The 120113-nt window shown below is 39.7% G+C and overlaps 3 protein-coding genes across 7 annotated transcripts; 2 read left to right on the forward strand and 1 right to left on the reverse strand.

The window, feature by feature from the left end:
- Window positions 1-38679: 38679 nt before the first annotated feature.
- LOC148876549 (E3 ubiquitin-protein ligase UPL2-like) lies at window positions 38680-69905 on the forward strand. Of its 2 annotated transcripts, none has more exons than XR_016104617.1 (17): window positions 38680-38836; window positions 38970-39092; window positions 54614-54709; window positions 54792-54995; window positions 55184-61715; window positions 61810-62894; window positions 62983-63288; window positions 63368-63575; window positions 63947-64221; window positions 64329-64627; window positions 66837-67898; window positions 67981-68127; window positions 68222-68302; window positions 68389-68614; window positions 68696-68835; window positions 69424-69530; window positions 69617-69905. XR_016104617.1 is itself a non-coding variant. In XM_088962538.1 (17 exons), the coding sequence occupies exons 2-17, from the start codon at window positions 38997-38999 to the stop codon at window positions 69717-69719; spliced, it is 11013 nt and encodes a 3670-aa protein (XP_088818664.1). In that variant the 5' UTR covers window positions 38680-38836; window positions 38970-38996; the 3' UTR covers window positions 69720-69905. The 2 variants fall into 2 exon arrangements, 1 of the variants encoding a protein (XP_088818664.1); XM_088962538.1 differs by having other exon boundaries at window positions 66791-67898.
- A 16433-nt stretch (window positions 69906-86338) lies between these two features.
- Window positions 86339-88146, forward strand: LOC148876550 (dof zinc finger protein DOF5.7-like). The gene has a single exon (XM_088965388.1). It carries the CDS (start codon window positions 86704-86706, stop codon window positions 87742-87744), a length of 1041 nt encoding a protein of 346 aa, XP_088821514.1. The 5' UTR covers window positions 86339-86703; the 3' UTR covers window positions 87745-88146.
- A 21169-nt stretch (window positions 88147-109315) lies between these two features.
- Window positions 109316-118432, reverse strand: LOC148876551 (transcription initiation factor IIA subunit 2). 4 transcript variants are annotated; one of them, XM_088962755.1, is made up of 4 exons: window positions 118230-118432; window positions 117764-117915; window positions 117591-117641; window positions 109316-109679 (listed from the first exon to the last, which is right to left on the reverse strand). In XM_088962755.1, exons 2-4 carry the CDS (start codon window positions 117890-117892, stop codon window positions 109539-109541), a joined length of 321 nt encoding a protein of 106 aa, XP_088818881.1. In that variant the 5' UTR covers window positions 117893-117915; window positions 118230-118432; the 3' UTR covers window positions 109316-109538. The 4 variants fall into 4 exon arrangements, with proteins under 4 accessions (XP_088818881.1, XP_088818811.1, XP_088818960.1 ...); XM_088962685.1 differs by having other exon boundaries at window positions 118226-118421; XM_088962834.1 differs by having other exon boundaries at window positions 117764-117958; window positions 118230-118345.
- Window positions 118433-120113: the final 1681 nt, after the last annotated feature.

Below are 120113 nucleotides of genomic sequence, written 5' to 3' on the forward strand. Positions count from 1 at the left end.
TATCTGATCAACAAATAAATCAAAACTCTAATGAAAGCTAAGAAATCCTAAATTAAAATCTATCTAAATCATTGGTCCAATTGCCTTCAATTCAGGTTAGAAGAGTAAGCAGTAAATGTCAATCTCAGAATTCAGCAATCTATCAATTTGGATCATTCGAATGAATCATGATTGAGCCTTGGTTTGGTGAAACCCCAAGGTCATGAACAGCCTCTCTCAAGCGCATGTTCATCCTATGCATGAGTGACGGTTCTTCTATCTCTAGCAAGAATCTAATCCCCATGCATGCATTTCTTCAAACACTTCTAAGGCATCAATTCAAATCTGAATTGATCACCAACTGAATTGTGCAAGTTATCTCTAACCTTGCACTCAATTCAGTTCTTGAATAGTAGATCTGAATTCTTAGAGTCCCTCTCAAGCACTCTAGGAATTCCAAGCTGTAGATTAATTCGCCCAATCTGAAATTTGCAGATCTGAATTCTCTTTCAAGCAATTCAGATCTTGCAATCTCAGATCTGAGAATTCAGATCTGAGTTTTGAAGGTTAGTTGGTCGAATTGATCTGCAATCACACCCTTATTCAAGAAACTTCAAGTACAATGCATGATCATTTGAATGAATCAAAAAGAATTAGATTGCTGAACTGAAATTTTACAAGCTAAAATACATCAAGGAAGAATGGAAACAAGGAGAAAGAAGAAAGAACATATAACTAAGAAACTGAATTCAAATCAAAAGAGAATGAAACTACAAATGATTTATTACAAAAAATCTTTGAATCACAATCCCTCAATTCGAACTCACCTTCTTCTTCTAGCTTGCTTGTCTTGAACTTCCTTCAGCCCTTCTTCTTCTTCTTCCTTGCGCCTAGCCTTCTTCTCTTCTCTTCTCTCAAGGTGGCCGAACCTCTAAGAGTGGGAGAGCCTTTCTCTCAAGCAATTGAACAACTTTCTCCCCTCCTAGAGGCCTCCTTATATAGTTTTTCAAGGGGGCTCTTGCCCCTTCTTGAAGCCTCTAGAATGGGGTGTATTACACCCCTCATGAACCTTCTAGAGTGCTCCCTCCTTCTCTTCAAGAAACTCCTAGAAGTTGCCGCCCCTAGCTCCCTTTGGGCTGCTATTTGGGCTACAACTTAGCTTGCTTTTGAGCTCATGTGGGCTACACTCTAGGCTGTTATTTGGGCTAAAAATGGGCCTTCCTTGCTGGGCCGAATTCTCCTCATAGCTAGGCTTCTTCCCTTGGATTTTCCAAAGAGTTTCACTTGCTCTTCTTGGGCCGAATGAAATTCTCTTGCTCTCATTGCTGGGCCGGGCTGAACTTGATAAATTTTTGGGTTTTCTTTTCTTGCTTTTGCCTTCTTTTTGTTGATTTGGCTCCCCCTGAAATCTTTCTTGCAATCAAGCTAAAATACGGCAAAAATTTAATTAAACCATTATAAAATTTCATGCAAAAACCTCATAAAATATAGATAAATTGTAAGTTCATCAGAGCACTTCGACGACCTGATGGTGGGCTCATACCAGAGGGGCTTCAAACTGAGCTGGTGGATGATAAGGCACGCCTACCCCGAACTTGATACCCGTGCCATCACCACCTCGCGTATTACTCCGAAGATGGCTACTGCGGCTTACGAAGATCCAGACTCTGACAACGAGGTTGACCCCCAAGTGTTGTCGAAGTCCCTTCTGAGGGCAAGGGGGATGCAGTTCCAAAGTGATGTGTACTGGGCCAGTGAGCCCGAAATGATATGTATCGAGCCTGCAAGCTCATTTTTCTTCTCTTTTCTTTTTTTTTTTTTGAACACTGTAAAGCAAACATTAGTAATGAAGTACTTTTTCTGCTTAAGTGTTGTGCAACTATTCTCCTTTTGTCGAAGGGACTATATTGCCGAGCTGCATAGAATTAGGTCCCTGAAATGAGGGGATTCCTTAAGGCGGGTTAACATAGTAAGGTTATATGCCCGATCTGTTCTCCGCATGGGTAAATGAAATGTCGGCTCAGTAGGCCTGGCTTGGAGCGAGCTATACACCCCGAGTTTCATACCCGTGTTGCCTGCTCTTTTGGCACTAACACTTAGTTTACGTTGATGAGGTCCCGAGCTCATCCTCGGCTTGGCGCTTTAGCCCTTAGGATATTTTCCTAGGTTTTTTGCCCATGCCAAAGAGGCCACTGGGTCTTGTAGTGTTGAGGTCTTTGTCACCTCGGCATTCTAGCCCTTAGGCTCTAGGAGCAGCTCATAGTCTGCCCAGTTTGGTACCTTATAGGTAATATCGCCTTAGGTTGATGATGTTCCAAGCTCGAGGTATTTGCCTACCCTCCAGGTTCTCAAGCTCGTACGCTCCTCCAAGTGCTCTCTTTACTCGGTAGGGTCCTTCTTAGTTTGGCCCGAGCTTGCCAACGTCAGGCTCAGGTACCATGCCCTTGCGGAGAACTAAGTCGCCAACGCGAAAGTTTCACTTCTTGACTCTGGCGTTGTAGTACCGAGCTACCCTTTGCTGGTACATTGCGGTCCTGATATATGCGAGGTCCCTCACCTCGTCGAGCAGGTCAAGGTTGGTACGTAGCTCGTCGTTATTGGTATTGTCGTTGTATGCTTCCAACCGAAGTGAGGGGATTTCGATTTCGGCTGGGATGACTACCTCTGTGCCATAGGTGAGGTTGAAGGGAGTTTCTCCGGTGGCGGTTTTCTTTGTAGTTCAGTATACCCATAGAACGCTGGGCAGCTCGTCTGCCCAGAACCCTTTAACTCGGTCTAGCATGGCCTTTAGTCCACAGAGAATAGCTCTATTCGTGACTTCTGCCTGACCGCTTGCTTGTGGGTGTGCGACCGATGTGAAGTTTTGCCGGATCCCCATGTCTTGGCATCATTCTTGGAATTTGATGTCTTCGAACTGCTTGCCATTGTCAGAGATCAGTATCCAAGGTAGCCCGAAGTAGCACACTATGTTCTTTTAGAAGTTATGGACGTTTCGAGTTGTGATTGTTACGACAGGTTCAGCTTCAACCCACTTTGTGAAGTAATCTACCACCACTACTAGGAACTTCCTCCCACCCGTTGCTGGCGGGAATGGCCCGAGTAGGTCGATGCCCCACTGTGCGAAGGGCCATGGGTTGGTGAGATACTTAAGGTCGGCGGCGGGCTAGTAGTGAATATTGGCGTGCTTCTGGCACTTATCACATTTTCTGACTAGCTCAACGGCGTCAGCTTTCATTGTTGGCCAATAGTACCCTTTGTCGTAGTGCTTTTTGAGCGAGGGCCTTGCCCCCCAGGTGTCCGCCACATAGGCCTTCATGAATGTCGTGGAGTACAAGCTCAGCTTCGGGAGGCCGCAAGTAGCACAGGTAGGGAGCGTGTAGGATCTTCGGTACAATCGTCCGTCTATTATGACGTATTTGGGTACCTGGCACTCTACCCTCCTGGCGGCGTTGCGGTCTGTGGGGAGGGTTCCATGTAGCAGGAAGTTTGTGAGTGGATCGATCCAACTCGGCTCTGCTTGGGCAACAAGAGCGACCTCCTATGCCCCCCCGAGAATGCTAGGCCGAAGTAAGTCCTCTATGTACATAGTTCTCATGGTGTTGTCACTGGTGCTGGCTAACCGGGACAAGGCATCGGCCTCAATGTTTTCTAACCTTGGGATTTGCCTAATGTAGTGTGACTGGAAGTTAAGTAGAACCTCCTTTACTTTTGCTAAGTAGGCGATCATAGTCGGTTCGCGGGCATCATATTCGCCTGTAACTTGGTAGACCACAAGCTGGGAATCGTTATAGATAACTATGTGTTTTGCTTTTACCTCTTGCACCAGGGCTAACCCGGCTATCAACGCCTCGTATTCCACCTCATTGTTGGATGCCGCAAACTCGTAGCGCAGTGCGTACTCCAGTTTCGTGCCACTTGGGCCATGAAGAACTACAACGGCTCTGATGCCCTACTGATTTGAGAAGCCATCTACGTGAAGGATCCAGGGCTCTTCATCCCAGTCCGCGCTTGGCCTAACCAGGAGAGATACCGAACTGGGTGTGACCTCACGGTGCTCAGACTCAACTGGCCCGGGAGCACCGAGCTCACTTGAACTGGGGGCCCTACCTCGGAGCAGAATGTGCATTCTACAACAGAATCCGCCAAGGCTTGAGCTTTGATAGTAGTTCGTGGCTTGTACTGGAGGTTGTACTCACTGAGTTTGATGGCCCACTTCGTCAACCAACCAGAGACCTCAGGCCTGAGCAATACTTGCCTCAAAGGTTTTTCGGTGATGACGATAGTGGTATGGGCTTGGAAGTATGGACGGAGTTTACGGGCCGCAATGACCAGTGCATAGGCTAGCTTTTCTATCTCTGGATATCTCGTCTCTACTCCCTGTAATACTTTACTAACATAATATATGGGTCATTGGACCCGATCTACTTTCTTTATTAGTACCGAACTGACCACTTCGTCGCTTGCCGAGAGGTACAGTTCTAAAACATCGCCCTCTTCGGGCTGGGTGAAAACTAGGATACTGGCGATGTATCTTTTGAGCTCGTCAAACACGAGCTAGAATCCTAGGTTCCACTCGAACCCTTTGCTTTTCATTGCCTTGAAGAAGGGCAGGCAGCAGTCTGCCGATTTGGATATAAAATGACTCAGAGTGGTTATTCTACCATTTAACCTCTGAATCTCTTTTACTTTTCGGGGTGGTGTCATATCTAGGATGGCCTTTATTTTGTTCGAGTTTGCCTCAATACCGCACCGGTTGATGATGCACCCTAGGAACTTACCTGAGGTGACACCAAAGACACACTTGTTTGGGTTTAGTTTCATGCTAAATTGACGCAGAATTTGAAAGACAGAATGCAAATCTTGTATTAATTCATGCGAAAACTGTCTTGACAACCATGTCGTCTACATAATATTCTATCTTTGTGCCAATTATGGGTTGAAACAACTTATTCACAAGCCTTTGAAAGGTTGCACCCCGCATTTTTCAGTCCGAAGGGCATAACCTTATAGCAGTATAGGCCGAACTCGGTTATGAAGGTGGTTTTTTCCTCGTCGGCCGATCCATCCTGATTTGGTTGTAGCTCGAGTAGGCATCCAGGAAGTTTAGCAACTCGTGTCCCGAGGTCACATCCACTAGGCGGTCGATCCTGGGGAGGGGGAAGCAATCTTTCGGGCAAGCTCGGTTCAGGTCGGTGTAGTCGACGCACATGCACCACTTGCCGTTTGCCTTTTTTGCTAGAATGGGGTTGGCAACCCAGCTCAGGCAATGAACTTCCCTTATGATGTCTGCTGTGGGGAGATTCTCAACCTCCTCATCGACTGCCCTCCAGCGTTCTGGGGCTAGGTTGTGTTTCTTCTGTCTAATGGGCCTAACTACAGGGTCAGTATTGGGCTTGTGAGTTATAAGGTTAGGGTCTATGCTGTGCATTTCTACTATGGACCAAGCAAAAACATCTAAGTTATTGAGTAAAAAGCGTACCAATTCATATAACAAGGGCTCCTCCAGGGAAGCACCGACCTGAAGTGATCTGGCTGAGTCCTCTGCCGAGACAGGGATGGGAACAGTCTCCTCTGTGGGCACAGCTCGCTCCTCGTTCTGTTCCACGGGTCGCTCCAGCTCGAGGTCACTGGTCACCTTGGCCTTTCCCTTGAGGGCGGCAACATAGCACTTGTGAGACTTGAGCAGGTCGCCCCGCACTACCCCAATGTCGAAGTCCGTAGGGAACTTCATATCTAAATAGTATGTGGACACAACAGCCTTTAAAGTGCGGGTGATCGGCTAACCTACTATTTCCTTGTATGGGGAGGGGATCGCAACCACCAAGAAGTCGTGCATGAGTCTTACCGTGCTAGGCCGCGTGCCGACTTCCACAGGTACTGTGACCTTTCCCAGGGGTCTAACCTCCTCTCCACTGAAGCCGACCAGCGGGGTGTTCGCGGGCTTTAAGTCACTCTCTCGGAACTGGAGTTTGTCGAAGGCTGCTTTAAAAAGGATGTTTGTCAAACTGCTGGAGTCGACGAGTACACGCCGGACTTGGAAGTCATTGATCTTTACCTTTATGACGAGGGCGTCATCGTGGCGGTAGTGAACCCCGCGCTCATCGTTTTCGGTGAAGAATATGGGGTCTTTCGTCCTTGGCCGCTTTGGGGAATTTTGTTCTTATCTGGCGGCCTCACGGGTTGATGCCCGAGCTACTGCCAAGGTGCATCCTGCTACAATCGATCCTCCAATGATTACATGGATCATTCCCCAAACTAGCCTTTCCTCCGTGGCTGCTGGATTCGGGGGCATCTCTGTCGTGCTCCCCCTGCCGACCTGTATTATTATTATTATTATTATTATTATTATTATTATTATTATTATTATTATTATTATTATTATTATTATTATTATTATTATGTTATACAAAATTTCTTAGGTACCTGCGACGGATAAGTTCTTCTATCTCGTCGTGGAGATTCTTACAATGTCCGGTGCTATGACCGTGGTCTCTATGAAAACTGCAATACAAATTTTTATTCCTTTCATTCGGGTTCCCTTTCAAACGAGGTGGCCACTTCACGTACGGGATGTCCCTGATTGTCATAAGGATCTCAGCCCACTTTGCATTCAAGGGCGTGTAGTCCGCCCGTTCTGTCATGGGAACTCAGAATGGCTGACTTGGCTTCGCCCCACGAGCTAGGTCTTTCTTTCTCTTATCATCTTGGTTGGGAGGTTCGCCTTCCCTCTTCCTTTTTCGAACCCGCCCTCAGTTCTCTGGTTGATCTCCTCCTCCGTTCTTATGAATTTGTCTACGAGCTTGAGGAATTCAGCTATGGTTGCAGGCTGGTTGACCACCATGTGCCATTTGAATTCCTTGTGCGTCACACCCCTCTTGGCTACCTCGAGCTGTACCGCGGGGTTAAGGTGCAGTATCTATAAGCACGCATCGTTGAACCGCTTGATATAGCCCCAGATGGACTCTCCTTCCTTCTGGACTATCCCGAGGAGGCTCTCCTCGATCCGGGGGCACCGCTTGTTGGTGACAAAATGAGCATTGAAGACTTGCACAAACTGGGTCCAACTTCTTATCGACTCGTGGGCCAGGTTCCTATACCAGGTGCGGGCCACTCCCCTGAAAGTGGTAGTGAAGGCCACACACATGCAGGACTCGCTGGCCAGGTTCCTATACCAGGTGCATCTGGGATTGGAAAGCATCAACATGATCACTGGGGTCAAAGGACCCATCATATTTGTCCAGCGGGGGGAGTTGGTGTAGTACTTGCTGCTGATGGAGTTGATGTTGCTGAAACTGTTGCATTTGGGCTTACATGTTCCGCATGCATTGCATCAAGTCATCAAGCTGGTTCTAGCTGGTCGCCAGATGGACAATGGTTGGTTCGGTGAAGGTTGTCTCAATAGAGGGGGGAAGGGGAAAATTCACGGGCGCCACTGTTCGTGGCACATTTAGGCTAGGGATTCCGTCCGCCGAGAGGGGGACGGTGAACTATCCGATGCATACAGTGGCGGGCTGAGGGTGCTCCCCTACGGCATTCAGGTCAGCGTTACGTCTGTCACTGCCGGAGGAAGCCATGAATGCTAAGTTTTTCTTTGGAAGAGAGTTAAAGGTTGGGGGAGGCTTTTTGAAATGTTCCCATAGACGGCGCCAAATGATAATGCACGATCCGATCAGTCTTAGCTATCGGTAACCTTGCCTCTGACAGAGCTGAAGATGCCTGAAACAAGGAAGAAATAGGAGATTTCCGGGGAGGAACCCGGTGGGAATACTCCGAAGCTCAAGTTAATATTCTTGAGAAGGCAAGGAAAATAAGATACTTTAAGACTAGAAAGCACAAATATCACAAATATCACCTGGTGCACTCACTCCCAAGTTTCTGCCGAGTCAGGTATAACCGCCTCTGTGGGGGGCAGACATAACCGCCATTGTCCTCTCTGTCAGGGCCGTCTCTACCACAACTGAGATGGTGATAGCAGGTGGCCATTACGACGTGATTGCCATCTGTCAGATCTGGACCAGTTAGGCGTGCTGCCTTAGAGTATGGATCTATCAAGTACGGTTTCACAGTTGCGCGACCTGGAGCTGAGGTGTCGGAGTGGTGCACAAGGTGAAGTCTTGAGTTCGGATTAGAATATGGCCTACTATCCCGAGGTGTGATACGAGCCGAATTGACCCGAGGAGGCCTAGTATGGGCTTAGCCCCTCGGGCTTGTTAGCTTCGGGGTTCTTAGGAAGAGCTCGGGTTTCACCTCCCTGAAAGTGTGGGTTCCTTTTAAGGAGCTCGGGAGCTTAGGCCTCTTCTTCGAGAGCTTGAGGAGCCTGGGCCTCTTCTTGGGGAATGGTCGTGCTATGCCATCGTGTCAAACTGACGTTCCTGCCAGGTCACCCCGGTTTCTTCCACGTGTCGCATAGCCAAGGGGTCAGGCCAAATCTACCTCCATCAGTTTTGAATCAAGACATGCTTGATTTAACTAATGTTTATTTTGTGTTTGGCCCAGCCCATCTATTTCCCAGCACTATGTGTTTATCCACAGTCCACATTTATGATTTTTGGAAAGGCCCATTTCTAGTTTTCTATAGAAGTTGTTCAGAGGTCATAACTTCATACTCCAATGTCTGATAGGGGTGATCTTTTCTTTTATTTTGGAGAACTTTTCGAGATTTATGCATCCCAAGGAGCCATAGGCACATTGCCCCGCTATTTTTGTGAAAAACCCATTTTCGCCACAAATTGCAATTTTTAATATTTTTTTATAAAAATCAATTAATAACATAAATTAAATACAAAAATATATATAACATATCTAAAACATAATTATACATTATTTGTTGATAAAATATATATTTATGCACATACACATACACACACACACACACACACACACAATATATATATATATATACCTTAAATACATGCGGGGCAGTCTAACCAGTTCAACCCAAACGGTTGAACCAATGACCTGTGACCCAAAGGCAAAAACGGTTCAGCCGCTGGATCAATTTTATAAAACATTGCTTATTGCTGGTTTTCTTAATGGAAGTAGCAAATAATGTTTTTGAACCCTGTGTCCATTAGCCACAAAGATAACACAATGAAGAATATGTTTTAGGATTTCAACAACCCATGTCACAAATCCAATGAATATTCTCCATTCAAGTAAAATGAATGGAGAATATTCTTTGCATCCACCAAGAATGACCTAAGCTTCCATGGAAACACCTCAATACTAGACTTAGTAAGATTTTTATTGATGACAACCTCTAGCAATTGTTAGACAACGTATGCCCTTAGCTCCAATTAGATGATGTACGGATACATTTATTGTAAATGAATAAAAGCACATTATCGTTTCATGTTAATATTGGTATATTTTTATGAAATTATCCCTTAAACCGAACACTTGTGAGAATCGTGTTAGTTTAGAATGTTCTCAATCATTGGATAGACTTGGGGAGCTTATCTTGCCAAGGCTAGCACTAATGTGCTACTAAAGAAGTTGGGGCAGCTTGTCTCAGTTATTAGGATTAGACCCAAAGCACATGCATTGTGTGTTTGGTTGAAACACTAAAGTTGAACTATTTTTTAGTTATTCCTTTGACCTTAGAGATTGATGGGCAAAACTGAAAAATTACACATACCCCCTAGACTTGATTATGGTATTACACTGTGTGTGGAATTGGGTTGTCTTTGATGTGCCAATCAGTATGATCCATTGAGGGTCAAAACTTGGTGTGAGCATCAGAAAAACTGGCTCACTCGCCACTTGGGTTGGAAATGGAGACGCCACCCATCATATTGGAAAATGGAGGTGATGGGACATCTGAGAATCATTTTTTTTAAATGGTTTTCGCTCAATAGTGACTCCCATAGCCCAAGGCACCGGTCCAACCAGTCCGAACAGGTCTCGGATGGGAGAGGGAAGGGGTTAGGCATCCCTCTCCTATGTCCAAAGGTGGGGCCCACATAGGATGCTGAGAACAAATATGTATAGACTAAAAAAAACTAAGGCCAAAAACACAATGCTAAAGGCAAATAAACCTAAAGAGAAGCACCAACCGATTATCACAATAAAGAGAGAAAAACATAACAGTTACTTCACATGCTGAACATACCAGAAACAATTCCCTTAACCGGATTCGAGATAATGAAAAGGACGCCAGACCATATTGTATCAAAATAAAAACAGAAAATAATATAAGGGGACAAAGAAACAGAAAAACAACCGATATTAAGGATTGAAAATAAAACAAACCATGACTTTCTATTCAACGACCATTTCTTTGCATGAATGAAAGACTGTCCGAAGCAACAGAGATTTTAAAAACTGCTTGATTAAACATCTCAGAAGCCAAAGCCAGTTAACCTTGCTATTTGGCAGTTTGATGAAGTAATAATGTGATTTGGTAAAATGCATCAGAGAAGCAATGATAAAATGCACCCGAGAAGAAATGGCAAAAAAATGCAAAAATGAAGAAGTGATAGCGTGATCAGGTAAAATGTATCAGAGTTGATTTCAAGAAAACAAGACCAACATGGAACAGCCTTAGAACTAAGATAACTCTGTTTAACAACAACAACAAAAAAAAAAGAAAGAAAAGAACAAAAAAATCAACAAAGGAAATACTAATGGTGTGGAAAATGCGACAGAGAAAACTCACAAGAAAAGAAATAGATAAAGGAACAGATTTACAGTTGGGATCAAGTAGAAACGGATTTAAAGAAAAAAGAAAGTCAGCAAAGGGAATACTAGTATGGTTTAGAAAGATGCATCAGAGAAAAAAACTGATAGAGAAGCCGAATAACAGATTTAGAACTAAGGATTTAAGCAAGGGAGGATTAGGTAGGGTACATGAGCTTGTAGGGAATCGGCTCTTCCCCTTTCTCACCCTTCAATCATAAAAAAGAAAAACAGAGAGAAAGTGAGAGAGAGAGGGAGAGAGAGAGAGAGGATAGAGAAAAGATTACCTGATCACGCTGATTCCCAAAACATTGCCGGAGAATGAAAGAACTGATTGAACTTCGATAGAAGGAAGAATGGTCTACTTCTGGACTTCAAAGAAACCCAGGTTGTTTGGCAAAGTTGAAATCGACGCTACACAGGTGCTCAACTCGAACGAAAGCTTGCTCTCTACTTCACGATGAAAATGGGATAGCTTACCACAGGCACTAGGGACCGGAAGTCGATGAAGCAATGATGACCACCATATTTTCGAAACAAAATGAAATCAGCAGAAGGAAGAAGAGGAGATTCATGATGGGAGGGATTTTGCCTCGCCGCTACTGTACCGTTGGGTCTGATGGACGATGAAAAAGAAGAGGGAAAAAGGGTGTAGGTATACAATGTTCGCTCGGACCCTTAGAGAACATTAAACAGTCTCTCCCTCCTAACTTCTTGGATTAGGTTAAATGACTCATCACTTTGCTTTTATAATAGGGCGGGGGTTATTTTGTAATTTTGAAGAAAATGTGGGTATTTTGATAATTTTTAACAAGTTGGATTAAACTGGTCCAAGGGTCGAACCGGGTTATCAATTCAATGATAGGTGGTTCTTGGGTTAGAAAATGAAGGGTTGAGATGAGCCTGAATTTAGATAAGGGTTTTGTATGTATGGACCAATAAGATTGCCTAGAATAGAATCTTTTCGGTCGAAAGGGTAAATGAGTGTATCTTTGGTTGAATTTTTATTGACTAGAGTTTTTGGGTGGTCTGAGGTGATTGGTGGGGTCAGAATGGCCCAAATGGGCCCAGATCAAACAGATTTAGAAAGGGTTCGACTCGATTAATCTAGGGGTATCGAAACGAAATCTTTGTGTGGTTGAAGATAAATGGAGGTGTTTTAGGCTGAAATTTCATAAGTGGGTATTTGGGGTGTCTAGGATTTGATGATGAGGTTTGATCAAACTTACAGGGTCGATATTGTATGAATTTGGGTTAATGAGATATTTCAAAGCGGAATCTTGGTTTGATGGAAGGGCAAATGAGGGAATCTAGGTCTAAAACTACATGGGCAGGTGTTTTAGTGTGTCTGGAGTCTAATGGTGTGGTTTGATTGGTTTGGGTATGTCAAAATCAAGGTAATCTGGGTTCTTAGTGTTTAGGCTAACGAGAGAAGTCAAAATGGAATCTTCATTTGATGAGGGGGTAAATGGGGGAATCTTAAGTTAAAATTTTATGGGTAGGTGTTTTCAGAGGTCATAGGTCTAGTAGTTATGTCTAATCTAATGGTTGAGGTGTAAGTGAGAGTCGATCGGGGGGCATCGGATAGGTATTGGGCAAGTTCAATGATGGATCTGAGGGCTCTAGGGCTAAAAGTTAGGTTTTCTGGGTTTTCGAGTGTTTTGGAGAGGTTGGATGAATCTGATCGGGTGTTTAAGGTGAATTGGAGGTAGAGACGGCAGACCGAGCAAAAACCGAGTGCTGACAGCTGCCCCTCTTTGTTGTGAGTTAGGAAACTATGAAACAACAAAGACCAAAGAAGCACACAGAGATTTTTGCGAAGGACAGGCTTGGAAGAGGGGCAAGATGAGAAAGGAGGATTGAGACAAAAAGGAGTTCCCATACAGCATCATTTCATCATGTTCAAGCCATTTTATTGTTACATGATAGCCAAATTCCTTAGGAAAGGTCCTTAGCAAGAAAGATTCAGCGCTTGTTAAACATATCAAAACATAGTAAAGCATGATAAGCCGCAAAGCAAATCAAGAAATGCGTTTCTATCTGAAAAGTAATCAAAATTTATTTTATAATACCCTTAAAAATAAGTTAAGTCATAATTCAAAATAGAAAATCTATTGTATACCGGGAAACAACAAAAAGCCATGATATGCCATGATGCAAACAATGTGGGAAGGCACGCTAACCCATGAAGTAAGAGGGAAAATCCATCGTATGCCAGAAAAATAAAAAACTTATACAATCTACAGTAAGCCGAGAAATAACAAAACTTAGACAATCCATTATAAGCCAGGAAAACGCAAAAATTAAACAATCCACTATAAGCCGGGAAAATGCAAAACTTTTGGTATTCAATATTTTTAACACGTTAAGCCATGATCAAATTGGACAATCCACTATAAACCAAAAAACACAAAACTTAGACAATCCACAGTAAGTTGGGAAAACGCAAAAATTAGACAATCCACTATAAGCCAGAAAACGCAAAGCTTTTTGGTATTCAAGATCTTTAACACATTAAGTCCAACAAACCAGGAAACAAGAAAACTTAGACAATCCGCACTAAGTCGGGAAAACACAAAAAGTCATGATAAGCCATGATGCAATTTTAAACTACTAAAAAGCGCGATATATCATGATGCAATCGAAAATCCACTGTATGCCGGGAAAAAAGCAAAAAGTCATGATATGCCACGATGCAATTTTTAAACTACTAAAAAGTGTGATATGCCACAATGCAATCTGAAATCTATTGTATGCCAAGAAACCAGCAAAAAGTCATGATATGCCATGATGCAATTTTTAAACTTTTAAAAGGCACAATATACTGCGATGTAATTAAAAATCCATTGTATGCCAGGAAACAAGCAAAAATTCATGATATGACTTGATGCAATTTTTAAACTACTAAAAAACGCAATATGTTGTAATGCAATCAAAAATCCACTGTACGCTGGGAAAGAAGCAAAAAATCATGATATGCCATGATGCAATTTTTAAACTACTAAAAAGCCCAATATTCCGCAATGCAATCGGAAATCCACTATATGCCGGGAAACAAGCAAAAAGTCATTATATGCCATGATGCAAATTTTAAAGCACTAAAAAGCATGATATGCCGCAATGCAATCGAAAATCCACTATATACCAGGAAACAAGCAAATAGTCATGATATGCCATGATGCAATTTTTTAAAACCCGCATGGTATGCTAAAAGTCAAGCAAATGAAACTCTTTTTCTTGTATAGATTAAAATTTGAGAAACGTTCTTAATTACTTCAATGTTTGGAATTAAATGCATATCTATCATTTTCAATGCTAAGTCCACTATCTTCAAGCACTTTACATCTCTCTCCCTTCTTATCTATTTCTATTTTTTTCATTATTATTTATTATTATATTTTGATATTTATTTATATTAGTTATTTGTCTCTCTTTTTTGTTCTTTCTTTGTTTTTATCTCTTTTTTTTTATTGTAAGAAAAAGATCAAATACCATTGGGATACCCTAGACCTCTGGGATCCAAGGGCCGTGCTTGTGCAATTAACCTAAACAACATGTCCCCAAAATTTTCTTGTGTCAAAGAGAATCCTGATTCTTTTGTAGGTTTTCCTGAAACACCAGAGTGAGTACAAACAAATATGGAGGAACAAAAAGGTTGAATTGAAAGAAAAAGAGAGTGATGTCAGTAGATTCCTTGGGTAGAGCAAATGAGTTGAACTCGCTTATGCCTATACATTTGATAGCAAACTGGGTGTTGAGGATCCTCTGAAAGTATTAAACAAGCTGATCATCCTTCTTCCTCAAAAGGAAGACATGATACTAGACCAAGTATGACCTCCTCTTTTTTGTACCCTCTTTTGCCCCTAGCGCCTCACATGGAGGTTTTTGCGAGGTCTGGGTATCGCCTAATTGTTGCGTCATGGAATCATTTCGGGTTTTCATCCAGGCCAGTGAAATTGGATCTTTCCATAACTTGGTGTTTGTACTCGAGGTGCCCTTTTTGGGTTTTCACCTCGCCCTTTCAGGCCACACCTTATTCGGTAATTTTTCTCCACTCGCTCTACTCCCATCATCGCTAAAGGGCTGGGGATGATTTTGATGTTCTTCAAATGTATATGCCAGCCATATGACTCCTTGATCATGGAGGACGAAATTGGAGAGTAGTATAGGTAATAGATTTTTTCTTTATGAAGAGAAAAGAATAAGGTAGGATGGCTAATTTTCCCAATCACGTTTGAATTCCTTATCTTGCCTTTCTTCTTTGGCACCCTCTTTATTTCGCTTCGCTTTCTTTGTTTCTTTTACTCTTTTTTTTTCAGTGATTAATCATATTTTCCTACACGCAAATTTCCGAGAAAGAGGCATATTGAGAAGTTATTGAATTCCCACCTCAATATTATGATTGGGTTTCATCATAGTCATTCCTCATTAGGATGGGTTTACATGAAAAGGAGAGTTTACCAACAAGCTCAAAGAGCTAACAAGTGAATCAAAGTATGAACATGGATATTTGACTTATTTTGGATAAAACAAATGGCCGACGGAGGCCTCCTTTCATTTTGAAGGAGAGCATATAGCATATACATAAGAATCACATGTTCAAGCATAATATTTTCTCACTTGATTAAGCTTAACTAGCTTAGGGAGATCTTCATCATCCATTCGGCTCAATATGAGGGCTCTTCCAGACAAGCGTCTCTTTACAATGTACGAAACTTCGTATGTTGGGGCAAACTTGCCCTTAGTGTCTTGTTTGTTTGGAATTGTTCTACGAAGGACCAGATCACCAAGATGAATTTTGCGTGGGCAAACCCTCTTGTTAAAAGCGCATGTCATTCGCCTCTGGTAGGCCTGTACATGTGTCGAGGCTGTCAATCGAGCTTCATCCAAGAGTGCCAACTACCCATATCATGCTCTTACTCACTCAGCTTCTGGGATTTTTGCTTCTACCATGATTCTTAAAGAAGGTACCTCAATTTCCATGGGGAGCACTGCTTCCATACCTCACACTAATGAATAAGGGGTTGCCCTAGTTAAGGTGCGGATGGAAGTTCTATATGCAAGTAATGCAAAAGGGAGCATATCCTGCCAAGACTTATGAGTAAGGGACATCTTCTTCAAGATCTTTTCTATGTTCTTATTTGTTGCTTCCACTACACCATTCATTTGAGGGAAGTAGGGAGAAGAATGAAGCTGCTTGATCTTGAATTATTCACACAACTCTTTAACCTCTCTGCCAACAAAATTCTCTCCATTATCAAATATGATCTCATAAGGGACCCCATATCTAGCAATGATATAATTGCGAATGAATTGAATCGTTTTCTTCATTGTGGGATGAAAGATGGTCATTGCCTCTACCCACTTGGTAAAATAATCAATAGCCACCAATACAAATTTGTGCCCATTAGAAGCAGGCCCACCATGTCCATACCCCAAACAAAAAAAGGCCAAGGAGATATAAAGTAATATAATTCTGATGGTGGTGCCTTAATCTTGTTACTGAATATTTGGTAGGAATGACACTATCTGGCATGTTTAAAACAATCCTCATCCATTATTATCTAGAAAAAACCCATTCGAAGGAGCTTCTTAGATAACATGTGTTCATTCATATGAGGCCCACAGATTCCACCATGCACTTCTACTTTCTTTTGTGCTTCCATTTCATCTAAACACCTCAACCAAGGTAATCCTAGAGACTTTTTGTACAGGATCCCTTGAGATAGAACAAATTGGCTGGCCAATCATGCCAAAGCCCTTCGGTCCTTAGTATTCACCCCGTCTGGAAAAACCTGATGCTCCAAAAGATTCTTAATGTCATAAAACCAAGGTTTTCCAACAAGCTCTTCTTCATCTATCGTGAGGATGTATACTTCATGCCTATATGCAAGTTCTGTGTCCTTATACAAGTCAATGGGTTCAATGTCATCTTGTTTCAAGAATCTTGTAGCTGATCCCAAAGCTGCCAAGGCATCGGCAAAATGATTATCCTGACGAGGCAAATAACTAAAAGTAACACTCTTGAAGCTCTTGAACACCTCTTGAAGGCAATTATAATAAAGGGTCAGCCCATCATCCCTGACCTCCCAATCACCTCGTGCTTGGCTGATGAGTAAGATGGAATCTCCAAAAAGGGCCACTTCCTTAATGCCCCAATCTCTTGCCATGTAAAGGGCTTTCAAATAAGCCTCCCACTCACATGTATTGTTGGTATTTGCAAAATCCAAACTAATAGCAAAAGGTTAATACAAACCGTCAGGATGTACAGGAATGATACTTGCTCCCGAACCATTCAAATTAGAGGATCCATCGAAATAAGCAGTCCATCTCTCGTGGTCTTGGCCCTGTACCGCTAAGATGGATTCGTCTGAAAAATCTGTCATCAAAGCATCATAACAGATGGAAGGACTTCCTGCCAAATAATTTACTATAGTCTAACCCTTGATTGCCTTTTGGGTTACATATGTGATGTCAAATTCTGATGTTAGCATAATCCACTTGGAAATCGAACTAGTAATTGCTGGTCTTTCAAACAAATATTTCAAAGGGTCCATTCTTGATATGAGAAGAATAGGGTAAGGACAACAAATAGTGTCGTAGCTTCTGGAAAGCCCAGGTAAGGGCGATTCAAGTTTTCTCTACCACTGTGTAACGACCTTCATATTCATTAAACTTCTGACTGAAGTGGTAGATGACATTTTCCTTCTTTCCGGTTTCATCATGCTAGCCCAGTATATAACTTACTTAACTCTCTTGGACTAAAAGATACATAAGGAGAGGTCGACTTAGCATCGAAGGTACCAACATAGGGGGATGAGCAAGATATTCCTTGATCTTATCAAACGTGGCTAGACAATCTTCGTTCCAAACCACCAGTGTGTTCTTCTTGAGCAACTTAAATATGGGTTCGCAGATGGGGATCAATTGTGCAAAGAATTTGTAGACATACTGGCCCAAGAAACTCCAAACTTCTCGCTTCATTCTAGGTGGAGGCATATCAATGATGGCCTTGGCCTTGGCAAGATCTATTTAAATTCCCCTCCTACTAACTATGAACCCAAGTAGCTTGCCTTATTGTGTCCCCAAAATGCACTTCTGAAGGTTAAGCTGGAGCTTAAAGTGCTTGAGTCTATTAAAAAATTTGTGGAGGTCCTGTAAATGATCCTCATCTTTCCTGGATTTTGATATCATATCATCTACATAAACATCCATTTCTCTATGGATCATGTCGTGGAAAAGGATGGTTATAGCTCGTTGGTAGGTTGCCCTACCATTCTTCAACCCAATAGGCATCACCTTGTAACAGAAAATACCCCAAGGGGTAATGAAAACAGTCTTCGCTTTATTTGATTCATCAATTTTTATCTTATTATACCCTGAGAAACCATCCATGAATGAAAGCATTTCGTGGCTAGCTATGTCATCCACAAGGATATCAATATTCAGTAAAGGGAAATCATCTTTTGGACTTGCTCGGTTGAGATCACAAAAATTAACACACATCCGTACTTTACCATTTTTCTTTGGCACTGGAGCTATGTTAGCCAACCATTTTGGGTATGTAGCTACTTTTATAAATCCAGCCTTAAACTGCTTTTTGTCTCCACTTTGGGTTAAATTTGCGAAGTTTCTGCTTGACCAGCTTCATATCAGGGAAAGTGGGGGTCTTGTGAACCACTAGATCAGTATCTAAACCAGGCATATCTTTGTAAGACCATGCAAAATTGTCGTAGTCATGCAACAATCTTATTAGATCTGCCTTTTGGGGAAGAGAAAGATCTGCTCCAATCATTACTTCTTTTGGTTCATCCTCAGTACCCAGGTTTACTATCTCAAATTCGGCCTTCGGCTTATTCTCCTCAATTCGCTCAACTTGATCAAGAAGTTCCTTCAGAACATCCTCATCAAGATCCTCTTGTACAATACCCATGAGAGCAAAATCTAACTCAACGTTGAAATCGTATGGCTCAAGAATGGGTTCCTGGGAACAAGAAAGGTAGAAGAATAAGTAATGGGGGAAATAAAAATTTATTTATGAAAGGGGTCAGGCCCGTGATATGGGTTGCACTATGTACCATTTTTAAAAGGGTCAGACCTGACGTAGTTCCATAGGTGTCTTTGAATGACAGTAAACATTATAGGGGGAGAACCATATATACATTAATATGAAAAACTCTTGATATGTATAGAAGCAGGGTAGAGAGCATTGATTCCCCCCTCCAGCTTTACAATCAAATCTGAGAGAAAGATTCAGATTCAACGTTGGTTCCCAAAACTATGGGATGGGCACTTCAGTTGGTGACTTCTTCCACACAATGATGAATAAGATACATTGGGTCGACATAGTCATTCTAAACAATTGCACAAACATCACCACCTGAGAACTCAGAAATGAGTTGAGGACAGAATCCTTCTGCTCCTTCGGGTATGACAGCTTTTGAAACTTTGACGAAAGACTAATCGATCGTGAAGACCATACCTTGACTTACATTGTGGTCACTGCAGCTATCTTCGGAAATTCAGGGGGATACCAAGATCTTTCTCATAGAGTGAGTAACCTCCTCTTCAATAAAGAGAGTAGAGAGATCTGGGATTTCAATAGACTCGTGTTGGGTCAAAGGGATTTGGATGTTGAGAGTTTGGTCTTTAGATGGGGTTCTAGCCTTAACAAAATGGATCAAAATGCTTAAGGATGATGTTTTTTTCTTCTTCCTCCCAAACAAATCATATTCATCAAGCTTATACTCAAGACCAAACTTGCATGCCAATTCCCTGGCTTTAAGTGGACTTTTTCATCCTTGTTGCTTCTTCCCCAAACCTCCAATTGAATTAAATTTCATCTTAGCCATCATCTTCAAATGTGGAGCCAACTCTTTTTTTACTCCCTGCTCTCTCCTTACTTTCCAATGGAATTCACTTCTTCGAATTGATATGAATAATACACACTCCCTTCCTCCATGTGTTGTACCGAGGACTCTCTTGTAGGGGTGATCTGACTATCCCCTAAAACTGTGATTAGTTCATTCTCATGCACAAATTTCAATCTCTGATGCAAGGATGAAGGGACTGCCCCAGCCATATGAAGCCAAGGTCATCCTAGCAACAAAGTGAAGGAAGCCTTGACTGATTTAATATGTAATCTTCCCTATAGTAACATCCAAGCTAATGTCTCCCAGATTTGGCCGAACAGAATTATCAAATGCTCTAATGATCATGGGTCGCTTCACTACATCCTTTTCTCCAAGGCCTAAGGCGTGTAGGGTGCCAAGGGTGCACACATTCAAGCCATATACTTTGTCAATCAACACTGAGGGAATCCTCATTCCTTTACATACAACTATGATGTATATTAGCAAATTATGAGAGGTGCCATCTGTAGGGATTTCATCACAAAATCCTGTTCGGTAATCCGAACAAAGTACTGGCCTGGAAGAGAAGATACTTTTTTGTTCAAAACCCTGAGAGATGGCCCTTCCCAATTCACTGGAAAGTGGCTATCAAAGACCTCGGGGTAAGCTTAGATGCAGAGACTAGGGCGGTCGTTAACTCCTGGAGGGACCTCAGCTTGGAGATGAGAGATTTCTTGGCCGGGGAGAATCTTGTGCGAGCTGGACTAAGCCCTCCTGGTAGGCCTCCACCTCGGTACTTATTTACTTTGAATTTTCCTTAGTTCATGACTAACCTTTTCTTTTCCTCTTGCAGTAGCCATGCCGAATGTCGATGCAGAGAACCTTCTGAAGAGCTTCCAGAGAGGGAAGAAGAGGAAGGCCTCAAAGAAGGCTCGTCGGGAGGCCGATCCTTCTACCCCTGTTCAGCCCGAGGTCGCTGCGCCAGAGCCAATCTCTGCCGAGCTTCCAGAGGAGGAGGTCCGTCCCCAACCTCCCATTGTGGACCTAGACAAAGACCAGGACGAATGCGCTCTACATCACAAACCGGAGAGCACTTCCATGCCCGAGCCCCAGCTCTCGAAGCAAAGTATAATGACCCCTCGGCTCGGGCTCCTCAAGAGTAAGGATGTCATTTTTCCTGCCGAGGTTGCGGAATGGGCCAACATGCCTACAAGTCAGCTCAGAGGCTAGGCTGCCAGTTGTTGTATGGTGGTGAGTATTCTTGCTTTACACTTCATTTCCTTGTCTGCTTTTTAAGTATACTTACCTCTGCTTCCTTTGCTAGGTGAACTCCGCCATTCACTCGTTGGTCTACCAATCTGAGGTTCACCTGAAGCAAGCTCGAGAGGCCGAGGATAATGCATGAAAACTTTACCAAGAGCTGGACATAGCTCAAGGTGAGGTTCTTTGGGCTAAGAAGGGAGCTCAGAGTCAACAGGAGCTAATCTTAGCACAAACTGAGGAGAAGAGGAAGCTTCAGCGTGAGAACGAAAACCTTGAAGTGATGATTTGAGAGCACACCGAGATCTTTGAGACCGTTATTCAAGAGGCACGAGCTGTAGAAAGGGAGCGCACCACTGAAAGATTTGAGGAGTCTCCAGAGTTCCACAACCTTCAAGTCGAGTATAGATCAAGCTCTTACCGGTCTGACTTCAAACTATGTAAATATCTGATGTGGCAGAAGTTTCCCAAATTGGACCTCGGAGTCATTTCTATGTCTGACCTTACTCCCAAGGAGGCGAAGGCGGCGAACAAAGAACCCGGCTCCTCCAAAGAGGAAAGCGACGATGGAGTCCCCAAGGCGAGCCCATCAGGTCGAGAGGACATGGAGAAGGAGCATATGGAGACCAACCTGCCTGGTAGTCTGAATGCATGATTCATGCCTCTTTCCCTGGACCCTTATGATGTACACACCGGGCCTCTGAGCTCGAGTTAGAATGAAAGTTTCTACTTTTCCTTTCTTTTGTACTCAAAATTTTATATCAATGAAATTAAAACATTTTGACTATCTTTGTGCAAAAATTTTCTTAAGTGTAAATAACTCCCGAACTGGCGAACTAAACCAAGTAGGAGTAGAAATGTGTAGGTTGCCCCAAAATGTCGAGCTAACGAGCTAGACTGCAACAAGTAGGTATAACTGAAATAAATTTTTTTCATGTAGTTTCCCCCGAACTGTCGACCTAACAAGCTAGACTAGAAGTAGGGGTAACTTCGTATATTGTACGCCGAGGCGGGCAGACATTGTAGGACTTGTTTGCCTATGCTGAAGAGGCGACTAGGACTTTTCTGCATATGCCGAAGAGGCAACTAAGACTTATTCATAGTGTCAATGTCATATGTCAGCTCAGCATCATGGCCCTTGGGCTTCTGGGAGTGACTTGCGGTCGTCTCTCCAGTTCGGCGATCATAAGTAGTATCTTCTCAGGTTGTCTACGTTCCATGCTCGAGGTACTTGCTTCCCTTCCAAGGTCTCGAGCTCGTACGTAATACTCATCTTACTCAGTACGGACCTTCCCAATTTGGTCCGAGCTTACCAACATCGGGCTCAGGTACCATAACCTTCCGAAGAACCAGGTCACCAACACGGAAGTGTCGTTTCTTGACACGGGCATTATATTACCGAGCTACTCTCTATTGGTAAGCTATAGTCCGAATGTATGCCAAGTCTCATACTTCTTCCACCAGGTCTAGGTTGGTACGGAGCTCGTCATTATTTGTCTCCTCGTCGTAGGCCTCCAAGCACAGTGTAGGCACCTCGATTTCTGCTGGGATCACCACTTTCGGGTCGTAAGTGAGATTGAAGGGAGTCTCACCTATGGCAGTCTTGATAGTGGTCCGGTAGGCCCAGAGCACACTAGGCAGTTCGTCTACCTACAACCCCTTGGCTCGAGCTAAGCGAGCTTTCAGCCCATGGAGTATGGCTCTGTTGGTAACTTCTACTTGCCCGTTCGCTTGGGGGTGTGCCACCGAAGTGAAGTTTTGTTGAATTTCCATCTCAATACACCAATTCTAAAACTTGACATCCTCGGATTTCTTTCCGTTGTCAGAGATGAGTACCCGAAGTAGCCCGAAGAAACACACTATGTTCCTCCGTAAGAAGTTTTGTATGTTGCGGGTTGTGGTCGTTGTTAGGGGTTCTACTTTCACCCACTTTGAAAATAGTCCACTGCTACGACCAGAAATCTCCTTTGTCCTATCGCAGGTGGGAATGGGCCAAGTATGTCGATTTTTTACTATGTGAAGGGCCATTGCTAATGAGGTATTTAAGGTCGGTAGCAAGTCGGTGGTGGATGTTGGAGTGCCTCTGACACTTGTTGCACTTCTTGATGAGTTCGAGTGCATCTGCCTTCATCATGGGCCAGTAATAACCTTGTCATAATGCTTTCTGCGCGAGAGTCCTGCCCCCCAAGTGTCCACCACACAAGTCTTCATGGGTGTCACGGAGAACGAGCTCGGCCTCTGAGGGTTGCAAGCAGCGCAAGTAGGGGATCATGAAAGATCTCATGTACAACTATCCATTTATGATGACGTACATAGCCGACTGGTGCTCTACCCTTCAGGTCGCGCTGCGTTCCACAGGGAGGGTCCCGTGATGCAGATAACTCATGAGCAGGTCAATCCAGCTCGGCTCTGGTTGTGCTACAGGAGTGGCCTCTCCTGCCCCCCAAAAATGCTAGGTCAAGGTAAGTCCTCTATATACACAGTCCGCATGGTGTTGCTACTTGTGCTGGCTAACCGGGACAAGGCGTCGGCCTCAGCATTCTCATATCTTAGGATCTGCCTGATGGAGATGTTCACGCCCAAGGAAGGAACCAAAAACTGCTCCCACTGAAGATGGCGCAGTGTAGGATGGAGCAGAGTCAGCAATGTTCATCCAACGAACCGAATCTTTCACAAGAATTCGCTAGAGGCTAAGACCACAACTTCATATCAGCCTTTCTCCAAAGGTTGATATCAAGTCCAATCTTGATCGTTCTGGCTTGAAAGAGAAAATTGAATTGGCAATAATGGCGGTTGTAGGAAGGAAACGGTAAGGAGAAAATAGCTCAGTCTCACTGGGTGCTATGTTCTCTCACTAATTTAAATGTGATGATCTTCTAAAGGCTACCACCCCCTTCTCCTTTTATAACCTTAAAGGGATCAACTCCTAATCCCATTAGGATTTGTTGATCCAAATCATATTTGGATCTGAATTCCCTTTAAAAGATAAGGATAGACCCTTATCTTATCTGTAAATTAGATCAGCCCTCTCCTAATCTTATCAAAAGGTTTATAGATCTGAATCTGTATTCAGATTTAGACTCTCTGAGTGGATAGGATAAGACCCTATCCTATCTTCTAATCTAATCTCAGATTCGCCCCTTTATTTAATTGATCAAATTAGTCCAGTACGAAACGGGCTTTAGGCCCAATAAGTATATGTGCTCACTTAGCCTTCCAAACTGCTGCCTAGTTGGGCTTCCTTGTATGGCGTGGGACCCAAGCATTGATCTACACATCAGCCACAAGGGTTCGACCCAGCCTTTGTTACAAGGTCTAGCCGAATTCATTGAAAGCCCAATGAACCCCCTGAGCCCTTCACATGGACTCTATGGGCCTAGCACTTACACTAAGTGGTCCTTGGGCCAAACCACCTTATAACACCCAGGGACTATGGGCAAATGCAAGATTAGCCCATCAGGTATTACCCTCAATGGTCTTACACTTAACCTCTCAGCCCATAATGATCAAACACTATTTGACAAGAGAGAACCTCTCTCTCGGCTGCAAGGAACAGTGTTGCACTCTCTACTCACATGGATCCCGGGAATTAAAACCTTTTGCAAACAATTTGAAACTATAATATATATATATATATATATATATATATATATATATATATATATTTATTTATTTATTTATTTATTTATTTATTTATTTATGTCTATATATAAAATATATTTTGCAAAACAAATTTTAACGATTGAAATCGGTTGCTAGTAGTCTTGGTTTCCATCAGAGAGAGTGCATCCCCGATCATTACCTTTGTCCGACAAAAGGGTTGATCCTATCACTATGATCACCCACTTAGATGAATTCTCGGACTGTCCCAACATACCCAGGTTTTGACCCCCTCTAAGGATCTCATTGATTGGCATATCAAAGACGGCCCAATCCGACACCTAATGTAGTATCATAATCGAGTCTAGGGGTCAGGTGTAACTATCTAGTTTCGCCACTAATCTCCAAGGTGTAGGGCAATACTGGAAATCTGGTCTGGTTCAGGGTTTCAAGTAAACCTACAATGCATGTGCTTTGGGTTTCACCCTGGCAACTGAGACAAGCCACCCCAAGACTTGGCGGCACATCAGTGTCAGCCTTAACAAGATAAATCTCCCCAGACTTATCCAATGACTGTGAACATTCTAAACTAACACGAGTCTCATTAAATGTTCAGTTTAAGGGTATTACACAGAAACACACCACAAGAACATGAATCAATTATGCAATTTATTCATTTACAATAAATGTCATAAGTACATCAAACTGATTGGAGCTAAGGGCATACAACTGTCTAACAGCTCCTACTTGCACTTAGGTCCATTCTGGTATAAGCCGGAGTCTCATACTTTCCACATGTTTCTATAACACTTTCTGTGTTAGTGGCTTACTCAATGAATCTGCCACATTCTCCATTGATGCTACCCTCTGAACCAGGCATCCCCTCTACCAACAATCTCTTGTAGTACGTGGTACTTCCTCTCGATGTGCTTGGACTTCGAGTGGGCTCGAGGCTCCTTAGCCTGAGCGATGGCTCCACTGTTGTCACACAGCAATGGGATGGGTGATGTGCTGGACAAAACTAATCCCAATTCGTGAATGAACTTTTTCATCCATACGGCTTCCTTGGCAGCTTCACTTGTGGCAATGTATTCGGCTTCGGTTGTGGAGTCTGTCATGGACCCCTGTTTGCTGCTTTTCCAGCAAACAGCACACAATCCTATTGTGAAAACATACCCAGATGTAGACTTTCTATCATCTGGATCTGACTAGAAATCGGCATCAGTATTCCCCTAGATCTATAGTAAACTACCGTCGAATACCAGGCAAAACTCTTTTGTCCTTTGAAGGTACTTAAGTATATTTTTCATAGCGGTCCAGTGCTCCTACCCTGGGTTGGCCTAGAATTTGCTTACCACACTTAGTGCCTGAGTAATGTTAAGAAGAGTGCACAGCATGGCATACATGATGCTCCCTACGGCTGAGGCATAGGGAACGTCCTTCATGCCCTCAATCTCCTCAGAAGTCTTGGGAGACATCTTTTTTGAGAGAGTGACTCTGTGCTTGAAAGAAACATTTCCTTTTATAGATCCATTTGCAACCAATTGCTTTTACCCCGGGGGTGAATCTACTAGAGTCCAGACTCCATTGGTCTCCATTGAGTCCATCTCAGTCTCATGGCATCTACCCACTTTAGAGAATCTATGTCTAACATAGCTTCCGCATAAGTCACAGGATCCTCCTCACTAGTCAAGTCTTCCACCAAGTAACTATCCTAGTCATAGCCAAAATGGACTGGTGGCCTGGACACCTAGGTAGATCTTCTAGGTTGGTAAATACCTGGAATTTGTGGAACACCTCCCACTGACCCTGAGCTCTCTTCATCAAGAACTATTTCCTAACGATGTGAGACCAGGATATAATCAGTCTCCAAGAACTGTGCATTTTGGCTGTAGAACGCCTTTTGCTCACTTGGGTCATACAATAGGTAACCCAAAGAGCCTTTTGGGTAGCCTATGAATAGGCAACGGCTGGTCTTGGATTCCAACTTGTTCGCACTTTTTCTTTTAACGTGCACAAGACAACCCCAAATCTTCAAGTCTCTAACACTTGGTTTCTTTCCGGTTCAAAGTTCGTATACAGTATTCAGAACCGATTTGGTTGGAACCCGATTCAGCACATAAATCGCAGTCTCTAATGCATAACCCCAAAAGGATGTGGGTAACTTTGAGTGTATGAGAAGTGACCGGACCATATCCAATAAGGTCCTATTCTTCCTCTCTGAAACTCTGTTAAGTAGTCATTGAATTCGTCAGAGAGATATTCGCCTCCTCGATCTGATCGAAGGGCCTTAATTTCTCTCCCTAACTGTTTCTTGACCTCTTGTCTGAACTCTTTGAACTTTTCAAAGGATTCGGACTTATGTCTCATTAGGTACACGTAACCATACCGAGAATAGTCATCGATAAATTAATGGAATACACGTGCTAGTTACGAGTCCTAACACTCAGGGGACCACATACATCGTTATGTATAAGGTCAAGCGTGCCTATACATCTTTCAGGCTTACCGTTAAATGGTCGTTTTGTCATCTTTACCAGCCTTGTGATACGGTCAACACTGATATGGCCAAGTCGGTAATGCCACAGGCACGTGGGATTAACTATATCACAGATTCTTTTCTTGGGGATATCAGCCGACGTAGTTTCGGCTATGTTAGTTTCTAGAGAAGGATGTAGAACATAAAAACCGTTCTCCAGTTCCCCGTATGCGATGAATCTGTTGTTTATTTTAATAGTAATCATATTACTAAAGAAGACAGAATAACCATCAACGCACAGTTTTGAGACAGAAATCAAATTTCTTCTTAAGTTTTGTACAAGAAGACAATATTTAAGTACAATAGTTCATTCTCTAAAAATTAACTCTACGGTTCCAATGGCCGTAGTTGCAACACTTGCAGAAGTCCTCAAGTAAAGTGTTACTTCTCCTTCACTCAGCCTTCTGCTTATCTTGAACCCCTGTAGTGAGTTACACGCATGAGTTGAAGCCTTGGAGTCAATACACTAGGACGCAGAAACAACCAACAAATTGGTTTTTATGACACAATATTCGAAATAACCTTTCTTGGATTCCATATATTGAGGACAATTCCTCTTCTAGTGGCCGGCTTGATGACAGAAATGGCAGGCATCTGATGCCTTGTCTTTCCTTTGTTTCTTGGGTTTGGTGACCTTCTTCTGGGGCTTTCTCTTTGCCCTCCCCTTCTTGCCAGGTTCAACAAGCATGGCAATGGGCTCATCCTTCTTAATCAATTCTTCGGCCCTCTACAACATATTGTTGAGTTTCGATAAGCTGATATTCAGCTTGTTCATGTTGTAGTTCATGATCAGTGGATTGAAGGACGGAGGCAAAGAGTTGAGAATGGTATCTACCTGGGTTACCAGATCCAGCCCAGATCCAAGAGCCTCAAGTTCGTTGATATAGCCCATAATCCGAAGACAATGGTCATAAACTTGTTGGCCCTTGGACATCTGTGCGGTCATGAACTACTTCAAGACCTTCTGCCGAGTAGAACGGTTCTGCTCTTCATACAGTGTTTTGAGAATGTCCAATATGTCCTTGGCAAGTTCGATCTGATCGAACTACCTTTGTATTGGATTATCCAACGAGGCAATGATATAGCAGCGGGCTAGGGAGTTTTTCTCCTCCCATTCTTGGTATTCTCTTCTCTGGGCCTCAGAAGCCCTATCTCCTGGATAATCTAGAGCCCACCTTGTCCGGTTTTTCAGAGGTCAAGACCAACATAAGGTCAACATAAGGTTACGGTACCAGTCAGCATAGTTTGGGCCCTTAAGCTTGTTGTCGTCAAGAAGCTTTGCAATTTGTTCATTTGCCATTTTCTGATAAAAGAACAAACATCAGTCCCACAACCTAATTTTATTCATGTTCATTACATAGATATGGCTTTTAATCTTTGTTCTATCTTCATTTGTTCATCTCTGAGATTTCCCTCCAATCTCAGTGACGAAGATAGCAACTTGTCTTTGGAAATGTAGGAAACCACATAGGGTGTATGGAGCCAACTATTTCAGCTGCAAAACCCGACCACCTTTCTGTGAATGATCATATCCATTCATCATATGAGCTTTCCCTTTGGCCTCTATCAGACAAGGTTAATAGCCATTTTAGGTTAAACCTTTCTATCTAGTGAGTGCTCACCCATCATATTCGTAGACGCCAAGGTACCGTGAAAGAGTTCCCATTTTCTGGTGAAGCCCCTCCCACATCAGTCTATGACGTCCCTATCATCTTATGAAACACTCAAACAAATCCAACAACAAATGGATAACTCATTTTCTGTTGCGTTTCCTCATTACTGAAGGGCCCATCTTCATGTTAATGATGGAAGGCCTTTAGAGAGTTCATCATATGAATCTCCCTATTACATGCACTCATATTGCTGGAGGGAACAAGAATTACGCCCTAGCTTAATTTAGGTCAAACCAGAGTGGCTCCTATTGAGTTTCATAAAGCCAGATTTAGGTGGGTCCTAATTGGCTAGGGTTCCACAAATATCATTTTCAGGAGGTGTGGGGCCCACCACTATGAAAGATTATCCAATGATCTTTAAGAACACCATGGAAATGATGTGCATTCAGCCATGGTGTGCACAAAAGCCACTATCGTATCTGCATGGGCCAAGCACTTATGTCCCATGAATGTTGCATATCACACATTCATACATCACATGCAGGGATAAATTGATCCAATCAATTAAATATTTGTAAAGCCCATAAATAAAGCTCACTTTAATTCATAACATTAACAATTAACATTATCTAGGTATATGGGCTGAATTAGGGTTTAGAACTTCGGCTCACATAGCTTTCCTACAAAAGTGGGCTTTTAGCAGTTTTAACAGTTTAAAACTGGGCCTTACAAGTTGGGTCGAATTAAACTCTTAATAAATTATCAATCCTTAGGCTCATCAGTGGAAATTAGGGCTGACAATCAGCCTTGATCGAACCCATGATTCAGTCCAATCAGATTGGTTTCTATAACACAAGATTCGAAATTACCTTTCTTGGATTCCAGTTAGGCAGGACAGTTCCTTTTCCAGTGGCCGGTCTTCTTGCAGAAGTGACAGGCATCTAATGCCTTGTCCTTCCTCTGCTTCTTGGGTTTGCTAGCCTTCTTCTAGGGCATTCTCTTTGCCTTCCTTTTCTTGCCCGATTTGCCAGTTTCAACAAGCATGGCAATGGGCTCATCCTTTTTAATCAATTCTTCAGCCCTCTGCAACATATTGTTGAGTTCCTGCAAACTGACGTTCAGCTTGTTCATGTTGTAATTCATGATGAATGGATTAAATGATGGAGGCAGAGAGTTGAGAATAGCATTGATCTGTGTTACCAGATCTAGCCCGGATCCAAGAGCCTCCAGTTCGTTGATATAACCCATCATCTGAAGACAATGGTTGTGACCTTAGTGGCCCTTTGACATCTACGCAGTCATGAACTGTTTCAAGACTTTCTGCTAAGTAAAATGATTATGCTCTTCATACATTGTCTTGAAATTGTCCAATACATCTTTAGCAAGTTTGATCTTATCAAACTGCCTCTGAATTGGGTTGTCCAAGGAGGCAATGATATAGCAGCGGGCAAGGGAGTTTTTCTCCTCCCATTCTTGGTATTCTCTTCTCCGAGCCTCAGTAGCCCTATCTCCCGGACGATCTGAGGCAGGATTCTTGGCTACCTTATACAATTCCTCAAAGGTTAAGACCAACATAAGGTTCCTATACCAGTCGGCACAGTTTGGGCCCTTCAACTTATTGTCATCAAGCAACTTTGCAAATTGTCCATTTGCCATTTTCTGATAAAAGAGCAAACATCAGTCCACAACCATATTTGATTCATGTTCATTACATAGATATGGATTTTAAACTACGTTCCATTCCCATTTATTCATTTCTGAGATTTCTCTCCTTTCTTAGTGACGGAGACTGCAAATTATCTCTGGAAATGTGGGAAATCACATAGGGTGCATGGAGCCAACTGTTTCAGTTGTAAAACCCCACCACCTTTCTGTGAAGGATCATATCCACTCATCATATGAGTTTTCCCTTTGGCCTCTGTCAGACAAGGTTCAGAGCCGTTTTCAGGTAAACATTTCTGTCCAGTGAGTGCTTACCCATCATATTTGTGAACGCCAAGGTACCGTGAGAGAGTTCCCATTTTCTGGTGAAGCCCCTCCCACATCGGTCTATGACGCCCCTATCATCTTATGAAACACTTAGACAAGCCCAACAACAAATGGATAGCCCATTTTCTATTGCATTTCCTCATTACTGAAGGACCCATCCTCATGTTAATGATGGAAGGCCTTTAGAGAGTTCATCATATGAATCTCCTTATCACTTGCACTCATATTAGCTGGAGGGAACAATCAATTACGCCTTAGTTTGATCTAGGTCAAACCCAAGTGGCTCCCACTGACTTTCATAAAGTCATATTTCGGTGGGCCCAAATCGGCTAGGGTCCCACACGTAACCTCTCCATGAGGTGTGGGGCCCACCACTGAGGGAGGTCATCCAATGACCAAAAGGGACACCATGGCAATGATGTGCATTCAGCCATGGTGTGCGCAAGAGCCACTATCGATCGAGCATGGGCCATGCACTTATGGCCCATATACGTAGCACATCACACATCCATACATCACATGCAAGGATAAATTGATCCAATCAAATAATTATCTGTAAAGCCCATTTGAAGCCCATTGTAAATCCATAATATTAACCATTAATATTATCTAGGTATATGGGTTGAATTAGGGTTGAGTATTCGACCCATATAGCTTTATCCGCAAAGTGGGCTTTTAGCAGTTTTAACCATTTAAAACTAGGCCTTTACAGGTTGGGCCGAATTAACCATTTAATTAAATATCAATCCTCAGGCCCATTAGTGGGAAAATTAGGGCCGACTTTCAGCCTTGATCGAACCCTAGATTTGGTCCAAACAATTTGAACCAATCTTGGTTCGAATGGGTCTAGGGTTTGATCTTTAATTAAATCTTTAATTCAAGAAAATAATTTGAAATTAAATACTGATAATAGAAAAGCAATAATCAGTCAAACAGGGCTGTTCGCACAATCCATCCTATAAAACAGATGTTAGATCATAGTTTGCTGTTTCATAAACTACAAATCGCAGATTGCGATAATCCCATCTACGAAATCTCCTTCCTTGCGCCGCCATCTTTAATAAAATAAATAAAAATAAATAGAAATCCTAATTTCTATTAATAATTACATCAGATCGAATACCTATACATTCAGTCTAAAAATTAAAAAAATATATTTTATAGACCAAATGTAATAAAATAATCCATAATCTGCAAAATCGCAAGTTCCCTGCACAAAACAAGATTTCGATCTCCTCTTGTACGAACAACCAATAAATCAAGAAAATCATAAAGAACAATTCTAAACAATAATCAGATTTATATAAAATTAATTTCAGATTATTCGCCCATAATTTTGAGAACAAATTTCCCAAAACCCTTATCTGTGCAAATCGGGTAGAACACATTCTGCCCATTTGCACAGGTTCAGATCTGAAACAAATTGGTTCAAGATTTAAACCATGGCTCTGATACCACTGAAGGGATGAGAGATCCATCATATGGATGCCCAAATTTTGTAGAATAAGGTGGGCGAATTTCAAAAATTTTTCTCTCCCTTCAACTGGGAATCGCATTCCCTATTCAGAAAATCATATTTTCAAGGATCAATCTTTAACCATAAACTAAACCAGATCTGAACCAAAAGGAGTAGGAGAGAGGTATACTTGATATAGAGAAATATTATCTCTCAATGAAGGTGTTCACGCCCAAGGAAGGATCCAAAGACTGCTCCCACTAAAAATGGCATAGTGTAGGATGGAGCAGAATCAGCAGTGTTCTTCTCCAAGAACTCTGTCCTTCGCAAAAAACAGCAGGATGGCACGTGAGCACAACTTCATATCAATCCTTTCACAAAGAACTGATGTCAAGATCGAATCTTGAAATCTCCCACAACTGGAGATCGAACTGGCAAACTGGGTAGCAAGAACAAGGAGGCGGCAAGAAAGAATTCTGCAGGGTTGATTAATTCTTCCTTCTGTGATTTCAGCTCTGAAGAGGATGCGATTATCTGTCTCTAAAGGCTGCCGCCCCTTCCTTCTTTTTTGTGACCCCAAAGGATCAGCTCCTAATCCAATTAGGAGCTGCTGATCCAAATCTGATTTAGATCAGACATCCCTTTTGGTGATAAGGATAAACTCTTATCTTATCTGTAGATTAGATTAGCTTTCTCCTAATCTCATTAAGAGGTTTCTAGATCTGAATCACATTCAAATATGGACTCTCTGAGTGAATAGAGTCTAAACCCTATCCTATCTTCTAATCCATCTTAGAATTCACCCCACATTTAACTAATTAAAAAGCCCATATCGAAATGAGCTTTAGGCCCATTAAGGTCATATGCTCACTTAGCCTTCCTAACTGCTGCCTAGTTGGGCTTCCTTGTATGGCATGGGATCCAAGCATTGACCTACACATCAGCCACATGGGTTTACCCTAGCCTTTGTTACAAGGCATGGCTCAATACACTGTTATGGACAGTGCACCCCAGAAACTGTTAAACAGTCTTGTATGCCCTTAGCTTCAATGGGATTCGATGTACTTTTGTTATTTAGTGGAAACAAATTAAAGTGCATGTTTGATTCATGTTGTTTGGTGTAATTCTGTGTAAGGCCCTAAAACTGGACACTTATAGAAACTTGTGTTAGTTTTAAATGTTCACAGCCATTGGATAAGTCTGGGGAGATTTATCCTACCAAGGCTGATACTGATGTGCCACCAAGGCACATGTAGTATGGGATTGCTTGAACCCTTGAACCGGACCAGATTTCCAGTATTGCCCTAGACCTTGTAGACATATGGGCAAAACTGGAAAGTTACACCTGACCCCTAGACTCGATTATGACACATCACTAGGTGTCGGATCGGGCTGTCTTTGATGTGTCAATCAGTGAGATCCTTAGTGGGAGTCAAAACCTGGACATGTTGGGGCAGTCTGAGAATTCATCTGAGTGAGTGGTCATAGTGACAGGATCAGCCCCTTTGTCGGACAATGGTAATGATCGGGAATGCACTCTCTCTGATGGAAACCAAACTGCCAACAGTTGATTTCAATCGTTGGAATTCTGTTTTGCAAAATTAATATATATATATATATATATATATATATATATATATATATATATATATATATATATATATATGTATATGTATGTATGTATGTATATGTATGGTTTCAAAAGATTTGCAAAAGGTTTTAATTCCCGAGATCCATGTGAGTAGAGAGTGCGGCACAGTTCCTTGTAGCCGAGGGAGAGGTCTTCTCTTGTCGGGCAGTGCTTGATCATTAAGGGCTGAGAGGTTCAGTGTAAGACCATTTAGGATAATACCTGATGGGCTAATCTTGCACATGTCCACAGTCCCTAGGTTTTTATAAGATGGCTTGGCCCAGGGACCACTTAATGTAAGTGTTGGGCCCATAGGGTCCATGTGATGGGCTCAAGGGGGTCACTGAGTCTTTTAGTGAATTCGGCTGGGCCTTGTAATAAAGGCTGGGCCAAACCCATGTGGCTAGTGTGTAGATCAATGCTTGGGTCCCACGCCATACAAAGAAGCCCAACTGGGCAGCAAATTGGAAACTGGTTAAACACTGAACACTTAATGGGCCAAAAGCCCATTTCGAACTGGGCTGATATGATCACCTGTTCATGGGGCGAATCTGAGATTAATGTTAGTAAAAGGATTGTGTCTTTAACCTTATCCACTCTAAGAGACCAAATTCAAATTAGATTTGAATCTGGTAACCTCCTGATAAGATCATGAGTTACCTAACTTAATCTGCAGATATGATTAAGATTATCCCCTATCCAAATACTGATTTGGATTGGGATAACTCCCAAAATATTGGGAGGTTTCTTAACCAAGAAGAAAGAGGAGAAAACCCTAGCAGAAATATCAGATTTCGAACTAGGGGTTTCGAGTAAGCAAGAAACGCGTCCTGCAATCTGAGATTTGATCTCTCACAGACTCCAGAGAGAAGAGACAGTTCTTCCCTCTTCATCCCTGGACTTCTCCTCCTTCAGCCGCCGCCACTCCCTATTGGAAGATAGGATCTTTGCAGCAACAGGAAGTCAAGAAAACAGTTCTTACATTAGTTTTGCAAGAAAGACAAAAGGATTCGGTGTTCAAGGTTTCCAGAGGGTTCTTGTGAAGAATCCAGTGTGTAGGACGCACCCTGCTGGTTCCGTTCCATCCACAGCTGTGTCATCTTCAGCAGGAGCGGATCTTGGTTTGTTCTTTGGGCGTGAACACCAACTTTGCGAGATATTATTTCTCCGGATCAGATATAATCCTTCCTATTTCTATTGGTTCAGATCTGGTTTGTTTATGGTTCAAGTAGGATCATTGAATAATGTATTCTAAATTTAGGGAATACGATTCTTAGTTGGAAGAAGGTAGAAATTTTTTTTTGAAATTCGCCCCCCATTCCGCACCCTTCTTGGCGTCCATTAGATGGATCCTACCATTCTTTTAGAAACCCATCAAATGGGCTCTATGGTCCCAACACTTACCTTAAGTGGTCCCTGGGCCAAGCCACCTTATAACACCTAGGGGCTGTGGGCAGATGCAAGATTAGCCCATCAGGTATTACCCTCAATGGTCTTACACTCAACCTCTCAGCCCATAATAATCATACACTGCTCGACAAGAGATGACTTCTCCCTCGACTGCAAGGAACAATATTGCACTCTCTACTTATATGGATCCCAGGAATTAAAACCTTTTGCAAACATTTTAGAAACCATAATATATATACTTTTATATCTCATACAAAATATACTTTGCAAAAACAAATCTCAATGATTGAAATCAGCTATCGACAGTCTTGGTTTCCATCAGAGAGTGCATCCCCGATCATTATCTTTGTTTGACAAAGGGGCTGATCCTATCACTATGATCACCCACTCAGGTGAATTCTCAGATTGTCCCAACATACCCTAGTTTTGACCCCCGCTAAGGATCTCATTGATTGGTACATCAAAGACAGCCCAATCCGGCACCTAGTGCAATATCATAATCGAGTCTAGGGGTCAGGTGTAATTTTCCAATTTTTCCCATTAATCTCCAAGGTCCAGGGCAATATTGGAAATCTGGTCCAGTTCAAAGATTTAATCAATCCTACACTACATGTGCCTAGGGTCTCACCCTGGCAGCTGAGACAGGCCACCCCAACTGACTTGGTGGCACATCATTGTCAGCCTTATCAGGATAGGCCTCCCTAGACTGACCCACCGGCTGTGAACATTCTAAACTAACACGAGTCTCATTAAGTGTCCAGTTTAAGGGTATTACACAGAAACATACCAAGGGAACATGAATCAAATATGTACTTTTATTTATTTACAATAAACTCATAATGTACATCATTCTGATTGAAGCTAAGGGCATACAAAACTTTCCAACAAGGGTTTAGGTGTAACTTTCCAGTTTTGCCCACTAATCTCCAAGGTCTAGGGCAATATTGGAAATCTGGTCTGATTCAGGGTTTCAAGTAAACCTACACTATATGTGCTTTGGGTTTCACCCTAGCAATTGAGACAAGCCACCCCAACACTTGGCGGCACATCAGTGTCAGCCTTAGTAGGATAAATCTCCCCAGACTTATCCAACGGCTGCGTACATTCTAAACTAACACGAGTCTCATTAAGTGTCCAGTTTAAGGGTATTACACAGAAACACACCATAAGAACATGAATCAATTATGCACTTTATTCATTTACAATAAATGTCATAAGTACATCAAACTGATTGGAGTTAAGGGCATACAACTGTCTAACAGTGTTCAGTGATATTGGGAATGAAGGAGAAGATCTTAGCGTGATTTTTTTGGATGAAAAGAGGCAGTTTCAGGTTTTCACTCTAATTTTGGGGTTTTAATGAGGTGGATAGATAGATAGAAAGAATAGAAATGTGAAACTCAAAGAAGGGGTTGACGTCTCACCCCTTCCGTCGCTCCAGGCAATGGAGCATGATGAGGGTAGATTTGGCCCTCCAATGAAATTGTGACACTTGGCACCTCATGCAGCCTCTTGACAACTGGGCAGCCTGATAGAGCTTGCCACTTACAGATAGCTCGGCATAGCTCGCCATAGGCAGCTTGGCAGAGCTTGCCACATGCAGTTTGCCACTTACGGACAGCTCGGCGTAGCTCGCCACTGGCAGCTCGATAGAGCTTGCCACTTACAAACAGCTCGGCATAGCTCGTCATAGGTAGCTCGGCAGAGCTTGCCATAGCCCGCCACAAGTAGCTCGGTATAGCTCTCCCTCAGGCAGCTCGCCACTTGTAGGGTAGCTCGCGGAAGAGCGATTTGGCATATCGCAGGAAGATCTCCTACCTGACAACCGTACCTGACAGATCCAAAGACCTGCGCCCATGTCTCTCTCCAGGCGGCGCCGTGCCTTCCAGCCCTGAGAGTTGTCCTTTGCCTGGCAAAGCCATACTCTACAATTGCTGCCTGCACCCGCCACCTCAGCTTTGGCAATAACGGCTGCGACGGAGAGACAGAGGCGGTTATGCTTAACTTGACAGAGGCAGTTACGCCTGATTTGATAGGACACCATTATATAAGGACTCCGACCCCCAAAGAAAGAGGAGGAAGAAAAATGGAGGTAATCCCTACTCTCTATCTCTCTCATTTCTCCAATATCATCTTCAAGCTCTCTACAATCAGAGTGCTAACTTAAGCATCGGAGAATCCCGACCGGGTAAATGCCCCTGGGTCCCCTAATTCAGTTCTCGCAGGCCCCTCAGCTCCTGCCGCCTACAAAGGAGAGAAGATCACCTCATGTAGAGGGCAATTGGGTTGCGCTACACCAGGGAGCTCCACCATTCTCTGAGTCATAGGCCACCTAGGAGCAAGTCAAATGACGAATCCACCAAGGTAGCTCGTCATCAGGGAGCTCGGCATGGCTCTCCCCTAGGTAGTTCGCCATCAAGGAGCTCGACATAGCCCTCCCCCAAACAGTTCGCCATTAGGGAGCTTGGCATAGCCAGACAGTTCACCATCAGGGTGCTCGACATAGCTCTCCCCCATGCAGTTCGCCATCAGGGAGCTCGGCATAGCTCTCCCCCAGACAGTTTGCCACCAGGGAGCTCCACCATCCTCTCCTAGGAGCAGGTTAAATGATGAGGTATTTAATGCAAAAAAAAAAAAAATTGGTACGTGACCAGGACCCGTTACATCAAAGCAGATCCTAGATATAGTCCCTCTTGCCCCCATTCCCTCTCGCCCCTGTGATAACGTTATTGTGTAGGTTAAGTTTTCTTAGAGATTAAAGTTGGGCGATTTTCTTAGTGATATGGGCAAACATATGTTGTTGAGCTAAGCATTGTAGTTCTCCATGATCATGGCATCGTTGGTGACGACTATAAAGATGAGAAGAGAAGATGAGAAATGGGTTCCCTCCGTCCTTTCATTTCGGAGAGTTGGGAAAAAGAAAGAATGAGAGAAGACGGTGAGGGAGGGGAAAAGAAGAGAAGAAAGGGAAAATAATAGGTTAAATAGGTTTTAAGAGAAAAAAAGGCAAAAAAAAAAAGAAAACAGAAAAAATTCAATAGAATATTTTGATAATTTAACGCATTCCGTCATTTGACTTAACGGAGTACAGGGAGTCTTTGTAATTTATCCATAAAAATATATTAGGAAATTCAATTATAAATTTGTTTATTTATATTATATAACTAAATATATTTAAAATTTAATTCTTTATTATATACATGATGGGGCTCGTAAGTTGCTTGAGCCAGGTGCCGAGCTCAATAGGCTGAGCTTGCTTACATCTCTAGTCTCAATAGCCAGGTGCCGACTCATTGACAGCACTAATTCCCGCAACCAACGTGACTCCTCAACCAACGTGACTCCTGCATAAGAGAAATTCCGATATGCTTCGGCAAATCCTCACGATTCAGGAATATGCTTTGTTGCTTTTCCTTCCTTAAACAAATCCGTTACGTTATCTAGCCACGTGGATGATTATTTGAAAGAGCAATATGAGCTAGAGTTTGCCACGTATACAACGCTCGTCCAACGTCAGCAATAAATCCTCGTGGCAGTGAATTATTTCTTACTCCCTAGTAGATGACTACTCGTCCAGAGTCGCTTTTACTTTTCAAGCTTGGGGTCGGGCCTTGGTGTGTGAATCAGTGAATGTGTGATTATACAAATCATAAATACGTTTTCTTCTCTTTTACGGGGGGTTTAAAAAGAGACTCCTTTCTTCTTTGGGGTTTCGTCTCTCTCTCCCCCCCCCCCCCCCCCCTCTCTCTCTCCTTTTCTTCTCGATTCCGTATGCTCGAATTATCGGATGTGTATTCATCCGTCGCTTTTCTCCCTTCTCTCCAAAATCAGGTCTCTCGTCTTTCTTGTCAATCTCTATAAACTTTTAATCTTTATTGAATGAACTTGTTTTACTATTACCGGTTTTGTTTTACCTATTTAATCTGAGCTCTTTGTTTCTGGTATTTGTTTTAATCTGTCGTAGACTTTGAAAGTCAGAAGTTGAGTTGAAATGGCGACCCTAAGATCGAGCTTGCCCTTGCGGCTGCGGCATCTCTTATCCGGTGAAGGAGCCGTTGGTCCTTCTCTCAAACTTGACTCCGAGCCGGTTAGTTTCGATTCATGCGTTCCTTCTCATGTGATTTTGATGTATCTCTTCCTTAGGGTTTATTGAAATTACTAAGCAATTAGTGGTGCTCTGGTTGGATAAAGTTTGGTTTTTTGTTGCCAAATATTAGGATTAGAAATAGCTGCTCCAAAGTTCCGGTTTAGTTTGATTTCTCAACAGTCGATATTTTATTATATCTCTGCCGTATCCTGTGGGTTTCATTCTAGGGGCTATCTTTAGTTGCTCTTGTTAACTTCTTTACTCTAAGGCGCAAAATCCTGTTAAACGTTGTTGTTACCCGTTCAAACTCTTGCATAGTGGTGCCAACTCAGTCAAGCTTCCTTTTTTTTATTTATTTTTTCCCAATAATTAGAAGTGCATGCTTTCTATCTGGTTAGTAAGTAATAACTTGTTATTAAGCTAAATAATTGAATATAATTGGGAAAAAGAAATCTTGAAAATGAGCAAGCCTCGTAGAAGAGAACAATTTGATATTGTATGGATGAATGACAAAGTTATTGAAGAATGCAGGCAAAAGAAAAGGTGCTGAGTCCAAAAGTGATCAAAAGACACATACGCAGATCACAAAAATGAACCAAAACCAAAAGGCAAAATCCTAATACTCAAGGATTAAGAGAAATATCACAGAATCTAGCCTGGCAATACAGGAGTCCTTAAAAGTCAGCTCTGGAGACCCTTCCAAATTCTTGATATCATAGTTGGTTTATGTTCAAGCGAATAATTGATAATATTATTTAGGGCTAGGAAGGAAGAAGTCTCTTTTGGTGCTCTGTTGATTTGTTACTGTGAAGATATTCAAGGATCCTGTAGTCCACGATATGACATTTTCTAATTTCTCGCATCCACATTGCTTTACATCTTGTCCTTTATAGCTCTATGAGTAATCCCCTAAAATCATATTGTCAGCAGAAATAAGTGATGGTTTTAGCATAATACTCTGGTTTGTTCTGCTCTCAACTGCAGCATTGAGGTGGACAAAGTCAAAACATGAACATTCTATGATTTTATTGCCAATTCTGGAAACTCCACTGTTGTGGGAAGTACTCTGAGTGATGCAGCATCTGCTAAAGAGTGTTGCTTAGAATAGTTTTCATTTGTCTGATCTTGCTTTAATGTGGCTAATGAATCCCTTGAGAAGGTCCTCAATCAATCATTTTAGCTACCAATAATGGGTCACTGAATTTTGTGAGACCTTCCAGATAGCTGATTCTGGCAACATTGTAGGTGATGGCCACAAGGATCTAATGTTTAAATTGATAATGGATATGTCTGCTGGGTTGGAGGGTGACCAGAAGCTGCAATGTCATTCTTTTTTTTTTTTTTTTAAATTAAATGGTCCTGCAACATTTTTTTTTCTACACAATCTGTATGGTGTGGTAACAGCAAAGACTGACTGGATAATTTTGATTATGCAACTGCATGCATGTTGGTGCAACAAGGAATCATGAATTGGGAAGTGAATGTATCACAGTGAGGTCTAATATCATGAATCTTGAGTGTAGTATAATTTATTTTCCTTAAATATATTTCCATTTTATGGTTGGTGGTGAGGATGTTGTTCAACTTGTAGTCTAGGCAAATTGTTTGCTGATGGAACTAGTTAAGCGGAAAGGAAGCATTCACAGAATGATTCAGAGAATAAGTAATTGCTTTGTCTATATTTTATTTCTGTTGTTGAGGTGATCTTGAGGGATCTCCAATTTGGATTTAATAGAACTTCCTGATTTTTTAGGTGAGTAAAGATGATGCTGATGTGCTCTCATGCAGCTAGTACTGGTTACTTTGTGAGGATTGAGAGTATCGCATAAAAGGCATTAGAAATTATAGAAAAATTAGAGATCAAGCCCTTAGGGATGAAGGGCTGCCAAAGACAACAAAAGGGAAACAGTGCCACCCAAAATGAATCACAGACTGAGCCTTAAGTAGGGAAAAAATGGCCTTTGCCCTTTCAAAAAAGCATCCTAATCTAGTTTGGGAGCTCTGAACCTCAATATTCCTTGGTCCTATACACCCCACTCCGAGATAAATTGTCTACTAGCAGATTAGCAGGCTTAAAGATCCATCGAACAAGCAGTTCACTATAGAAACAGAAGCTCTTTCCTCTGCAATATGGTTATTCTAGGGATCTTTGGTTTTCAGGATTCTTGCACCTGTCTCTTCTATATGCTACATATAGAAGCATGGCCCTTGTGTCTGTTTTATATGCTACATGGTAGATTAGGATTTATCACTTGTCTGTTCTGTATGCTGTACGGTTCTATGCTCTCTCTCTCTCTCTCTCTATCTATCTATCTATATAGCCCATCCCCCAACCCAGGTGCAGGCGGGCATGAGACCTTACCAACCTGCTGGTCGGTACCTTGCTTGTTCTATGAGGTTAATAACATATTGCAAATTTATTTTTATTTGTGGTGATTCTATTGCATTTTTTAATAATTCTCATTAAGCAAATAGTTGAGCTCAATGTTTAAGCTTTGAATACCTTGCCTGGCTTCACTTCCTGTTCTATGGAAGTAGGCAAACTGTTAATTGTACCTTTCTCATTCTTAATACATATTTTACACATTGTAATGTTTAAAAAGAGAACATATAAACACATATGTGTATGCTGCATGAATATCTGCGTGGTCGGATCAGCTTGAGATGAAAGGAAGAAAGGACCTGAAAAGGTGAAGTGGGTTTGACAATTGGTATACACGGAAAATATTTGAATTCTGTTTTTTTTTTTTCGATTTTAGTGGCACTTTTGTAATTTGCTTGTTTCGTTAGCAAAGAAGGAAAGTAGTTGTTAAAAGAATAAGAGAAAGAATACACAGACAAGGTGATAAGATATCACTGCCAACAAAAAGATAAACGACATGGAATCCATCACTTAACCAACCATCCACCTTGCTGAATAGAAAAGTGAGGAACCAATGCCATAAATCATAAAACCCCTCAACTAATCTCCATCCCCTTAGCCCTTAGTTAACCTGCAATCCACTGTCCAACTTTATTCTCTCCCAAATAATGAAAAAATTCACATCCCTCCCCTCACTGTGAAACAACCACTACTGAAAACACCCAAAGTCCTCATATCTAGGCTTTTCTATCACCCTAATACACTGCCAAATGCCAAATGCTTTTTACAAATCATCAGCTGATCAGCTGCTACTTCATCACTTCTTTCTAGTTCCTTGACCACTGTTTTAGCATTGTCATCCTGCTTCTCTACTTCTTTGATATTTTCCAATTCTTCCCCATGAACTTCTTTATCTATGTCCTTATATTTTACATAGTTATCCACCATTATATTAGATGTGGGCCTTCTCTCAGGGCTATGTTTGGTTCTTTCATTTCCATTGTTTTTTATGATAACTCAACCATCATTTCCTCTTCCAAAACAGGATCACCCTCTTTTAGTTGACACAGTCCTTGAGCCTGCACACATAACAAATTACCATTACCTATATCATTTGTCAGCTTCACTCCAACAGATATGGTCATATGAACTGTATTCGAGTGTTCTGAGATTAATCCAACTGTCTGACAGTTAGCCTTGCTGCCCTTGCTTTTACAAACCTTTTTGAGTTTTTTACATGGACCTGGAGTGTCTAATTAGCTCATACTTCTTGCTAGGAAATATCAAGTTGATATCTAAAGGTATTGTAGTTATATATTCTGTTTATACAAGGATCCTCACCTTTCTAATAAAACTCCAAAATTTTTTTTCCTATCACAGCAATAAACCTGATTTCCAAGTGTGGAGGGTCCAATATAACTTTTAGCGCCTATTATTTTTTATACAACCCACTAACTAGCTCAACAATCAACTTGGGACTCAAGGTGCCAATACTGCAATCATTCCCAATTTAGAATGTCCAAAGCATCTTCGTTTGTCTGCAATCAAAACAAGAACCCACCATCTCTAGATCTTACCTCAACTGGATAGCCTAGCTTCCACTCCCGTGAGGCTCAACATGATGTTCCTAATAATCCTTCTACTAGATCATTGTTAATACTTCAAACAAAAAAGAATATTTCAACTAGACATTGGCCAAGCAGTTCTAATCTCTTGGTTGATTACCAACATCCTTTACTTCTATAACCCACTATCCATTTGTGAGTCTTGAAGCATTTAGTCTGAGTTCCATTTTTTCCCCTCCCATCAGATTAGGTTTGATTTGTAGTTAAACAACTCACTTTATCTAAAAGGATGAGATCCACACTAGTACAATCTGTTGAAAGCTTTTTTCTGAGTTTTTGTTTTAGGGAACTAAATTTGATTTGATTTGTCATTGAAGAATGAGTAGTTTTTTTTACTTGAATTGAGAGACAACGCTATGTTTAAGTTAGAGGGGGACCCCCCCACCACTATACATTTTTCTTTAGAATTAAAATTTAGTTAGTCCTTAGCCATGTGTTTGAAGGAATTCTCTACTCTGGTGGCTTTTCTTTTGCTTCTCAAAGTGTCAATGGCGTAGGGTAATGCTAGTGATTTAAAAGGTGTGCCTGAGGTGTGCCTAGGCACAAAGGCGAGGTGCATTTTTGGGTATGTGCCTTGCCTAGGTCCTAGGCGCAGCCCTTTCAAAAAGGTGCACGCCTGGTGCGCCTAGTGCTTCAGCCCAAGTGTGTGGCCGTGCGCCTTTTTAAAATTTTACGCTTTTTTGCTTTTTTTGAACCTAGCGGCTGGGCCAGGGGCTCCATCCCTGGACCCCTTACCACGCCCTTGAGGCAAGCCCAAGTAAGTCCATGTTAGGGTCTTAAATTCTTAATTCTCACATAAAGAATAATGATTTTACCAAAGTGGAGTAGAACCCCCTTTTTGCTAATATTGTTCATTCATTCATTATAATAAAAATATAAAATATCTTCTTAAAAGGCAATAAAGTTATAAAATCATTATTTTTTTTGTGAGATATAAGAATTTAAGACCCTACACATGGACTTGTTTGGGCTTGCCTCGAGGGGCGTGTTACAAAGGCAGCGCATAGAATCAGGAATGCAATATGTTTTACATCACACTAGCTACTTGAAGTAATGCAATTGAGGAAAAAAGGACATTGTGGGTTTTACATGCTTGAAAACGCTTTATATGTTTGGTTTTAGTTATAAATTTTCATTTGAATACGCTTTACATGTTTTGTTTATGTATTTTAATTTTAGATGATAGGTTTTTAAAACATTTATTTTAAAATTTAAGTTTATATTTTTTATTAATATTATGTTTAATATTTTTTTTGCATTTTTTTTGTATTTTTGCGCATTGCTTCAAAAAGGCACGAGGCACAAATTGCCCTTTGCTTTTTTTTTTTTTCATGTGGGATCTGCTTAAGTTTTATTGAATTTGTAGGTTCATCACTTTTCTTTCAGCCTATTTTTTCAATTCCAAAACTTCTGTGTTTTCAGTGGTTTTGGCATCAATGCATCATTAGATAGATAATCAAGTTAACTGTCTAACAGTACCAATATCTTGTAAATCTGATATATTTGTGAGAGAGTTATGGTCATTTTAGTGTTAGAGTCTCAATTGGTGACAAGAACTCAGTCTTATTTTATTTTTTAGAGTTGTATTAGAAGTAGAAAGATGCCTTTATGGGTTGGCCATCCTTCTCTTATTAAATAAGTTTTTGTAAAGCCATCAGAAAAGCTGGCTGTTTGACTCATCGACTGATTGATAAATGCAATAAAGATTGAATTTTCAAATTCAAGAATTGGTGGTCTTGTATCTTAGCTGGTTTGCTCCAGCATAGACGTGGACTCGATTCCCACAACCACCGACTTTGGGGGGGGGTGGGGGAGGTAAATTAGTGGTGCGTATCACCAAATACCAAAAAAAAAGAAGGGTTTTCTATTTTTTATTCTTCTCTTTTCTTCTCATGTAAGATCCAGAACTTTTGTTTCTTTCCTGCTCAAATCTAATTTATCTGCATTCTTTCTTGAATCTTGGATTTTTTTACTCATAAAAAATAGTTATATTAAATGTTTTTCAAGAATGTTGTACATGTATACTGTGGCAAACATTGTCAATGTTGCCTGCCCTTTCCTTGTTGTAATGTTATGCATTACAAGTTTCCACCTTTGAGGGGTCAAACCCCAATACAAAAGGTTCTCTCTGCCCGTTTTGTTTCCAAGGCATCACCTCCACAATTAGCTGAAGCTGACCTTGACTCCAAGTAAATGTCATTTCCATAGTCCTTGCTAATTGCTTTATCCCTCTAATTGTATGTCTACTAACTGTATGTCTATGCTCAAAAGGGCTCAAACTGTTATTCCTCAGTGGGTCTACAACCACTCATCAATCTCCTTCCACATGTATGTGTTAGGCCCAGTGAGACGGAAAGTCTCAAGCCCAGTATGAAGGAGGTTCCAGGCGAAGCTCTTCAGGCCCATTAGGCCCAACCGAAAACCCAGAACCTCACGAGAGTCACTCCCTCACTTACCTATGTGTACACGCGTCGCTCGCATATAGAGTAGAGCTAGGGATGCTCAAAGTTTGTTATGAGATATTATGAGTTGTACGGCCATGCATTATAAAGGCCAATCACATATTGCACAGAAGGCATGAATGAATCAGCCATTATTCTCTCTAGTTCTCTCTCTCTCTCTCTCTCTCTCTCTCTTTCTTCTTCCTCTTGTATTCTACCTTTGTCTGTTTTAGGAGGCGAGCTCCCTCGAACCAGCTCACCAACAAACCAGTAGGAGTAGGGACATATCAGTTGGTATTAGAGCCTAGCTACGATGCCCACCACCAGGTCCTCGATGGCATAGGAACGCATCGATCACATCGATCACATCGAAGGGGAAGTTTGCCAGACCACCAGTGAGTTGAGGGAAGTCAGGGAGACTCTCTCAGCTCTGGTAGGCCAGTTCGAGAAAATCTCTTTAGGTCCCCGAACCTCAGAGGTGGAGGGATCAAGAAGCAGTGGCATACGGCGAGCGTTAGTTTGAATTTCATGAAACCCCCGTAGAACAGAGGATCTCCATCGCTGCCATACACATGGATGGAGAAGCCATTATGTGGTACCAGTGGTATCGGAAAACCCACCCTCAGACCACCTGGCTAGACCTTACCGAAGCACTACGTGTGAGGTTCGGGCCTTTAGGGTACAAGAACTTTAATGAGTCGCTCTCCCGAGTAAGGCAGACTAGTACAGTGAGGGATTACCAGAAGGACTTCGAAAGGTTAGCGACACGAGTACATGGCTGGCCGGAGATAGCCCTGTTGGGTTGTTTTATAGGCGGCTTAAGGGAGGAGATAACCTAAGAAGTTAACACCATGCAGCTGACCACCTTGGTGGCTGCTATTGGGTTGGCCAAGCTTCAGGAAGAAAGACTGGACCGATTACAGAGGTTGGGGAAGCTAAGTGGGCCTCAAGCGGGCCTAAACTAGAAGGGACCTTGCCCCAAGGCTGAACCCAAACCGGGACCCCTACTACCCATGCCCACTACCACTCATAAGCCTGTTCCTCTACCAGCCTCACCGAGCAAGAAGCCGGGAGCTATGTCCCTTCCATATAGGAAGTTACCGTGGATAGAGATGCAGGCCCGTAGAGAGAAAGGTCTCTGCTATAACTGTGATGAGAAGTTTGTTCCTGGCCACAAATGTAAGACTCAACAGGTGTTCCTACTTCAAGTAGAAGGGGAAGATGACACTGTAACTCAAATGGGAGACCCAGGTATACAACAGATGGAGGTGATACCAGAAGAGGAGTACTACGTCGTATCTCTACAGGCCTTGGCAGGTTACTAGTCCCCCAGAACCATGCATGTAAAGGGGTTGATAGCCAGGAAGAGTGTTGCTGTCTTGATTGATAGTGGGAGCTCTTTGAACTTCATTACACCTAGGCTGGTTGAACAACTAGGGTTAGCACCTGTGATGGGAGGTGCAAAGACATGGAGTTGTGGATTCAGGGGTACCAGTTCAAGGTGGACTTGCACCCATTGGAGTTCGCCAGGGTAGATGTAGTCTTAGGCGTCTAGTGGCTACGGATGTTGGGCCCGGTGGTATGTGATTGGGCCGAATTGACCATGCAGTTCACCTGTGATGACAAACATTACTCACTAAAGGCCCAACCCCTTGCCACTGGAAGTGTGGAAACCATACTCAAGGCTTGCCGGCATGACTCCACACCCTTGTTGATGAGCATGGGCTCAATGCACACTAGGCCTACTACGCTCACAGGAGATAGTGAACCCACACCAATCCAAACTCAGCAACTCCAGCTATTGCTGCAGATCTGTTCAGATGTTTTCCAAGAACCCATGACATTGCCTCCCCCTTGAGCCCATGACCATCGGATTCCCATTCAGCTCGGAGCACCACCCGCCAACGTCAGAACATACCGTTACCCCCATTACCAAAGAGTGGAGGTAGAGCGAATGGTGACAGAGCTATTAGACAGGGGTTTAATTCGGCCCAGTAGCAGCTCATTCTCGTCACTCGTGATTTTGGTGAGAAAAAAAGATGGTAGTTAGAGATTTTGCGTGGATTACAGGGCCTTGAACCGCATCATGGTCAAGGACAGGTACCCCATACCCCTGATTGAAGAGTTGTTTGATGAGTTGGGCCAGACCAGGTATTTTTCTAAGATGGACCTATGGTCAGGTTACCATCAGATCCGGGTCCACCCCGATGACATCCACAAAACGACCTTCAGAATCTCAGATGGACACTTTGAGATCCTCGTGATGCCATTTGGGCTGGCCAACGCCCCTTCATTCTAGAGGATTATGAACTGTATTTTTATACCTTACTTGTGTCTCTTTGGTCTGGTGTTCTTTGATGATATACTAGTTTATAGTTCCAGCTCGGCTTCTCACTTGGAGCATTTGCAATGTGTATTAAATTTACTTCTTAGCCACCAACTGCTTGCTAAGCCCTCAAAGTGCTTGTTTGGGCACACCCAAATCAGTTATTTGGGCCACATTATTTTTGGAGGACAGGTATGCACGAACCCTGAAAAGATTGTATGTATGCTCTCCTAGGCCCGGCCCAACTCCCAAAAAGCCCTGAGAGGGTTCCTTGGGCTAACAGGTTACTACCAGAGATTTATTAAGGGATACGGAGTTCTTGCAGCACCCCTCATGCGATTACCAAAAAAAATGCATTTGAATGGGATCCGAAGGCAGAAGAAGCCTTTTAGGCATTGAAGGTAGCCATCACCTCACCACCATGGTTCAAAGTATCGATACGATACGAGTTTTGGTTGTAATGTATCAGTACTTAGAAACGGCCGAAAGTTTATTTTTTTTTAGTTTTTTTTCACGTTTTGGTTTTTTGGGAAGCTTTTAGCATGCTTTTTATTAATAAAAAAATTGGGGGTTCGAAACACCTGGAAACAGGCATTTTGGATCGTATCTTTTTCAAAAGATACCATACGATACACCCCGTATCGGGCGTATCGTATCGATACTTTGAACCTTGCTCACCAGCCACATTAGCCCTTCCTAACTTTGAGCTTGAATTTGTAGTAGAGGTCGACGCTTCAGGTACAGGAGTTGGTGTGGTTCTGATGTAGCAGGGCTGGCCCTTGGCCTACTTCAGCAAGGCTCTCTCCCCACAGGCCCAAGCCAAATCCACCTACGAGAAGGAGATCATGGCCATCGCCCTGGTAGTCCAAAAATGGAGGGCTTATTTGTTGGGCTGATGGTTCGTAGTCAGGACCGACCATCGAAGTATCAAGCATCTGTTGGAGTAGCAATTATTGTGCCCGGACCAGCATAAATGGGCTTGCAAGCTTATGGGGCATGACTTTGCCATTGAATATAAGCCCAAACCCTCTAATGCAGTAGCTGACGCCCTCTCCAGAGCTGAAAGTTTGTGCTTACTGGGCCTGTCCCGATTGAGTTGTCCACTATCAACACAATTGAAGCAAGAGGCCTAGGATGATCCCCAACTATCCAGAATACAGGCCCAAGTCTTGGAGGATCTGGCCCAGGTCCCTGGGTACACGCTTCAGAATGGGCTTCTACAAGGGAAGAATGGTGGTGCTGAGTGGATCCAAATACCATCATGAGCTACTTGGGCTATTCCATAACTCGGCCCAGGGAGGACACTCTGGAGTTCTACGGACCTACAAACATCTAGCAGCCCATTACTACTGGAAGGGAATGAAGTAGATGGTTCAGGAGTTTGTGGCCCAATGCATCGTGTGTCAACAACAAAAATATTCCACCCAGAACCCAGTCGGATTGCTGCAACCTTTGCCAGTACTCGAGCGAGTTTGAGAAGAGGTGACCATGGACTTCATTACTAGGTTACCCACATCCCAGGGGAAATCTGTAGTGCTGGTGGTGGTAGACCGGCTGAGTAAGTATGCACATTTTCTAAGCCTCTCACGACCCTATACAGCAACCACGGTGGCCCAAGCTTACATTCGGGAGGTGGCCAAGCTCCAATCTCCATGGAACACCATAGTCCATCTTGACGGACCGGGATCCACTGTTCATGAGCACCTTCTGGAAGGCGTGCTTCGCAGCTCAAGGAGTCCAGATGTTGCACTCCACTAGTTACCACCCTTAGATGGACGAACAATCAGAGGTCCTCAATCGATGTTTTGAGACTTATCTGAGATGTTTTGTGGGTGATAGGCCCAAGCAATGGGCCTAGTGGCTGCCTTGGGTTGAGTATTGGTACAACACCACCTTTCAAGTGTCAGCCGACGCCACCCCTTTTAAGGTGCTATACAGTTACGATCCTCCCTCCATATTGCCTTATGAGAGGGCATGTCGCCGGTAGCCAAGGTGGACACACAACTACAAGCTAGAGATACTACACTGAAGCTTCTCAAGTTCCATCTACAGCAGGCCCAATAGCACATGAAGTTGGCCTATGACAAGAAGCACCGAGAATTGGAGTTCTCAATGGGAGATTGGTTCTACCTACGGCTCCAGCCATATCGGTAGAGCTTAGTGGCGAGGAGGGTATTGTAGAAGCTATCCCCTCGATTCTTCGGCCCATGTCAGCCTGTTTACCAGCTAAATGCCAATTGCACCTAGTGTTCCATGTCAGCCTCCTCAAACCCTGTGTGTCTCCTACCGATACTACTAGTCCCACTCTCCCACCTTTCACCGAGTTAGGGGAGGCGATATTTGAGCCCGCGAAGATCCGAGACGCTGGGTTCACTGGGGAAGGAAGGTGATCAAACAGGCCCTGGTAGAATGACATGGGTTGCCTCAGGAAGACGCCACGTGGGAAGATTACACTCAGCTTCAGAAGCAGTTCCCTACACTCGACCTTGAGGACAAGGTCGTTCTTGAAGATGGCGGGATTGTTAGGCCCAATGAGTCGGAAAGTCCCAAGCCCAGTAAGAAGGAGGTTCCAGGCGAAGCTCTTCTGGTCCATCGGGCCCAACCGAAACCCAGAACCTCACGAGAGTCACTCCCCCACTTATCTATGTGTACACGCATCGCCCGCGTATAGAGTAGAGCCAGACACGCTTAGAGTTTGTTATGAGATATTATGAGTTGTATGGCCATGCATTATAAAGGCCAATCATGTATTGCGCAGAAGGCATGAATGAATCAGTCATTATTCTCTCTCATTCTCTCTCTCTCTCCCTCTTCTTTCTCTCGTCTTCTACCTTTGTCTGTTTCGGGAGGGCGAGCTCCCTCGAACCAGCTCACCAACAAACCAGTAGGAGTAGGGACCTATCAGCATGTTTCTGAAACTTAAGTATTTTGCCAACTTCAGTCCTTGCTAAACCACCAATGTTCCTTCCCTTAAGGAGTTGACAGAACCTTCAAGTCCTGAATATAGTGTTGACATCTGTCCGTTACTATTTCTGAAAATACAACCAACATCTGAAAATCTGTCAACATTTAATTTTAATGTAGTAGGGTTTGGGACTGACTGCCAGGAAGGTTGAAGAGTAACAAGCAACAGCAGTGGAATGAAGACATCCCTAGATTTCACCAATGAGCCACCATAATAAAGATGTTTTCAATGATGGCTTCTTTTGGTTGCATCTTCCACTTAAACATTCTTGCATTTATTTCTTCTCACACAACAAAAAATAGAAGAAAGGTACTGAACAAGATATTAATATCCCCAAGGTTGACCCACCTGCCACTGAACAAAGAAAAGTAACGGTGCCAAATACCAGAAATGAAGGGTAGCTGGTCAGTGTCTTCACAGCTTTCCTACACATGAAACAAATATGCAACGTCAGGTATTAGTAAGGCCTCTTCAAAATGATCCCACAAGTGGTGACTTTCTTATGCATAAGCATGACCTTTCAGCAGAAAGCTGTAATCTTAGGGGGCATTGGACCATTCCAGATAGCCTAGACAGGAAAAGAGGGTGAAATGTGTGTTATGTAAGCATGCATTTGTCTATTAATTGATGTTTCTGTTATTCTGTATTATACAATGTCAACCAGGGTTAATTTACATATTTGCAATCTTCGAACCTACCAATCAAAAATAATGTGCTTAGTTTGAGCCTTTGAGGCCCACACCTCAATTATTTATGCCTTGAGCCCTTGATTATGCCTAGGGGTGGCAATTTATCAACCCAACCCGTTAACCCACCCAACCCAACCATTAATTGATGGGTTGGGTTGTATCCATTTAATCTGAGTCATTAGCGGGTTGGGTAACCTAAGAAAGAAAATTTTAATGGTATAGGTAACCTTGGAAATTAAAAAAGAATGGAATTCTTTTTGATTTGTATTCTCTCTTTCTAGCCCAAAAGAATTAAAGCAAATGGCTAAGTGCCACCCCTTTTTCTTTCTCACCCTCTATTTTCTCTTCTTTTCATTTCTCTTCACCTCTCTCTTACATCTAGGAGTGATCATTCTTGGCCTGGCCTAGCCTGCAAATTTTCAGGCTTGGACCCAGATTTTGTGTGCAGACCCAGCTCGAGCCTGGGCCCGCATCAAACCCAGAAAATTCAGGGCCAGGCTTGGGCCTAATACTTCAAGCCCGACCTAGGTCCGGCCTGCAATATACTTTTTTTTTATATATTATAATATATGTATTGTATTTTATATAGTTTTATTTTAACATATAAATAACTATTTATGAATTGAAACATGTCAACACATGTTTCAACACTTGAATCAATTCAAGTATGAGAACTGTCCTCCTAAGCAAGCCCTTATATTATAGATAAAGGCAAAGCCTTCATTCTCATTCTATAAGCAATGTGGGACTTGGGAAAACACTTAATGGTTGCACTAACTTTTTAGTGTTGTTATAGGTCCCACATTGCTCAAGAATGGAAATGAAGGCCTTACCTTCATCTATAAAAGGATAGGTAACCCAAGCCAAATCAAGCCTAGCAATTAAATGAGGCCCATGCCTTATTTTTCGAACCATAGTCCTAAAGCCTAGTAAAGCCCAATTTAACTTTGCTTTTTGTATTTTTTGCATGCATTACATTTACATGTTATTTAGTTAAAAAAAATTAAATAATTAAAACTTTATTTATTTGATGTCATGGGCCCAAAGCCATTAACAATTAGGCCCGGAAAGCCTGTATGCCTGGAATGGGTCCGTGTAGGGCCGGGCTTGGGCTTGCAATCTAGGCCTGGGGTGCGGACTGGGCCTAGCATAAAGTCCTTATCATTGGTGCTAAGCCCAGCTCGGCCCGGCCCATGATCACGCCTACTTACATCCCCTCCGCCTCTCTATTTTCTTCATCACTCAACCGACTTCTTTCCAGTCAAATAGAGTAGAGGTGATTGAATCAAACTTGCGAAGTTGCCATCAAAGAGCACATCAAAGCAGCATAGTTCAACCACATCGGTCAGTTGTGGTAGAAGCAGAAAATCTAATCCTCATTGTTGATTTTGTCTCTATTTGAAGAACTTGACATGGCAACACCAAAACGTTGATCTTTGCTTGATTCAGGTCGCACATGTTGATTGCAAGTAGTAGAGGAATTGATAATCAATACCACCATCATCAATGACACCACTGAGATTTTTCATTTTCTATGTTTTTTTTTAAATCACTCAATTTCTGTTGTTTTTTACATTTTTTATGTTTTTCTCTAATTTTTTATATGTTCTTGCACAATTCCTGTTATTTTTTTTTTGTAATCTCTACTTTATAATGTTTTTTTTTAATTTCTGTTATTTATCTTCAGTTTTTTGTGTTTGTATAATTTTGTCATATTTTCCAGAAATTTCTGTTATTTTTCTATAATTTTAGTTTTTCAATGTTTTTTAAATATTTTTCTGTAATTTCTGTTTTTTTTTACATTTTTTTCCATTTTTCTACGTTTTTCTATAAATTTTGCTATGTTTTCCTGTAAATTCTCCTTGCATTTTATTTAATTTTCCATAATTTCTGAATTTCTTTTGTGTTTTAATGACTTGAAAAATTAATGGGTTGGATGGATTGGGTTGGGTCAAGACGGGTACCCATTTATTTTTCTCTAAATGGGTCATTAACGGGTGACCGGGTTGATGGGTGGGTTGAAGCTCAACCCAAATCGAACCCGCCCAAACCCATCCAATTTCCACCTCTAATTATGCTCATGTTCTCATGTCTTTTCATTTCCTTCATGCTTGCATTGTGGAATGTATCAGCTATGCCTTGCTTCAAGAATATTTTTTTAAAACTTTCAACTGGACGCACTAAAATTGCTGGAATTTTTATTGATATACATTTTATGAGGGCCTCTCACCCTCTTTACATTACTATAGTAATACAGTCATACAATATTTATCAAAAAAATATGTTGGAACTTGGAAGTTACTACGTTCCATGGTTGTGTTTCATTTATTTTTTCATTACATGATGCATGGAAATAGGGGGCTATTTATCAGGTTAACAAGAATGCAGGTTTGAGTCTGAGAGTGGCCACTTTGTGCAAAAGAAAAAAATCCAGATATTAGGTCCATGCCAGTCTACATGTCAAGACCCCAGATAGTAGGAACAGTTATTGGAAAATGGTCCTACTTACATGATACATGGAAACTTTATCATGTTGAACAATTTCAAGTCCAGGAAAAAATCTTCTGTTATTACTACTTGCTGAGTGAGTAGGATGTATGAAATCTTTTTTTTTTTTTTTTTAATATACAAGGGTGATGCAGTTTTAAGTTCATATCTTAGTCTGGAGGGATAAGATACATACCTTTGGCCTCGTGGATATAAAATATTTGAGCAGAAAAATTAGATGTGTTTTAAACTCCAAACAGCCCTATATGAGTCACAATCAAGATTACTTGGATAGGGAAATTGTTGTCCATCTAAACACATTGAGCGGAACTGAGGTTTCTGATATGCAATGTTAGAAAATGTATCATTGCTTGCATTAGTTGATTTGCATGTGTATATGGCTATGTAGTACCTGGAGTGTTTTCATAACTTAGATATGCCAACAAACTACCTGGAGTGTTTTCAACAAACTTTGTTGCTTTGTTTTCTAAGAATTATTCCTCCATCTGTTTTTACCTATTGAAAAAATGCTCAATCTGTTTTTACCTATTGAAAAAATGCTCAATCTGTTTTTAATTAAATGAAGAGATAGTACTAAGTACTAACTACTGTATGGTTAACTGCAGCCACCTAAAATTAAAGCATTCATTGACAAGGTGATCAACAGTCCATTACATGATATAGCTATACCTCTTTCAGGATTTCACTGGGAATACAATAAGGTGATGACATACCACTGTTACCATGCTTATCAATTGCCTTTGTTCTTATTCCTTTCTCACTTATTTGTGAGGTTGCTTTCAGGGAAACTTTAACCATTGGAGACCACTTTTTCTACATTTTGATACATATTTCAAGACATATATCTCCTGTAGGAAAGATCTCTTATTGGATAATATTTCAGAGGAAGATGGTCCATTTCCAAAGCATGCAGTCCTGCAAATTTTGAGAGTGATGCAAATAATATTAGAGAACTGCCATAACAAGAGTTCATTTGATGGTCTTGAGGTATGGTGGAGAATGACAAATAAGTGGTCTTTCTTTTCTGCTATCTATAGAGTCCTTTGTGACTGCATTTGGCATTTGCTCTTAGAGATATATTGCAAGAGTCAAGTGCTGTTTTGTTTTTTTTTTTTTTTTAATATGATTTTGTGTTTTGTCTGATATTAGTTTATATATATTTTCGTTCTTGTCAGCATTTCAAGCACCTTCTTGCATCAACAGATCCTGAGATTGTAATACCTACACTAGAGACCCTTTCTGCTTTAGTGAAAATTAATCCCTCAAAGTTACATATGAGTGGGAAGTTGATTGGATGTGGTTCAATAAATAGCTATCTCTTGGCTCTAGCACAGGGGTGGGGAAGCAAAGTAGAAGGCCTTGGTCTTTATTCATGTATTATGGAAAATGAGAGGATCCAAGATGAAGGACTGAGTTTATTCCCATCTGACACAGACAATGAATCTGACAAGTCTCACTATCGTTTAGGTTCAACCCTATATTATGAATTTCATGGGGTAAATGCCTGGAGTGCTGAGGAAAGCAGTTCCAGGAAAAAATCCTTGAACATGCAAGTAATAAACATCCCAGATTTGCATCTGCGGAAGGAGGGTGATTTGCTCCTTCTGAAACAGTGTATTGATCAATTTGGTGTGCCTCCAGAACACAGGTTCTCTTTGCTGACCCGAATTAGATATGCCCGGGCTTTTTGTTCTCCTAGAACCTGCAGGCTGTACAGCAGGATTTCTCTTCTTGCATTCATTGTGCTTGTTCAGTCCAATGATGCTCATGATGAACTTGTATCTTTTTTCTCAAATGAGCCAGAGTATACTAATGAGTTAATCAGGATTGTGCAGTCTGAGGAATCTATTTCTGGAACTATTAGAACACTTGCAATGCTTGCATTGGGGGCACAATTAGCTGCATATTCATCATCTCATGAGCGAGCAAGGATATTGAGTGGATCAAGCATCATTTCTGCTGGGGGGAGTCGAATGATTCTTCTGAATGTACTCCAGAAAGCTGTCTTGACATTGAATAATTCCAATGATCCTTCATCTCTTTCTTTTGTTGAAGCACTTCTACAGTTCTACCATCTTCATGTTATATCTTCTTCAAGTTCTGGGAATTCTATAAGAGGATCAGGGATGGTTCCTACACTCTTACCTCTGCTACAGGATGTAAATGTTACTCATATGCATCTTGTATGTTGTTCTGTAAAAACTCTACAAAAGCTCATGGATTACAGTAATGCAGCTGTTTCCCTGTTCAAAGATCTTGGTGGTGTGGAACTCCTGTCTCAGAGATTACAAACAGAAGTGCATAGGGTCATAGGTCTGAGTGGTGCAGATGACAATTCGATGGTTAGTTGTGATCTCTCAAGATATGATGATGATCAGTTGTACTCCCAGAAGCAGCTCATCAAGGCTTTACTGAAGGCACTTGGGTCTGCTACTTATGCTCCTGCAAACTCTTCAAGGTCTCAAAACACCCATGATAGTTCATTGCCTGCCTCTTTGTCATTGATATTTGGAAATGTAGAGAGATTTGGAGGTGATATATATTTCTCAGCAGTGACTGTTATGAGTGAAATTATCCACAAGGACCCAACTTGTTTCAATTCTTTGCATGAATTGGGTCTTCCAGAGGCATTTTTATCTTCAGTAGTAACTGGAGTACTTCCTTCTTCAAAAGCTCTTACATGTGTTCCTAGTGGTCTTGGCGCCATCTGTCTTAATGCTAAAGGCCTAGAGGCAGTGAAAGAAACTATGGCTTTACAGTTCCTTGTGTGCATTTTCACCACCAGGAAATATGTGGTAGCAATGAATGAAGGTGTTGTGCCTCTGGCAAATGCTGTAGAGGAGCTTCTGCGACATGTTTCTTCATTGAGAAGCACTGGTGTTGATATAATAATTGAGATTATTAATAAAGTTGCTTCATTAGGAGATGATATATTCCCAGGATCATCAAGCAAAGATGGGATTACTGCAATGGACACTGATTCTGAAGAGAAAGAACATGATGGGCATGCATGTTTGGTTAGTGCAATGGATTCAGCTGCTGATGGTATTACTAATGAACGATTTGTTCAGTTATGCATCTTTCATGTGATGGTACTGGTTCATAGAACTATGGAAAACTCTGAAACTTGTAGGTTGTTTGTGGAAAAGAAGGGGATTGATGTTCTGATGAAACTTCTTTTACGACCTAGTGTTGCTCAATCATCTGAAGGAATGTCTATTGCTTTGCATAGCACTGTAGTTTTTAAGGGTTTCACACAGAGTCACTCTTCTGTGCTGGCACATGCCTTCTGTTCTTCATTGAGGGACCATCTGAAGAGGGCTTTAACTGGATTTAGTTTGGTTTCTGGTTCATTTTTGTTGGATCCCAGGATTTCACCAGATGGGGGGATCTTTTCTGAACTTTTTGTTATTGAATTTCTTCTATTTCTTGCTGCTTCTAAGGATAACCGTTGGGTAAATGCATTGCTTATGGAATTTGGAAATGGAAGCAAGGATGTCCTGGAAGATATTGGACATGTCCACCAGGAGGTTCTATGGCAAATTGCTTTGCTTGAAGATGCAAAAGTCGAGACACAGGATGCCGGTCCTGGTTCTACTACTGACTCACAGAAATTAGATGTGAACTCAAATGAAACTGAAGACCAAAGATTTAACTCATTTAGACAATTTCTTGATCCACTACTGAGAAGAAGGATGTCAGGGTGGAGTATTGAGTCTCAGTTTTTTGATCTTATAAGCCTGTACCGTGATCTTGGTCGTGCTACCGGTGTTCAGCAGAGATTTAGTATGGATGGACCATCTAGTCTGCGTCTTGGTTCTGGTCATCAACTGCAGCGCACTGGTTCTTCAGATTCTGCTAGAAAAATGGAAGGTGATAACCAGAGATCCCATCATTCATCCTGCTGTGATATGGTAAGATCGCTTTCTTTCCACATCAGCCATCTATTTCTGGAATTGGGAAAAGCAATGTTGCTTCCTTCTCGTCGACGGGATGATTCACTGACTGTTTCCCCTGCTTCAAAATCTGTAGTTTCAACTTTTGTGTCTATTGTATTAGAGCACTTGAACTTTGAGGGGCATGCAGATTCTTGTAGATCAGAAGTGTCTATATCAACAAAATGTCGCTATCTCGGCAAGGTGATTGAGTTCATTGATGGTATTATGCTTGATAGGCCAGATTCCTGCAACCCTATTTTGGTCAACTGTTTTTATGGCCACGGGGTTTTTCAAGCAGTATTGACCACTTTTGAAGCTACAAGTCAATTGCTTTTTTCTGTTAATAAACCTCCAGTATCTCCAATGGATACTGATGATGGGAATTTAAAACAAGGTATGAAGGAAGAAACAGGTGATTCATGGATATATGGCCCCTTGGCCAGCTATGGTTCATTTATGGACCATTTGGTGACATCATCCCTTATCTTATCTGCTTCTACAAAGCATTTGCTTACCCAACCTCTCATGATTGTGAATGTTCCTCTTCCACGAGATGCTGAGACATTTGTAAAGGTCCTCCAGTCCATGGTACTGAAAACGGTGCTTCCTGTTTGGACTCATCCTCAGTTTTCTGACTGCAATTGTGAGTTTGTTACAACAATTATCTCTATCATGCGGCACATTTACTCTGGAGTTGAGGTGAAAAGTGTTAATGGAAACTCTGGAGCTCGCATTACTGGTCCTCCTCCTAATGAATCAGCTATTTCAACAATTGTGGAGATGGGCTTTTCCAGGTCTAGGGCAGAAGAAGCTTTAAGACAAGTAGGAACAAATAGTGTGGAGATGGCAATGGAGTGGTTATTTTCACATCCAGAGGATGTCCAAGAAGATGATGAACTGGCACGTGCACTTGCTATGTCCCTAGGGAATTCTGACACCTCAACAAAGGAAGATGTTGCTGCTGATGCAAATAATATAGATCAAGAAGAAACAATCCAGCTTCCTCCTGTTGAGGAGTTGTTAGCAACGTGTACCAGGCTTCTGCAGATGAGGGAACCTTTAGCCTTTCCAGTTAGAGACTTACTTGTGATGATATGTTCCAAAAATGATGGTCAATGCAGGCCCAAAGTTATCTCCTTTATCATTGACCATGTGAAGCTTTGCTTTTCTGTTTCTGACAGTGGAAATTCTGCTTTGCTATCTGCTCTTTTTCATGTTCTTGCATTAATTCTTCATGAAGATATGATAGCTCGAGAAATTGCCTCCCAAAATGGGCTGGCAAAAATTGCTTTGGATTTGCTTTTTCAGTGGGGCCCTAGTTCACATGATAGGGGTAAAGCTGATGTGCCAAAGTGGGTGACAGCAGCTTTTCTTGCAATTGATCGACTGTTGCAGGTAGATCCAAAATTGTGTTCTGAGATTCCGGAGCAATTGAAGGACAATCTCAGTTGCCTACAAAATTCTGTTATGGTTGATGAGGAGAAGCCAAACAACTTGCAGTCTGCATTGGGAGGATCTCCAAACTATATGGATGAACATGCTCAGAAGCGGCTTATTGACATCGCATGTAGATGTATCAAGAGCCAGCTTCCTTCTGAGACAATGCACATTGTTCTTCAGCTTTGTGCTACACTTACCAGAAGTCACTCTATGGCAGTGAATTTTCTTGATGCTGGAGGTGTACCTTCACTGTTGTCTTTACCAACAGGTTCTTTGTTTTCTGGATTTGATACTGTTGCTGCTACTATAATCCGCCATATTCTTGAAGATCCTCAAACTCTACAGCAAGCAATGGAGTCTGAGATTCGCCACAGCCTAGTAGCTGCCAGCAATAGACATTCCAATGGGAGAATTACTCCACGCAACTTTCTTCAAACTTTGGCTTCTGTCATTTCTAGAGATCCAGTGGTTTTTGTCCAAGCCGCTCAGTCTGTATGCCAAATTGAGATGGTAGGTGAAAGGCCATACATTGTCCTGTTAAAAGACTGTGACAAAGACAAGGGCAAGGATAAGGAGAAAGAGAGAGCATCAGAGAAAGAAAAGCAACGGATGGCTGATGGAAAGAATGCAACAGGTGATATGAGCCCAATGGCCCCTGGGAGTGGGCATGGCAAAATTGCAGATTCAAATTCTAAGAATGTCAAATCTCATAGAAAAACAGCACACAGTTTTACAAATGTTATTGAGCTTCTCTTGGATTCTATTATGACTTTTGTGCCTCCTGTAAAAGATGGTGTGATACAGGGGTCATCGTTAACAGACATGGACGTTGATGATGTTGTGACTAAAGGGAAAGGAAAAGCAATTGCTACTGCTTCTGAAGAGAGTGAAACTAATAGTCAGGAAGCTTCTGCATCTCTTGCAAAGACCGTTTTCATTTTAAAGCTGTTGACTGAGATACACTTGACATATTCCTCATCTGTACATATTCTCCTTAAGAGAGATGCTGAGATTAGTAGCTCCAGAGCCCCTCCTCAAAGAGTTTCCACTGGAAACTATAGTGATGGAATGTTTCATCACATTCTTCACAAGTTTCTTCCGAATGCTGGTAGCTACAGGAAGGAAAAAAAATCAGATAGTGACTGGAGGCAGAAACTAGCCACCAGGGCTAGCCAGTTTTTGGTGGCAGCTTGCATTCGTTCTGTTGAAGGGCGGAGAAGGGTGTTTACTGAGATCAGTAATGTCTTCAACGACTTTGTTGTTTCATCTAATGCTTTTAGGCCACCTAGTGGCAATATTCATGCTTTTGTCGATCTGCTCAATGATGTTCTAGCTGCTCGATCTCCTAGTGGTTCAAGTATTTTGGCAGAAGCCTCAGCAACCTTTATAGATGTTGGGCTAATCCAATCCATGACTGGAATGCTTCGAGTCTTGGACCTGGATCATGCTGATGCACCTAAGGTTGTTACTGGAATTGTCAAGGCTCTTGAGTCAGTAACCAAGGAACATGTCAACTCTGCTGGTCTTAATTCTGGGAAGGGTGAGCACTCACAGAAGCCATCTGATCAAAACCCAGCCAGAAGAGTAGATAATGGTGATGATCAGTTACAATCATTGCAAACCATGTCCCAGCCCAACCACATTGAAGTTGCTGCTAACAATGTTGGTCCTTTTACATCAGCCCAAACACTTGGCAGTTCAGAGTCGGTTACGGATGATATGGAGCATGACCGTGATCTTGATGGTCCTGGAACTGAAGATGATTTTATGCATGAAACTTCTGGGGAAGCTGGGACTCTTGAAAATAGTCTGGAATCGGTGGGGATAAGGTTTGACATTCCTCACAATGTGCAAGACAATCTTGTTGATGAAGATGAGGATGAGGAGATGTCTGGAGATGATGGAGATGAGGATGAAGATGAAGATGATGAACATAATGATCTGGAGGAAGATGAAGTTCATCACATGTCTCATCCTGATACAGATCAGGATGATCATGAAATTGATGAGGATGATTTTGATGAAGATGTGTTAGAAGAAGAGGATGAAGACGATGAGGATGATGAGGAGGGAGTTATTCTTAGGCTGGAGGAGGGTATCAATGGAATAAATGTTTTCGACCATATTGAGGTTTTCGGTAGAGAAAACAGTTTTGCCAATGATACCCTCCGTGTGATGCCTGTTGAAGTTTTTGGCTCTCGGCGGCATGGGCGTACAACGTCTATTTACAATCTTTTAGGAAGGACTAGTGACCATGGGGTTCCTTCTCAGCATCCTCTCCTGATTGAACCTGCTTCTACACTGCATCCAACACCTGTCAGGCAATCAGGTGAATACTTTTGATGGATTGATGTGTTATTCTCCATTTTGATATCTATTATTTTCTCCTAATTTCTAATTATTTTGCATAAAAATTTTTCCAGAAAATGTGGGTGATGCCCTCTTCTCAGAGAGAACCTTAGAGAATACTTCATCAGAGTTAGATACAATTTTCCGGTCATTGAGGAATGGACGACATGGACACCGTTTCAATATGTGGGTAGACGATAACCAACATCATAGTGGATCAACTGCATCTGCAATACCCCAAGGTCTTGAGGAGTTGCTTGTTTCTCGGCTGAGACGACCAATCCCTGAGAAACCTTCTGATCAACATACAACTACAACAGAACCTCAAGGTAAAGGGGAGGCCAGTCAGTTACAAGAATCAGGAGTAAGGCTTGAAACACCTTTAGAAAGCAATGTAAACAATGGAAGCATTTCTATTGCTCCTGTTGCTACAAATGGCAGTGGCAGTGCTGATGTCAGACCAGTGACTGACAGTTTCCAAGTAACAGAGGCATCAGTTACTCAATCTCAAGTTGTTGACATACAGTATGAACACAGTGATGCAGTCATAAGGGATGTTGAAGCAGTGAGCCAGGAAAGTGGTGGAAGTGGAGCAACCTTAGGGGAAAGCCTACGTAGTCTGGAGGTTGAAATTGGAAGTGCTGATGGTCATGATGATGGAGGTGAAAGGCAAACTTCCACTGATAGGTTACCTTTAGGTGATCTGCATTCAACTCGAACAAGAAGAACAAATATGTCATCAGGAAATACCATGGTAGTTAGTAATAGAGATGCATCTCTTCAGAGTGTTAGTGAAGTCTCAGAAAATCCCAGCCAAGGAGAAGATCAGAGTAGTCCAGATGAGGAGCAGCAAGTCAATGTGGCATCTGATTCAGGAGCAATTGATCCTGCATTCTTGGATGCTCTTCCTGAGGATTTGCGTGCTGAAGTTCTCTCAGCTCAACAGGGTCAAGCTGTACAACCTTCAAATTCTGAACCTCAATCTGTTGGAGATATTGATCCTGAATTCCTTGCAGCTCTTCCCCCCGATATCCGTGCAGAAGTTCTAGCACAACAACAAGCTCAAAGACTTCATCAATCACAGGAACTGGAAGGCCAACCTGTTGAAATGGATGCTGTCTCAATAATTGCTACATTCCCCTCGGATTTACGTGAGGAGGTTGCCAATTTACTATGACTTGTTATTTTGGTTTTTTAGAAAGCTCTTTTTTTCAACTTCATAGATGTTAAATGTTTTTCATTGTCAGGTACTTTTAACATCTTCTGATGCTATTCTAGCCCACTTATCACCTGCTCTTATTGCGGAAGCAAACATGCTACGTGAAAGACTTGCACATCGTTATCACAGTCGTACACTATTCGGCATGTATCCAAGGAGCCGGAGAGGTGAATCTTCTAGACAGGGTGAAGCTGTTGGATCCACCTTGGACAGATCTGGTATTGGAGTTGCATCACGCAGATCTGTTGGAGGTAAGTTACTAGAAGCAGATGGGGCTCCTCTGGTAGATAAAGAAGCTCTTAAAGCCATGATTCGACTGCTTCGTGTGGTTCAGGTACTTAATTGGAAAGTGAAAATAGCCTTTTAGTATGTGCTTATATATAACCAACATATTGATGATTGTGCTTTTCCAGCCACTCTATAAGGGCCAACTACAGAGGCTTCTCCTGAACCTATGTTCTCACCATGAAACTAGAACCACTATGGTGCAACTCTTGATGGACATTCTTATGCTGGACTCTCAGAAGCCAGTCAATAGTTTAAATAGTGTTCCAGAAACATCATATCGACTGTATGCTTGTCAGAATTATGTTATGTACTCTCGTCCTCAGTTTTTGGATGGTAAGGTTTATTTCAACCTTTCATGTGGCTTCAAGTGCTAATGAACATTTTATAATCTAATAAGCTTGATATCAGTTCTTGTGTCTTATGATAATGAACATTTTATAATCTATGATAATGATCACAATTCTCAATACTTATTCGGTCTTTACATAGACAAGAATGACACCTAAGACAGATAAAAGAGACACCAACTATTTGTCATATGTATGGTTATTAGAAAGGTTCTACTACATGGATAAAACTTGGACAAATTTGTTCATGTATAAACTGGAGGGGCTTTTTTTTTCTTGATTGGATTTTAATGTTTGGGAACAGTTGTTGACAATATATGAGATGCTTACTAGCTTGCTGTATCTCTTACTTTATAGGAGTTCCTCCTCTTGTGTCCCGGCGTATTCTAGAAACCTTGACATACTTGGCACAGAACCATCCCTATGTGGCAAATCTTTTGCTTCAGTTTGAGCTTGCACGGCCATCCATACAAAAGTTGACAAGTTCTGATCAGGATCGTGGAAAGGCTGTTATGATTATTGATGAGGAATTTGAAAGAAAGACACAGCAGGGAGGGGATTATTCTATTGTATTGCTTTTGAGTCTGTTGAATCAGCCACTCTATCTGAGGAGTATAGCTCATCTTGAACAGGTATTACTTCTAGTTCTAGAATCTAGATTAGAACTTGAGTCGCTTAATGAAATTTCTGTTGAAATACTAACTAGTTTGCTGGTGTTGTTTTTTGTTTCCTGCTCCAGTTGTTAAGTCTATTAGAGGTTATTATTGATAATGCTGAAAGCACTTCTAGCTTATGCAGTAAACCTGCATTATCCTCTTCCAAACAACAATCTGGTCCTCAGACTGCCATTCCAGATGCTGAAACAAATACTGCAGCTGGTGGGTCTTCTTCTACCGGAGATGTTAAATCATCCAATACTGTTGAATGCTCTAAACCAGCATCTTCTGGTGTAAATAATGAATTTGGTTCTCAAGCTGTATTAGTGAAACTGCCACAAGCAGAACTTCGACTTTTATGTTCTCTGCTTGCACGCGAGGGGTAAGATAGAGGGAACTGAAATTCCTCATTAAGTTGCTATTTTATTTATTACCAATCTTTAATGTTTGGTTGGTTAGCTGTTATTTATTTATTTTATTTATTTTATTTACTTCTAACCATAATCAGTAACTGAATTTGATAAACTGCTTATTTTGTGACTGCCTACATACTTCTGTAATTATTGCATAAAGCCAACCAGATATTCTTTTATTCTTTCCTGGGAGGGGTGGGTGGGGCAGGGAGGTTTGAATTTTACTGATTTTGGGTTGCTTTGGTAACGCCTGATGACCCATTGGTTGACTGCTATCTTCTGAACATGAAGGACAGTACTAGTCAGTTTGTTGTCTGAGGAAACAGAGAAACACTGTCAAGGTCCTGTTATTAATTTTTTTTAGCATGGCTTGGCACATTCTGACATGTAGCAGAATCAAGAATGCAGAAAATGTACCCCATCCATTATTTAGTTCCAGTTGATTTCTTCTGTGATTATTATGATCTTTTGTGCACTGACAACAATATGTTGCATTCTTAGTATTGGACATTTGAACCAATACAATAGATTGAAGAAAGAAATGGAAATAAAGGGCATATGAAACTCAAAAACCATGAGGTGAACTGGCCTCCCTTCCCCTGAAAAGTGAGAATAAGGGAGCCTTTGGGAGGGATAGTAATAACTTCCCAATTCTAGCTTTTGTTTTTTGGTCAATGTTTCTCCATCTTAGTCTCACCATGCCAAAACTTTTGCTAACATGTATCTATTCTTAAGCTGCCTTTGCGTGTTAGTTGCATTGTTTGATGTTATTGGCGTTTTCATTCTGTGTATGTGCTGTATTGCATGGCTTGTCTTCATTTTTCAAGGGGTTCTTATTTGTAATATTTTAAACTGAATACACATTCTTCAATCTCTTGCTGCCCCCTCTGTATTGCACTCCCTAGGTAGGCACCTCGTCATCATCATCCAAACCTTATCCCAACTATATGGGATTGGCTACATAAATTACTTCTTCGTAAGGTGATGTTGGTGGTCCTCTATGCATGTGTTCAAACCATCTTAGGCTACTTTCTTTCATTTTATCACCTATTGGAGCTACTCCAAGTTTCTTTCAAATGACTTCATTTTTTATTCTATCCCTTCTGGTCTTTCCACTCATCAATCTCAGCATATGCATTTGTGCCACACCCATTTTTTGGACATATTGTTTCTTGACTTCTCAACACTTTTCTCCATACAGCATAGCTGGCCTTGCAACTGTTTTACAGATATTTCCTTTTAATCTAGTTGTCTTTCACCTATTAGATAAAGCTCCCGATGCACCCCCTCCATTTTGCCCATCCTGCTCTAATTCTGTGGGCAGCACCCTCCTCAATTTGTCCCTTATTATGAATTATCGAAGTATTGAACCAAGGTACTAGAAAGGGTCACATTGAGTTATCTCTTGGTCTCCAAGATTTTCACTTCTATTATTATTAAATTTACATATCATACATTTTGGTTTAGTCCTGGTTATTTTAAAACCTCTTGATTCTAAGGCATTTGTCTATAAGCTTAATTTTGCATCGAATCCTTCATTAATTTCACCAATTAAAGCAATGTGATCAACAAACAACATACACCATTGGACCTCCTGAATTTGTTATAATCAATTCATCTATGATCAGTGCAAATAAATAAGGGCTAAGTGCTGGACATTGATGAAGACCCATTGCAACTGTAAAACCTGATGTGTGTCTCCCGTAGGTGTTCTAACAGTGGTTGTTGCACCCTTGTACATATTCTTAATTAGGTTTGTATACCTATTTAGAACCCCTTTCTATCAATAATAGCAAAGGAAAGATGGCTTCCATGGTTGATCTCTTTGGCATAAATCCAAATGAGTTCTCTGATATACTTGTTTCATGTTGTAATCGTTGCTCAATTATTCTCTCCCAAAGTTTCATATTGTGGCTCACAAGTTTAATCCCCCAATAGTTGTTATAACTTCATATATTACTCAGATAGGCACCTGTAACAGATATATTAATCTACTATTATTTCTTGATTTTCATTGGTGATCTACATCCTTATTATTCTTTCGAGGATATCTATTTTTAACTTTGCAACTTAATTATTTTCCATTGCTTTGTTTCTTATCTTAGTTTTTGTCCCCATTTTTCAATCTGCAGCTTGTCTGACAAAGCTTATGTTCTTGTGGCTGAGGTACTGAAAAAGTTGGTGGCTATTACTCCAACTCATTGCCATCTATTTATTACCAAGTTAGCAGATTCTGTTCAAAAATTGACCAGATCTGCAATGGATGAGCTGCACATATTTGGAGAAGCAGATAAAGCATTCATGAGTACGAACTCTACTGATGGAACTGCAATCCTGAGGGTTTTGCAGGCATTAAGCTCCCTAGTTGCCTCATTGAATGAGAAAGAGAAAGATCACCAACTCGCACCTGAAAGAGAGAATGAAGATGCGTTTTCTCAGGTGTTAGCGATAAATACTGCTTTGGAACCCTTGTGGCAGGAATTGAGCACTTGCATAAGCAAAATCGAAAGTTACTCTGATTCTGCACTTGACTCCACTGAATCTCGAAATTTAACATCAACCCCAAGTGTAATGCCTCCACTTCCAGCAGGTACCCAGAACATTTTACCATACATAGAATCTTTCTTTGTGACATGTGAGAAGTTACACCCTGGGCAGTCAGGCACAGATCAAGACTTCAGCATAGTTGCAACTGATATTGAAGATGCAACTACTGTTGGCCAACAGAAGACTTCAGGTTCCCTTACAAAAGTTGATGAGAAACAAATTGCTTTTGTGAAGTTCTCAGAAAAGCACAGGAAACTCTTAAATGCCTTCATCAGGCAAAACCCAGGGTTGCTTGAGAAGTCATTCTCTCTGATGCTTAAGGTTCCACGGTTTATTGATTTTGATAACAAGGTTGCGGACTTCCGCTCAAAAATAAAGCACCAACATGATCATCATCATAGTCCTCTGAGAATTTCAGTGCGAAGAGCATATATTCTTGAAGATTCCTATAACCAATTGCGCATGCGTTCAACTCATGATCTGAAGGGAAGATTGACTGTTCACTTCCAAGGGGAGGAAGGAATTGATGCTGGTGGACTTACAAGAGAATGGTATCAGTTGTTGTCTAGGGTTATATTTGACAAGGGGGCACTGCTTTTCACAACAGTGGGCAATGAATCAACATTTCAACCAAATCCAAACTCTGTTTACCAAACAGAACATCTGTCATACTTCAAATTTGTTGGACGGCTGGTATGTGCCTTCGCTATTTCTAATTGTTTTGAATGCTTGATGACATGCTTACAATATACTTAATCCATTTCTTTTCCTTAAGGTTGGAAAAGCACTGTTTGATGGACAGCTTCTGGATGTTCATTTCACTCGGTCTTTCTACAAGCATATCTTGGGGGTTAAAGTCAGCTATCATGATATAGAGGCTATAGATCCTGCTTACTTCAAAAATCTGAAGTGGATGCTTGAGGTATGTTGCCAGAGAGAGAAAGAGAGAGAGAGAGAGAAGGGGGGGGGGATTGTCTGTCAAATATCATTCTCAATTTATTATTTGTCCTTTGCAGAACGACATAAGTGACATTTTGGACCTTACTTTTAGCATTGATGCTGATGAAGAGAAGTTGATATTGTATGAAAGGGCAGAGGTAATTATAATTCTTGTCATTTTCCATTATATAAACTAGGAATAAGATACTTTATTGGTCAAACTTATAATTGGTATGAAATTCAGGTAACTGACTATGAGCTGATCCCTGGTGGCCGGAACATTAGAGTCACCGAGGAAAATAAGCATGAATACGTTGATCTCATTGCTGAACATCGGTTAACCACTGCTATTCGTCCTCAAATAAATGCATTTTTAGAAGGTTTCACTGAGTTGATTCCTCGGGATTTGGTATCTATCTTCAATGATAAAGAACTGGAGCTATTGATAAGTGGGCTTCCGGATATTGACTGTGAGTTACCTGAGTTATTTTTTTGATGACATTAAAATGAAACCATCTTTTAACTAAATTTCATACATAATTCTCTTCCAGTGGATGACTTGAGGGCGAATACCGAGTATTCTGGATACAGTGCTGCATCTCCTGTTATTCAGTGGTTTTGGGAGGTTGTGCAAGGTTTCAGCAAGGAGGATAAAGCTCGTCTCTTGCAATTTGTGACCGGCACCTCAAAGGTACCTTTTTTGTCATTGACCTCTGCATTTTTTATCTATTGACCTTTTGAAACTGAAGAAATTTGAACGATTAACTCATAATTGATACATAGCAAAAGATCATCCGTGATTGTTATTGTTGTTATTTATTGGAACCCATCTGAACAAGCTGTTGATCCTGAATGGGATTGCATTGAGCCAACAACTTGAGAATCTCTTCAAAAAGAAATTCCTCTATTCACATCAGAACTTGTTTCCCGTAGGCATGCAGTTTTATCAGTGCCAACTAGTCGCCAACTGCTTGAGGGCCAAGCTGACTACATCACTATTCAGTTGACTATGTGTTGACTAGGATGACAAAACAATTAACAACCACAAAGACATTTTAGAACTTTATTTTTTTGTCTTTATATTCAATTATTTAAAGGATTATGCTTTTATTTTATTCAATACATGGATTTGCTTTACATATATGTGATGGCCCATGATTGGGTGATAGCATATAAAATAGAAATCAAGGCATAAAATTCAAGAAGACTACAGAGGAAGACTTCTATGGCGACCTTGAAACTTGTTTTCTTGACATGCTCCTCTCACCTATCCCTGCAGGTACCTTTGGAAGGTTTCAGTGCATTGCAAGGAATTTCAGGTTCACAGAGATTTCAGATTCATAAAGCTTATGGGACTCCTGATCACTTGCCTTCTGCTCATACATGGTACCTTTTTTGCATATATTATTCTTGGTTCTCTCTCTCTCTCTCTCTCTCTCTCTCATACATCTCTTGTTCTATGAAAATTGCAGCTTCAATCAATTGGATCTACCAGAGTATCCATCTAAACAACATCTGGAGGAGAAGCTGCTCCTTGCGATTCATGAAGCTAACGAGGGTTTTGGGTTTGGTTGAAAACATACGGTATCGAAGTATTAGTCATGTAGATAATTGTGTTTAAAGGGCAAAAGAAAAGGAAAAGGAAAGGTAAAATAGGCAAGTGAGAAAAGAGAATTAGAATTGATGTATGCTAATTTACTGTACAGTATTCTTATTTTTTGTTTATTGGGAAAAATGCTGTGGCAGTTTTGTATTTGCCAATTCATCTTTCTCTTGATCGATCCACTCTTGTACTTGCTGCGCGAACCTCTTCATTTATATGAAATATCAAAATTAACTCTTCTAGGATGGTTAATAAAACGTGAATAAAAAAATATAGAATAGTTATTTAGTAATAAAAAATATGAATCGCCTGCTATTTGCGCTTAGGATCTTCTACCTTTTTCATTGAATTAATATTCTTTTTTGCAATTACTAATTAATCATTGCATTTAAAATAAATAATATGTTATTGGATATATATACATTTAATTATTTATAAAATGCCATATAGTGTCATTAGCTGGCATATTAAGATAAAATGAGTTAACATTTTTCTTTCAATTGATTAATTTTATTTTTATTTATTAATTATTTTACATTTATTTTCAATGGTCAACAATTATGGTTCGTGTATAGATAATGTAATAATCTATTTTTTATATTTATTAATTTGTAACTATTTTTGTGCATATTAATTTATGATTTTGGATTCATGATTTCAAGAAGTTGAATTTGCTTAAAGCTTAAAAGCATGCATATTTATTAGCTGTTTAATTAAAAGCAACATTTTAAGACAATATGGAATAGAACTGTCGATGACCCAGACGGTTAGACCGATTAGACTGGAATCCGTTTAAGTGACCGATTTCACTTTATCCCAAACCTGGTCCTTAGTAAAAAATTGTTGAATTGGTCAACAAACCATTGACCTAAACAATTTGACTGTTGAATCGTTTGACCCGGAAAATGGTTCATGGTTTATTACTTATGACAACAAGAATGAAAAGAGATCTCTCAGATCTGAGATCTATTAGAGAGATATGTAAATGAGATTTGAGAGATCTCAGGTTTAGAGATTTGGGAGAGCAATCTAGATGAGAGATCTGAGAGAAAGACTTCTAAGAGAAATCTTAGATCTATTTTCATTGCCGCCATGCTGCTGTAGGTCGCCGCCACTGTTGCCGCTGTTATTCGTTACCGCCATCGCTGTCGCCGTCGCTGCTGCAAGTGACTTTTTTTCTTCTTCTTCTGTCTTCTCTCTTCTAAATTCTCTCAGCCGACTTCACAAATTACACTCTCATCTCAAATTATTTCTCATGATATTTATATGCATTTTATCATTTCAATCTAAGTGGTAAGATGATATATCATCTGTTAAAGTGTTTAAACCGTTTGATCCGAACAGTTAAACCACTGACCCAGAAACCGATGGCCAAAACCGTTTCGTTTCTGGGTTGATTTTTAAAATATTGAATAGGATGTGATGTAAAATTGTCAACGGGTCAGATTTGGTATGAATTTGCTTTAACCCAAGTCCGAGCCGACCCAAATAAATAAATAAATAGGGAATACCAAACCCGACAGGCTCAGTCTACAAGCACAGGCTCTCTCCCCGTGACACTAGGCCACAAAGCCATGCCATCACCATTATTACTGCGTTGAGTCTTATACGAACAGTGAACTAATGTGCACACAGGACAGGAGAGATGCCTGTGTATAGCTCAGGCTGTCAAACGTAGACACGTCAGATCTTCATGCAGTCCGAATTAATCTCCTATCAACATAACACGTTTCAACCCCTACAAACATGATCTGACACCGCACGGTCCACACATCACATTTCAGGGCGGGTCTCATGGTGAGATGTATGGTGTTAGATGAAATTGATAAATGGTTGGAACGTGTTTTGTGGGTAAGAGATCCCAACTCCATGCAATGCAACGGTTACAAGAGCAAAGGCATGGCTGTGGGAATGGTGTCACATGGAGGGAGCCTGTGTGGGCAGGGCAGCACAGACCATCGGACGTGAACAGCCGAAGTTTTTTTCTCTCTCTCGATTCAACATCGCATCAATGGCAAATAGAAAAAGGACGAGCAGAGAGAAAACAAATCAGTCATTTTGGATGTTGACGGGGCCAAATGATCCTCGACAAAATGACCCGTAAGGCGTTAGGGCTAAGGACCCTGAAAAGTGCAAACCTTGGTGTTTCGGTGGCTGGTAAATTAGCCTGAAACGTGAGGCCAACCCTCTGTTTTTGCTGTCAGAGTAGTGCATAGTGTACACAGAGAAATCTCTGTTACATACAACTCTTGGGCAGCCAGCCACATGTCAGTAAACTGTAAACCATATCTGAAAAGTTTCTTCAATTTGTGTTAGAACTTAGAACCCATCTAATGTTAAATTGTTAATGATGGGCCTTACCTTACGCTTTCCATATGAAACAGGGAACACCTCGTAAGTTATGAGGGATCCACACTACCCAACTACCTTGGTCGGTGATCCCAGACGAGACCCAGGACTGTACGATGGGCTGTGGCCAGTGTTATGTGTGCCGACGGTCCTGGCTAGCTGATCAGGGTGATTTGTGGGTTCAGGAAGTGTATTAAGGAAACTATTATAGAAAGGCAAGACAAAACCAATATGACATTCATTAGAGGTTCTGGGTGTGTATGTCTCCATTCAAATTTAAATTCTTTCTGTACAACTCTTCAAATATAATCTTCTGCAAATCACTCAATACTGTAAATATAATCTTTTAAAGTGGGTGAAACGAGTAGGACAGAGACCCACTTTGTGTGGGGAAGCTTGGGATGCAAATATAACACCAGGCATAGGGATTTGGGTGGGGGCAATTTCACTAGAAAAAAGAAAGGAGTGCAGGTGGATATTGATGTAATGAAGAGAGAGGCGCTATCACGTACGAACGAAAAAAACCCAGAAGAACCAGAGGGGTTTAGAGAGAGAGAGAGCATAGAGTACCGTATGTATGTGTACGTAGTAGACAGAGACAAGAGAGGAGCCAAAATGACGAGAATAACCTTCTTAGAAGAACGAGCTTTTCTTCGTACACACATTGACACATAAAGCACGATTATCGTACACAACTTCTCTCTCTCTCTCAGGTATACGTTTCTTCTAATACCTGTATCTATTTTAAAGGAAGACCGACGCAGACAGCAAAAAACAGCTCGAGCAGATGAGTTGCAGTTGCAGGAGCAGATCCGAAGCAGAAGCAACGACATAAATCAATGCCATTAATTCAATTATTGGCAGAGAGAGTGGGTTCAGACTCTCTCAGGCCAAGAAGGCCAGACCTCCACCACCACCTCCCCCACCCAAAGTCCCAAACGACGATATTCACCTGACAGCGATATATCGTTATACAACCAACACTAACCTACCCACTACCCAACCCCACCCACTACTCCTTCACTCCTCTGTCCTTGTAGAGTTAGTAGTAGCAGTAGCGTTTTTCTTCTCTTTGTCTGGATCTGTTGCTGTCTCCTACTTCTCTCTTCTGCTCTCCTGCTCCCAACACGTACTAGAGCAGCGAATCGTGTACTTCTTGCGGTTCGGGTCTGATTCGGGTTGGGACACGCCCATACTGACGGGACCTGTTGACACTGCAACGATGTCTCCTCAAGATAATATAATATATATTAAATGAAGAGACAGTCCCCCTATGGTTCACCACGTTACATTCTTATATTTTTCTGTTAATCAATATATGACATTTTCTGAAAATTTGTTATTAAAGTCTATAATCCACCTTCGTCATTTACAAATGATGTTTTCATTTTATGAAAAACTAGACGTAACAATTTCTGAAAAATTTCTGTTGTGCAGCCCACTACCAGCCAAGCAAACCACCCCCCCTCCCCACACTATGCAGCCCACTAGACATGTGACAATTTCTTGACATATGGTTTTCTCATTTTTCTATAAAGTTAGACACAATATTTTATGAGAAATGCTATCAAATCTCACAATCTACAACCATTATTCATACACGTGGCATCCTATTTATTCAAGAAATAGGATTCAAAAAGTGGGTAGTTTCACTCCTAAACATTCTCAATAATAATTACTTATTAGCTTAGCACATGTTTATCTATAGTCTATTAAATACAAATGATGGGACCAAGGTTTGAAGTATTGATACGTATAGCCCGTATCAACCGATATGTATCATGTTGATGGCTTCCCAATACGTCCTCCAGGGGTTGTATTGAGTCAAACACTAGTTCAGAGGGTAGTCGGGCCTTAAACTGACCCCTCTGAACTGGTTTCAAAAATAAAAAATAAAAATAAAACCTAAAAACAATGTACCGATACGGGTCGATACACCCTACCGACGTATTAGCCTATCTCGATACTTTGAACCTTGGGTGGAACCCATTAAAAGATTACCATAAACCCATGTTTGTTTTAAATGATTTTTTCAAAAAGAAAATACTTTATTAATTACAAACTTGATTTAACTTTTAGGAAGCTAACTTAACTTTTAAAAATAAATAACTCAAAATAGATTTATTAGATAAATAGTAAATACCAAATAAAGTGGGTTATTATTTACCAATAAGATCTCATTTAATATCTTAAATCAAATTAAAAAAAAAACATAAATTAATAGTGGGTCTCAAATAAAACAGGTTAGAATAGATTGTCAATTACAAAGATGCAAGACCCATATTAGTTTTTTTTAAATTAATTTTGATAACTAAATAGTAAATTTCAAATTAAATTATACATACATTTAGTTACCCTGTACTAGTTATACACACATTCAGTTACCACGGGTCATTCTCTGGTTAGTATATATAATATCAATATGTTTGCTATTGCTATACATGAGGTGTGCGGGCAAGTTAGTATATATAATATCAATATGCTTGAGCTGACCCATTAACGTTCCTACAAACTCCAATGAAACCATTAGGGTCCCTCAGTACAAGTTTTTAGGGTAAATTAGAATTCGATGTTATTTAACAGCTTTAGGCTGTGTTTAGTTGTAGTGTAAATTTATTTGCACCAATATAAATGTAAAAAATGCAAATTCTTGTTTAATTTTGTTATGGGTTTTATTTTATTCTCCTTCATGTCTTAATTTATTTCATTTGTATTGTAATCAAACAAAATGAATTAAAATTTGAAACAAAAATAAGTTAGAATTTACACTCAAATCATTTACACTGCCATGATTTTGCATCAATGCAAATTTATTTACATTGCAACTAAACACAGCCTTGAGAAAAAAACAAAAAAGAAATCAAAGGATTATTTACTGAAGAACGTCTACAGTATTGATTTATTAAAACTTACCCTATGACCGTTTTGTGTTTTATTAAAACATCTCTTCTAATTGGCAAGTGTCTCACGATGTACTTACTCAACCTTCTGTTAAAAATCCTTTGTATTGCATTTTGAAATGCTTATGTAACTGTTTAAATTGAGTGAAAAATGTACTTACTCATCCTTTGCATGTAACTGTTATTCGTCCGAAAAGCATCTAAACAATGCTTGGTTTTCATATATATATATATATATATTTGATTTCAACAGAATGATGAAAAAGAGAGAACAATGGCCTTTGTGTTCTTTCACCTACAATAGTAATCTTCCTTTGAACAAAAAACAAGACTGATTGAGTGTAGTGGTTGTTTGCATTTTACAGATGAAAAATAATACTTTTTTTTTATTTTCTTTTGATTAAATTTGTTCGAATAGATGTTAGGACTAAAAGTCAAAACAATCATTTTCCACTTCCAAGTTCCATCAAATGAAAGGTATTAATCACCATGTTTTATCATTTTTACCCTTGGTTCTAAGTCTATGCCTTTTGAATTGTATTTTTTTAATGGGCACTTTTGATAATATTATATTTTGAGCATTTACTCTCCATTTGGGAAAGTTAACTTTTCCAAGTGGGAGAAGGGTAACACTTTCCCAAGTAAGTGATACCCAAGGGAAAGGCATTAATTATGGGTCCCACCTAAATCTTGAAAAAGAATATGGAAGAGTTGGTCAATAGGATAAATGTATTAAGGATAAGAAATGAGAGGCATTAAGAGCAAACGGCCGACCCTAAATGAATTGCATGCTATTGGGGTGTTTTAAAAAAGGGATTATAACTGATAAGGGCAACTTTTGGGCCCTAATATCAATAAAAATAATACTTTTAATATAATTTTTAAAATAGATTAACTTTTAAAAAATATATCAAATAAGGACAAAAACATTGTTCATCTTCTTCCTACTACAAACCATCCATCAACGTTGTCGCCTCTGTCCACCTCCGCCCCAGCCTTGCAAATCTCAATGACTACCATCTATCAATACCGCCGCCCCAGCCCTGCGAATCTCAATGAATACCATCCACCAGCATCGTTCCACCTCCGCCCCAACCTTGCAAATATCAATGACTACCATTCACCAACGTCACCGCTGCCACTGCCTCTGTCTCTGCCCACCTTTGACAATGCCAATAAGACGACATGAGGTGGCCGGTAGCGTTGCCAAAGATGGGTGCAGTCGTTGTTAGAAACGGCATTGGAGGATGGTGGTCATTGAAATTTGAAGGGCTGGACTAGGGCGGAAGTGGTTTGGAAGAGGAAGAAGACTACAATCCGTTTGAAAAACAAAAAATTATAAGGTAAATTTTGGTAATTGTATAAAACAATAGGGGGCATTTAGTAAATGACCCAAAAAATCAAATCAACTAGTGGTTCAACATCAACAATCAACATCATCTCAAATCCCGTGAGTTTTTAGTTACGGCACCGCTTTGAAATCGTGGGATTGGTATCCATGTAAGATGTCGTCGGTCCCACTTGCGTTGGGTTTGAATAGATGGTTGGGGTCACGTGACAGGTGTATGCCTCAGGAAGGATTTGGTGTTCGGTGTTTTGGTTTCACGGGAATCCAGCCTCCCCCTTCCCTCTCTGAGTCTCACGAGCCCAGTCTTCTCTATTACGCCGCTCCAGTTTCTCGCTCCCGCGTGATTTTTAACCAACCCAACCATCATCACTAGGGGGTTGGGCCTTTCACTCGATCTTTGCTCTAGGTTCAGTACATTTGTTTAGTGCAGATTTCATTTGCATTGGTATTAGATCTGTTTATGGCCCGGTCTTAGGTTTGGCTTTTGTCAAAATTTCAATAAACCCAATCCGAAGCTCAAATTTGATATAATGTAAAGTCAGATTCGAAGCCCAATCCGTGAACAGGTCTAATTGGTATAAATGCATGTGAATGCTTTCACTTAATTTTTTATTTTTTGGAAAATCTATGATGCCACATAAAACATGTTGGTTGATTACTACTTTTATGATGAGGATTGTTTGATTACAATTTTTTCTGGTATCATATATTTCCCGGCATCATAGCCAACCCTCCCCCTTTTTTGGCTTAATGTGGCTATACAATGGGGGTAGTCCATCCCCCCATTGCTAGTGGCAATGCGATTTGATCCTACCAATTGATGTTTTATTTAGTTTTGTCTTTTTTGTTTGTAATATATAAAATAGTATAAATAAAGTAAAATGTTGTGGAAGGGTGGGGATGGGGGGGAGTTATTTGTTTTGGAGTGGCATAAGTAGGAAGATACGGTCCCCATTTTATACGAGAGAAAATTGAGTTGGAAAGAAGGTGGTGTAAATTTTGTATTAGTTTTTGAGATACAAAATATGTATCATTGGTTGCAATCCAAATAAATTTGTAATTTTAGTGTATTCTAACCTATTTTTGTTTCAAATTTTAGACGTGAAATCCAAAACAAAATTAAACAAGAATTTGTATGTTTTACATTTGCACCCTCATGCATTTATACTAGTACAAATAAAATTGCACTGCAACCAAACACAGCAAAAAAGTACAAATTTTGTTTGTAACAGTTAGGAATACAAACCATGATCTACAAACAAACGGATGCAAAATTGAAACAAATAGAGCCCAGAACTTATATGTAAATAGTATTTTGTTTACTTAACCAAAGTAATCTTTTTTTTTTTTCCTTCAAATTTATGATCACGTCTTAAAGGAGTTGGATTTTGAGGATTAACTACAAACCCTAGAGGGATGAGAAAGGGTGTAGAATAAATATTTATATATGAGTATTTCCCTCGTCTCTAGCTTGGTTCAATCACAAATACGTTCAAAACACTGCCATACTATGCAAGACCCCTATAGGAATTATATCGGGTCAGGCCATGATTCAGAGGGTAGTCACGACTTGAATTAACTCCGCTGAACCGGTTTTAAAAATAAAAATAAAACATAAAAAAAGCACAGATACAGGCTGATACCTCAATATTTTGAACCTTGCTCCTATGTAATTTAGAAAACAACTTGGATTAGGCCAATTTAAAATTGACAAAGAGTATAAAATTCAAGTTGGTTTGTTTCAACCATACGTTGTAAGTCGGTCATAAAATGTCAGCCCTATTTAAAACTGGATTGGGTTAGGGTCAGGGCCTTGAGAAGCATAGACCAGCCAAATTGGGGTCTGATGACCATAACACATTGTTGGCTACGTTCAATCTAGTACTTTATATCATTGATATTATGATTGGATGACTAGATGAACGTGGCCAACAATGTATTGTGGTAAGTAAATCAACCAAATCCAGCCTGACTAATCTAATTGTGTTTGTATGTGTTGGTTGAATCTAACATCGACTTTGTGTATACAATATATGGTTGAACCAGCTGGTCAGTTTGATTGACCCATCACCCAGCTAGAATTTTACATCTGTTGCACCATCAAATTATTTGTGTAGGAAAACCAATAGTCCAGTGACAGTGACTCAATCTGCAAAACTATTGAATCATTTGACCTGGTTAATAGGTCATGAGTGAGATATTAATTGTTTTTTCTTTTTTTTTTTGTATTTTTACCTATTTTTATTACTACTAAAAATAATTCTTATTTATCACACTTATTTTTATTTAACATAATATATATATATATATATAATTTTAAAAATATATATAGTTCTTTTCCTACAAAATTTCAGTTTTTTTTATAACTTTTCTTTTTATTTTTAATTAATTTTAACATGATCAATCAATCGATCCGATATCAAAACCAGTGGACCACTTAAAGCGATTCCATTTCCAGATCGATTTTTAAAATACTGTGGCCCGTGTTACGCCCCCTGTATCTAAATTTTTTTCCTTAATTTTGGCCAAATGAGCTATATTATATTTGTCTATTCTTGAAATTAAATACACAAGTACTTACAAGCTAGGTTTGAGGTAACTGAACTCTATCTTGTCACTTTTCATGTAATCAATGGATAGTGGACCTTCTACTTGTAGATGAGCCACAAATTTACTTACTCTCATTAGTTTATATCAGCCACTGCCAACCTTTTTTTATATCAAATTTCCGTCAAAAGCTGTCAAAAGATTTGAAATTTTGTTGGTGAGAGCACTTGACCAAATAAAGTCGTTTGTGACAAAGGCTCTGCACCTACACTTGCCCAAACATAGTCCTTCGTCCAAAGGCTCTGGACCTTGGATGAAATGGATGGTGGGTGGTGAAAAGGACCTAAAAAGATAGATCACATGGGAGAGCATGATACAATGTAAGTGCAGTACTAGGATGAAATCAGCATACTTTGTGTCATAATTGTCTAAGGCCTTGTTCGCTTTTTGTTAAGTTATTTATCAGGTAAATACAATTATCTATATTCTTTTATGTCCTAAATATATAAGATAATGACTATTTTAGCCATAAAAATCTATTATTAAAATGAGTATTTTTGTTTCATTCAAGTATTATCAACTTTCCCTCTAAGTGGGAAAGTTATGTATCCACTTGGAGATGGGTATCACTTAATCACTTACTCAAGAAAATAAACTTTCTTTGGTCTCACATAAATCTGAAAAATGAACATGGGATTCTTGGTCAATGGAAACCAAAATCCCATTGACCAACTTTACCCCCCCCCCTCTAAATCCAAAAGAAGAACGCCCCTAAGAAGTAAGAATAACCACTTTGGGATTTGATGCACGCACTGCTGTGTATTGTAGTGTCTAACAAATCACTATTGAATATGCCCATACTCCATGTTCTATACATATGGGGATTAGTTACATAACCTGCAATCGATCAAGGTTCAAAATATTGATACACCCTATTATGTTGGAAGGGGTATATGCGTACTTTCACTTAATGTAAGGCTTTTTTAGTTATTTTTTATAAAAATAGGTTAAGAGGTAGACCTTAGGCCTGCCTATCCCTTGAAAAGGCCAACAGGCTTGTATTTTGTATATCATTCACCCATTGATACAATATGATGTCAAATGCATTGTGTTGAAATTTTAAACCTTGCTTCTCGTATATAGAAGTGTGAAAGCAAATCTAGGCTCCCTAATAAAACAATCATGCCCAGCCGGCCCATGCATATATGTGTTGCAATTAAGGAGGCCCCACCTTAATACCTAGCCCCAACAACAAATAGATCAGACAGGTGAAAGCAGTAGGAATGGATTCAAATCGAGTCAAGTTGAATATTTAGCTATTCAAGCTCAACTCGATAGAAATAACTCAAAAGCTCACATGTTTGAGCTCGACTTGGCTTGAGGTCAATAGTGAGCCAAGATTCATATAAAAAATAAAATATATATAATATATATATATATATATATATATATATATATATATATATATATATACATGTAAAATATCATATTTATATATAATAAATTTGTACATATAAAAGATAAAATATGTTATTTATAATATAAGCTTGATTAGATTCATGAAGCATGAGCCAAATTTCATTAAGCTTGATATTGACTTAATTAGCAAACAAGCCTATATATTAGACTCGAACTCAACTAAAACCTCAATTTAAACTGAGCCAAATTGAGATTTCACAAACCCAACTCGAATAACTTGTGAAAAACTCAGCTCATATCCACACCTAGAGAGCATGAGTGGAGCTAGAACTGAGCAGGAAGAACATTGTATTAGGGTTGGTGGCATATATGGGGTTCTGTGTGTGTGCGCGTGTAGAGGTGAGAGCTCCAGCACAAATGCCCTTATTTATACAAATTAAATGCTCTTAACAACACTACTCTATTTAAGAGAGAGCCCAAAGTTTGCCATGTGGCAAGAGTATTTAAGCTGAAATTTGCTCCATGAATGAAGATTACCCAAATGATAAGATGACTACCAAACCATCTTTTCCAGCTTAAATCATCTTTGGCAAATAAAATATTTGGTTTGTTTAGACTTCTTTGCTAAAACTAGCCATCTTTTCTTTATGATATAGGTCGTCTGCTAGCTAGGTCATCTACAGAAAAAGATAATTAAAAAAAAAAATCTAATTAATAGAAGAATAGACCTGTAAAGTGGGTCCGGCCACCCACGGGCTGAGCCATGCCAGGCCCGACCCAAACCCCCTTGCTATGCCAGGCTTTTGGGTTTTGAGGCCCATGGTTCAACACGACACAATACAAAAAAGTGGGCTGTGCTGGCAGTCCGATACCGCCTGCATATATTATATATTATTTTTATATATTTAATAATTATATATATATATATATATATATATATATCATATACACATATGCATATAAATTTATATTTTCAATTTTACTATATTATTTTTTCCAATTTTATTGTAATTTTTATTTTATTTTATTTTATTATTTCATATATAAACAATTATATGCATCGAAATTCATACGAAATGAAATTTTAAGATTTTTTTTCAAATTCTTGTTTATTTTATTAATTTATTTTTGTCAAATTTTCTAAAAAACAAATTGTGCTGCCCATGACCTAGCACAACACGTGAATGCCTGGGCTTGTGCCACGGGCCATGCTGAACTTCCCTTTTGAGAGTTCACATCTCCACCCCACAACGTCCCTGCCCACAGGACATCCTTGCCATGAATTGAGAGCATCTCCCAATGATAACATCATGGAAATACATGGCGGGGATGTGCTGTGGAACATTATGGGGCGGAAATGTATTCTCCCCTTTTAAGGGATTTCAGGCAAGGCAGACATAACCGACCTAGGCCCGTATGCTGGCTCAGCACAACCTGCTATAGTGTGGGCGGGCGGGCTGCAAACCTCTATAGAAGAATCGTCCACAAGGAAAAATGGTCTGGGCAGCGAGGGATCCTCAATTCACAGCCACCCGTTCAGTATAATTTTTTCTTGCCGGCACAGCCCATATTATACATCTATAGAAGAATCGTCCACTAGGCAAAATGACTGGAGCCACAAGGGATCCTCATTCACACCACCCCTTCAGTATAAATTTATCTTGCCAGCACAGCCCACATTACACGTCTATAGAAGAATCCTCCACAAAGCAAAATGGATGGGGCCACAAGGGATCCTCAATTCACAGCCACCCGTTCAGTATAAAAATTTCTGGTGGGAAAATTTCAATTATATATAGATTGGCACACCTTCTCTTCCTAAGTATTCAAGATAATATTATGTAACTAGAGGTGCCAATGGAACAGTTTTAGATTGGACTCCATCCATACCAAAATCAATTTAGACGACAAGACATATTGATTTAGACCAGTCCAGATTTAATTAATGGTTCAAAATATTTATAGGATTGGATTGGACCTGATCCATCTCTAATAAATTTATATTAGATTGGATTGGATTGAGCCAATATATAATCTATTAATAAAAGATAAGAATATAGGTATCAATGAACTAGGTTTGGATTAGAAACAAACCAAATTAAAATAAATTGAACAATGTAGACATTAAACTGAACCGGACTAAAATGATCTAAAATATTCATTGAATTGGACTGGACCTGGTCCATTTATAATGAACTAACAATGGACTTGGACTGGATCGGATTGGACCAAGTCGAATCCAACTGGCACTCCCACATGTAACTCAAGGAATTGAATTATGGGCTACAGAGCTAAATAAGAACTGAGGATGAAGACATGGCGAATCCTGTCCTTTATCCTATTGATCCGATTTAGGAAACCTTATTGTTGCATAATTGTAATCTAGTATTTTCTGCCGAGGTGTATATAATCCATGTCGATTTCATCACTACCCTATCGTTTGTAGTATCCCCTTTGTTTTTAGTTGTTTATTATATTCTGGAACTGTCTACATTATATTATGGGTCTCTTTCCTCTCGCCAATAGAAATTATAACAAATAAATAAATATTACAACTATCCCTTTCTTTGGATCAGATATTCAGATGGTTCCTTTTTTTTAGGATTCTTTGCTATATTTTGTATATATAATATATTTTATAGTGTTTTAAGGCATACACCTTATATAGGTTTTTAGGGTGGGATAAGGTATTTACGTCTCCCCCATTGAGTAAATTTTCCAGTTAAAATAAATAAATAATACCTCTCGCTTCCCAAAGGCAAATATAGTGAATCCATGTATGCCATAATGGTCCCATGTTTTTCAAAATCCAAATTATTCACGTATTTTTCATTTATTTGAAAAATTAAAATTTGGGACATTTTACATCAATATATGTGCTATATGTGTATGTTAATGGGCGATTTTTTTTTTTTTTACCATAGCCAAAGTAGGCCTTGTTGAACATAGCTACAAACTAGCTAAGTTTTTCTTCTTCTCTTTTCATACAATTAATAGGGTTTGTTTGTGAGTGTTGAAGGGTGTTTTTGTCAATGTCCAGATCAGCTGGCCACGAGTTCAATAATGGCAAATTAGATATGCTTGGTAGAGTTTAGGGAATAGGTTTATACATTGTTAAAAGAATAGATGTAGACTTGGAGGTTGGAAAGCATTCTTGTGAGAGAGGAGATAGATGGCACAACAGGGAACATAGGACATGGTAATGGATTTGGATTAGTTGAATGCTTTGGCCGTAGTACCAATAATAATGCCCCACCTAGTGGAAAAAGAGTGAGGTTTAGCTGAATGCTTTGGCTGTTTAGTGGGCTGTGGAACCAATGATAAGGTTTTATACAGTAATAAAATACATGGGGCCCATGAATTTATTACTAACATGGAACCTTATCATTGGTTCCACAGCCTGCTGAACAACCATAGTGTTCAGCTAATCCGAAATACATGAGACCTACACTGAGGTTGAATGGTAGTTATGGCCCCTTGTATTTTATGACTGGTGTTGAGTGTTATTATTGGTTCCACATGCTGCTGAACAGTTATTGAGTTCAGCTAATCATATCTCTACGGTAACACCTCTATCCCCTCACTCCTGCATAAAAAAAAAAAAAAAAATCAAATTCACTTCTGCTGGAATATTTGATTTTTGAATGTTGGATGAAGTGGCATTAACATGCATTGTGAAAAGGTGGGATTACTTATTTTTTAGATTCTTAGGAGTGATCCTATGGTTCTAACAAATATGATGCACAATTGGCCAGGAAGAGGCATTCCTGCAGAAAATTGAAAAAAAAAAAACCAAAACCATTCTCTTAATACCTATGAAGAAACAAAAGGCCATTACAATGGAAAAGGGTTCGATTATAATATTGAAAATACATGACGCCCGAAAAACTTATAATCAATCAACTAGTATCATAAATATTTTAACCAATCAAGTGGTATTTATCAAAATTCATATTTTAATTGATCAAAACTCTTGTCATATCATGTGTTTTTGATATCATAGATTTTACCAATGGAAAAATCTTGGGTTATAAGTGTGAGAATGCCGGTAGCATTGCCAATTCTTTTTTGGTAGAAATTGATAGGGATTAAGAACATATCCAATCTCTAGACCCCAGATGTATAGTTGCTGGGGCCAATTCCTACGCTACTTTCCTTCTTCCATAACCTCATCAATTTGGGCAGATTATCATTGGTGAATGAATAACCACATCAACCCATTCTAATTAGTTATACATAGGGAATTCTTTCTTACAATTTTGGATGCACTATACATGTAAAATCCGTTGGCCAATGTCAAAAAAAACAAAGCAGAGATAAGAGTACTGCTTTTCAGTTTTCACACGTACGTGTGAGATTGTTTAAATTTGAGGCTTTTGAGTGAGGTGGGCTAGCTTTTTTTCTTTTCTTTTTTTTTTTTTCAAAATTTCTTTTTGATCTGTTAAAAGTGACTTAACGAGGGGGAAGAAATGGACAAGGCTGCAACCACTGGCAGCCCCACTGCCGCTGTTGCCTCTCTCTCTCTCTTTTCCCTACCCCTTTTCCACTATCTGTCAATGGCTGTCCTGATTTGCTTGCAATCTAATATCCGTCCAACGACAGCCATGCAGCCACTCGTATATGAATCCATCCACGTATGGCCCCATACGTTACATCCCTGAAAGCATTTAATCATGTCCACATGTAAAACTTGGCCACGAGAATAATGAAATGCTAGTTCAACCTTCCTCTCTTCAACTTAATCGCTTAGGCTTAGGCTCAGTTTAGAATTGTATTCTATAAATACATAAAAAAATAGTATAAAATATAAGATATTATATTCTACATATTTGTATTTATATTCCTTCCAAATTCAGCCTTAATTACCATTCTACTCTTTTCATTTGGGTCTGGGAGAGAGGTTCTAATCCATAAGATAAAATCAATTATTAATTAATTAGAATAATTGGGTCTAATCAATAAGTGGTGGAGTCAGTTTTTTTTTTTTTTTTTTCTTAAGAAGGGTCAAAAGTTAATAAATATGGACGAGGGCCAAAATATAAGTAAATGAGGATTGTGGGGATCCATGGCTCCCCTACACCACCCTAATTTTATTATTTTCGGACTCGATTATATTTGGCATCTATAATCATCAATTGGGAGTTGTTATTTTACACCAACTGGGAGGCATTGTGAGGTTGGTGTGAAGAGCACTCTATGAGGAAGAGATCCGGACTCTATAATTATTTATCATAATCAGTGTTTTCAAAACTGGACAGGATTAGAAGGCTGGATCAGAAAAATCAAGAACCGGTTTATTTCACCTTAAATCTGCTTTTTGTCCGAAAATTATTAATTTGGTCAATGAATTACTGATTTGAGTGGTCAAACCGTAAATCCAAACAATGACTTTTGACCATTTTTTTCTTTTTAATTCTTTTCAGAACGGGACATCCATTCGATCTGAATAATTGGACTGTTTGACATGAGAACCAGATCCAAAACAGTTCCTTGCCTGGTCTGATTTTAAAAACCTTAATTATAATAATCAAGTTTATATGTTGATAAAACAAGTGTTTTTATATCAAATATAATAACTTAGGACTTTGTGGTTATAATATAACCTCAATGAAAATAAGAATAAAATAGTGAAGAGTTTATATGTTGATAAAACAAGTGTTTTTATATCAAATATACCATTTATAAAATTTACCCTTTTAAATTTAAAAGAAAATAAGGAGAGTTTAGTGTTAACAGTTCAAAACATGAAGCAGCAGCGGTCCCAACAACCCAATGACATCTACATGTGAAGTTATAAATATAATTGTTTTGATGATTTATTTTAATTAATTAATTAATTAATTAGTTAGTTAATATCTTATGTGTTCCTTGTTCCATAGTTGCATAGAAGAGGTGCATGCATGCATTTATGTATTTATGTTTATGGTCCATCACATACCCATATCGCCCCTCATCAAACACCTACCCATACTTCCACCTAATCTGCTTTTGTTTTGTTGTCATTCTGGTTCTGGATCTCGCCAGTCTACCAGTTCAGGATCAGATATCTCTCTCTCTTTCTCTCTCTCATAGTCTATATATATAGACTTGTTTTTCCTGGTAAACTCTCTCTTATCCATGTTTATTTATTCTATCAAATCCAAGTTATACATCCATCTCAAGACAAATTTATTTTTTCCATTCCTGATCGAGTCCCCCTCTTTGATGAAGATCACAAGCAGAAAACTGCTCTTTGTCTCTCAACTCCATGCATGAAACCAATGATTTGGGTCTCTTTGCTTCTCCAAGGGGAAATTGAACAGACCAGCAAACAACCACCCACCACCCATCTCTTGGCCTTTGTTTCCCTGTCATCACTTGGTCTTCCTCCCTCTCCCGATAGCGGTGGCAGACATGATGTCTTCAGATAATATTCCGGCAAAGCAAGCGACAGACGACGAGAGCCAGAACGGAGGGCGCAAGACCGCATCATTAAGGCCACCCGAGCAGCCGTTGAAATGCCCACGATGCGATTCGTCTAATACCAAATTTTGCTACTACAACAATTACAGTCTCACACAGCCAAGGCACTTCTGTAAGACATGTAGAAGGTACTGGACCAAAGGAGGCGCCTTGCGCAACGTTCCGATAGGGGGTGGTTGCCGGAAAAATAAGAGGGGGAAATCGAGTTCAAGACTCTCTGGCGACCCGAAGGACTCCGGTGCACCGTCGTCCGATATAGGTGGGCTGAAGTTATTTCATGGGCTCTCTCCATCCACGGAGTTTCAGCTCGGTGGTGGTCTCCCTTTCTCTAGACTCCATGCTTCAACAGCAGGTAGTGTTTTTAATAATCAGTTTCTATCATATGGAGATCATATGTCATCTACCATTGCTGCAACTGCAACGGCTACCAATTCTTCTTGTTTCGATATCGACGGGGCGGCTGCAACCTCTGGGCCTTTAATGGGGTTTAATTACCATATTCCTTCACTCGGTAGACAAGGAGAGAGTGGAAGTTTTAAGCTCAGTGGGGGCATTCAGGAGATAGGTTCCATGAATGTTCACAGTAGCCTGGCATCTTCGATCGAGTCTTTGAGTTATATCAACCAAGATTTGCACTGGAAGTTGCAGCAGCAGAGGTTAGCCATGCTTTTTGGTGGAGAGAATCAGAAAGACAGTGAACTTGTTTCTTCTCCTCCTGCAACTCTACTCGAAAACCAGGTGCAGAAACCACAACCCATTTCGTTTCAAAACCTGGGTATCTCCAAATCGGAGGTTTCGGGCGTTACCACTCCAACAAAGAACGATGTCAGTGGCACTGGTATCACAGCAACCGAATGGTTCTTTGACAACTCTTACACCCCAACCACCACCGCCAACAGTAACAATAATACTGGCAACTGGAATGGAATTCATGCGTGGACAGATTTGCATCAATACAGTGCTTTGCCTTAGCTAGTAAAGGAGACAAGAGTCGATATGTTCAGATCGAAAACAAAACAAAAAGAGATCACACAACCAGAAAATAGATAGAATTAGAAAACCCCATCTTTGTTAATATTCTTTTCTTTTTTCTCTTCTCTTCTTTGTTCTTATTTTTGTCTTCTGTTCTGGGAGTTTTTTCCTTATGATCTGGTGCCTCGATCTTTGTTCTTCATTTAGTCCTCTTTTGCTCGGAGCTTATTGCCTTATTCCGCTGCAGCTCATCAAGATCTTGGGAAGCAAAAATTAGTGGTTCATAGTAATAGTATTATTATTTTATGATATTTTGGAGGAAAGAGTACTGATTGTAGTTACTTGTTCATCATCTTCTTATTTCTTCTAATTCGTTTCTTTCTTTGATTTCTGTTCCTAAAAGGCACAGGATCAGCGTTGTTTATGAATTTATGGCGGCAAATCAGCAATAAAAACTGATATTTTATTCATCATTAAACAAAAACTAAAGTATACGCTTCTGCGACGATTTCTCTATAATCTATAACATTTCTCTGTCCCTAACTATTATGTATATACAAGTGTGATGTCGATTTGTGTGGTTGGATATATATGATGGTGAAGGTGGTTTTCATGATATATATATATATATATATATATATATTCTTGTACCTCCAACTCCTAGTGCTTTGTGGTTATGAGTTTGATTTTCTCTCTTGTTCTCAGTCTCTTCTCCGGGATCTGTGATGGATTAAGACTGTTATTTAATAGACGTAATGCCAAATGTTTGATTCCTTTCATGTTCAATAATCAATCTTCTGGCGCTCTGCCTGTTGTGATGGACTGCTGCTATACCGAGTAAAACACAACAGCTAGGTTTCCCTAGCTCTGGCAAGGAAAACCTCTCTCTCTCTCTTCTGCCTAAGGGCTTTCGTAATTATTGGTTGCATATCGGAGTGGATTTGGTAGCGTCTGAAAAAACTAAAACGTCATAGTTTGAAAAGTGCATTAGTGAATGGGGTATCTTAGGGTTCTTTAATTTCCTTGTATGGCAAACATGTTGGATGCCCTTAGAGGGCCTTACTTGCTGTCACAGAGAGAGATATCTAGAGAGAGAGAGAGAGAGGAAGAGAGAGACGTTTTTTCTTTCAGCTTTGTCATTCTTTGCTTTCTCCAATTCTAGAAATAGGTGTAATTCTACTGAAGATGAGAAGAAGATTGATATATATCCATCTCCTGGTATTCGGAAGAAACTGTGGTTGGCATTGTTCTTGTACTCTTTGCTGTGTTGATGATGAAGAGATATGATGCAACTCTGAAGTTTCAACAGGAATTCTGTATTGAGGATGATACGACTTCCCCAGGATTTCTAAGTCCCATCTCAATGATGTTTCGTGGGAACTGGGTCAAGTAATGATCTTTTCTAAATCCATTTCAAATTATAACCATATACCCTATGGATTTCACGTTTTAATACCAAAAATGGATCTCATTGATCTCTTGTATCCAGCAGGAATTCTTCTTTGAGTAATGGGCCCCATTTACTCTTTATTTCAGTAGCATAAAAGAAGGAAAGATCTGGGTTGGTCATATTCCTTCTTTTCTGTTTTTCTTCCTCTTGTTATTGTCTTTTATAAGTTTGGCTGCAAATACTGTTCTTATTTAATACTGATTTACTATCATGACAGGATTTCTCCTATTACACACAGAATTCCACTGTGTCTACTCTCTTCCTCTCTCTCCCCTACTGGTCAGTCCGTCCCAGTCCCACTTCAGCTTACACTGTTTCATTACAACTATTTCCAGTACAAATTTCACAGCCAGTACAAAGACCCACCTTATCGGGACGCCTCTACTACCTACATCACTGTTCATGCCTTATAATTCTAACAGAGTGCAAATTATTTTTTGAACAAAAAAACAGAACCCAACAGAGTGGAATTACGGCTTCACCCTGCTCTTTGTTTCTTTCTTTCTACCATTCTCTCCACTGCAATATTCCATTGCTTCCGTAGACTAAGAGAGAGAGAGAGATTGATAAAGCTAAACCACGCCACCTTCTTCTGTACATTTCTTTTCCCGACAGTCTTTGCTTTAGTCCTTAGCTCCTTATATTGCTTTTTTAACTAAGCAAGAACTAAGAAGGATTCGAGAAATAATAAAACTCAACTTTTTTCGTGTTTTGTACTGATTTCCAGTGGTGGGTTTTGAATTATACTGTTGAAAACAAAAATCAAAGAAAGAAAAAGGAAGATAGTGAAATCTAGCTGGCCGAAGAACATGAGCTCATGATTTACGTGAGATGGAGAAAAACTTTAGTTGGGGCAGAAGATGACCTCGTAACCGTCAAGTGTCAATGAGCCACTGCGAGATGCTCATGACAAAGCGGTTTTGGCTTTGACAGTTGTGTGTGAGCCACTGAGGCCCTGAGCCTTCAATTTCTTCCATACTCGTGAGATAGGCCTCCTCTTCATCATTACTGTTAGCCAATGGGCCCGAAAAGCTGCTTTGCAAATGATGCTAATATCAGATGGTTAAAATTCATCTGATTCTGGGTGGGACCCATATGGGACAGCTGGTAAGTTTTTGAGATGGCCCTGGTGGGCGGTGGCCTCTGGTCAGATGTTTGGTCCTTGCCCTGGTCCCCTTTGTCATTCATTTGGCCGTTTGGGCATTTAATTTGCGGATGCTGTTCGAAATTCGAATTCAAATCTTCCCAATCCTGTGGGGGCCAGATGATGGCCCAAGATGGGGGGCCCAGAAGGTTCTTCGAAACGGATGGTCACGATTCGTCAGCCCATTCCTCCACCTGGCAAACCTCATGGAATTGAAACACTGGATCAGTGGCCACCTGTCTAATGTGTGAAGAGATTAGACCGTTATAAGTGAGGAAAATAATGAAAACGAGAGTAATGGTTGGAAGAAAAGAAACTCCCCAAAACGAGAAAAACGAGTCTCTTTTCGTCACCCATTTTAGCTCATTCCCCAGAATAAAACAGGAAGCAACGCAGCCCCCCGACCACTCTCTCACCATTCAAACAGGAATCAAACCTTCCCCCAAAATAAGTTTCCTTGGCCTATCATTGATTAAGCCTCGACCCGACCCATTATAAAATGTCATTCTCTTTTTTTTTTTTTTTTTTTTTTTGTCTTTTTCCCTGGGCGTTACATTCTCTTCCGATCATTATTTCATTAATCCATTTTATTTAAATCATATCCATTATTAAATCATTTTTACTACTAATCATGTCTTTTTTAGTCTACCACTAGTTTAGTCTTTTCAACGGGTACTAGTAAGAAATCATTTCTTTTAATTGGTGTTCTTGATGGTCTTTTATGTTAAATTGGATTAATTGAAGGCTTTAGCTGTTCAGCAAGCTGTGGAACTAATGACGAGTTTTTACGTCAATAATAAATTTATGAGCCCCACTGTAAAAGACATGGGCCCATATATTTAAAAACTGATGTGGAACCTTATCACTGGTTCCGCATGCCAGCATTCAGCTAAATCTTATTCCTTCTATGCATGTAGTTAAATCATCTTAGTTTACATATTATCACCTATTAGGGATATTTTTAGGTTCCTATACATGACTTTATTTCTGATCTTATCCTTCTTAGTTTTTTTGTTCATCCATCTCAACATTTGTATTTCTGCCACACTCATTTTTATGGGCATGTTTTTTAACTACCTTCATACAACATAGCTAATCTTATAAGTGTTTTAGAAAACGTTCCTTTTAGTCCAAGTGATATTTGTTTATCACATAAAAGTTCAAATGCATACTTCCATTTTGCCCATTCTACTCTAATACTTTGAGTGATATCCTCCTCAAGTTCTCTTTTTTTATGAATTATTAAACAAAGATACCGAAAAATGATCACATTGAATTATCTCTTGACCTCCAATGCTAAGTGTATCCTGCTTTACCTTTGGTCGTATTCTTTTCCAATGCATACAATTAGCAAATAGAAGATCTAGATATTGATAGAAATTCAAGGAAACACATTTCAGCAGATAGAATGCATGCCCCATTGAACACATATGTGATATGTGATATTTGAAAAAAAAAGGTGATACAAAATACAAAAATCAAGACTTTAATTCCATTTTGTCAGTTAAGGAGCATCATCTTATGGAAATCAACTAAATATATAATACCATGGAACACCCAAAAGATGCAGAATAACAACATGTCAGCATCTCTCACCCAAAAGATTCAAGTTAGGGACTGCATATTATATTTCTACTTTTGGGAAGTATTGCCATATTGGTACCAAATATTAGAACTTATACACAAAGGGAGTATTTGGGACAGTGATGTTGCATTCCAAATTAGAGTTCATGTAAGTGTCATATAGGTGTTCCAATTTCATGGTACCAAAATGGGTAAACAGATTTGAGATCAAACATTTGTTATTTTGTTATGTTAATGGAGATGTTGGGTGGGTGGGGGAGATTTTCACTTTGGTTGTCACACTCATGTGTTTAAAGTTAAACCTACCATGAAAGACTATGAATATCATGTTATATATGTACCAAAACATCTTATCTTTCTGATTTCAAATGCAATAATTCAGATACAAATGTTGATATTTAAAAATCTACAGTGCCTAAACACCTACAAAGTAATCCAGAACCACCTTGCTTGCTAAGACTGTGTTTGTTTGGAGTTTAAATCTCATCGATGTAAAATTTCACCGATGGAGTTTCACGCCAAACTGTTTGAAAAAAAGGTAAACAGTTAAAAAGTGAGCATTGAAAAATGTGTCTATTGATGTAATTTTTATATCAATTTACGATGTAAACTAAATTGCCATCCAAACACCTATAAAACTGAACCACTGATAATGTTTTACACTGCATCCAAATGCCGATAAAACCAAACTAATGGTGACAAAACCAAACCAACAATAACATTTTACATTACAAACAAACGCAACATAAAAATAGTGAAAGAGAAGGGAAGAAAATGTTGTATTTATGAGCAGAAAAAATCGGAGACTTTTACTCAACGAGTCACTCAACAGACTGGAGGTTTTGATCATGTACAAGGAGGAAGATATAGAAGTGGAATCGGACTGTCAAATTCTAGTGCAGGTTCTAAAGACAGGAAATTTAGACTTGGTCTCCCATGCAAACTTTCTATGCTTGGACACTAAGTTATTGACCGAAGGCCTAACAATTTTTTTTAATCATATAAATAGATCTTGTAATATTGCTGCTCACATGCTAGCCAAGAAAGATTTAGAAAAGCCTGGGTTGTTTGTTCAAAATCCACCTGGGTGGATAGAAAGCCTGGGTTGTTTGTTCAATAAATCCTCAAACTACTGACTTGATCTTTTATTCAACCATTGCAGTATGAAAATATTCAAGTAGAAAGACTTATTAGAGGAATCTATTATGATATAAGAGATTAATTTACTATAAAAATTTAAGGGTTTTTATAATTTAGTCCACTCCTATGGAGGAGCTAGACATGAATTAAATCCTACCCGTAGACAGACGTCAAATTAACAGACAGGATGCGGGTTATAGGAGGCTACCATGTAAGGGCTGCAATTTTAGCTTTTGGGGGTAGATTGCAGTTCACTTTTCCAAAAATGGGGTTTTTAAGGATAAACCATAAACTTCCCAAATTTTAAAAAGAAAAAAAAAAGGGAATATAAGCCGCTCAATATGAAATATGTCATGTCAACTTATTCGTCTGAACCATTCAGTAATGAAATAAATTGACCCTTTCACCTTTTATAGGTTTTCGTGTTGACTGCTCAAGTGCAAATCAATGGACATATGATTTAAAACATTAATTAAATAATCAAATAAGGAACAAGCTACCAATCACTTTTTTCTTTTTCAATTTAAAACCTAAAACGTTTCTTCAGTTCAGTTTCATTGACAGATAGAAACCGCCATCTATTAATGGCCAGCTGACCATGTACTGATAATACAAAGTATTTTCAATGGGAGACCATTATAGGTAATTAACTTTCCAACATAGGAAAAGAAAAAACAATAAGGAGAGAGAGCCAGATAGAGAGAGAGAGAGAGAGGAAGCGCAAGAAAGTCTACCGTTGCTTTCATTTTCTTTCCTTTTAATAATAACAATCTTGACCAACTTCTTGCCTTAATCCTACCTGATTTCTGTTCATTCTGTTTTGAGAGGAGTTTTTGTTATTGTCTTTTTTTATTCCTTTTTAATCATTAATACATTAACGCCTCTGGTTCGCAGGAATAATAATTTGGTTATATAAAATTGGAATTTCATTCTCATTCCTGCTAGAATGATATTTCTTTATTTGAGAGAATGACCCTTCCTTACTCTTCCCTTGGAAATAAAATCATTCCTATTGATTTCAATTTTTATTTTTATTCTTGTTTAAACTAAATAAACTATGGGAATAAAACATTCTTATTCCGATTCCATTGTAAGTGAAAATTTAAGTCTCGACAGCTTTGACCCTTGAGTTCCACTGTTGACTCCTTCCTTTTGCTAGGCACCTTCCATTGTGAATGTCTTCCATGGCCCATATGCAAAAATGCACACCCAGATAAGACCAAAATCACCAATGGTGAAGCGTCTGTTTTAGAGATAGGATTAGCTGAGTAAGCTATGAAATCAAGAATAATTCCCCACACCCATCATAAAATACATGGACCCCGCAACATCTTTAGTTCTACAGTGGATCATAAAATATATTTTATCACTAGCATGGGCCATCATCTTTATTTCTACAGTCAGCTATACAGCTAAAGTGTTTAGCTAATCTAAATTTGTCTATTTGCATCGACCAAGCAAGTATAACTTAATCTTCGGGTATAAATTAACTCTGGAATTTGATGGTCTTCTTTATAGACTCAACCAACCTAGGACTGGCTCATTAGTGTATTAGCTGATTTGTTTCAGCATTAATGTGTAATCAAATCCTGCAACCAGCAATTGAGAACAAAAAGTGAAAGAGAAAAATTATTAATAGAGCATGGCACCGAATACCCAAGAAAAATGTCAATATACCAAGATCTCCATCCTTGGCATCATCAAATTCAATCAATGCAACACACCCAGACAGGATCATTTTGCTCAATGGACAACCTACAAAATAAAAAGTTGAATCCAATACTCAAGGAGGGCATAAAACCATGGTTTTCACAACTGGACCCGATCAGACAGTCCTCCAAAACCACTGAACCGGTAAGTTAACCGTTCAAACGGTTTTGACCGTTTTTCAAATTTTTAAAATTTATTTTTTTTTTTTTTGTCAGAACTGGCCAACCATTCAGATTGAACGGTTGAACCATTTGAACCGGTAACTGGACCCCTGACCGATTTGTTTTTAAAAACCATGCATAAGACAAACACCAATGCTCTTGCTTGGTTTTACACAGAAAAGGCCGATATATGTGATTTTACACTCTTACACCATGTTTGGTTTTATAGAAAATAAGAGAAAAACAGAAAGTTGAGCTTGTAAGTTTTTTTAGGCTGCATTTGGGAAGAATGCATTAGAGTGTAAATGCAAATATGTAGAGTATATTTCGGTTTATACAAATGCAAAGTTGGTTTAATTTTGTATTGATAAATTTATTTTCTTGTCAAATGATTTTTAATTGTAATGAATGCAAATATGAATCTGCAAATGTTTACATCTTTTTTTTTATGTAAAATTACCTCTCATTTTGGTGTAAACATGTCTTGAAAATTATGTTTTCTGTCATTGTCAATACACAAATGCTTTCTTGCCAAACACTAGAAAAACTGAACCAGAGTGCATATATGCACTGAACCAGCATTTGCACTCTTCCCGAACATAGCCTTACGGACTTTTCACATCTATCTGTTTCTCTTTTCTATCAAGACAAACACAGCATTAGTTCCAAATCCATGCCCATCCTACATAGAGTTCGGATTCATTGAGAGATATTCCCAATGCACGGTTGGGATGTGTTGTGGTGCTCATGTGGGTCACGTTCTATGGGAAGCCAATGTAGATTCTCCTGCATGGGTGTAAATATGTTAATGCTAACTTGATTATGGAAGAATGGGAAGCCACTCTTCTGAGAAAGAGCATTGACAATATAAGGGATTTGTACCATTATGTTCTAGTTGAAAGCATCTTCATAAAGTCTTAATTTTTGTGTATATATATATATATATATATATATTCACATATGTATGCATAAACTAACCTAAGACAAAACATGGATGCCCCAATTTAACCAAGACTATCCCATCAGCGAACTTCTAAACATGTCCTAGACAACATTTATGACTTATGGCCGGATTGGCAAATGATAGCGTAGGGCAAACAAATTGAATCATCCAGATTGAACCCAACAATAAATGGGGAGGGGAGGTTGTCTTGTTCGACAAATTGACTGAAAGAAAAATGGAAGGAATAGAATCCAAATGAAAATTCTATAAAGATCTTATGAATTTGTGAAGGAAGAAAGCAACATACAACAACCCCAACATGAATCATGAGGCCATCGCCACTCGTGGTCTCGTGACAACATGTGAATTGACCTGAATTACCCAGGCGAAGCATCAATGGATCTACAGCATGTGACCCGATCACCATTACCAATCAGCCACTCCTTACTTGAATATAGACAAGTTAATGAGCAGGGTACAAGCTCGGAGTATTTGATGTTGTTGTGTTAATAGCACAAATAGATGGGTCATGGGTCATGGATGTAGCAGAGAAACAGACATAGGAATGAATAAAGCATTATTAGCTAGCTGTTAATTTGATCAATGCATGGGCATGTCTACTTGACATTTTCCGGTCATGGTTGCCGGTGACTCTACACAGATCATCGGCAAGAGCGGCAATCTTATGACCATATGCATTCTCTCTCTTGGGGGTGGACATACGAGTGGTACCATCTAACTAAACATACTAAGGCTGCATTTGGCATTCCTTACTTTAAGGACTTATATCCTTTTAATTTTGCAGTTAAAATGTCCATATAAATACTGAGTTTTTTTAAAGCAAAAAGGTGATAAGTCCTTAAAATAAGAATGCCAAATACAGCCTAATTAACGCATGAACACAAAGTGTTGTAAATGTTTACTAAAGTGGAAACACCTTCAAACCCCAAAACAGAAGGTTTAGGTTCATTTGGGAGGGTTTCAGCGTTGATTGAATTTATTTTTAATCTTTTAATGAGTCACTTTGAAGTAGGGGTGCAACTTGGGTGGGTCCGATCAGACCCGGGACTGATTCAGTCCACAATTTTATATAGGTTGGGCTTAAATTTTTGCTCCCTGGGGCTGGACCTGGACCCAGATGTAGGGGTTTTTACATTTTTCAGGTTGGGCTCATGCCTAGCCCTTTAGAAGGTCAAATCCAGCCCAATTATATATATATATATATATATATATATATATATATATATTAGAAGGTCAAATCCAGCCCAATTATATATAATATATATGTATATGTGGATACATAGATGCATATTTGCATGCATATATGCATAATTTTTAAGTACACTATACATATATACATACATGCATATCAATTTTTAATGTGGACTTTTCAGGTAGAGTGCATCAAATTTTAGTATGGGATGGGCTCAGGCTGAACAGTTTGAGCTTGACCTCGGGCTCAGGTTGGACTTGAGCTTTAGGTCCAATTCTTAGGGTTGGGCCTGGGTTGAGCTAAAAAACAGCCTAACCCACTCAACCTGCACTCCTAGTTTGAAGAAGTTATTAAAACAATTTTCCCTCGAGAGTTGATATTTTGGCTGAACAAAAGTGTCCTTTGGGTTTTTCGAATTTTTCACCAAATATAGCTTCAAAGCTTTACATGTGAGGCCCACCTTGCATAGCCAAAAGAACACGAGAGCCCTCCCAAAAGGGCACCTAAAATTGAGACTTTGCACTTTGGGGATCTAAAAACACAAATTCTGAAGCTCACCCAAATACAAGCTAAACCATGAACCAACTATGAGAAGTGGAACAAACATTATCCAATCCCCTCGAAAATTTAAATAGGATAATTTGTTCAAGTAACTCATCAGCTGATCTTGTGGGGGCTGATTTGAATTCCATGAACCTAGGTTTGGTGTAGACAAGTCAGATTTGCTCCTCTTATTCCTTTTTGTTATATATATTGATTGATCTCATTAATCCTTTTATATTTATCAGAGACAGAGTGAAACAGAACTCGGGGGAGGGGTGTGAGGACTTACACATCAAATTTTCTGGAAACATTTGCTCCGTTCCAAACAACATCCCAGTACCTATGCAAGTATGGATTCATTTCTAGCAAAAGTCCAATTGTTGTTACTTTCCCACTCGAATGAAGTAAAAAATCAACTGGATTTCAATATATATTATGAGGTGTTCAGAACACTAAACTTGTGTGTAACAATGTATACAAAGAAAACTTGACAGTTTCAACTAGAAATTTGGCTGAGTTTACTCAAAAATTCAAACCCAACCACTCGGTTGAACTAGTTTTTCCTTTTTTAATCCTTTAAATACCAGTCCACTATATATATATATATATATATGAACATTTATAACTTTTATATATTAAACATGTATCAACTGGAGTTATAAGAATCAAGGATCAAGATATCCATATGATGCACCCCGTTTCAGTGGACCCTGAAATGCATGGATAATCTGATACAAAAGAAAAAAAAAAAAAGGAAAATATAGAGAATATCGCTCATATCGATACGTAGCATGCAATACCCACTCGAGGGTATCAGGTGTATTAATATTTTAATCTTTATTGATAAGTTGGTGCATGGTAATCTGGGTCTTGTGAAATAACTGATTGAAGCTGAGCTAGGGGCAGTTCTCGATGAAGCACTCTCTTGTGCTAAGGACCAAGGATGGAAATGCTTATTAGTATTTGGCTTTTTTTTTATATCTACAGATTGTAATTAGACCTGTTCACGAGTCAAGCTTTATCTCTGTATTAATAGAACATTCAGGCCCAAGTCCGATTGCAAGCAGAAATTTAAAAATAGAAATTTTCATTCAATAGAAAGTATTTATTTATATTAAAATCTCCTAAAACTAAAAATAATAAAAGATCTCACTATTACTTGAAAAAAGATGAAGAATAAAGAAAAAATATTGTATATATTTTTATTAAATAAAATATATTTTTTATTATACAATATATATTATCAAGTTGGGTTTGGGTTTGACCAGGATTTTTTTGAGAAAACCTGAGCCCGGAACGAAAATAGGTTGGGCCTGGTGTTTTAAGTCTGAGCCTTAGCCCGTGGGCCTACTAAAATCATGTTTAAGCCCTACTTAGAATGGGCCGAGTTACCCGGCCCATGAACAGTTCTAATTGTGATTAATACTCTTCTGTGTAGGAAATGCAACAGAAAATTGCCCTTCTCATTCTTAAATCTCCCTAAGTGTCATTGATTTCAAACTCATTTATTTTTTCTCTCAATTTTTCAAATCCGTTCTGTCCCAAACTAGTCATCACATAAGCGAAACATGACGTCCCTATTAAACAAAAATAGTGTGGTATGCTAGTGGTGAAGACACCTATAATGGGATAGAGAAAAGGAAAAGGATTTCAATCTCTCTTAACCCTTTTTGCTCTATATATTATTACTTTTAACAGCATACAAGATATATTTGTTAGGGTTTGAATATGATACGGAAAGAACTTATAACTAATCAACTATTATTATTAAAGTGATAATAAATTAGATATTTTTATTAAAATTTACGGTGATTTTTTATTGGTCAAAGCTCTTCCAATATCATGTCTTCCTACATTATAGGTTTTCTCATACTTAATAATATATATACAGGTTTATAATCAGGTAATAAGAATGGGTAACTTAGTTAAATATAGTTGGATTCAGGTATTGAGTACCCTATAGGGTCTTGATTGAGAGTCCACATCTCTGCCCCACAGCACATCCCCGCCATGTATTGAAAACATCTCCCAATGATAGTACCAGTCTTGATGTGGGACGTTGTGGGGCAGAGATGTGATCTCCTTGATTGATGGGTCCTATTATGGTCGAGACAGGTTGAGTACCAAACATTCTCACAAAATAATAATAATAATAAGGAAATTAACTTTAATATTACAAGTATGATTCAAAGTTTTGATACGATACATCCGATAAAAAAATGTGAAAAAAAATAAAAATTCAACCATTTCTAAGTACGGTATCATATCGTATCGATATTTTGAACCTTGATTACAAACAATATAATTCAATCCATAGACTACCTCAAGGGCTCATACTTTGTCACTCTAATTAAGAGGAAATACCAGATTAAACTCCCGAGATAAATAAATGAGAAAAAGGAAGAAGCAAACATAGATAAGTAAAACTATATACCCTCTGTTATCTTCTTCGTTATGAACTTCAAGTAAATTGTCAATGACATTGAATCGTATCCCAGTAAGAATTCCCTCTGGTTTTGATAGGGTGACTTGGAGGATTCCATTGTCCATCACCACCTACAAAATTGATGTCCCAACAATGTGAATAAGCCCATTCGATGAAAATCCCCAATAAAATCATCTAGGCAAGAAAGAGAAGATTAAGTACATGTCGATCTTGTATTTGGAGTTGCACCGCGATTGGTGCCATTGTTTTGGGATCCTTGCTTGATAGCTAGCTCTGTTAACTCGGCTTTCCACAAGTTCTTAAAGCTTTTCTGTTTCCTTGGAAAAACTAAAAACTGGGTGACCTCCAAAAGAAATTTTTTTGAAGTGCAAAACACATTCATTCAATCACCTCAGTTCCAAAAACAATGGATATAAGAAAATTAGAGCACACTGGCCACTTACAGACTCTGGAAAGGGAAGTAGTAATTTGAACTAGATGGTGCACAACCTTGTTGACCGTACAAAGGATTGCTTGCACCGAGATGAAGGGAAGGCATCAAAATAAACTTCTGCGGTCTGCAACGGTGGTACTAAGGGTCCACCAATAGAAATTGAACAATAGTTAATGCATCGCCTTCAAAGGGAGAGAGCTTTATAGAAAACTTTATGCCATGGAGAAATGCTTAAGCTTCGGCTTCAACTGGAGTAGATGATGGTAACAGTATAAATATATACAAAATTTAAGTTTTACACTCTACATATTTGTATTTGTATTCCATCCAAAGACATGTAACTATACAGAGTGCAAAACCTTATATTTTGTATTATTTTGTATGTATTTATATTGTATATATTTGTATTTGTATTCTTTCTAAATTGAGGCTAAGAGAACAAATATTGACCATGATGGTGATTACATACTATTAGGGGTGCAACTTGGGTGGGCCCAGCCTGAGCCCAAATTGGCCCATTCCTTGGGTTGGGCTCGGGTCCAAGAAGTCAGACTTTTTTATTTTTTAGACCAGGCTCAGGCCTAGCCTTTAGGTAGTTCGAACCCGACCCGAACAAGGGTGCAAATAGCTTGATCGGTTTATGATTCGAGACCCCGAACCTATTTTGATCAAATTCGGATCACCCCTGGTTGAATCTTCGAATCGGATTTGGATCACACACATACACACACACACACACACACACACACACACACACACACACACACACACACACACACATATATATATATATATATATATATATATATATATATATATATATATATATCCTTGTTTTAACAACTTATTTATATATGCATTGTTAATAGTTATTATTGATGTAGCCGTTTTCGGCCACGTACCGATGTTTTGTGATGTAAAATTTTTTGGCAAAGTACCTCGTTATTCGACCCGGTGGTGGCATGCCTTAGTGACAAGCTACTTGGTGGCGAACTCCTTGGGGGAGAACTGCTTGGTGGCGAACTGCCTTGGTGGCGAACTGCCTGGTGGCGAACTGCCTTGGTGGCGAACTGCTTGGGGGCGAACTGCCTAGTGGCGAACTCCCTGGTGGCGAACTGCCTGGGGGCGAACTGCCTTGGTGGCGAACTGCCTGGGGGCGAACTGCCTTGGTGGTGAACTGCCTTGGTGGCGAACTCCCTGGTGGCGAACTGCCTAGGAGCGAACTGCCTTGGGGCAAACTACCTGGGGGCGAACTGCCTAGTGGCGAACTCCCTGGGGACGAACTGCTTGGGGGCGAACTCCCTACTAGGCGGCTGATGCCTTAGAAAATGTTGGAGCTCCCTGGTGCGGCGCAATCCGACTGCCCTCGGCATGAGGTGGTCTTCTTTCCTTTGTAGGCTGCGAGAGATGAGGGACCTGCGAGAACTTCATCTTTTCTTCCTCTTTGTAGGTGGCGGGAGCTGAGAGACCTGCGAGAACTCCATCTTTTCCTCCTCCTTGTAGGTGGCGGGAGCTAAGGGACCTCCGAGAACTCCATCTTTTCCTCCTCCTTGTAGGTGGCGGGAGCTGAGGGACCTCCGAGAACTCCATCTCTTCCTCCTCTTTGTAGGTGGGGGGAGCTGAGGGACTTCCGAGAACTGCATCTTTTCCTCCTCTTCGTAGGCGGCGGGAGCTGAAGGACCTGCGAGAACTGAATCAGAGGTCCCGGGGGTACTTTCCTGGTGGGGGCTCTCCGATGCTTAAGTTAGCACTCTTATTGTAGAGAGCTTTGAAGATAATATGAGAGAACTAGAGAGCAGGGTTACTTCCCTTTCCCTTTCCTTTTCCTCCCCTTCCCCTTTGGGGGGTGAGGTCTTTATATACCGGAGTCCTCGCGGGTTAGGTGGGTGAAAAGCCTCCAAACGGTAAGACTCGTCGCATCCTGTCAGAACCGGGGTACGGTGGTGAACTTCTCGAGGTCGTCAGGCTGGCGCTTGTGTCAGGCGGCCAGGTCGGCGCCTGGGCCGGGTTGTCAAGACGGGTGCCTGCGTCAGTCGACGGGTCGGTGTCTAGGCCAGGTCGTCAGGTCAGCGCCCGTGTCAGTCAGCGGGTCAGTGTCTAGATCAGGTCGTCAAGCTGGCGCCTGTGTCAGTCGGCGGGTCAGTGTCTAGATCAGGTCGTCAAGCTGGCGCCTTGGCCGGATCATGCGCCAGGCTGGTCCAGGTCGCGCAGGCCGTGTGCAGGTCGCGCCAGGCCGGCCAAACTGGTGCCCGGATGGGTCACCAACTTCATAAGTTTGTTGGCTGGGTGTTTTCCTAATTGTCACGAGGTGCCACATGTCACAATTTTACTGGAGGGCCAAATCTGCCCTCATCAATTATTATCCTTATTTAATAGCTTACTTATATGGAGTCTTATATTAACTATCCAAAAAAAAATGAAAACAAGTGCTTACAATCTGTTTTAGGGGGGGGGGGGTATTTGCTAAACCACAACCCAGATTTTTGAAAATTAATTTTCAACCTACAGATACATTGAAATTCTTGTAAAATGTCAACAAAATCATCCGCCTCTTCCCTATTGTTTTTCCCAAACAATAGAACATAATCAGCAAACATCAAATGTGAAATCACTGGGGCTCCTCTAGATAAATTCCTTTAGTCTTCCCTTCTACATTTCCGCAGGAGATTAATTTCGATATACCTTCTATGGCAATGACCAACAGGTAAGGAGATAGAGAACCCCCTTGCATTATCCCTCTAGAAGCCTCAAATCTGCCCTTAGCCACTCCATTGATCAGGACAAAAGTAGGAAACTGAGCTAATACAAGCTCTGATCAGGTCACAACGTGATATTGCTTGCAAAAGGTAAAAACTTCCATGGCGTAGCATTGCTACATGAAATTAATATTATGCAAAAATTTACATATGATAGACCATTTGGTTTGCGGGAATAAGGGTTCAGAATCGGGATTGGAATAGTCCAACTTTTTGGTTGGGCACAATCGGAATTGCATTCCCATTCCTGGTGCAATGGCATTCCCCCATTTGAAGGAATGTCCATTCCCTCCCCCTCCCTTAGGAATGAGAATCCATTCCAGCCAACTTTAATTCTGATTTCGATTATAGTCTGAATTAATCAGGTGAGGAAAATAGACCATTCCAATTCCGATTCCAACTCTCATCCAAGCAGACCCTAAATTGTTTTGTAGCCAACGGATCAATGTGAGTGAAGTCACCATCGGCTCTAATATGAGTCATAGTTGGAAAGGAGACATCAACACTGAATTTGATGGGTCTTTAAAAATTGTGTCATAGTTGAAAGGGTGTTACAAAATTGTTTTTGCTATGAGAAGACCTATTTGCACCTCAAGGATGGTTGGGAGGTGAGGGCTTCTATTGTTAAAGATGTTGCATTTTTCGGAGTTTGTAGCCCTTGCCTATGGTGGAGATGCAACAACAATTGAAGCTCAAACCTTGAATTTGAGGATGGAGTGTGTTAAGATATTTATAGTGAGGAGATTATTATTGCTAGAGGTTGTCATCAATCAAAAATCTTACAAGTCTAGTACTGAGGTGTTTCTATGGAAGCTTAGGTCATTCTTAGTGGATGCAAAGAATATTCTCCATTCATTCTGCTTGAATGGAGAATATCCACTGGATTGGTGACGAGGATTGCTGAATTCATGAAACATATTCTTCATTGTGTTACCTTTGTGGTTAATGGACGTTAGGGTTCATAAACATCATTTGCTACTTCCATTAAGAAAACCAGCAATAAGTAATGTTTTAAAAACTGACCCAGTGGCTGAACCGTTTTTGTCTCTGGGTCACACAGATCATCGGTTTGACTGTTTGGGTCAAACGGGTTAGACTGCCCCACATGTATTTAATGTATATATGTGTGTGTATGTGCATAAATATATATTTTATCAACAAATAATATATACTTATGTTTTAGATATGTTATATGCGTTTTTATATTTTATTTATGTTTTTTATTTTTATTTATAAAAATATTAAAAATTGCAATCTGTGGCCAAAAGGGGTTTTTCGCAAAAATAGCAGGGCAATATGTCTATGGCTCCTTTATAGATCTCGAAAAGTTATCCAAAATAAAATAAAATAAAAAAGATCACCCCTATTGAACGTCGAATGCAAAGTTATGACCTCCGAACAACTTCTATAGAAAACTTGAAATGGGCCTTTCCAAAAATCATGCATGTGGACTGTGGATAAATACAGTGTGCTGGGAAATAGATGGGCTGGGCCAAACACAAAATAAACATTAGTTAGCTCAACTATGTCTCGATTCAAACCAACTCATCTTGACCCACAAACATGTCATTGTCTTTTTTGAGTAAATTACAAATAGGTACCCTATACTTTGACCTACAAACATGTCATTGTCTTTTTTGGGTAAATTACAAATAGGTATCATATACTTTGACCTACAAACATGTCATTCTTTTTGGGTACATTATAGATAAATACCCTATACTTTGGGGGGTAGTGATAGTTGAGGGCCTAAACTTTCAACCGCAACAATTTAGTACTCTAACTTTCAAAAATATACACTTAAGTTCAATTTTACCAAAATTGACTTTAAAATAAGAATATAATTACAAAGACACCCATGTTTAGATTCTTTCATTCATTTTCTTCTGCCTTAAGACACAAATAGTACTAGCAAAAAATTATGAATGACATTTCTTTTCTAGCACCACTGGATTGCGTCGGAAGGTAGAAGAAGAGGAAAAGTAAAAAAGTGGATTCTGAAAATGGGCATTTTAATAATTTTCACCCTCTATAGCAGTAGTTTAACAGAGTTAAACTTAAGGCCACGTTCGCATTTCGGTAAGTTATTTACCGAGGTAAATGCACTTGCCTAGGTAATTGTTTTCCAAGAAAGATTTACCCGGGTAAGTGCATTTAGCCATGTTCTTTTATTTCTCATGTAAAAAAGGCAATGATCATTTTTATCCATAAAAGTCCATTATTACAAGGGACATTTTTGTCCCTTTCAAATGTTGGTAACTTTCCCCAAAGTGGGAAAGTTATTTACCCAGCTACGAGATGGGTATCACTTACCCGGGTAAATGATACCAAGAAAAATAAACTTTCCCTAATCCCCACATAAACTTTCTCATTGACCAACTTTCCCATCTCTCAAAATCCAAAAAAGAACACCCCCAAAGTGTATATTTCTGAAAATTCAATATAATAAAATGTGACGCTACCCCAAAAATACAGGGTAATAATAGTAGCCCATTGACCAAGTGTCAATGATAATGCCATTGCTCTACAAAGTTAATGGTCTTGATTATCATACCCAATTAAGGGGATTTCCTAGATGTGGGTCAGATTTGCTTTTCTGATGGTTTCAAAATGAAAATCTGTTTTTGAATTCAGATAGGGTTGACCATAATTGGTCAAGATTAAAAAATTGGAAATTGGCCTTTTTTTTTAATACCACAAAATGCAGTGTTCTGTACGAAGAAACAATTTTCACTGGCATTTGCACGATGTGGGGAGTGTTTCAAGCATGTGATCAAAATGAGAATACACCCCCAGTATATGCATATGCATATGCTACCCTTATTTACTATTGTTTTCATTTTTCTTCTTCATTGCCTTGCTAAAGGCTCAAGCCTATGTAATGATATTGGAGTAAGCAAGCTCAATATGATATTAATCGATCTGGCCGGGTATATTAGATTGGAGTCTCACTTATTTTCTTTTGCATGGTTGTTCATACACAATTAGGGTGTGTTTGACAACATGGTCGGTTTTGTTTTGTGAAAACTAAAATAACCATGTTGTCCAACATCTTATTAATTTTTAAATGTGGTTTGGAAAGTGGAACAACAAGTACTTTTGAAGACGCATTTTGTGGTGTCTTGGTTTAATAAAGAGAATAAAAAAAGAATCTGCAGAGCTTTTTTTTTTCTTTTTTTTTGCATTTCTAGAAAAACAAACAAGTAAGCCCACACATGCTTGGACATTAAATAGAAATTTGGTTAGGTTTAAGTTGGCAAATTTAAGTGTCATTGGTAAGTCTTTCCATGTGGTTTTTTTGGGCTACAAGCTCCAAAGACAGAAAATTGGTCTTTTTCCATTTGATAATCAATAGCTGAAAAGATGAGAAGTGGTGTGCACGAAAAGACTCGAAAAGACCGAAAACACTAAATTTCGGGAAGTTTCAAATGAAGCTTTCTGGTCTTTTTGCAAGATAGATAGCCTCTAAACGTATTTTTAAAAGTCCAGTAGACCAAGCTACTTACTAAACAACATTTGTCTTTAAAGACAAAACCTAAAAGCTTAATATGTCTTTTGGTCATGTAAGCTACTGGAGATCTTTCTAAAAAGAATTGCCAAATGACACCTTATATTTGACATAGATATGGATCCAAATTAAGGTCTATATTTAGATTTGGCATTGGTTTGGCCCTTAACTTAGAATTGGGATCTACTCCTCACACAACGCACCTCACACCGACCTCACAAGCACATCAACCCTTGTATTATTGGGAACATCTCCCATGAATAATAACACATAAGCGCGGGAGATGTTCCTGATACATGGTGGGATGTGCCTGTGAGGTTGGTGTGAGATGCGCTTTGTGAAGAGTAGATCCAGTCTCCTTAACTTGACTCTATCCATCCCCCAATTTATTAGAGAGAACCAAAAAGTTAAAGAGATTTCATAGGGGAGAGGAGCTATAGTAGAAAGGGAGTAAAATGATGTTATTAGAGAAAATAATAATAAATTTTATCATAGAATTTTTTTATTTTTGTTTTATTTGAGAGAAAGATTTTTCATTTTGATTTCTATATTTTGAATAATTTAATTTAAAATTAAATAATTAAATGTGTGAGAAATAAGAGGATAAAGAGGTCGATCTGATTGTTAGAATAAGAGGAGCATTGGCCTCCCATGCATCGAGCCCGGGCTTCCCTGATTGATTGCATAACATAATATCTCTACTAAGGTGCCAACCAGCTGATTGGTAAGGTCTCTTGCTGTACAAATACAAATATATACAAAGCAATATAAAATACAAGGTTTTGCACTTTACATATTTGTATTTGTACTCCTTCCAAATTGAACCTTAGATTGTATTTGATTGCAGTGCAATTTTATTTACACTAGCATAAATGCATGGGAGTGCAAATGTAAAAAATGTAAATTATTGTTTAATTTTGTTTTGGATGTTAATTTATTCTACTTCATGTCTTAATTTACTTTATTTATATTTATAACCAAGCAAAATATACTAAAATTTGAAACGAAAATGGTCAGAAGTTAAATTCAAATCATTTGCACTGCCATGATTTTGCATCATTGCAACCAAACACAGCCTTAAAACGCTCAAGTGTCACAATCAGAGTGAAAAGAGATGGATCGTAGTCTTCGCCAAAGATATATTTTTGTTTTCCCACTCGGTCAAGACGTCAAGTTATCTTCATGGAATCCATGATCCAGTCTGCAAGCTTTGGCGTGTTGCAGAAAAACTATCCTCCGTATTCGTCGTCAGGTGTCAGCATTCAGCACGAATGACAGAAATAGGGAATAAGAGAGAAAGAGAGATTGTCGTATTAAATACACTGTTTTCAAAATCCGATCGGACCGGACAGTGGGACTGGAAAAACTGGAAATCGGTTACCTAATTCCTTCAAAACCGATTTTTTCTCTAAAACCGTTGATTTTGATCAACAAATCACTGAACCAGCCAGTTAACCGTTCGAACCATTCAAACTGTTTGAACCGTTTGAATGATTTTGACTGTTTTTCAAATTTTTAATTTTTTTTGACAGAACTGGCTGGCCGTTCGGGTCAAATGGTCGGACCATTCGAACTGGTAGCGGATGGTTTGTTTTTAAAAACCATGGTTAAACACGCAGAAGTAAAACTAGTCTATCAATAACCCATAGATGATTCCCTAATATAATATACAAGTAAAGCCGTGATTGATTGATAGAAAATCAAAAAGATGAGAAAAATCTATTAACAAATTTTTTGAAATAGATAATTTTACTGTCATAGTTGAAGTAGGACAATTGGAGGAGAATCATTGAAAAAAAGTACAGGTTATAGGTTAAAGAAATAGAAGCATTATAGGGTTGAATTGATATTGCTCCAAGATTTTAGCGGCTAACAAATAATATATTAGTTCTCATTTTAACAAAAAGGCAATGAAAAGACCGAAGAATATAGCAGCCAGAAAAATGAAGGCTCATTGACCATGAGCGAGGGACTTAGAAGTTAGAACTCGGCGGTCAGTATTATTGAGAGTTGATTAAACTACGAGGTGTTTAACTTGGGCGATAGTACAAAAACTTGGAATTTCAGGAATCATTCTATGCTCATCTACAAACTCTGGACAGGAAAATAGAGTACGGGATAACATGGGCACGATGATATTAAGGAGCTGCTTGGAAAGAACATCGAATGATTGGGTAAGTGGTTTCATGGCGACTGGACTCTTTATCAATGAGTGCTTAGCTTTTGGTGAAATCACTTATTTCAAATAACGGTTACTATAGGTATTTTCAAAATGACATGATCGCCGAAGACAGGCCCAGAGTGAAAATAAACACTTCGCTTAAAAATAAGCCCAAATTTTGGGTATTTATTCTCAGGAATAAGCACTTATTTGGGCTTATTTCCCAAATCTAAATAAGTGCTTATTTTCCAAACTTTTAGGTTAGTTGGAAAATTTAATTAAGAGATGCTTATTCCTACTTCCGAATAACACACCTTCGCTGATTTCTCCACAACGGTTCGCAACTGCAACAATCCATCAGCAGAAAAAAGGAGAAGCCTTTTTGCTAGCAACATAATTAGTAAATCTCATCAGTAATAATTGTTCTTCTCAATGCAAAGGTGATGTCACTTCTTTTGTAATCTCAATTGTTCTGTAAAGGTCTCCCTGCAAGTGAGCGTGTGTGTGTGGTTTGGGGGGGGGGGGGGGTACCTTCCACTCTCCTCCCTAGGACCATTTCTCAAGCCCTCTGTGCGGAGAATTTAACGATGGAGCATGGCATCTCATTGCGAGAGCAGCTTTGAGTCACATGCAACTATTTTCACCCTACCAACAGTCTCCTGGCATTCCTCATTCTTGAATGTTGCATCCTGTAGGATGAAGGTCCACACGTTGTCACAGAATCTGTAGGTATGCAAATGTCCCTGTAGAACACAGAAAACACATATGTGAATAGGCAGTTCAGTTGCCGGTGTATAGTATCCATCCAACAGGGACCAATGCTTGAAAGGATGGTGCAACTCTGAAGAATACAATCATAAACTCATCTAAAGAAGTATAATTTAGAGTAAATATAGCAATTTTTTAGGGGAAAAAAATCCTGTAATGATTGCAAATTCCATGAAAAGATGCTGCCTTGAGACAAATTTCATTAATAGGGAATAAGTCATGTTGATTTATTACTATTACTACACTTGTTATTATTGTTGTTGTTGCTGCTGCTGCCAAGGTTTAAATACAGGCATATCAGGTTTTTCAATACAACAAAACATCCTTTTTTTTTTTAGTTTTTTTTCTTTTTCAAAATTGGCCAGGGGATCGGTCTTAGGTCTGCCTACCTCCTGAAAATGCCCAAATTCCCAAACCACTTGTATTTCCTGCTTTGGAGCCCCACCAATACCCCCTTGTATTTCCTGTTGAATGGCCTTTGACCCGAAACACAAGCCCAAAGCCCAGCCCGTAAACAGATCTAGTTACTACCACCACCACTGCTGCTGTCAATGCCAATAAGAAGCCCCGTTGGGGGGGAGTGGGGATTGAAAGTCTCAAAAAGCCCATAAATCAATGGCAAAGGTCAATGCCACAAAGCCAATACAACTGGAATGGGTAAAGTTAATTGGTATATCCAGTTAAACATCACCAATAGCAAGGTTAGTCTCTTCATTAATTCAAAATCTCCAGGTAATCCAGGTCTGGTTAGGATTGGAGAGTGTACATTGTGACATGGAAGGATCCTTCATCATTTCAGTGGCTTGATGGAGATGCAGATGCAATCAAAACTTAGAACATGGCCTTACCAACCAGCTCAAGAATCATTAGGACCATGAGGCCTCTTTCCCTCTTATGTCTTGCTGACTCGGTAAACAAGTGCATCCCAAACATTTCTTTCATTCCCTAGCAATATCCCATGCAATTAACCCCCAAACGAAATAAGCCTCCTAACTTATTTGACAATGTGAACCTTTCTAGATGGACTGGCAGGAAGGTGGATAAACACTAAAAATGGATGAATTTATCAAACCAGAACAGGAGCTACCACTCTCTCTCTCTCTCTCTCTTGATTGCTCACAATCAAAGAAATTGCAAATATGGTCCCAGATAAGTGTCAATTGTGAATGAGAACAATTAAGCTAAAGGTTTGTCATAAAATACCATTCAAGCTATAGTTATACTGTAAATATTTTAATTCGATTAACATAACCTAAATGGAAGCATCACATTAAATTTATGAACTACCAAATTTTAAGCTGATACAAACCATAAAAACATGATAGTACCACAAACCATGTAATCATTCTGCTTAATACATGGCCTTACAGTTGCATGATTTATTGTACTACCTATCCTAAACGAAGATATGTTTATTGTACTACCTATTGAAAAAGATAAGGTGTTGTATTAAAAGCAAGCAGTATACTTCTCTGTCCACCAAAACACCCTGAGGTGCATTCTGGAAGCATTTATGCTTCTGAGGTGTGCACATCATGAACACCATGGAGGTGAGGGTCTAGGCAGGCCCTCCTTTCAACTAGTGTCATGCATCCTCATTCTTTTTAATACAATACATCTTTCATCAAAAAGAATCATGAAAAACAAGAACTCCTCCTGTTAGAACATGGGATCTCAAGGAACCTCTATATGGGAACAGCCGACCTGTACATCAGGTGTATAAGAGAAGTACTCAGCATTTGGGTACACCAAGTGGTTAGGATGATGCCATTGTACTGTAACAGAATCTATAACTGAATTGTAACGATCTCTCTCTCTCTCTCTGGAGGATGGTTCCCTCGAAAAAACCCTGTGTTAGGTAGATCCTAACATTTTAGTATCAGAGCCTAGATGCCAAATACTCAAACTACATCCATGGAGGTGAGGGTCGATCAGGCAGAGGTTGAGCTTCACTGCATCTCTGACGACGTGTGGGAAATCAAAGAGATGCTGACAGTCATCCTATGGCGATTGGAACAGGGCACTCCAAAAGTGGGCAGGAAGGTCAATCAAGAAGGGGGCACTCAAGGGAGTAGTCAACAGGGAAGTTTAGGCACTAACAAGAACACCAAGGTGATCTTCACAGTTTTTTTGGAGGCAATCTGATTTCTTGGATCTATAGGGCTGAGAGATTCTTTGAGTACAACGAAATGCAAGGCCAAGATCGAATTGCTCTTGCAGTGGATCACCTAGAAGGGGAAGCAATCCTTTGGAATCAAATGGTACCAGCAAGGACACCCTTGGCTATCTTGGATGGGCTTCACCAATGCTCTGTGTATGATTTGGAGCTTCAGGTTAGGAAGATTATGATGAGAGCTTGGCAAAATTGAATAAAATGGGAAGTGTGAGGGATTACCAGATGAAGTTCAAATGGCTGGCGGTCAGGGTTCAAAGGTGGCTGGAGCGAGCTCTGGTAGGGGCATCTGTGGGTGGTCTCAAGGAGTTACAGCTGGAGGTCAAGGCGATGCAACCAGGAACTATCCTAGATGTGGCAACTCTTGCTCGAATTCAAGAGGAGAAGATGACTTGGGCAAGAAGAATTAACCGGCCATGGATTCCAATAGCGACGCCGCCAAACCTCTCAAGGCAAAATAGGCCAGGAACAGGGTCAGGGCCCAATAAAAAAGGGAAGCATATTGGGGGGGAAGCCAGCTACCATGGGCTCAGGTCCTCTCGTACCCTTCAAGAAGTTGTCATGGGTCAAGATGCAAACCTGCAAAGACAAAGGTCTCTACTAGTCGGCTCTACTGTGAGGAAAGATTCAGACCTGGCCACCGATGTAAGACACGGTAGGCCTTTGTCCTTCAAATTGATGAGGAAGAGTATGAAGGTAATGGTGGGTTGCCAAGAAAGGCAGAAATGGACCGAAATCCAACCTATTTAACCGGAAATTTCCCTCTAGGCACTTGCTGAACTTTCATCACTTCAGATCATGAAGGTATTGGGGTTAGTGAAGGGCCACCATGTGACAGTCCTCATTGACAGTAGAAGCACCCTAAACTTTGTGACAACCATCTTAGTTGTTATCAGGCCTGTATTTAGTTAAATAAATAAAGGGAAAAGGTTCTGGTATGAGTCTAGATTGAGAAGAAGAAGAAGACAAGAAGAAGAAAAAGAAGATAATAGGGAAAAACAGTCTCTGTCAAGGGAGAGAGCTGCTGCCCCTGTATGTTTAATTCATAATGAAAAGTAGAACTACAATATTACCCCTGTATATAGAGACTAAAGAACAGAGAAAAAAAAAACAAAGTTAAAATAGGGGAAAAGCCTAAAATAACCCTAAAACAAAAACTGTATTTTAACACTGCCCCTCAAGTTATAGCATATATATCATACAGCTCCAACTTGTTACAAATGTATTTCATCCGAGCACCACTCAAGCCTTTGGTAAACAAATCAGCTAGTTGATCTTCAGACTTCACATATGGGGTAATGATTTCTCCACTAACCACCTTTTCTCTAACAAAGTGACAATCCACCTCTATGTGTTTGGTCCTCTCATGATACACTGGATTGGAGGAGATATGAATGGATTCTTAGTTGTCACAAAATAGCTTCATGGGGGTTCTGTGACTGATATTCCCATCTCTTGTAACAGTTGTTTCAACCACACCAAATCACATGTAGTGTGGGCCATCGCTTTGTACTCGGCCTCAGCACTACTCCTAGCCACCACATTCTACTTCTTGTTTTTCCAAGTAATCAAATTCCCTGCCAAAAACGTGTAGTAACCAATTGTTGATTTCCTATCAATAACTGACCCTACCCAATCAGCATCTGTGTATCCTTCCAAGGAAAAATCTCTCCCTCTCTTATACAACAATCCTTTACCTAGAGCACCCTTCAAATAGCATAGAACTCTAACAATACATTCCCAATGGATTGTCCTTGGGTTCTACATGAATCGGCTCAATAATCCAACACTGAAGGAAATGTCTAGTCTTGTGATGGTTAAATAAATCAATTTTCCAACTACTCTTCCACGTTCCTATCACCTTGGTGTAGTTGAAAATATTCCTGATACAATTGATAGATTCTAATTACATTTTCTTTTCCCAAATACAACTGCTTAGCATATTCCCAAATTTCTTTCATAGTATCAAAGAACATCAAGTTCACACAAAATGAGGTTCCATATTGCTCCAAAGACATGCCATAATTTGGTCATTCTCCTAAATCCAGTCATTATACCCTACAACTCCTCGGTCTAGTTTATTTTCTTTAATATATTTTAACTTTCCTTTGGCCGTCAAATTTATCTCAACCAACTCTACCCATGGTACATAATTGGTACCATTAAGTTTAACCAACGTCATCTGTACATCCATGAAATCAGGTTGCATCACACTTGTTTTGGATTCACTCCCAAAAGCTGCCATCAGTTATTTCTGCAATACTCTCCCAAGACAAACACCTTCCTGACTCATACTCAACTGACTTAACTATTGGTTCTGAAACTTCAACAGCATAGCCGCAACCCCTAAACCTGGAACATCAACATAAGAACTTCTTCTATGAGTCAACCAATCTCATGGATCACAGAAAACAACCCACTAAACAAATCAAACACAAACAACGATCAACTGAACTTCACATTCACAGTCCCTCTTCGAACTGCTGAGTAAAGGGAGTCTAAAACACCATCAAAAAATCAACCAACAATGCAACTTGAGGCATGGAAGCTTCCTAACCTTCTGGGTGACGGTTCTTTTAGGTTCTTCCCCTTCCTTTCTTCTCGTATTAGTAGAAAACCTCAGCCGAACCAGTTCTAGGTGTCCTTCACTGGTGCAGTCAGGAAACTCGATCAATCAAGCTCTGAGATCATGTTATCAGACCTGTATTTAGTTAAATACTAGTGGATAAGCCCGTGCGATGCACGAGTGAAAATGAATGAAAAAAATTAATAGTTAAAACTATAACTAAATTCATTAGTGCAAATCAAGTATGATAAAGAAAATACAATTTGGGATGAAAATATCGACTTGACTCCAAGTTGGGAAGAACTTGGATTTAGGACATTAGGAAGTGGTTCGATTGATTGACAATTTATGATTATTTCTTTGTTATTACTTTCTCATTTGTTTGTATGTGTTATCTACTATCTTTTGTGCCCTTTTTTGTATTGCCTCCAATTTGCACTTCTCACTACTTCATCATAAAATATAAATTGGTTGTGTAGTGCTGGCATGACATGATTTTGCGGGTTGTCTATGCTTTAACAGGTCATGCCATGCTAACATGTGATCGTCAGTGGGTCGCGCCCTACTTGGCTTGAAACTCTTCAAAGGTTAGGCCTACAACACAAGCCCAAGCGAGCTCAGCCATAGGCCGAGGTGTGAGAGGCATGATTTTTTATTAAAAATTTGAAAAAAAAATTAATGAAAAGTTAAATAAATTAACAAAATAAACAAGAAATTAAAAAATCTTAAAATTTTATTCTATACGAATTTTGATGTATACAATTGTTTATATATGAAATTAAAAAAATTACAATATAATTTGAATAAAATAGTACAATAAAATTGTGTATATATATAGGCCTATTCCATGATGGGCTGCGGGCCTATACCAGCATGGTCCACTTTTTTGTTCTATATTGTGCTGACACACAAGCCTCAAAACCCAAGCCCAACACAACTTGGGGGGTATGGGCTAGCCCAACTACTATAGTGATCAGGCTGTGTTGGGGTATAACCCACTTTATAGTTTCACATTTATGAGAGATCAAACATTGGAATAGCAAAAAATGATGAAGGTAAAAATGAAAGGATGCAACTTTGGTTGATAGTTAGTATGTTAACGGTTAGTATTCATTTTTATTGGAAAAGAACTTTTTTTCATAGTGTACATCCCATTTAATGATAGGTTAAATAAATATTGGAATAACAAAAAACATAGAGGGTAAAAAGGGAACATGATTCAATCCGATCCAAAGTCTGATCCTATTTAATCGGATTGGATAATTGGATTTGATTAATAACTGAATCAGATTCAGATCACCCCTATCCGATTCAAAAGGATTCAATGTGTTATTTATATTATATTTTTATAAATTTTTTATATTATTTATTTTGCATACAAAACATGTATATATGATGAAAATAGTTGAAAATACTTTCATTTTTTTTTGTTTTTCTTTATTTAAATTGTTATATTTTCTTTTTTAAAAATTTATTATTTAAAAAATAAATACGATTGGATCAAATTCGAATATCCAACATCCTTATCAAATTTGAATCTAAATCAATATTTGTGAGATCCGATCAGATTGGATTGGACCTATAATTTATCAGATAGGATTCGGATATACCCTTATTTGAATATGATCTGATCCATTTGCATCCCTATAAAAAGGGAAGTGTAATCAGGCTTTTTGACGAAACATGGTTACCATCCTCATTTTTATCATAGAAGATAGATTATAGAAATATATAATGATTATAGAGAAATTAGGATACAATGGCTAAGGAGGGACAATAATGGAAATATAACCAAAGCAACAACCTCGATACACCATAGCAGTTTTACATTGAAGCAAATCTAAATGGTGTTCCTGATTTGGATTCTCACATATTCACAACACAATCATTGTTACATCCCAGAAAGCAAATCTGTTTAACATTTTATCTATCTATTTATTTATTTATTTCTCTGATTTGTACTAGCAATGCGATTTGGTTCAAAGTTCAATGTGAAAAACTCCACAAGCAGAGTTGATTAGGGGCTTGGTCAACCTGGCAAGTGGCAACATCACTTGCTTAAACCAATTGCTAAAATCTTAATTCCCTTCTTATAAAGCCAGAGTTCAAAAAAGGATGGAAACAGTCCTTTGGGGGTATTTGGGTCATTAAATAATCCAACCTTGTTATACAAGGGCAATTGGGTATTTTAAAATTTTGAGAGCAAGACATCATCATTTTTGGTTCTAGAATCAACCTAATGAAGGGGTGTAGATGCCATGGTGACCTGAACCTCAGGGGAGTTTTTTGCCATATGCAAAGCACGGGAGGTATAAGCAATTTACCCATCAAGATAAACAATTGTGGCATGAGATCATGTACAGGTGAGGAACCAATGGACAAACTTCTGAAAGGAGTCTTCCGTGAGAAAGAAATATTTCAGGAGTCTTCCTGGACAGCTTACAGAAAGATGCATGCAAAGCAACTTAGGGTTAGGAATCTTCCATGTGGCAAATTACTTTGGAGCTCATAAGGAGTCTCCTAGTCCCTCTCGACCCTTTATTTATGGAAAATATTTCTGGAAAAAAAAAAGGAATTTTCCACCTGTGCAAAATAAACCTTCTTTTGCAGATGAATTTCATATTACCAGTTAAAACTTTGAAAGGCTATTATTAATTGTGAAAGCCACCAATACAAGGTACGGCATACAATTAACATGTACTATGGGATTGAAAATGTAGCCAATTAAAGTGGTTTAGTTATATGATGGATCATGGATGGTTTTGATCAGCCACAGGGTCCCTTTATATGGCAGAAATAGGAAGGCTCATGTAGGGGCGTGGACTTACAGAAATCTAATAAAGGGCACTAAGGCATTGGCTGCTAACTTTAACCGTTCATTCAGATTGGCTCCTAGATTGGCCGACAGCTAGCTGACTCTCTCTCTCTCTCTAGCAAGGAAAGGGGTAAGCAGAAATGAGTTTCTTCAAGGGGCACCTGGCCAGGCAGTGAATATGTAAACTAGCTTGGACTCTTTTTTTGGTATGTCAGCAATCAACCTTGTCTGCATGTTTATTGTTCCCTCTCCCTCCTATGGTGAGCTTGGCCATCTACTCCATCTCATACATTAATAAATCACTTTTTTATGTTGGTTAAAGCATTGTTTACCTTTAAAGAAACCTTGCTCTTCACTTGAGTTTCCAGGGCTTCTGTCATCGACTGGGATTCACAAAAGAAAAACAAGCAAAACGAAACCAATTGTCAATGTCTGAGGACTTAGAAGAACTACGAAAACAAGAAAAGTACAGTTCCACAGCAATCAAAACTCCACCTGATCCTACCTTGTCAAATTGAACGAGAACTTGTATCGCGAGCTCCGGACTGAGAGTCCCATTCGAGACCATCTCGTCCAATGTCTCCGTCAAACACATGCCGATAGTCGACCTCCGGTACAGTTCAAAAGTTGCCATTGCTCCCTCTTATATGTCAGGTTCTTGCAAACAGAACCATCAAATACAAATTAGGAGCTCCAAGTTCTACAAAGAAATTTTTTTCTTCTTCTTTAACCCATGGATTGCTAGTAACAGATAATCAAATTAAATAGAAGGTACCAATTCCAAAATCCAAACCCCAAACTGAAGGCAAAACTTAAGCAAAAGTCAGGCAAATACCCTAATTAATAAGAAAAACTACAGATTTGGAAATTACTCGATTATTTCGACGAAGTAGAAGGAAATGATTTATTTAAGATATTAAAATATCAAAATCGACCAGTGCAGGCAAAACGAAGAACAGGAACTCACTTACGTTCAACGATAGAAAAATTCAGGGAATTTCGGGCGAATACAACGGGGAAGTCGTCGGCTTTGATGTCTGACGTAGACGAAGATGAAGAAACAGACAGTAAGCTTCTCCTTTTCCAGTGTTCGAATGTTACATTAGGTTTTTATACCTCTCCCCCCCTTACAAGATCCTGCGAGGCTGCAACATGTGTCAATCCGCGAAAAGACAAATATAACCCATCTTATTTATTTTTTAAGGAAAATTCTCGATTAATACGCAATATTTGAAAAGACATAAATATCCTTTAAGTGTCATCTAATTTTTTTTTATCAATTATCCACATATTGATAAAAATGAACAATGTTAAATTCTTATTTTTTTCTATTCAAGAAAGTTAAAATTAGTCTCAATAGGCATTGTAACTCAAACTTTCTTGAATAGAAGAGGTAAGGATTTGGAATTGTTTATTTTTTGTCAACGTTTGAACATTTGATAAAGAGAATTAGATGACACTCAAAGGGTATTTTTAAATGACATTTAATGATTGATTAACCGATTAATGATAAGTACTAGATTGGCATATTTTAAAAGTTTGAATACTAAATTATTCCGCTTTAAAATTCAGGGACCAAAATAACACTAGACCAACCAAAAGTATAAGATACTAATTTGGAAATTTTCCATTTTTCAACATTATTATAGAAAGCTCTTTGTCAACATTTTATTTTAACCACGTAGCCGAATCTTACAACTAGATTCCATCCATCAATGAGATAAGGGAGCTCACATCGTCTGTTCCCACCAATAGAAAACTGTCAAATCTCCTTTTACATTTGAAACTTAAATTTGCCAGAGTTAAGATTTAAGAGCGGATTCCAAAGTTCCTTTTAATTTTATTAACCCACCCAGTTCCCTCCTGAGTCCCAAATGAAACACCATTGATTATAATTACAAAGCCATTAGGAAGTAGAACCAAATCTCCCATGACTCTTGCTAATTGCATTGTCTCCATTGACTAATTCGGCAATGCATCGATAATTTTGATTCTCCCACATGTGTTCAAGGCTCTGACAAAGTTTCCTTTCGTCACTTGAATGTATGACCCTTTTGGCATGCCATCACATACCAGAATTTAGCTTTAACGGGTGATTGCTTTAAGTTCTTCAATGGAAGAACATAGGAACCCATCCTCGGGCAGCTCCTTGGGTCACTGTCGGGCATTTGCAGGAACGTTTTGATGACTGCATTTTTCGTTTAGTCCAATAAATTTGTGGTTATTGCCAAAAATAAACAAGTTACCGTTTTGATGGTTCTTCTATCTTCTCAAACGACAAAAATATTCATCGAGTTGTAGGTGAACCCAAAATCCATCTCAATGAAAAGAAAGAGAGGAGAGGGAGAAATAAAAGAGTATATAGTCCCAGATTTCTCACTCTCCATCATTCTATCTTTTTTTTTACTATGGCTGTATTTGGAAACAATGCAAATGGAGTGTAAATCCCGGTTTAGGGTAAATTTGCACTTTGGTTCAATTTTGCCTGTGTTTGACAATAATACATTTATGCATTGACAAATGACAGAAAACACATTTTCTAATGTATATTTAAATTGATAATAAGATGTAAAGTACATCAGTAAAAAAGAAGTAAATTTGTATTCAAGTGGGCTTTTAATAAAAAAGGCATATGCTTTATTAGAATTCGTGTTCACATCCATTATAGCTAAAAGTCTATTTGGTCAGAAGGTAAATTTGTCAATGCAAAACTAATCCAACTTTGCAATTCATATGAATTGTTTTACACTCTACATATTTGCACTCTCACTTATTTGCATCGTTTCCAAATGCAGCCTAAGAGTAGCATCAAATAAAGATGTTCTATTGGAACCCGCAAATGCATATTTGCATTC

The sequence above is a fragment of the Nelumbo lutea genome, chromosome 1 (genome assembly GCF_056320005.1).
Source record: "Nelumbo lutea isolate HS-2025 chromosome 1, American lotus-T2T, whole genome shotgun sequence".
Lineage (NCBI taxonomy): Eukaryota > Viridiplantae > Streptophyta > Magnoliopsida > Proteales > Nelumbonaceae > Nelumbo > Nelumbo lutea.

What these genes read in the sequence shown, in the direction of transcription:
- LOC148876551 (XM_088962755.1), bottom strand. Translation starts at nt 117,892, where the DNA reads ATGGCAACTTTTGAACTGTACCGGAGGTCGACTATCGGCATGTGTTTG. An exon ending in TTCTCGTTCAATTTGACAAG is followed by an intron (nt 117,642 to 117,763) that starts GTAGGATCAGGT and finishes TGTGAATCCCAG; the next exon opens with TCGATGACAGAAGCCCTGGA. An exon ending in AGAGCAAGGTTTCTTTAAAG is followed by an intron (nt 109,680 to 117,590) that starts GTAAACAATGCT and finishes TGTGTTCTACAG; the next exon opens with GGACATTTGCATACCTACAG.
- LOC148876550 (XM_088965388.1), top strand. Translation starts at nt 86,704, where the DNA reads ATGATGTCTTCAGATAATATTCCGGCAAAGCAAGCGACAGACGACGAG.
- LOC148876549 (XM_088962538.1), top strand. Translation starts at nt 38,997, where the DNA reads ATGGCGACCCTAAGATCGAGCTTGCCCTTGCGGCTGCGGCATCTCTTA. An exon ending in GACTGCTTCGTGTGGTTCAG is followed by an intron (nt 63,289 to 63,367) that starts GTACTTAATTGG and finishes GTGCTTTTCCAG; the next exon opens with CCACTCTATAAGGGCCAACT. An exon ending in TCTCTGCTTGCACGCGAGGG is followed by an intron (nt 64,628 to 66,790) that starts GTAAGATAGAGG and finishes TTCAATCTGCAG; the next exon opens with CTTGTCTGACAAAGCTTATG.